The sequence below is a fragment of the Siphateles boraxobius genome, unplaced genomic scaffold (genome assembly GCF_051911475.1).
Source record: "Siphateles boraxobius isolate OS27281-9 unplaced genomic scaffold, OSU_SipBor_1 13, whole genome shotgun sequence".
In the NCBI taxonomy this organism is placed as follows: domain Eukaryota; kingdom Metazoa; phylum Chordata; class Actinopteri; order Cypriniformes; family Leuciscidae; genus Siphateles; species Siphateles boraxobius.
This window is the reverse complement of record NW_027508733.1, coordinates 18,663,501-18,807,679: the sequence shown is the minus strand read 5'-3', so window position 1 is coordinate 18,807,679 and position 144,179 is coordinate 18,663,501. Positions and strand designations below refer to the sequence as shown.

Genomic DNA, 144,179 nt, shown 5'->3' with positions numbered 1-144,179 from the left:
ATGTATGTCATTTTATATTCAGTAATATACTTTATAATATATAGATGTGTATGTGATCAGATATGGTACTGCACATGTAACGTCCTGGTTGCGTATGCAACCCACCGTTCCCTGAAGGAGGGAACGGAGGACGTAGTCGACGCGACTGAAATGGGATCACGCTAGGGAGCCTATCATCTTCGAGTACTATTGAACGAGCCAATGTAATTGGCGTGCGTGATTCGCATCACACACTCCGCCCCCGCGGCGCGGGTATAAATACGGAAGTGGGTGCACGCACTAGTTGCTTTTCGCTGAGGAGCCGAGAGTAACCCGGGGTCAGCGGTGGTCCAGCGGTAGTGGCAAGGGGACTACGTCCTCCGTTCCCTCCTTCAGGGAACGGTGGGTTGCATACGCAACCAGGACGTTCCCTTTCAGTCGATAACGTCGGACGTAGTCGACGCGACTGAAATGGGATCAACCATTGAACACGCCACTAACGCTGCCACCTTCCAGTGCCTAAACCAAAGCCTCCTGATGCCCCCGCAAACTTAAGGCGGGGAAGGACAGGGCTTAGGCCAGGGAAGTCACTGCTGTTCCTACAGGACCACTGGGAAAGCGTTCCCCGTACGTTGGAAGGAAGGGACGCTGCGGAAGCCACATCCAACCCGAGGGAGGAAATGTGGAGAATACCCATATGAACTGGGCGGAAACCGGGCAGTCTAACATATGGAATGTCACTGGGGTGGCTCCAGCCTAAGACGGGGGGAGACACACCGGACAGTGACGGCAGAGAGACTCTGCCGAGGGAAGACACGGGCTCACCGCAGGGAGCCGTATCGTGGAAGAATACACATATGGGGTCACCGAAGGGACCGCAACATATGGACCCAGCCTAACACAGGTTCCACACTGCTTACGAGTGGTAGGCCTAACACCAGACGTTCCGCACGTCCGACGTCGGAGGGGTGTGGAGGAACTCAACAGGGTTCAATTTTAAGGGAACTCAACTGGAGTAGAAAGGCGCACGTATCCAGTCCATAGGAGGGGAATGGCGCAGCAAGCCGACACTTGAACCGGGCTCACGGTGAAACTGGCTTCATGAGAAGGGAGCCCACGGGAAGCAGCGGTTCAACTAGGTGTCGTCCAGCCCCCAACTCTAGAATCTGTTTAGCAAAGTATATCGTCAACGCCCAGGCGGAGCACTTTACACTCATCATAGAGGAGCTCAACACCTAAGTGGACATGTTGCATCTCGGATCTTTGCCGAAATGAAGGCAAGCACTAAGTGCAACTTTGCATGGAAACAGCCTTCCCTCTCTGCTGAATTCCACAGATATTTGAAGAGCTGGTCTGAGGTCTATGACTTGCATTCTGTACACGTCCAAGCGAATCGGACAGAGAAGCCAGGGCTGGATCTGCCTCCTCCAGGGCAGCGCTTGCAGGCTCACCACCTGCTCCTATTACGGGAGAGGTAGGAACCTTGGGCACAATCCGAGCCGGGATCTCAGCTTGTGAGAGTTAGCCGGCCCAGACTCCAGGCACAGTACGTTGACCGAAAGCGAGCAAGTCCCTACCCTCTAGTAGAGACCACGCGAGCAGGAGAACTGATATAACAGAATTTTTAACTCACTACCTGCAGTGGCTCAGGGGCGGTCTCTGCAGTGCAGTCGCACCAGGGACAAGGCCCAAGAGGATAAAGAGGGACACAAGGATTTACAAGACCTTGCTCCTCAGGAACCTGACGATCAGAACGTGCTTCTGCATACTTCTGCAACACGATGAGCGTCGTTTAAACACCGAGGCAACATCATTTTGAGGGTGATTTAGGAAAACAGCCTACTGCAACCCATTTTGCAGGAAAGAGAGCACTGAAGTGATCGAAAGCTTTCAGGATCTCCTCAGGGGAGAAGACGCACTCAACGACTAGGTTCCACTTCTAAAGGCGTAAGCACGCTACCCAATTCTAGGGGGTGCTCGCAGAAGTGATGGTAACTAACACATGTTCTTGTGATAGCCACCTGAACCTCCGCGTTCGGATGTAAGACCGCCCGGAATCTCCGGGGGAAGAACGCGTGTGCCATCGTGCCCCGTCCCCGAATCCAGGGGAAGTCAGGAAGGCTGTTGAAGGGAACCAGGTCTAGTTGGGCCAATGAGGGGCAACTATGAAGACCTGTTCCTCTCCTGACATGGCACGTAGGTGCAAGTGACGGGCGCAAAAGACAGGAGCATTGCTCAACACAACATGTGAAGATCACTGGGCTTCAGGAGCATTTTCTGCTCAGCACTTGAGTGTGACAAGTTCACTGAGCTTCAGGAGCATTCCTGCTCAACACCTGAGTGTGATAAACTCACCGAGCTTCAGGAGCATTTCTGCTCAACACTTGAGTACGAAGAACCTCACTGAGCGACAGGAGCATTTCTGCTCAGCACTTGAGTGTGACAAGTTCACTGAGCTTCAGGAGCATTACTGCTCAACACCTGAGTGTGATAAACTCACTGAGCTTCAGGAGCATTTCTGCTCAACACTTGAGTGCGAGGAACTTCACTGAGCACCAGGAGCATTTCTGCTCAGCACTGCGTGTGATGAATTCACTGAGCTACCTGTGATGGACTCACTGAGCTACAGGAGCATTGCTGCTCAACACCAGAGTGCGATGAACTTCACTGAGTTTCAGGAGCAAATCTGCTCAACATGAAGAGTGATGATTTCACTGACTTGCAGGCGCAAGGCGACCATGAGTCGCAGTCACTTTTAGAAGGCTCACTGGGGTTAAACGCATTTCTGCGGGCCCCTGGGGCCGCTGAGTCCCAGTGTTTGTCCAAGGGTAGTCCGCTCGGTTTACCCAAACACTGGCGGAAAAATAAAACCGGGGGGGCAACTGAGCGGCCCCGGAATGGTCATGACCCAGCCGGACCCAGGGGATGGAGTCTCCACTTGCCCTGGCTATAACTGTCGTGAGGCTCGATGGCGGCACGATTGAGTAAGCGGGAGGAGTGGAATAAGGCGCCCTCAGAAGCGTCTGACTCCAAGGAGGAGGTGACGGGTGAGTTTGTGACATGCAAGGGAAGCTTGCGCAACGGTCGCAATGTCTAACAACTCGAGGCACGAATGCCCGTGTAGTCGGGGGTCGCCCAGGCCCCCGTTAAAACACGCCCTTTGTACATGGCCGCTCTGTTGAAGAGGGTTTGGCAGCAGACCGGGATGAACTATAGTCACACAGGGTGAGCTGCTCTGCCACGGTCACCTCGGGACTCGATCGTGAAGCTAGCGCTGAAGCGGTCACATATGGAGGGAGCCAAAGGCTGCGACTACCATATACCCCAGGAGCCTCTGAAAGTTCTTTCAGTGGGACCCTTTCTCACTTCAACACCAGCTGAACACATTCTCATTGGAGAGACATGTTGGACCGAGTACCTCTCCAAAACTAGAAAAGAGATACTCAGCCCGTGGGCGAGATTACTCTCTTCCAGTTGACCTGAAGACCCAACGGGCTCTGGAGCACTCGAGGGGAAGGACACTGTACTGATACTCCACCCTTAGACGCAACACACAGGATGGCCTGCGGTGCGGGAGGTAGAGATCTGAAGCACATGTCTTTCAGGTCAAAGCTGCAGACCAATCTTGGGCCAAGATGGTCACGACCCACCACCTAGTAGCACGAAGAATGAGTTTACAACTGGCCTTCGTACCGGCTGGAGGAGCGGCTATATCAAATCCTTCGCCAGCAGGATAAGATAAGCACGCACAAGTCAGGAGCACTGCTCAACACTCGGTGTGATGAATATCACTGAATTTTCAGGAGCACGTCTGCTCAACACCTAATGTGATGACTATCACTGACTTGAGCGGGGTAGCCGAGCCTGAGGTGGGGCAGCAAAGTAGAGAGAGTGGTGTTAGTGTGCTGTGCAACACTTACCTGTCTCCACAAGCGGCAGGGGGCGCGTGAGAAGGCGGATGACCGGGTCCTCGAACGCACCAAGCTGCCTGCTGGCGACCAAGGGGGAGCTGAGGGGTGTAAGGCTATACAGGGTCACACCCGCCAGACTGGCCCTCTTGGGACCCAGGAACAGATGAAATTGCTCTCTCTTTGAAGTGTGGGTACCGCTTGCTCCGCTTTTTTTTTTTTTTTTTTAGGGAGCCAGCGGCGGAACAGACACACACACAAACAAAGGCTCCACCCGGCCCTCACCCGGGGGGAGGGAGTGATCGTGCCACTCCAAGAGCATCTCATCCATTCCTGGGCGGCCCGCTCCGGAATGCTTTCGCTGTCGCTTGCCACCTGGCTTGGCAGCGCCTGGAGCGGGCTGGGCGTCTCTACTGCGGCCGGCTCCCTGCTGAGGCCTGGGTGGAGGCTGCTGCGGAGGGCCAGCAGGAGCGGCGGCCGGAGAACGCCCACGGCGACGAGCAGGCGGAGGAGCTGCCACCGGCGGCGGGTGGAGGCAGCAGCTGGCCACCGGGGCAGGATGTGCCGGATGACCTCCGTCTGCGCTTGAGCGGCAGAGAACTGTTTGATGCAGTTCTCCACCGCGTCGCCGACCAGCCCAACCTGGGAAATTGGGGAGACCAGGAACCGAACCTTGTCCGCATCCGCCATACCAACCAGGCTGAGCCAACGAAGGCGCTACTGGACCACCAAGGTGGACATCGCCAGACCGATCACGCACGCTACGACACCCGTACCCCGGAGGGTGAGGTCGGATGCAGTGCGGTGCTCACCTATGAGCGCACGGTCTGGATTACCCTCGTGCATGCCATGGGTGCCCTAGCCTGCAGCAACGCCATGGCACGCAAGAGGAAGGGGCTTGCCCACAGGCCTTGTAAGCTCTGCCCGTCGGAACGGACGAAACTCACAGGCCTTAGGGGGGAGACGAGGATCCCCCCAAAAGGCAGCGGCCGCCGGACACAGGTGCACCTGTGTCGACAGACCGCTCCAATGGAGGGACACCTCGCAACCCTTCACCGTTCCTCCATCAAGGGTAATGAGGGGGAAAAGCTATTCAGGCAGTTTCTGGCAGAGAAAGATGCTGTTCACCACCTGATAAGCTCTCCATGCATTTCGGGAAAGAAAGGCACTGGGGCGGCGAGCTGAGAACCAGCGCGGCCCGCCCCAAGATACCAAACTCCAGATTCCAACCGAGACTGAACGGGACACGGTGGAGGTTCCACTCGAGCCCGGCAGCCTCGGCGGCCCGTTTCAGCATAGCTGATAATTCTGGATCCGGCTCGGGCAACATTGAACTCCCGGAGGGAGACAATGCAGCCGAGTCATCATCTCCAGAAGTCAGCTCACCCTCTGATGCTGCAATCGGCGTCCTGTCCTCCAGGGGAGCCCCGAGTGAAACCGCTGGCCCACCCATTACAGATGGACCAGCAGAAAACACAGGAGGCTCCAGTGGTTGCAGTGGAAGGGAGGAGTGAGGAGCCCACAGGGAATGGTTACCGGGCGGGACATCCAACACTATCCTCCGGTCACCCATCCCACACAGCACCCGAGGGTGGGGCATGGTAATGGGGACTCGCTCTCCGCGAACGAAGGCGAGTCTCGCCCTCAACACTGCGACAGTCATGTTCCCACAGTGAAAACATGAGCTGTCCACAAAAGCTGTCTCAGCGTGCTGTAAGCCAAACACGTGACACAACAGTTGTGACCATCAGAGAGAGACAGGGAACGACCGCACCCAGAAACGCACGGGCGGAATGACATCTTGAAAAAGACGCAAACGCACCCGTGTTGCTCTTTCAGAAAATAGGACCGTCACCAGTGCCGGAGCACACAGGGAAATGACCGCGGCAACACTGAACAGAGAACTGAAACAGTGAAGCACTCACTTTTCCGCCCTCTAACCAGCCATCAACACACACACAAACATTTAGAAATTTGTTGCTGTTAAAACAGCAGTTGAGAGCTCAAAGCTCGCGATCACCGCTGCACTCGCGCTGTAGAACACCAGCACTGGGAGAGTCTTCCTGAAGAACACCGACACACTCGCTCGTTGTAGACAACAGCACTCTCAGAGACATCAAACGATCGGCTCCGAAGCGAAAGGCAACTAGTGCGTGCACCCACTTCCGTATTTATACCCGCGCCGCGGGGGCGGAGTGTGTGATGCGAATCACGCACGCCAATTACATTGGCTCGTTCAATAGTACTCGAAGATGATAGGCTCCCTAGCGTGATCCCATTTCAGTCGCGTCGACTACGTCCGACGTTATCGACTGAAAGGGAACTATTTTGCAGATATATTTACTCATGCAACATAAACACACATTTATAGAGAAATATATGATGTAATATATTTCTTATATATTTTTATTATTTACATTATAAGTTGTTTCATATTTTTAAGTTAGTTATCAAAAGCACATTATGATGTACATCATAATATATATCATATATTATATACAGTATAATATATGTACTATAGTTTTTAATTAAGAGACTGAGGAAAGCACAGTCATTACTTTTAAAATATAGTAATTATAGTCTTAACAGTGTTAGGCCAATCATCAAGCGAACCACAGGCTCTACTCTTCAGCACAGTGGTAACCACCTATATTAATATTGAGCAAAACACATTAAATAACACTTCATTTTAACATGTACTCTCCTTTAACAGTCAGAATCAAAGCATGCTGGGAACTAGAAATCTGATGTAACTCATTCCATGAGTGTGTGTGTGTGTGTGTGTGTGTGTGTGTGTGTGTGTGTGTGTGTGTGTGTGTGTGTGTGTGTGTGTGTGTGTGTGTGTGTGTGTGTGTGTGTGTGTGTGTGTGTGTGTGTGTGTGTGTGTGAACATACATTCACATATATATGGGAACATGTATGTGCAATATATGTTCACAATAAAGGATAAAACTTTGTGAATATTACATGTAATGCTATTTGTGTCTTAATTTATAAATATTTGATATTCATTAATATATAGCCATACATGGTCAATGCATACATTGCAGTATGTTGAAAAATATATGCACTAGTTTCCCATATATGGAAATGTAAAGTATTATGTATTATATAGCATTATATTTTGCATTATATTCCCATATATTTATGTTCCGTAAGGGGTTGCTATGGTGTAGCTAGGTGGTTGCCCCTATAATTGTCACCACCTATCACCCCACTAGCGACGGCCTTGGCTATGACATTGCTAAGGTGTTCTATTAGGGTTACAATGTGGTTGCTGTGGTGTTTCTAGGTGGTTGATAAGGTGTTCTGAGTGGTTACTATGGTAATGTGGATGCTAAGAAGTTCTGAGGGGTTGCATATTGTTGCTTAAGCCCCTTTCACACAGCTCGTTGATCCCGAGAAATTGCCGGGAAATTGCCAGAACACCTTCTGTGTGAACGCAAACACGACCCGCGATTGATGCCGGGATCGATGCCGGGTTGGGGACCTAAGTAATATTGCCGTGTTCAGTCTCGGAACGCACGCTGTGTGAACAAAAGCCGTAATCAATGCCGTGTCGTAATGATGCCGCTGAAGCCGGGATCGTTTGCCAGCGCGAAACGGTACATAATGCGCTAGTTTATCGAATCAGAGAAAAAAATGCACAAGCTCATTAGCAAACTATAGACGCTGCTGAGACATTAAATGTCACACCGATGTCACCTGTCTTTACGGGATTTTTACGGGTTATGTGTGAACGCACTCTCTGATTCCGGAAAATCACTGGCAGTGTGAATGAACCGAAGTCAAACGAAGTCAAATCCCAGGTCACTTTATCTGTGTATTTTCCGAAATCTCTGTGTGAAAGGCATCTAAGTGGTTGCTATGGTGTTGCTAAGCGGTTGCTAAGGTGTTCTCAGTGGTTGCCAGGGCGTTGCTGGGTGGTTGCTTGGGTGTTTTGGGTGATTGCTTACCCACAAAAAAAAAGACCACCCCAAATTCCTGCCTTCAATAGAAGATTTTTCTCCCGTTTTTGTTAGTTTTTCCGTGGTAGTAGTCGTTTAATAATAACAATACATGACTTATCATAGACAACCAATAAAACAAAAGAAGGAAGTAATAAAAGGAGAAGGAAATGCATGTGTACACATCAATAGCACTGATGTCCTATCAGTCAAGCTCGTTATAAACTACATCCTCTTCTTTGAGATCTGTATACAAGCCAAAAGCGAACTGAAATCAATAAACCTCAACTATACACGCTCTCTCATAGTGGTGTTTATGTATAATGCCTTATGTCTAAGTTCTAACGACAGATTGGCCCACTTGTATGTATAAAAACACAGGAGTGAGCTTTGACCCCATCTGTGGGGCTGTGTCTGGAAACGGCTGCAGTGTTACTGAAATAGGAGCGCACATTGTGTTATGGGATCCTGACCACTAACCTCTGCTTTCCCAAACATAAACACACGCATCACTGATATGCTGATGTCTGCAGCCGACAGTGGATAAGAGGCAACGGAAATGACGCACACAAACGATTACAAATTACATAGTGGACCTTCTATATAAATTAAGTTTTTTATGTGCACTCTAAAAAATACTGGGTTGTTTCTACCCATGTTTGGGTCAAATATGGACAAACCCAACCGTTGGTTTGAATTTTTTAATTAATGGTTGGGTTTGTCCATATTTGACCCAAACATGGGTTGAAACAACTCAGCATTTTTTAGAGTGGGACAGCTTATTATACAGTTAAAGGAGCTGTTCACTCTTTTATTCACTCTCATTTCGCTCTGAACCAATGACTTAGACATGCTCAAAAATCTGCACATCTCCTAAGATTAAACTCCTCTGTGTTTGTTATGAACACTTTCAGACGCATTTCGACTAGACAGTGTCCACCTCAACCTGATGACCGATAGCACACAGATGCAAAGGTTTAATATTTCATAAAACCCATTTCAATTGGTTTATGGTTGATGTCATCTTTAAAGATGCCGCAGTGCTGACTAAGAAACCACAAAACAGATTTTATATGTAATATATAACTGCTTGTGTGATAGTGTGTGTGCGTGTATTGCTTTTTATTTTAGTTTTAATGTGTCACTAACTTAATAGCAATGGACGTACAGATTTAGCCACAACAATGGATTATGCCATTATTTTGTTGAATCAACATCTTAAGGATACCCAATAAAAAAAATGCTGGGTTGTTTCAACCCAAATATGGGCAAACCCAATCCTTGGGTTTAAAAATGTAAACAAAATAAAATATTTGACCCAAACAAGAGTTTAAACAACCCCTGCATTTTTTAAAGTGTACCAAGCAGAAGACTAAACTTAATTCATGGTATCTTTAATGGACAACTAATGAACTTCAAGTGAAACTTACTTTTACTCTAAATGGATTCAACTTTACAGCTGTTACAGTTTAACATAGAGGAAAGCTAGCAGTTGGTTAAAAGTCAGTGTAAAATGGCATAGATTAAATCATGCCTGCTACAGGAAGCAGTGTTGCTCTGAACTATGCCTTGATCTGTTATCTGATGCACATAAAAAAAAAAAATCTGCCCTCACAATACCAAAATATTGCAGTCTTCTCTATTGAGGCCATTTGGCCCAAATATAATATGAAATAATTTAAAATCAAATCAAATATATTATATTTGACCTACCCACACAAATCCTTCACATATAATCCATCAGTTTACAATACATGGCAGTTTATCGGTTGTGGCTTCAAAATCATATTTGTTGTCTGTGAAATAAATGAATGATGTTTATTTGATCAGTACTTATTTTATTTTATTATTGAACTATTTTTCAAACTGCAAATTAAAAAACATTTTAAGTTTCAGATGGTCCTTGTTTTTTCCTCAATTCATGAGATATACATATATATACTGTATATATAAGTAATGATCTATTTATTTTATTATCAGTCAATTTTCATCACTGCATTGCCAAATGTGGCCAATATTATTGTCCTCTTATTCTCTATACCATTATAACAGCACCTTTTGTTTTTCCATCCCCCACATCTGGTCATTAGTGCTTTCCGTTGTCTTAAGACAGAATTGAATTTTAATGACCAATGAGATGCTTTAATTATCGCATGTTTACATATCTGCTTCACTGACCACGCCCCTCTCGCTCTCTCTTTATTGTTTGTTTGTCTGAAAGATTTCCTCCGTTGATATGCTTGATTATACCGGCACATTCACACGCAAACTCCAGATGAACACATGCACACAAAGCATAATTCACTGCAGCTTCTGTATTGCTGGTTTGTTTTAGTGGAATTATCACAACTTCCTTTTTCTTCTCACTTCAGTCGCACTTATCCCAGAATCAGAGGAGCAGCAGCGGCATGAATGGGGGAATTCCATCTTGGATACAAACATTCTGCTCCTGGGTTTTCCATTACATTCTTCCAAAGAATTCCCATGTACCTGATGCATTTTGCTTCACTGTTTTCACCTCTTTCTTTGAGATGATACATTACAGTGTGATGTATCCTGTTAAATGTTTTCATCTCTTTTTGTTTACGGAGACACAAATAAATAATAAAATCTCTTCCGCAAACATTAATGACCAGACTTACATCCCTTGATTGTTTCCATTTCACTATTTTATAGTTTTATAGGTTTTTTTTAGGTTGATGTAATCACAGTTACATTCATGTTTTACAGTAAATATTAATATTCATTTAGATTATATATTATAATTCTAACAATATTTGCACAATTAAGTGCAGCTGCTTGGGGATTTTTTTTATTTTTTATTTTTAAAGTTAAAAAATTACACGCACAATAAAACTGATGGTCTTAGGACACAAGTAAAAGAAGTGAAAGAAAATAAAGTTTTTTTTTCCAGTCTCAGTGTTTTAATGTGTATTTAGTCTCAACACATTTCGTTTTATATTTGTCCCTATTGTGTGTGTGTGTGTGTGTGTGTGTGTGTGTCTGTGTGTGTGTGTGTGTGTGTGTGTGTGTGTGTGTGTGTGTGTGTGTGTGTGTGTGTGTGTGTGTGTGTGTGTGTGTGTGTGTGTGTGTGTGTGTGTGTGTGTGTCTGTGTGTCTGTGTGTCTGTGTCTGTGTGTGTGTGTGTGTGTGTGTGTGTGTGTGTGTGTGTGTGTGTGTGTGTGTGTGTGTGTGTGTGTGTGTGTGTGTGTGTGTGTTACAAGGTGCAGTAAAGATGAAACAGGATCTAAGCTCAGCAGCTTTACAAAACAGAATCTCGAGAACAGGACCATAAACAGAACAACCAACTAAATGTAACGTAGAACTGACCAAGAACTGAAAGAAAAACTTAAATAGACAGCAAACAGAGAACTAATGAGATAACTAATTAAAGATACATACCTGAACTCAAACTCAAATCAAACCAGTAACCATGGAAAAATGGGGGGTAGGAGACAGAAATGAACAAATGAACAGATTAACTGAAAACAGACAAGAATGGAACTCAAAACAAACTGACATTGTGACAACAAGTGTATTGTTGTTGTATTATTTTAAATGCTGCTATTTTGGTCTTTCTCGAAAAATATTTGAGAGATTAGTCTGATTAACTAATCAATTGTTTATTTAATTATTTATATTGATTTTTTAAATAATATATTATAAATGTTTAACAGTACATATCAATACAAAAGTTTTTTATTAGTTTATTTATAGTAATTAATTAATTAATTAATTAATTAATTAATTAACTAAAAATCATTTTATATTAAGGTGTAATAAAGTATATACCAATAAAATGGTGTGTTTGTTTGTTTATTAATTTAACAGTTTATTAATAGTTATATATTCTAATAAAGTAGTTTGTTTATGTATTTATTTATTTGTAGACATGAATGTATATTTTTTATTATTTGTTTATAGATATTTTATATATACTGGTTTAATTGAATTCAACTGAATGTATAATATATATATATATATATATATATATATATATATATATGTATATATATAATACATTCAGTTAAATTCAATTATATATATATATATATATATATATATATAATTTTTTTTTTTTTCAAAGGTTTAAAAATAGCTATATTCAACCACTGGTCATTATGAGTCAGAATGAACCAGTGAATCCGTCTTTCTGTGTGACATAATCATCAGTTCTTTTATAGGTGTGCTTCTGTGAGGACAACATGACATCAGAGGATGATGAAGAGGAAGATTCACTTCTTCAGCCTAATGCTTTCACCATCATTACTCACAGCCTCTCTCTCAGACTTTCAACTTTCTCAACACTCTCCTTTATGTCCTCTCTCCTTTGGTTGGAAAAAAGAAGGAAAAGTTGCCTCTCCACTGTTTTTTCTTTTTTTCAGAAATGCCTCTCAGGGAGGCCTCCAGGAAATGACCATTTAGAGGCATAACTATAGTTAAGCCATTTTTCAAAAGTCGTGCAGCTGAGGGGAACTATCTATAGATGACTTTAGAGCCACGATACACGTCACATCACCACTGTTCTTCAGGGCTAGAGGCAACAAGGCATGACTTGTCCGACTCATTCTGCAAACCATGATTCCGTTTCTCAGAAAAAAAAAGACAAGAAATTTTTTGCACCATGATAAACTGAATTGCAGTACACTATAGCAGTTTTGCGGGCTATCGCTCATACCCGCACGGGCTGCTTATTAGTAAATTACAGGCTCTGGATTCGAGCAAGCAGGGTGGGAGTCTCCTCCCTATGGGTGTGCTTTTGCTCGCTCCAATTTAGCAAAATCCCAATCCATTCACTTAGCACGCTTGGTTGGATCCCTTAATACGCCGCCCACCCTTTTTTTCGCCCTAAAGGCACCTCACTCCGAGTGCCCCGTCACTAACAGTCCTCTGGTAACCAAACAGGGATACAATATTGGGTATCTTTAACGTCATTCCATGCCTATCCAAATCTTCCCTTTTTTGTCTTTCCCTCATTTCGTTTCCTTCCCCCTTGGGAGTATGAGCTTTATTAATAGACCTAGTGGCTTTTGGGTCCCACAGCAGCTGGAAGAGTAAGCCAGACTAGAAAAATTTGCATGAAATTACTGTGAAAAAAAGGTTTAAAGTTGAGTCTTAGTTAAGCTTTGTAATTTAACAAAAGACACGTTTAAATGATGAAAGGAAAGTGTACGGATTCAAGTCTCAAGTCTAAAGGTGTCAGGGTACGTGTAGTGGCAGGAAGCACAAGGAGACGAGAAATCACAGGAAACAGGAATATTTAATGAAAACACTCAGGAACCACATCACACGCAGTACAACGACGAGAACGGACACTGAATAACGAAGAACACAGGGTATAAATGCTAGGGATAACAAGGGAAGATGATGGGGACACAGGTGAGAGACAGAATGAACATTGGGAACAGGCGTTTTAACTGAGGAATGACGAGGAGCGGGAAAACTGAGAACAAAACTGTACCAAACATACTAGGAAGGGGGAAAAAAGGAAAACAGACTCGAGACAAAACATAGTCCTGACAAAAGGTAGGTCTAATGTTGGGTCTAAAGAGTAGCCTAAATCTAAACCTAAAGTTATGTCTAAAGTTTATAAGCAAAATTTAGAGTTTAAATATTGTCAATAGTGTAGTGATGTTGTATGAAGCGCCAACACAATCTCACTGCAATTCGTAACTATTTTACTATTTATGTAGCCACTTAATTGGTGGCTAATTACGCATTCATACAATCTCACTCATACGTTTTCGTATGATCTGTATAAACCTCATCACGGCATGTAAGTTTAGTTAGGGGTGTTCCTTCATCATCAGTTTCTTTTAAAAATTCATGCAAAATCGTCACCTGGTAAAATAGTTACGTTTTCCTGTGAGATCGCTGGAAGCACCACTCACTTGGAAGACACATCCAAACCAAGCAGCTTTCTGCGAAACTACGTGAACAGCTTGAAACCGCTGCGAAATCTGCTTGGGGAAATCTTTCGCCTTCATGCAAAACCCAATCGTAAGGATTCCTATTGCAATGACTGCATTGCACAAAAACAATGTTATCAAAACAGTGTTAAACATGGCCTCACAATTATTCCATCATTTATTGTAATTTAGCAAAATACATGTTCTACTCGTCAAAAGCTAAGTCCAAAGTTGATTCTAAAATTGTTAAGTCTGAATGCCCTCATGTACGTCATGTCTCAAAGCACATAACATTACAATAATAATGAACATAAACAACTTAGGCTACAGAGCTCTAGTTGTATCACCTGACTGCTACAGATTGTTGATAGTGTTGCCATTGAAACGAGTCTTAGGATGAGAACAGCTCCGGTTCGAAAGTTACAAGTTTCCATCTCGTAATTACGGTTATTGGTGTGAACGCAGAAGCTTGTTGTTTTGGTTTAGGAGGAACTGTAAAAGATGGCTGCTGTAAGTTTGTGGTTCTCTGTGACTGTCTAACTCTGCATAAAGGAATGTGCTGATGACGTGATGTCGCAAGCAGGATGCGTGGAGCCTGGTATGGAAATACATAGGCTGACTTGCAGGTAGGACATCCAATCATTGCATTCGGACCGAATGCAACGATTGGACGAACATTTTTTGGTCCTGAGACTTCCACAGAAGATATATGCACACGTTTTAATATTTAGACCACTTCTAGTATTAATTGCTATCAGGATGTGAAGAGAGTTTTAACCAGTAGGCTATAACATTTTTATGAAAAACATTCCCTACCCTACCTTTAAGAGTAATAAAAAAATCTGGTGGAAAGATTTTGTATTCACTCAAAGGTGGACAGAATCGATTTTGGTTTGAAGCATTGAAGCGAGCAGCCTAATTAGTTTACATCGTTGACTGTCCATAACGTTGACTGACGGATATTCAATGATGTTGTCGGGACAGATGAAGATGCCGTAAATCTGGCTTAGTTGTTTGGTAGCTGATTGGATTTAGACATCATTGATTATGCAGTGATTTAATTTAAATTCATAATGAACTTAGATAACATTGTGACGGGCTTGTGCCCTGAGATTAGGACTAAATAAACAAGAGGGACGGAAGCGCTCCTGAAACAAAATTTTCTTTCCGTACATGCAACATCAGATTTCTATGAACAACACAATTAAACTAAAGTTTAGTGGAGATTAATTAAATCTTTGTTCACAAAAATATTCTCCACAGTAACCCTCCCGCGTGCCTCGTACAAATAAACGGCTTGTTGTCTTTGTATGTCAGACCTCCTCTGTGCGACGTAAATGCAACTTTGATGGCTGTATAGATGATTTATGTTCCTTTCATACACAGCATATGTGTTTTGTGAACGCTGACATTTTTGCTTCAAGTTGAAGCGTTGATGATTGGATACACAAGCGCTTTGTGTCAAGTGCGTTCTTTCATATTATAATAAGCCATCCCTCTTCAAACATATGTCAAAAATATGTAAATTATGTCGGTTTAAAGTGTAGGTCTATCCCACTGGCGTCTAATTAATGAAACAGGCATTTATCAAAACAACCCCGGTGTATTATTAATGAACTTGACGCTTTGTTTGTGTTACCAACGTCTTAACGGCTAGAAATTTGTAGGCAGGTGAAATGTCTTTCTCATTTATAAATTGACTGAGAGGTATTCAGTAGTCATTTACATTTTATTAACTCTAAAGTTGATTTAACATTACCAAGAATGCTTTGGATTCACAAGCATATCATTAGAGCGGCAGTTAGATTTATAGGACCAGCCAGATATCAAAATTGGTTTATGTCCATTGGGATTAAAAAATGCACTCATATTATTACTGTTTGATGGGACACCATGCAGGGCCTCATTTATAAACGTTGCGTACGCACAAAAGAAGGCGTACGCCGCTCTCTACGCAATAATTGGTATTTATAAAAAGCAAACTTGACGGTAAAATGTGCGGTCCTTCACGCAAGCTCTGACCCAGGCGTACGCACAAAAACGGGTGAAATGAGAAATGGCGACACCGTCGGCAGATGGAAGAAACACGTGAAAGTGTGTGAAACTGTAGACCGTTGTGTAAAATAAATGGCAATACTGCCTCTCATTAATAAAACGAAGACTTCACAAAGCAAGTCTTACAATTAACAGCCTACACGAACACCCGTTTAATCGATCTGCAACAGAAATGCAAATTAACACATAGGGCCTATTTGCAAAAAGAAAAGTGAAACATGTTCTGCAATAATATTGGCATGTTCAAAATGTTTTCAAATGTTTTCATTCAGAAAGCTGCTAGAAATTACATTTGCGCTGAACTATTTCCCATTTCCAAGTAGATTATAACCGACATCTGTAGCTTGTCAGATGCAATTAAATGGATGGAAATAAAATGCCCCATCACAATGCGTAATGACGCACAATGGCGGATCTTGCGCTCTTAGAAGATGTGGAAAATGAAAGGATTCGGAGTGAACGCATCTTCAGACAGCAAGAAGACTTGCTGGCAAATGAGGCAAATGTCCGACCATTTCTTTTTTATTTCGGCCACAATCCGATGTTGTGAGGCTACACAATGCCTACGCTATGCCTTTTTGGCATTAGTAATGCCCACACTGTGCCCTCCAAACAACATTTTTCTCCTCTTTTCCACTTCGCCACGATAACTTCTACTTCACATTGGCCCTCATTTATCAAAAGTGCGTACACCAAATTTCCAGCGTACACCTGGCGTACACCCAAAACCACGGTGACGTTGGCGTACGACACGATCAAATCCTACGCCAGGTCAGGAGGTGGTGTACATGTACGCACGTTTTGAGTTAGTGCGGAAATGCGCAGAAAAACAATTCCTAACACCACAAAACGCACTGACAAACTAAAAGGTATGAGGAGCTCTTTTCCAAAACGCGATAAACGCCATTTTTAAAAATAAATTTGTATTATATTTCTATTAATAAACTAGTGTTGTGTCTGCAAAGATGAAATTGATGATCACCATCTCCGTAGTGAACGCGTCTATAGAGACAGTAGCCTATTTCTTTTCGTTTATAATTGTTTCGTTTAAAGACATTTCAAGCTTTCTTTATAGATATATTTCTCATGTCTGTGAGTAATATACTGAGTTTCGGTTAATTTGTGAAGAGTTTCGCTCCAGTTCACGTGCAATGCAAGGGACCGCGCCCGCACCTCCATGTCATGACTCATGATTATATTGTCTGCTATTTGCTTCTTATTTATTAAATCCAGGCAATTGGTTGATGAAAAAAATATTAAAATTAAGATAAAATTTATACAAAACGAAATTCACTTTAAAGAAAGGCTTTCTACAAAACAAAACTTAATTAAGTGGCCAAAATCATGTCTGAGCTTGTCTCCCGATATATTGCGCATCCTATCTTAGCCTATGTTCACTTTTCATAATCAACATAGATGGGGAAAAATAACATTATTATTTTTTAACAAATATGAAACTAAATGCACTTAGTTAATGGCTACAACTCGTAGCCTAATAGTAGGCCTGAATATTGTTATCATTACTTTTTTCAAGTTCGGCACGAATTACTATTAGCCTAAATGTGTTACTAAATGATTTGAATGTATTTTTAACATTGTTGTATTTAAGGAATGTATTTGTGTGTTATTTTTAAATTATTTGTTTTATGTGGTGGACAATATTGGAACGTGACATTGGAAATATTTATTTTATTTTTACTATTTAATTTATTTTACTATGTATTTTGTTTGGCTTTTATTTATTTCATGCAGTTGCACTTATTTAATTTATATTAATTTATAGTATGAGTCCCTGATTATGTGTTGCATGTTCTCTTCTTGTTCTTTTTGTTGTTGTTTTTTTAGACAAAAAATGGATGGATTTATAGCGTTTTGAAAAAAAAAATACAATTAACTTTGAATTTATCATCAAAAATACTGTTGTTTGATTTAATAATAATTTTTCATGATGGTGATGGTCTCGATCTCCAGAGAAGTGTCTCCTCTTTGCCGTCTTCCGTGTGTCCATGGCGTAAAATGAGGGTGTGGGGGAAGCGGATACTTGAATATATAGGGGCGTGTTATTCTAATGACGATCGTTTTCAGCCGCGGCATTTATCAAGGGCAGGTGTTGCGTACACCTGGATTTCAAAGGTACGCACAGCTTCATAAATCAGGCGGTGAGAGGAGTGTAAGCATAATCTTACACCAACATATACGCCCGTTTCTACGCAAGAATGATATATGAGGGCCATTGAGTGAAGTTACGTTTTTTTGATTTCCTCTCTGTGTTTACCATGCTTTCGCAATCGATGAATATTAACTTGTGGGCGTTTCACGGACTATTTATGGGCAACTATGGGCGTGACATGAAGCCGTAAAAGCTGTGCTACATTTAGAATTGATTGTGATTTATTAAGGGAAAAATGCGTAGGATGTGCGTGCGCACGGTTTTATAAATCCGAATATTTCTGTGCGTACGCATGTTTCATCTGTACGCCACTTCTGACGCAAATCCTACGCAAAGTTTTATAAATGAGGCCCCAGGTGGCGGATGGTTTTTTGAGCCATTTTGGCATATATTTAACACTTTTTGATGCTCATCCTTTCCAAGCAAAAAGGTAAATCTTTCAACAAAGCACTTTTTCTCCCTTTTGCTCAACTTGTAAAGCATTGCACTGTATGTCAAGGTCATGGGTTCGATTCCTGGGGAACACATGGTATAAGTGTTTAAATTTACATACTTTCTATATTTTATACTAAATGTAGCCTATGGATAAAAGCGATTAAAACTGAGACGGAATCTATAATTAGGCTACCAGCTACGTTATTTAAACATTTAGCGAAAATTTTCATGTCAGTTTATGGGAAGGTTGCATTTGGAATTTTTAGAAGCATAGTTACTCCAGTGTAAAGCTTACTTTGGGATATTCCCGGGATGTGAACCCTCTTCCACCTGGTATGGCACTAGCCACATGATTGTATGATGGGACGGGGCCAGGCTTTTGTGTTGAGGTTATGGTGCTGGATTATACCAAAGGAACCAAGTGTAGGAAACAGGATTGGAAAATAAGAGCCAGTCCTTCAACGGGACGCTCATTGCTGCTGTGAGTAATGGTTTAGTCTTGCATCCTGGAACATGTATCCTTTAATGTGCAACCCTCAAGAATTTAGTCTCATAGGGTAATTATTATAATGGAAACAGTGTTGCATTTTAGTGTACAAATGGACTTTTTTGACTTTTGGCTTCAGTGTAGTATTGGATTAGAGTGAGAGGAGATCGCTAGCTGTAACAAGCACGTCTGTGACTAAAGGAAAGCTTTAGCGTCTCGGCAGGGAGGCTTAGGCCATTATCTGAACAGTCAATCTGTAGGAGGAAATTAGACAATTGCTTGAGAACTGGGTGTTTGTGAGATTTAAAATAATGGGAATTCAACTCTTTTAGCTTTCAGTGGTTACGGGGCTGGTCATTAGAATAGCAAAAGATAAAACTTTATGTACAAATGTGTGTGTATATAATAGACTTATAATAAATGCAATTAATAATTTATATATATTATGTAATTTTAAATTAATAATATATTTTTTAATTATATAATAAAGTTTCTTATGTATGTTATGATGTATAAACGTATATATATCTATATATGTGTATATTATAGTATTATATTACGTTATATATGATATTTTATTTCTATAATATATAACTAATATATACATTTAATGTATATGTTTTATATTTGAATTATATAATACAATATTATAAAAATTATCAACATGTACTGTGACATTCTGAAGCAGAACATGATCCCCTCCCTTCAGAAACTGTGTCGAACGGCATGATAACGACCCCAAACACACCGGCAAGATGACAGCTGCCTTACTGAGGAAGCTGAAGGTGAAGGTGATGGAGTGGCCAAGTATGTCTCCAGACCTGAACCCTATTGAGCGCCTGTGGGGCGTCCTCAAGCAGAAGGTGGAAAAGCACTGTGTGTCTAACATCCAGCAGCTCCATGATGTCATTATGGAGGAGTGGAGGAGGATCCCAGCAACAACCAGATCTGGTGAACTCCATGCCTAGGAGGATTAAGCCAGTGCTAGATAACAATGGTGCTCACACAACATATTGACACTTTGGACAGAGTTTTAGGGTGTACTCACTTTTGTTGCCAGCTATTTTGACAATAATGGCTGTATGTTGAGTTATTTTCAGAGGACAGTAAATATATAGGCCTACTGCTATACAAGCAGCACCTTGACTACTCTAAAACATATCCACGTTTCAGCTTGTTAGAGACTAACCCTGGTTGACGTGCATACAGAGGAACAGCATCCCGTCCAGTTACGTACCCTCAACTTCCTTCCAGAACTGAGTCAGACGGCTGCTGATAGACTGGAAGTTGTGTTTATACTCCTACAGAAGTGTGGCGGAATATCGATTGGAGGTACATCTGTGTAAGAAATGAATCATTGGAAAGGGAAAAAAGTGGGAAGGGATGGTGAAAATAGCATGGGACCTCTTGAGAATAACTGTAAAGTTTATATATTAGGTGTGCTTATTGTGGCAGGTTTGAACATTGAGGATGAAATATCTTAAAGTTAAAATAGTGTTTTAATTAGAGGCGTTTGGTAAACCATGAAATTACTATGATTTCTACAGGAAAAAGGTTTCACTTAAAGGCAGGGTAGGCAATTTTTTAAATACATTTTTTTTTTGTTATGCTGGTTGAAAATCCTGATGGCAATCAATAATAGAAATGATCTAAATATAAAAAAGTGTATGTTTTTTGTGGAAAATTAATTATTTCAGCTAATTTTTAAAATAACCGCGTTTAACTGTGCAATTCGTGGTTAAAACTGTTTTACCTATAAAGCTGTGCAGAAAATTATGCTAAAAGAGCTCTTTTGCTCCGCCCACTCCTATGAAGCACTGCGAATGACGTAATCAAGTTGGTCTCCCTTAATGATCTCAAAATACTTAAAGGTGGGGTAGCCCATGTGATTTGGAAAACGACCGGCAGATTTTGAAAATATACAGTTCAAATGGTCCGACCTTCTTTCCTCCAACGCTGGCCCTGACTCCACCCATTCGAAGAACATGGATGCGCAATCATGCACGAGCGAAAACTCAAATGCGCGAGAGATTGTTATAGAGTACCGAAGTTATAACGTCACTTTGTAGGCCAAAACGCGGAAGTTAGTTCCCTCCGGTTCCCTCGCCCTAGAGTCTATGGGTTTTTTGAATGGGTTTTTGCTAAATCGCCTGAAATAAGGTCTGTGGTTAACAAAGCCTCTAAATATTTTCACGTTATGATCTATTACATAAAACACACCAGTTATTATAACCTGCTTGTGGTTTTTTAAACTTTATTGTGTCTGCTTGTGGTTTTTTAAACTTTATATAGGCTTCAAAATGTATAATTTTGGATTAACTTGTAAAGATTATCTTGATAGACAAAACGTGTAAGGGTCACAACTCTTTGTTGAACACAGATCTTATTTTTTGCGATTTTCCAAAAGTCTATGGGGAAAATGCATAGCTTTCCGATCGAGGGAACCCATGCGCCGCTAACTTCCGAGTTGCCCTACAAAGTGACGTCATAATTTCGGCACTCTATGACGATTTACTACTAATCATGGAACCGGCTTTACTGACGAGATGTGCATGCGTCACAAGCTTTGAGTATGTGGACGAAGGGGGTCACGCGCGCTGTGGGGAGGGGGGTGTGGTACGACCGTTTGATTGACGAACTTACTGTCCAATGATTCTAGGTGGTCTTGGAAATGATTGGCTGGAGTTTTTTGAGTCCTGCCCGTTCCACAGATGATTAAATTGCTTAATTTTCATTTCAGTGCTTCTAACTCAGTGGCTGTAAGTGGGTTAGGAATAGGATTTCAAGTTATTTTGAAAAAAATTACAAAAAAGAGAATCACATACCCCACCTTTAAATATTTGTATATGTATGCATATATTGCAATGAACTTAAAGTAAATTGTTTTATATAACCAACATATGTACTGTAAATGAGTAGTTTTATATTTCTCCATCGTTTTTTTGCGGTTTCATGGGATTGTAGTTCTTTTTCCTCACTAAAGACATTAAAGACACGGTCTTGTACATTTGTACTTTTGACCAATTTTTGCTTCAAATCAAAGTTTATAAAGCAATGATTCACCTCGTAGCTGGTTGGTTTGGTTCATGACTTTTAACGCTTTAATAAAGACGTTTTCCCTATGGGAAGAATTATTGGAAAACATACTTCCGGAACGGGCGCTGCTAAAAGAGGGAGCGGGCACTAATGTACTCTATTGCAGATATAGATATCCATACATCCATACAATATAGGCCTACTTTAAAAGTGAAACTCATAGCAGAGTTCTTGTCGAGTAATGTGTCAAACTGAGACACATTACTGGTGTTGAGAGGAGATGGCGAATGGAGAGGGGAAGAAAAGAGAGGGAACTGAGTGTGGACACCGCATAGTTTTCCCTGCTCTATGGCAACCGGTGTATGGCAGGCCAGTCTCTGACCCTGAGCTTCCCAGAGGAGCTGCTTCAGTGCTAGAGTTCTTCACCTCTCCAGCCCAAATCAGAGAAACAACAGAACTGCTCTGATATCTGCAGCGGGACACAGACACAGCCTCGTGGGAAATGGCTTTTTTAAAACGTACTGACATAATAGTCGCAAAGCCCACTTTTGTCATCTTCATTCACGATACATTTGCTCGTTTTGTTTGCTGCTTATTATCATCAACCGTTTTGGCAGCTGGCTTAGTGAATGAAGTGAGTCAGCTGTTTCAACAGCTATTGTGAGATTAACTAGCTGATTGTCATCTAACTATTTAGCTCCATGTAGTTTTAGCTTAGCATCCACCGCTTATGTTGCCCTTGATAAAAAAAAAAAGTCACAAATCATTCCTCAGGGGGATAATACACATGTTTTGCTTTATTTTGTTAACTTTTTTAATTTTTTTATCTTTCTTTCTTTTTACTTATTTCATCTTATTTTATTATTTATTTTATTGCGTTGTATCTTTATTTATTTATTAATGTATTTATTGTGTTGCATCATTTATTCATTTATTTTATTTTAGCTTTTTCATTTAATCTTGTTTTATTTAATTATCTATTTTATTGTATTGTGTTGTATCATTTATTCATTTATTTTAGCTTTTTAATTTAATCTTGTTTTATTTAAGTATCTATTTTATTGTATTGTGTTGTATCTTTGTTTATTTTTATTTGTTTGTTTATTTTATCATCTTTTATTTATTTATAAATTTAACGTTTTATGGTTTTATTGTTTTAGCTTTTTTATATGATGTTATTATCTATTTTATTTCATTGTGTTTTATTTGATTTTATCTGATTTTTTTATTCTTTCTTTATTTTAGCTTGTTTGTGTTGTTTTATTGGTTTATTTTAGCTTTTTTATTTTATTTTATTATCTGAATTTTATTTAATTTAATTTGATTATTTTATCTTTATTTATTTTAGATAGTTTTTTTAATCTAATTTATTTTATTGTGTTGTTTAATTTTTTTATTGTGGGTTATCTTATGTATTTATTGATGTTTATCTTTATTTATTTATATACTCCAACCCCCGAGTTTTGGGTTTTATATTGCCCAAGTAGCTGAAGCCAAAATTTTCTATGCATCTGAGAACTGACTGTCTTTTTTTTTTTTTGTCTTGCGCATATACAATTATTTTTGATGAAGGAGATTGCCCTTCACAATGACAGATCAGTTGCAGTCATAACTAGGTGCTGACATGGTTACCTTGGTTGTCCTTTGCTAGATTTCTTTCTCTCTTCTTTTGCTTGTTGCTTTTTTTTTTTTTTTTTGCTTGAAATTTGAGAGGACAGAGAAATCTGCTCTATGGTCAGCATATAATGCTGTTTTTATTTTACCCTGCCTCTAATGACTAGGGTCCAATATCATCTTACATAACATTGGCCAAATCATGCGTACGTGTATGTGTGTTCATGTGTCCTGCGTTTAACCACAAAGTATTCTTTTGTTCCAGAAAGCCCCAGTAATAAACAGTTCTGCAGGAAGGCTTACACTGAGCTGAATCACGCAGCGGTTGAATTTACCCTGGACAACAAAGACCATGAGGGTGGCTTTCTAGACTCTGGTCTCCACGGTTGTTTCACTTTTCCTTCGGCCCACATTGTTACGGGTACGTTTGTGCCGATAACCATGAAGTGACGTGCTTTTCATCACTCAACATAATGTTGGTGGGATGGTCAAAAGTTATGACTTATGTGATATCCTGATTCAAAATTCAAAATTGTTTTTTAAATGGATATAATTTCATGAGAACGTCATATTCCTTGTTCAAACGTCTACGTTTTACGTTGCAGTAAACATGTCTATAGTGTTTAGCTGTTGTCTTGACAAGCTCCACAAAAGCAGTCGAGAAACGTCATTATTTGGGAGAAATTCCTTCGTCGACCCAGCTGGGCATGTGGAACTAATTACTGTTGAGGAATTTACACAGCACGTGAAACCGAGAACATGTGCTGCATGTCACGCAGCTTGTACGAAATGCTAGCCGTAATGACGTTATTATTAGCGTCTTCCTGCCTCAGGATTAATGGAAGGAACCCGAGGTCAAGAGACGAGGTCACTGGCATATCGATTAAAGTTTATTAATTACTAATGACTAAACCGGAGCAAATAAACAAAGACTCTACCTAGCATGTCCGGCGTTATTGTCTACGTCACGTGATGTGCTGGCTTTGCCCGTGAGAAACAAAGTGACGCAAGTTATTTTGGGGGGTTTTGGTTGTGAGTAAGATGATAAGAGTTTGACTCTCAGGATTGTCATCGGCTCTCAGCGGTTCCGCTCTCATCCTTCGACCTGCTGCTGACCTGGTTTTTGTGGACATTTGCAAAGCTGTTTCATTTTCCTATCTAGGATTTCAGACAAAAATATCTGGAATAACAGAAAGAGGAACTATTTGTGCCTAGTTTCAGGGCGGTCAGCGTGACCTCGGGAACTGTGTATATAGCTGTCTCACTAGCTTTTTTTTCTTTCTAGGAACAATATGTTTTCTTTATCAGTCACTTTTCCCATATTTTTCAGCTAAATCATGTCAGCCTGTGTGAACCCCTGGACAGCCTTGTTAAAATAGCAGTATCGTGTTGGCTGGCTGGCAAATGAACAGCTCATTTGTTGCTCATTTGTTGTTTCCTGAGATCATATTCCCCAGGAATGCTTTATGAAGTCAATTTGATGTAGTGACTACAAGTTGCAGCCATTTTTATTACCCATGCCTAAAGGGGCAACAGATCTTTACACCTTTTCAAAAAGAATGTTGTGCAAGTGGCCATCTGGATTCAAAGAAACGGTTCTGGGTTTAATATTCAAGTAAAACTCTATCGATAACATCTGTACCAAAAATATATAGTTCTGACTTTTTTAAATCAATGAATGATTGAATTAATCAATCAATGAATCAATCAGTCAGTCAAGTCAAGTCACCTTCATATAGCACTTTTAACAATAGATTGTTTTAAAGCAGCTTTACAGTGATAATAGGAAATTAAAGTAACAGATTGTTTTGGCCAGTTTTGGCCATTGTTTTGGTTAGTGAATCAATCCATCAATGAATCAGTCAGTCAATCAATAATCAGTCAGTCAATCAATAAATCAATGAATCAATGAACCAGTCCCAGTCAGTAAGTCAATCAATTTATTATTAATATTATTTTAAATATTTTAAAAAGTACATGTATTAGTTTTATTTTTAAATGTATTATTATACTTAAAAGTATTTAAATATGTAAATAATAAATATACTAATTATTTAAATGTATATTATTATTATTATTTTTATTATTTTTATTAATTCATTTATTCCAATTAAACAAATTAAATAATAAATGATTAAAATAATAAAAATATTTAATTATTTATTTTATGAAACATTTAAAAATATCTATGAATAATAATAATAATTCAAATATAAAAAACAATTAAATAAACGGTTATATAAAATATTAAATAATAAATGTATTAATTTAATCGTTATTATTATATTATAATTTGATAAATTATTATTATTGTTAATAATAATAATAATAATAATTATTATTATTATTTAATTAATGATAAATTGACAAATTATTTTTTAAAATTGTAATTGAATAAAATTCTACTAAAAGTCTAAAAATCTATATAAAAGGTTAAAAAAAAGTTCATAAAAATTGTTATTGTAAATGCATTTTTGTTTGTTTCTGTAAATTGAGGGATGAATGGAGAAGACTTGTTTTTAACCCAGAACTTTTATGTTTTTATTTTTAATGTTTTGCCTCAAAGAGTCATGTGAGCCATGTGATGGAAACAGGATTTGTAATATTTTCTGCATGGGTCAAACATCCTTTGGATCCATCAATCATCAATTTGGCACTAATTGTAAAGCTTTTTTGATCCCAAAATGTGAACTGCATACTAAGTGCCGAAGAATGTACAGATTTAGTGTTGAAAGACTTATGTAGAAATTGTGCACGATGCTGCGGGCACTTTCCATGGAATGTTTACATAATGATCTAGTTAATGCCCGAAAATCATCCGCGTTTTGTTGCCATGGGAAGGAATGAGGCGAGGAGTTGACAGGAAACACATGGCATGTTAGGTGAAAGGCTGGGAAAAGGAAAGAAACAAATGTCAAGACCTGTAAAATGTTCTGTAACCCCAGTACATACATCATGTTTCATGCCAGTGCGCCGTTGCTCAGAATTTGGTTTGAAGAACTTTCTAAGAAGACACACCAAATACTTTCACCCCCAATGGGACTATTGCCTTTCTCTTTTCTCTGAAGCTGTGAAAGAGTACCATAGGTGAAGACAGAGAAACACAATTAAAAATACTACTCCCTGTTCAACTTTGCCCTATTCCCACCCCCCAATCCCATATACAGCTGCAGGTTTTCTCACAGCAGCGCCGGGTGTGTGAACTTCGACCCTTTGCAACCTTGACCTCTCGATCTGATCTTTGAAGAAGCTGCTTTAACATGAACAGTCGCCCTTGAGGATGTGTCTTTAAGACTCTGTGACTGAACACCCTATAGCAACCACTCAAAAAAACCTTAGCAACCACCCAGAACACTCTAAAAACCACATAGCAACACCCTAGCAACCACTCAGAACACCCTGGCAACCACCAACACTGAGTCTGTTTTTCCCCACATCACGGTGATCACAACGTTTTTTTAACCTCTGTTTGGCCTGCGACACATCCGAGAGATTTATGGGTGGATGGATGAACAATGACTAACGGGTAGCTTAACACTTTTTGGGGCCACTTTATATTCAAAACATAAAAATATCACAAGATGCAGATCACCACTGACTGGGAATAAATCTATTAATCCAACTATGAAGATGTTCCTTGAAGGTGTAAATCCCTGACACATCAAAGAGGCACAGGCCTCTGGACCTGCAATAGAGCTTTAGGGGCCATTGAGAGCAGTAGACCTGAACAGACCGGGTAGCACAAGTGATTAATGCTGAGTTGAAATTAGGGCAAATGGGGGGTAGATGAGCAGTCATGCTTGGCCTGCCCACCCTGTTCAGGTCGTGGTGTTTGGGGTGAGTCTGTACGCAGCTGGGACATTCCCATAGGAAGAAACAAAAGAACAAGGGATATGGGGTTAATCTGAATTTAGCATAATGTGATTTGACATAATACAAATCAGATCTTTTTCTTTAATGAACTATAACTATATTATATGAAATATCGTGCCATTCTTTATTATCGCAGTGTTTGAAGTTTATTGTTTTGGAATGTCTTGAAGAGCTTTGGATGCTGTGGAATAATAAGAGGGTAATGATTCTGAGGGAAGGGGGAGGGCTATGAAACTGGTGGGCTGAACTGCAGAGGGGAGAATTGGCTGTCCAGTCTCTCTCCATTCAGAGAAAAATTACCCCTACAATCCTCCACACGAGACGCAAGCGATGCGATAAATACCAAACCTTTGATATCTGGCCATATTGCATGAATATTGCATGATTACACGGTCAAGACGTTTGGTCTGGAGTTTAAAGGTAAGAGAAACTCTTCTTGTTCAATCTTTAACTTTCCGAATGTCATGCGACAGCGATCTTAACCGTCAGTAAGTCTTACGTTTTACTATAAAAGTTAGTTATACACAGTTATAAATGTTAGTGTAAATTATAACAGAATATTTTTGTTCGTGAATATGACTATTTCTTCATTGCTATTTTGACATCTCTTGTCATGTATAAATTTGACACTGTTAAAATTAGTAATCACAAAATTATATCGAAAATTCAAAGAGCGAATATTTAAAATGTAAAGCATTATTTAGCGCGATTGTTCCGTTTTCTGGGTTTAACAAAAACATTTTTTAACAAAAAGTAAATTATTAATTTGCTTTGGTTTTAATTTTCTTACATTAGAAATAGCCTACGTTTTTATATTCCCAGTATGCTAGGCTGTATGAAATGTTGCTTTACGAGTGTTGCTATATGATTGAAAAACAATATATATCTGTTGTGGCATTTCTTGGTATGTCGTCTAAATTTTACATTGCTGCGTTCGTATCAAAAAGAGAACACCGAACATTCCAGTAGCGAATACTTGACATTCGAATAGCGTTCTAATTTAGCGGGATTATTTTAAATTATGAATCGCATTTTCCCTATGTTCTACATGTAGGCTACTGAAACTTTTTTGACAAACATTTTATCGTTAATTATTATATTTTAACTAGAAAATTATTCATTTAGATATTATATATTTTTAATCGTTTTTGTCCCGTTCTTTTCCTAATAAATAAATAAATAAATAAACTAGTTTTCAGTGAAGCTGTGTTCATAACATCAAGAAATATAACTATTCTATTATACAAGGCTAATATGCCGTTCCAGTGTTCTAATTTATGGCAATTTATTTCTTCTAGCGTTTTCATGATGCAGTTTTTGGATTTGTGGACAGCATTCATCCTCTGTAAGGATTTTTACCTGACTTGAGAAAACCTTGCTTACATGACATCATACTGAGAGGAGAACTGGATACCCAGCTTCCCAAGTCCACCAGCACCCCTCTGTGGCCTGTGGTGGGTTGCACATTGGATATAAAAGTACCAAGCCAGTGCGAACCATGGATGACCTAATCGCCAGACACTACAACTTCACTGGGAAATTTCGTAATGTCGACAAGGACCCGGGACTCAAAGCGGACTCTGTCGTGTTCATCATCGTGTGCTGCTTCATCATCCTGGAAAATGTTCTGGTTCTCCTCACTATTTGGAGGACCAAGAAATTCCACAAGCCCATGTACTACTTCATCGGGAACTTGGCCTTGTCAGACTTACTGGCCGGGGTTGTGTACACGGCAAACATCTTGCTGTCGGGAGCCAACACGTATAAGTTGACCCAAACGCAGTGGTTCTTCAGGGAAGGGAGTATGTTTGTGGCTCTGGCTGCTTCAGTGTTTAGTCTCTTGGCCATTGCTATCGAGCGACACCTGACCATGCTGAAGATGAAGCTCCACAACAATGGCAAAACGTGCCGGGTCTTCATGCTGATCAGCACTGTGTGGTTCATCGCTGCCATCTTGGGTGGCTTACCCATCATGGGATGGAACTGCATCGAGCGCATGAACAACTGCTCCACAGTTTTGCCTCTCTACCACAAGACCTACATCCTCTTCTGCACCACCGTATTCAGCGTCATCCTCATGGCCATCGTCATCCTGTACGCCCGCATCTACGCCCTGGTCCGCACGCGGAGCCGCAAGCTGGTCTTCCGCAAAGTGTCCAATGGCCGCGGCAGCAATAAGAGTTCGGAGAAGTCCATGGCCCTGCTGAAGACCGTCATCATAGTGTTGAGCTGCTTCATAGCGTGTTGGGCGCCGCTCTTCATCCTGCTCTTGCTCGACGTGGCCTGCCAGATCCGCTCTTGCCCGATCCTCTACAAGGCCGAGTGGTTCCTGGCTCTGGCCGTGCTCAATTCCGCCATGAACCCTCTGATCTACACCCTGACCAGCAACGAGATGCGCCGGGCCTTCATCAAGATGCTCAACTGTGCCGTCTGCTGCCAACCAGCGGGCAAGTTCTCCAGACCCATCATGGGCGCCGAGTTCAGCAGGAGCAAGTCAGACAACTCCTCCCACCCCAATAAGGACGAGCCCGAATACTCGCCCAGGGAAACCATAGTGTCTTCTGGGAATATCACCTCTTCTTCTTAAAGGGACTATCTTCTTTATTTCCGTCTCAATCCGTAGCAAGTGTTTGTCTGAATGAGTGTGTTTGTTCGGTCTTCAGCGTCCTCGTCGAACGGTAGCGGAGTGCTGGGAGAAACCAGGATTTTTTGGAAGCCCCAGCTTGCGCCTAGATTTAAGTCTTCTGCCATTCCTGACAGACCGCCTATTGAAACTTTTCCGCAACTTAGGGAAGCACTTAACCAACTGTTATTCATTGTGTTTTTTTTTTTTATCCCAGTCAAATGGATTCCTGTAGACATGCACTTTTCAGGGAATTGCTCCTTGAGAACAACATAGGCATTACTGACTCGGTCTAAAATGGATTGGTGTGAAACATAATAGCTTGTTATGGTTGTTTGTACTACATTTTTGTAAATTAAATTGAAGAAATGCGGTCGAGAGGTACTTGTGTTTCTTTGAGTTAACACTATGGTATTAGGATGTTATTTCTCCCCTGATCCAGAATGTATTTTGTAAATGTATTTGTTTTTTCTTCACCTTTCAACAAATAAACTGTTGTTGTAGAAGAGTGTGCATGTACATTAGCTGTCAATATTAATTTATCTTGAAACAGTTCCAATAAATTTGAAACTTGGAGGGATGGAACTAAGTGTTGTGTTTATTAATTGTAAATATATTTTATTATTTTACTTTGATAGTACGCCATGTATTATAGCTTGTGCACATTGATCTGCTCTGCTCTGCCACCCAGTTTTGTCTTTGGTGGGTTGCATGGCTCAACTCTAATGAAATTAATTTGATGGAATGGAAAGATCTGGAGAATTTAAGATTACATTTGTCTGATGACATGTCACAATAAAACAGAATTCCAGCTGGTTTATTAATGTACAGGTTCTATTTATCCATATGTTCCTCATACATACAATCAAATCATGAGCCAGTTTTATCTTCTGTTCACTGTTGCACATTGTAACATCTAGCCTGTGTTTTTGTTCTGTTAGTTGTTAATAAATTTTGTTGATGAAAAAGAAATCAAAGTTGGGATTTATATTTTATGTATTTAATGTTTTGTTTAGTATTTAGAATTCCAAAAGTTTTAGACCACGCAGAATCAAATTAATGGAAATAAAGTAAAGAAAAACAAACATATTAGACAAAAAGGTATGATAATCTTCTATTGAAGCTTAATGCTCTTTGCATAATTCTCAAATAATTCTGGAGAACATTGTCATCGAGTTTGACACAAAACCATCAGCTGCTACTGTCCTTAAAGGGATAGTTCACCCAAAAATTAACATTCTGTCATCATTTACTCACCCTCAAGTTGTTTCTTTCTTCTGTTAAACACAAAAGAAGGTATTTTGAAGAATGTCGGTAACCAAACAGCTGATGGACCCCATTGACTTCCATAGTATGGAAAAAGAAAATACTATGGAAGTCAATGGGGACCAAAAACAGTTTGGTAACTGAGATTCTTCAAATTATCTTCTTTTGTGTTCAACAGAAGAAAGAAACTCATACAGGTTTGAAACAAATTGAGGGTGAGAAAGTAATGACATTTTGGGTGAACTATCCCTTTAAGGCAGATATACTGAATACTGGGACATGCTGTTTTTTTACATCAACTATTTAAAGTTAAACTCAATTCGTTATGCTGAGGATATAATTTGTAATTAAACATAAGTCTATCTATCTATCTATCTATCTATCTATCTATCTATCTATCTATCTATCTATCTATCTATCTATCTATCTATCTATCTATCTATCTATCTATCTATCTATCTATCTATCTATTGCATTTAGAAAAGAAGCATTTTTACAAGTGGTAATAGACTTTTGGACCCCGTTTTTGTAATTGAATTTTAATTAAACAATAATGATTACATAGATACACTTAAATTATATGACAATTTTATTAACTCCTAAAGAGAACAAAATTAAAAATAATAAAAATGAATGTAAATGTAACTGATTCATTCACAGTGGCAAAAATGTTCACATTTATGAGCAAATAGCGCCACCTACTGTATACCTGCTGAAATGGCTTATTCATAACGTCATAACTTTTACTGTAACACTGTAACGCAAGATTTTCACAAATAATAATAATTCATTCGAAAAGCTTAAATGCTTATCATGTACACATTTAGGCCTACACTGAAAAGACACGTCTATTTCAAGATGGGTATAGCTTTACTGCAAACAGTTTGCTTCTTTACATTACTGTAATATTCTAGATAATTACCCTGCAAGTATGAGCATACATATCATTTGTTGTGTGACCTGAGATGTACATTGCTTATCCTTTATACATACATAAAGCCTATATTTTAATCTTGATGTTGATAAATAGACCCATGTTATGAATAAACTACCCTTTTAGGATTTTTTTTTTATCCAAAAACGCATTTTCCCCTCAATGTTATCGTTATACTTATTAGGATAATATTATTCTAATAATAATGCAAATTAAAATGGAATTTCATTACTGATGACGAAAATGTAGAAGCAACTCGAGAATGTAGAAATTATAGAAATTATTGTGACAAGTTAAATGGATGGAAACAAAGATGTTGATAACGCAATGATGAAGTCAACAGCGAACCAAAGCATTATTATGACAATAAACATTATAATTCAATATTGAAATAATTTGAATATGATTGTGAACACAATGCGAATAGTTGATGGCAAGGTATGAATAATGGATGAATTAGGCCTACCTAAAAAAGTTTATTTTAGTTAGGACATGACTAATACTTTTTTTTCTATTTATTGGGTTCAGTTTGATTGATGTCACAGGCCTTCATTGTCCTACCAGAGTTTATTTTACATATGCGTTATTTATCCATCAAATGCAAAATATTAATGTTTATAACACCATACAGTATTTCAGTAAGTAAATGTCTCTTCATTTATATCTTTATAGGCTACTCCCACTCACACATACAATAGGCTAGAGGAGGAAACTGTCACCAAAAAATGCAACCAAACTCTTTACCCACTTTCACGGCGATGGTAAAGCAAAGCATCATGGGAGCATAAGTCCTTTTGGCCGAGTTTCCCCATTGCTAGTTGCTGTGGCTGCGAAGCGACAGAACTACATTTCCCAGAATGCCGTTTTCTGTACATTGGCTCATGATATACATGGGGGAATAAGAGAGCGGCGAAGGAACCGAAAGCGACAGCAGAATCCCTGGCGATAAGTATAGCGATTAATAGCGATCGTGAAATGGGGGGAATTCAATGCCAAATTACTCAAAACAGGGTGTCGTAAAAGGAAACTCGCATTTTGGCATTGTATTTTTTACATATAAATTTGGCGTGGACCGGGGTAAGGCACCTCCCTGTCTTCTCTGTGCCGGGGTGTGTGCGTGTTTTTCGGGTAGGCTTCATCGCATCACCGCGCTGCAGTGTGTTACTGAAACCGAACTGAGGTGCCACGCCGCCGGTTACAGCTGCCCTGCGCCGTCGCCCGATACTATGTCAAAAACAGAGAGAGACAAAGTAACACTGCGAATCAAACCTTCTGACCTATGCAATGAAAAAATGGCAACTTTGCTCTCTAACAGCTGTGGTTTGTAGCCATAAAGAAGTGCAACTGTGCCGAAAAATATAGTGGAGCGATTTTTGTGCCTGGTAATAAAAAGGTGAGGTAAAGAAATTGCATCTCACTGCAAATGTAACTTTCTTTCTTTTTTAAAAGGGGCCCCTTTACATTACAATGTTACAGTCAATGCTACGGTTTAATTGCATAGCTGCATTATATTATTAATGAAATATGTATGTATAATGTTTGTGAAACTGCTTGTAATTGCACAAGCTTGTAATTGAACAGGTTGTTGTCATTGCTGCTGTTAACCCAAAAATGTAGTTATCCATTATTCAGCATTGTAATGCAAGTTGTTCAACATGTTACATTGTAATGCAAAGTGTTACAAAAATATCTAGTCAATTGCTGAAGGTGAAATGTAAATGTTTTGTCCATATTCATGTCCATTGACCAAGAGCTCCATGCAAAGTGGACTACACAGGGTCACTTATTGTGGAATTTTGCATTTGCACTGCAAATGGCTTAGGTTACAAATGTATAGTTATATGACTTTACAGGAAGTAGGAAGGGGAAATGTACCCACAAGTCATGTTGTACCACATCGAGATTGTGTCTTGAGTATGTGTTGTTTGCTACTTTCTGAATGAAAATGCCAGTTACATTTGTTCTAGCCAAACAAATCCCATACTATCAGAGTGTGTTCTATTTTGATGAATAATTCACTAGGCTGACCAACATTCTTGTTACCTGTAGCTCTTAGATGTGGAAAGAGCCACCTGTCTCTAACTATTTTTATTTGTCAGCTTTTTGACAGCTCCTCAGTTTCATAACACTTATGGGACAGGAAGGTTGCCTCCGGCTGCACACCTCAGTACTAACTAACTGCAGATGTAATCTGTCTACTACCCAAAGTTTTCACCTACTGTTTCTTGACACAATGCTCATTTGACATACTGCTTTTAGCATATTATTTAATTAAAAAGATGTGCTGTTTGTATGGTAATGCATATTTATTTCTATAAGAACATCTATAGTTACTGTTTTTCAAACAGGTTTCCTGAACACTCTCCCATTGACCATTGGTCGCACCACAGAGAGACAGTGTTCATACTTTTTGTGGGAATCAACCTTTGAATGGTTAACTTAATAGTTTTCTCTGTATATAAATTTGGGATATGAGAAAGTACTTGTATACACATCACCTTTAACATTGTTTGCTAATAATGCAGTTTAAGTTTGGGATGTTGTAATGGATTTTATTGCTGACATGCTCAAAAAGTCCAACTGTGTCTTGTCCAGTATCCTTAACGCATCTTGTTTTTTGTCAGCAGCTTTGAAAAGCAACGCAATAGGCAGCCCGCATGGAACGAGCAGGAAGCATTCAACTTGATATACCAGACTTCAGCAACTCCGTCCTGTCGCACCTGAACCAGTTGCGAATACAGGGCCGTCTGTGTGACATTGTGGTCAATGTTCAGGGCCACAGTTTTCGTGCCCACAAGGTGGTCCTCGCCGCCAGCTCCCCTTACTTTAGGGACCACATGTCACTGAGCGAGATGAGCACCGTGTCCATATCAGTGATCCGCAACCCAACCGTGTTTGAACAGCTCCTTTCTTTTTGCTACACGGGACGCTTGTGCTTGCAGCTTGCCGATATCATCAGCTACCTGACGGCTGCCAGCTTCCTCCAGATGCAGCACATAATTGACCGCTGCACCCAGATTTTAGAGGGAATTCACTTTAAAATCAGTCTATCGGATGTGGAGGAGGAGCTCGGAAATGGGGCCCACAGGACCACCAATCAAACCATTGAGTCAGGAAGAGTTGGGGCGGCACTAGGTCTGTCCCGCTCCCTAAGTCCAAGACATACCAACTCCCGATTGATCAACACTGGGGTGATCAACATCCGTGATGTGAGGGAAGTCCGAGAGATCAGTCCCCCTGGGGAGTCCATGAGCCCTCAGATAGTGGAGCACAGCGGCATTAGCTCGGAGGAGGTGGGATCTGGGAAAGAGCCCATTCTCCGTATTAACCGTGCCGGGCAATGGTATGTTGAGACAGGGACTGAGATGGAGAGAGGTGGAGAGGAAAATGTGCGGATTGTGGAAGGGTTTCGAATTAAGACAGAGAGGATGGAGGAGTGGATGGGGGCAGAGACTCAGGCATCGGCAGAAGAGGGCAGTGGGGCCGAGGAGGGGCCGACAGTGATGATTGACACCTCAGGACGCAGCACACTGGTGCAGGAAGGAGGAAGAGGCGGGAAAGGTTCTCAGCCGTCCAGTAGCTTCAGTGAAACAGAGAGGTGTGTAAAATCTTTTGGAAGTTCACTTTCACTGTCAAAAGGAAATAAAAATGTACCCCATGTAAAATTGTATACATATTCCTTGTATTATTGCACATAATTCATCAGTTTATGTTATTCCAAAGAAATTCTTTATTTATTTTCCTTTATCAAAATGTAATACCTCTTCTATCTCTTTTGACTTGTCACCAAGCCATCTTACTTCTCAGCCCCTCGCCTTCAAACGTTTTTTTTTATGATCCAGACAATTCAAGGTGGATAAAGTCTAATAAGTCACAGACTACATTTTGGTTTTGCATGGTATAAGCATCCCATTCCACTCTGAAATATGGCATATTGGAGTTACAAAAAATTTCATGTTGGTTTTAAGGTTTGAAAAATCCAGGTGTGATGCTTTAAAATGTGCTACATTTTATTCTGTTAACATGTGTACTGTTAAAGATTTAACCTGTTATGGGGTTTTCTTTCAGGTTTAGTCCAACAGGAAGTGTGGTGGTAATGGCTGATCGCCAGAGAGCCAAGAGTGAGTCCCCAGGAAGAGTCGACGATCAGAGACTCCCCACCTCACAGGTTGGGCATCCTAAATGTAGAAGACTTGATCAAGACTTGACATTTAAACTTAGTTTCAAATTAATATCAGTGAAGCACGCCTTATTAAGCAAATAAGAAACTATAGATTGGTTACATTGCTAGCAAAAATTTTAAAGTGCAATTCAATTTGATTGCAATGTGGAAATTGGGTGGGGATCATGAAAACAAACAATGACTTCTTACCTTTCCCTTACAGGGAGAGGAACAAGCTGTGTTTGACATGGGGGGATACGAGGAGTACCTACGAGAACAGGTAGGTGACCGGTGGTTCCGCTACAACCCCCGTCTCACCTGCATTTACTGCTGCAAGTCCTTCAACCAGAAGGGCAGCCTAGATCGTCACATGCGCCTACACATGGGCATTACCCCCTTTGTCTGTCGAATCTGCGGGAAGAAGTACACCCGCAAGGACCAACTCGAGTACCACATCCGTAAGCACACAGGAAACAAGCCCTTTCATTGCCATGTCTGTGGCAAGAGCTTCCCGTTCCAGGCTATTCTCAACCAGCACTTCCGCAAGAACCATCCAGGCTGCGCTCCACAGGAGGTGTCCCACAGTGCCTCGCCCGAGACCACCACGGTCACCCCCCGTGGAGGCCAGAACGAAGATGAGTCACCCTCCCAGGAGGAAGCCGAGGGCAATGGTGGAGGGGGAGGCGCTGGCTCGTCCTTCGGAGAAGGGGTCCAACCTTCAGTATCCACCACTGGGCCCGACTGAAACCCTTCAAAGGAAAACATTGCAAGTTTAGGGAGACACAGGACAGATCCCTCTGTCCCTTGTCTCCCACCATCCACACTGAAATTGCAGTTGAGCGAGCAGGAGGTTCTCTCAGCTGCTGTCAACAAGGAACGGATAAAAAGGGAGAGTCTTCTGCGTCCTACTTGGACAAAGATCCTCTATTTTTTTCATAACAAAGATGCAAGGAACAGTTTGCTAGGAATAGTATTCTCTAGGGATTTATAAATGGTATTTCCGCTTTAAACCGCATCTACCTTCACCATACAAACTGAACAGAACGTCAATATATGAAGACAAGCCACACTCCAACAACCTCACACACCACTGGATGCAGTGATTTATGTTTTCTTTCTTTTTGTTCTTAGTCTTTCTTGTCTTTTATATGTTACTTTTTTTATATTTTTGTACTACTACAAATCTTTCAGGATAAACAAAAAAGAGAAGCTCTAGCCATGATTTGGTCAAATTGCGTTGAAATTGCCAAACTTCTCTGTGCCAGAAGATGAGTTTTAAAATAAGAGGACATCGTAGTCCTTCGCTACTTTGCCTTGAGACAATCTTAATAAAATTTATCTGGGGCTAGACGTTGCACTCCCCAGCCATGGCAAGCTTAGGAAAACGGGTTCAGTTTTTTTATTAGGGACCCTCAGGTCTGACCTAACATCAGATTCTTGATTTATTTTTTCGTTTTGTGTTAAGTGCCGATCCGGCCTGCCATAAAACCGAAACACATTTCTCACACTCAACGTAAGGAAATTGTTGCAATTGTTGAAGTAGTTGTAGAACTTTGGGTTTATTACAAAAAAACACTCAGATCATATTATTTTACTGTTTAATGTTGGTGGTAATACTGTGATATTGGCACGCTGTTGAAAAGATGATGGTAGAGGATAGCAGTTACATACTTTATTTATTCACATTTAATTCCTGTTAAGGCCTTCATACATCTCCGAGCTCAACAACTCAGCTGCTGAATGTTGACAATACAGTGATATAAAACACAGGAAATTCTTCAACCTCAGATAAGCTACAATAGACCGCTCAGTTACCTCTCTTCACACATCACTACGCAATACCGATCTGTCGCACGCAGATGCGTGGATGCACTCGGCCGAATTTTATGTTTAGTGTTTTTTTTCTTTTCATACTTTTTAACTGCTTCTATGTCGCTCATTAAGATTTGCAAGTCTCACCAACTTGTTTTACTGCTCTGACTATATTTTGTTTGAGCAGGGGGAAGGGGTCTCTCAGAGGGCGTAACCTTCCTTTTTTATGTCAAGAATTGCAGGCTGTGTTGTCGATGCCGTTTAGGAAAACGGAAACCGTATGTCTGTGATGACTGGGAAACGTTGAAATGCCACGGAATGACTCTGAGTGTAAGATTTCCCTTCATCTGATGGAAGGCACTTTAACCTTGGGATCAAGTGCATTTACACTTGGCTTATGAACAGATGTTTCCAGCTGGTGCTATGACGTGAATTTACTGAAGCTTTCAGTAACCAAAGGAACTGAAATTTATTATGGAAGTTCTAAACCCTTAAGATTTGGAGGGCGAAGAAGGGGAAAAAAGAGATTACATCAGGCACTTAAAGAGGGGGCGGGGGTGTTTTTTGTTTTGTTTTTAGAATATTTGTATATCTATATACATGTCACTTATGCATATTTAGACAAATTTATACTTGTAATAACTATACGGAGGCAGTTTCTAGAACGATCAACAAAAGCAAAGGTGTTTTAAGCGAAAGTAAAGCTATTGTCATTTTTATAAGGCTGTGAATCACACTTGGTTGTGACTGATTTTTTAGGAATGGTTTGATGCATATTATAAAAATCAGCTACTGATGTTTCCAATAGGGATTTTGTGCACCTCACTTCAAATCAACACTTACTTTTACCCTTACTCACATCTGTGAACACAGGTCAGCAGGTAAACACTTACAAATATCAGGAACTCACTGTTTACTTTTTGTGTTTACCTTTTTGGGTTTTACCAAGCCGATTTTCTTACTTGGAATTTCTAGCTCTGGGTAACTTGGGTCAGCAAATTTCACAAGTGCAGCAGAAAAAAGAAAAAAAAAACATGCATATGAACATTTCCTCTCAGTGTAAATACCCATACTTCAGAAGCAGTGGCAGTGAATTACAATCCTGAAACTGTATAATTTGACGTTTGTTGTACAGTGCAGAACCCAGGTAAAGAGCATGTTGATATTGCTTTTATTTGTAACAATGCAACCTCATGATAATAGAAAAGGGCAAATGATTTTGTCTGTAAACAACATTATCATAACCTAATGTTTCAATATATCAAGAAAATAGGTTCTTTTTATGGCCTTTAAGTTTAAATTTAGATTTGGGGCATGGGCCTGTTTTGTGTATGCCAATGATATAAGGGTGATAGTGTTTTAAATTATCTCTATGTGAATGAATTAATTGCAATTTAATAAGGGATCTATATCTGTAATCAGTCATTCCAATTATTGTACTGCACATTTTAGCAGTCTAAATTTAATCATGTTAATTTGAGTTTTAGGGCTAATGATAACTTTCAGCATGTTTTCCCTTTGTTGACCTTCAAAACATTGATGGTTGACCAACCTGCCTGTTTGTCTTTGATTTTAAACAATATTATTCATTCAAATATTATGTGTTTGGCTTCTGTATTTGTTTTTCAAGCTTTAAATAACATGACAGAGGATATATGTGTTGCTACAGTGTATATATTAGGCTGTAATATTTAATGTTTCTGTATGACAATACATCTACTGCAGTTTATTGGCATTGACTGAACAAGTAGTGCGTAACCAAATTACGTCTAATCCTAACAACGTTACTGAATGTGTGGATCTACGTTTGAAGCAATATTTCACCTCATTTCCAAAATTGCCAAGTTGCTTTCAGATAAAGTGGTGAATTAAAACACACCATAAGTCACAACATCTTATAAAACATTGTGCAAATGTTGACCAATTGATTTCGACTAGAAAAAAAATCACGTGTCCTGAATTTGTAATGCAATTATGCATATTGGCAAATGTGATCAAATTTGTTTCAGCGATTACATTTACCTCATGGTTTTTGGTTTGGTTTTTCATGGTCTGGCTTGTGAAAAGTGATACAGTGTATGTCTCTACTTAGTTTTTTGGGAAGACCGAATGACAACACTGAGCCATATTTGTTTGTTCAGTCTCGTCGCAAGTCCCTCTGGAGCAAATATTTTGTACATGCAGCACATTTCAGAAGTGGACACTTCAGTGCAAATAGCCCACATATATATTTCAACACTTAGTCTGTCTGAATAAGCAAGCAAATGTGATGCATTGTCAAAAAAAGTTGTCAGTTGTTTTCTTACCTCAAAAGAGTCTTTGTACAAGGAAACAAGACATTGTTTTTCAGTAGAATTTGTTTATTTGCATGTTGTCTGTCTTTTGTAATGGCCAAACATATAGACATTTCCAGGCATCTAAATTTGCACCAAGAGAAGCCAAAATATTGACATTTACGATTTGTCTTGGTATATTGTTTTATCTTGCAAAAAGCAATATAGCCTTTCCATGTGTCTTATGTTAATCACTTTCATTAAAGTCATACGTCAGAAAATATTTTATTTTACATAACCATGAAATAAAACAAAATATAATAGGTATTTTATTCTTGAAAAAAGTCAAATCCCAAAACATGAGCATTATCTTAGAAGTCAATTTCTCTGGTTTTATTAGCAAACCAATATATTTATTGAAATAGTAAATATGTTTAAAAATCTAGAAATTATATTCATATGCGATTTAAGGTATAATTGTTTGTTTGAAATTAATCAGAGTTTAATGATTAGTTAAAATGTTTGACTTTTCACATTTAAAAAGGTACAGGATTCAAAAAGATTAATCATTATTAATGTGAATGCCATTTTCACAATAACCACTATGTTTTTTTTCCCCACTGACAGTGTGTCAAGTCCATTCTTCTAAATAGAAATAAAGCACTTTAAGTGTAACTGTGAAGGATTTTCGATTATGTTCTTTAAATGTATAATTATGTAAGCCCCGATTGTGTGATACTGCTAAACCCAAATTTCTAATATGAAAAAAAAATAAACCTGTTTTATCCTTGTTCTGTGGCTGTACATAGTATTTTATTTATTTATTTTTCAAATCCTATTTGCATCATCTTGCTCCTCAATATGTTTGTTTCCAGTACATGCTTGGTGGACTGACAAAAACAACACAGTTAAAAATTTAATGCTCATTATTAAGCAATAAGGCAAGAAACAAGGCAGCCTTGTCAAGTTAAAAATTAGCCACAAGGACGATCAATAACCGTCCTCAGCCTGTACTGTCAAATCCATTTCCAATCCATATTAGCTGCTCCCACAAGGATTTGCGACTCGGCCGGTGAAGATCAAGGCGTTGATACTGGACTCACGGATCAGCAGAAGGAAGGGCTGGTCCGCAACAAAATAATCCCGGAAGATGTTTAAGGAACGTCCAGTTGCCACTACTGCTGTGGCGGCAGCCGCCTCACTACCTTCCTCATTCACCTAAAAAATGGGAAAATCAGGCTGTTGACTAAGATACTGGGTAAACTTTCTTGCAATGCGGTATTGCAAATCATAAAAAGGTGGTACTTGATTTTACAAAAATTACTGAATGCGTCTTACCTCAAGGAAGGCCTTATGATATGCGTCAGAGATGTACAAGTTTGGCCCATCATCAGCAACCATCCCTAGTGCAACATGTCATGGGGAAATATTATTGTGCAGTCATCAACTCAATAGTTTGCCCTGACAATGACAATCCTGTCTTTTTTCCAAACTCATATGATGTTTTTGTCTCCATGGAACACACTTCCATACAGCAGAAGTTTATAGTAATCACACCAAGATTCCTAAAGAACCATAATGTGCTCTAGTCTTATGAAGCTTTTAGGTTCTACAGAAGGAAGAAAGTCATACAAGTTTGGAATGACATGATGACAAAATGTTCATTTTTGGGTGAACTATCCCTAAAAAATAGCAACAAGTTTTCTTATCAACCTAATGTCATACCTGGGAGACTGGCCTTTTCTGGACTAAAAATATCTTCAAGGCCCATTTTTGTCAGCTGCTCTTTGAGGCTGAAGCTGTCCTCGATACGGAAACGAGGAACCTGCACTGAAACTGTGGTCTCTTTCATGGCATGTAACCAACCAACAAGTTTCTTGAGGGTCATATTTGCCACCACCTTAATTGGATGAAGTTTTGTTATGTAGGACTACAGAACAAAATCTTTAAGGAAATCATTTTGTTTGCTTATAATCGACTTACTTGCGACAGGGTTATACCATCAGTAGGTAATATGAGCACCATTGTGATGTCACCACCATTGTAGGGCAATTCAAGGATCTTCACCTTGTCATCAGCGTTTTCTGTGTACTGGAATTTCCTCTCTTGGTACATCATGGAAACCAGACACTTGTATGTCTTGCTCACATGAAACTCTGACTTCATGACATTTAGCTTATCAAACTTGTGTTTCCATTGACCCTAGAATGCAAAAAAAATTATTGTACAGAGTTCACAAGTTAGGGGGTCCAATCCTGCTCCTGGAGGGCCACTTTCCTGCAGAGTTCAGCTCAACAAACCTGCCTGAATGTTTGTAGTGAGCCTGAAGACCTTGATTAGCTGGTTCAGTTGTGTTTAATTAGGGTTGGAGCTAAAGGTACGTTCACGCTATGTCGTACTTATGTTACGATTCTGAACTGTAAAAAGCCTTCTCGTGCTTGTAGAACTTGTAATTACAACGGGTAAACTCGTAATTTTCTGAAAGCTACGACTTGTACCTCTTGGCTTCTCTACCACCGGACCACTGCAGATTTAAGGCGTGTTGAAGCAGTGCTGTACAGACCGATCTGTATACGACATCAGAGTACCAAGCATATGGAGCTTTTTTTACAGTAATTACGGCATGGCGTGAACGCAGCATAAACTCTGCTGGAAGATGGCCCTGCAGATGCAGGATTTGACACCACTGGCATAGGTGGAAAAATTGCATCTTAATAGGTACCTCTCTACATCTTCACTTACTTTGAAATAAATAGCGTTGACCAAGACTAATATGGTGTTGGAGTCTATTGAATCTTCAGGCAGGGTGTCTTTTATTCGGTTTTCCGTCTTGTTGGCAATCCATTCATTTATCGCCAGCCTTGAAAGATCTGGTTTCTCCTGCAGGGCGAAACTTGATTTATTAGTATAAGGTCAAGGATCAGATACCCTACATTAGGCACTTATGGAAACGTAACCTTGAAATTGAGAGGCATCAACTTGGCTCCGTAGACCATCTCACTGATGTGCTGGAAGGACTCATTAAAAAGCGTAGATTTGTCTCCAAACAAACGGTTTGCAGAGATCAGTTCTGTCGTCTCATGCTTTTTGCGGTATAGTCGACAGTTCAACTTGGCGAAGAAGTAGTGAACCTGGTCTGACGTCTTTTCCTTTATCGAATCGAACTGAAACACCTACATGTTAAGGATAGAGAAATTGTTGACCTGCTCAAGTGATCGATCTTTATTTGAAGTTACGATTTCTTGGCCTTACTTTCATGAGCTGCTCCAGTGTGGTGTTACAAGCCCCTAGCTTCGTCATGGCGAAAGCCGTTGATATACTAATCGGCGACAGAAAGATGTTTTCATCATTGGACTTTCCTTCGGCAAGCTGCTTGAAAAACGAGAGGGCGAAGAGGCTGTTGGCTTTGGACAGTTCCCACACTCGAGGGTTGGTGCCAGCTGGGATCTTCTCGGGATCTTTGGTTGGTTGTACCTCAAGATCTGGGTTGCGGTAGATGCACATTGGCTGAAATAAGTCTTTGGGCTTTGCGGTGCAGATATCTTTGGTTGCCTGGGCCAAACAGAAGGCAAGTACCCACAAAGCCCACGTACATGCCAACAACTTCATCCTGCCTGAGGTGGAATGGGAACCCAGCCCAGGAAAAGTAGTTCAGTGCAAGTTCTGGTGGTCAGTCAAGTCATGGAATCATGCGATACAATGTCTGTTGCGAATTCGGAAGAGATTTTTCAAATGTATACTTTGTAGGTTTGCTCTTTACTAACTTGTTAAAATCAAATCTGCATTTACAGTGTTAATAGCTTGCGCATTAAAATCCACAATGGTTATAAATAAATAAAAATATGCTTGCAGCATAGCGGAGATGTCGTCAATTTTGTACTTTATTAAACATACATGGCTAGTTTCCCAATCAAAAATTAAGGTTCAATCGGATTTTTACTACCAATGGATGGATTACTAATAAAGATCCACTTTATACTTGGATCGTGTCTGAGGTAAGAAAAGTAAACGAATCACCAAAAAACCTTTACAGCTGTTCCAACAAAACTGCTCTTTCTTTATCATGACATTCATTGCATTTATGAATCTTTCCACTTACCTGATGTTGTAGTTTTTTTCCTTTTTAAAGACCAGTTTTGGGGCAATGAGGTACTAAAGTAAGCAGGCAAGTGAAGCAAAACACTGCTCTCTGGACAGGTCAATGCCCTTAAGAGTAGCTTCTGGAGTGACTAAAGAGATGAATTTACTCAGGACAACCTTTGAGCTATTGATTGGTTTTGTTAGGTTAGTCAAAAGCAAAGCAACTATGATTCATAATGTGGAACCCGTTCAAAACAACCAATTGTTAAAAAAAACTATTTCAGTCCAAATGTGTAAATTAAATGCCTTTTGAGGTCTAAAGTGAAACCATTTTGTTGGCGACAGTGTTAAATGGTCTTTTGTTTAATGTTCAGCACCTAGTGGTTGTTGTGTAAAAGTACATGAATTTGTAAGAAACACCAGAGAGGAAAATGGTTTACAATATCATTTAATCATAATCCATGCCAGAATCACTGCTGCACATAAAATACATTTCTTATTAAATAATTTTTTTTTCACGTTTTTTTGATATCTAATTCAAAAATCCAGTTAGTAATACCCCCTGCCCTCTCAAAGAAAAGCAATTGTATTATACAAAAATGCAATGCAAAATTTCACACAGTGAATTCTTGTACAAAGAGAGAAAAAAAAGGTTTTACAACTACATCCACATTGGAGAAATATTCTAAACATTCCTTAATGGAGTATAATATACAAACATTTAATTTTTTATTCAGGTTGAAGTTAAAGTGTACCTTAATTTAAGCAGTCTATCATGAGATAACATGGGAGAAATCATCAAAAACAATTATATATCCCAATGTTAGGAATCATGGTATAAAGACCACAATGCAACACCCCATCTCACGAAAAATAGTTAATACATGAGTGCAAGCAATGAGTTTCAGTGGGAACAAACATACATAAATGAGGTGGACAGCACTCTCTTTGGACACACCTGAACACAAACACGCAACCATTCATTTCAAAACTACTTTCTACAGCTATAAGCTAAAACACTAAAGCCTGTATTTGTGCACAATCCTTATGTTTTCAAGTAACATTATGACTTTTCATAAATCTACTATGTGTGTATGTGCACGACGCATACTTTCCCCTCGAGACCAGGGAACAATATGTACCATTAATAATTTTTCTGTGTGGGAAAACATACTACAATCTCTGGTGTTTCAGGCACTAAGTGTCAAAATTCAGATGTCAACCATTCCTACCTTCTCATTTTTACAACGTTCGACACTAATTAGTAATTAGTACATTCGTATTGAACCCTGAACACGGTCAACAATCACAATAAGAAAATGAGTTCCAGTGAAGAAACACTGAGGCTTTTTATTAGACACTGATCATAAATACAACATTTTTTTTTAGAAGTCAGTATTGGGCAGATAAATCTCACCAATTAGTCATATTTCACCCCAAAATAACTTTTAAAATATTGCATTAAAAAAAATGAAGCACATCTTTAGGACCATTTATTTTTAGACAACTAACCCAATTTACCAAAAAATGTCATTACCGCAATACAGAAAAAAAAATTCTCTTTACCATAATTCAGTAACAAACAAATCATTTCTTTAAATAAAATCAGTTAAACTATAATACTATAATGATGTATCAATACTTTTAAATTTCTACAATACAAAGAATTACTTGTGCTGAATGTCATGTAAATAATATCCACAAAGCAAAAAATAAAAGGTCGCAAAAATAGGATTCGTTTAATGTAATGAATATACACATACTTTAACTTTGGGATGAAATATGACTGTTTTTTCCAAGTTTCATGAGATTCATCAACTTAAACATTTTGGTTCCCTTTTCAAATCTATAGTGATTCCCATTGGCTCATCGGGTGATCATGTAAATGTTGCTTTGCAACAATAGTTTAAAACAGTTGGTTTGCAAATGGCTGACTTCAAATACATAATTTCAAAACCACAAGCAATGGGGTCCTTCTGCAAGACTGTTTATACAATCCTTGTTTGGTTCAAGGAAACATTGAAAATCAGTCTGTTTGGTACAAAGGAACTGTCGAGGATTGTATCAATGGCTTATATGAGAACAGAAAACCTTGATTTGTTTACCTGTATTATCAGACCTCCAATTATGTCATTAAATATGAGCCTTGATACTCCCTCTCTGAATATCAATATCGAACTATGACAAAATTCACAGGCTGTCCTTGTTTTCCTGTTCCATTTCAGACTCTTCAAAGAACCCTAACATCAAAAGACCACCATCACACCATGAAGCATGCTTAAATACTCAGTTCACTTGCACGAAAGATACACAAAATGGCTACAACAACAAATGACCTGGCAATAAATTCCTTTATCTCAGAAAGGATAGGCAGTACCCAGTTTGGCGGTCTAAAAGCCTGCAGATTCGAAGAGATCATTTAATATAAATGCTGACTTAGACTGAGAAGAGTTGAATATTATAAATAAAGATGGTTCAGCTACATCTACACACCCAATATGTGAATAACTGCAGATCTGCATAAAGGCACAGTCCTGAAGTCTTCAAGTCTCGAAACAGACAATTGCAGTCCTGAAAACAAAAAGAGTGCACAATGCGACAAAGACGTTTACACCCAGATACACTAAAAACCGACCCTGAGATAAAGACAGGTGTTCCTTTAAAACAAATCATTAAAGGTGACGTTACCCAAGTGAACCTAGGACGCTTTCTAGATCCTAAAATTTTTATTTACCTTCACCTTTAACTAAACACCAATAACGTTCATAATCCATTTGGCTTCAAACCAACAATAACAAAAAGCTTCTGCTTTTCTGTTTCTTTCGAACTAATTTTGGGTAAATTCATGCTATCCTTAAAGTCTACACTGTGCATCACAGTTCTGTTACCTAAACGCAGAAATATCCAATCTTGACGATTGCTTAAAATGTCAAAAGCTCAGATCAAAGCCACAGTAATACCGTAATAACGTAAATAAAAACAATAGAAATCAACTCCAACTTAAGAAGTTCCACCAAAATAGGTGCTTTTAAGGTTGCGGTAGGATGTCTCAAGAGACTATTATATGCTAGCAGGAAAAAATAAAAGAAACTAATTTCCAACTTAAAAAGACTGTTTCATAAGTGATGAGATCTCACCACCAAGGAAACGATATACATGGAAGAATGCAAGTTTGAGATTTACAGTGCAAGTGTTTTGATAACCCGACTGCAGATTAGCTAACTGAAATATGACAACATGTAGTATCCTTTAACAATAAAAAAAATTTAACAGTCAAATTTTTTTTTTTAGGCTCGTCAGCTATTGCATGAACAATCTGCGAAGATCATCATTCAGCTAGTTTGATAATGCGTTTCAGATTTTTCGCCAAAATCTGCACAGAAAATGTAAAAAACATCTGCAGATTCTACAAACTACAAAAAAAAAACTATTCCAAATAATGTGAAATATGAAAATATTCTTGATTAGTAGATTGGCTATCTTAAAAGACAAGGAGTCCAACTCATTCTAGTTCAAACAGTCAGACGGATCACATGACGAAAAAGATCCTTTAATCCCCCATCAGTATTTGAATGACGTTGAGGATTGTGATGTACACAGTTGAGCACAGCCTGTAGGGGAATTCGATCGAACCGGCCCATCAAAACAATGGTTTTTCAAACTTCAAAGACGAAACGGAGAATGAAGGAGAGACTTGAGGTGGCTAACACTGGATCAAAGTCTTTCTTTTTGCTCTGAATATACGCCACATCTTTCGAAGTGAAAAACACTGCATATACAAAAAATGTGGCTTATTCTGAAGATCGTAATTTCACTGACAAAGTGAAGAGAAGTACATACGCATTCTTACAACAGAATACATCTATATGCATTATCGTAACGGCTTTCTTTCCATCCTCAGGATGGAAAATGTATCTTTACCCACTATGAAAAAAACTAGACTGACCTGGATTGTTATTTCTATCCACAAAAAAAAGAGGCTGAATAATGCATCCCTGAGGACATTAGAGCAGAAGATGATGATGATGATGATTACAGGCGGTTCAATCGAAATCCCACAGGCAGTGTAGTGTAATACACTGAAAACCATAAAAGGGCCATTTTAAGATTTTTGGGGCTTTTGGGTTTGTTGGCATGAGTGCAATAGAGGTCAATTCAGTTAACATTTGGGTTACGAGCATTTCTATAACACACAATAACGTGCATCATAACAATCACACTGTAAAAGCCTAAATGAAGCCTAATGTATAAAACATGATACATAGTTTTGACCCTCAAAGATAAAACAAAATGTTTTCTGTTGGGTGAATATGCAGCAAGCCTGCGGTTATAGCAAATGATGAGTTTGAACACTGTAAACTCAGAAGATAGAAGTGTAAACACCACACCAAGCACAAACAAGAGCGTAACTACCGAAAACGTAGCACATTATGATAAAATCGCAATTTTGAAACCCAAGATAGTGGATTAATGATCATTAAGCAACATAAGCGGGATCATGTTATATGTTGCCTGACAAATACTTAAGACTGAGGATATTTTGGATTCACCCTGATTTACGAGGCAATGGAAAAAGGCTTGTCTCAGGAGAAAGGATACAAAAGAAGAAAATACTCAACAGCAGATACTGCTGTAAAAAAGGAACTAAATCAGGGCATGATTGTGCAAGTCTGTTGAGGCACATGCACAGTGAATCCCACCCAAACTCCACCCATATTTGCCTGCCGGGTGTTGGAGGGCCAGCGGAGGAAGCGAACGATCAGGATTAAGTGAATACGTGTCGTGTGTTAGACAGCGATGCTGGAGAATCCTGCTCCAGAGGGTTTAACTTGGGACTGGAGCGCCGACTGGTTACTGAGCGCTCCGGTGGTTTGCAGAAGGAGAATCTGAGGTAGAAAGAGGCGACTAGGAGTGGGCAACTCCGTTCTTGGGCAGATCAGGGCTGCTGGTCACCTGTTCAGAGGACAAACTGAGAGATGACGTCTTGCTGGTCAGTGAGGACATGCTGCTGCTGACGAGACCGCAGTCCTGGACCAAACCGATGGAGCCGTTTAAACCCTCACTAACAACAAAAGAGAGAGAGAGGCAATGAGACCTACTGGTGGACAAAATAAACACACATATATGCATTTAAATTTCATTCAGTGTAGTGGATGTAAAACATGTATTTCTGAAAGCAAATTATTGAGTCTCACAAAACCTGTCAGGACCAATTTGCCCCCAAAGTCAAAAAATAAAGAACAAAAAAATACAATTGACACACCTGAAATGTTACTGGTAGAATTTTTTTTTCTTTAGATTTTTTAATAAGGTTCACTGTTATATTTCACCTAAGAGTTAGTGGATGCTCCTCTCGTTGCAAAGCACGTTCGTCTTGTCCGTTTTCGACTGAGACCCGCTTGTACTTGCCATCGTGGTTCTCCTGAAGGCAAAATAATGTAAGCTCCACAATAAAAAAAAAACCTTACTTTTACAAATGACCTTGCTTAAAAATGGATTTTCTGCTCAAGACATGGCAGTGGCCTCATGAATTATTCAGAGGTAATAGAATATATTAATTATGAATAATTAATAGAAGCTCTATAAATTGCATGTCTCACTAACCATGGCCATCTCCTGTGTCCTCATGTCGATCTCTCTCTCCACCTGGTGCAGCTCGTGACTCAGCTGTTCACTGGACAAACTCCCAGAGGACCAGTCCGCTCGAGGCGGCTGGGACATCACTGAGCTTGGCTTCTGCCAAAGGAAAGGATGAGTCGCTGAATCATGATATTTTTACACACACACAGTCTTGGTAAACCCTACATTATGGGGACACGTTAAACGTCCTCACAAAGATAATTTGGTACCATTTAGTTTGGATCGAACATGTTGTGAACAGGCCTTTAAAATTACATCCAGGTAGATTGACAATCTCACCTCCGGGCCACGGCTATGCGTCTGTTGGCTGATTTGCTGGTTGACCTGCTGTAGCTCCATCCTCAGCTGCTCACGCGCCTGCACGGCAGGGGATCTGAAAATATTTTGCTCATTTAGGACATTTACAGATGAAGACTAAACTGAAACAAAGCGATTGCTTGTAAAGAGAGGGGCAGGGCAACATACCGCTCGCTGAAGTGCCCCTGAGACATTTGGTGCGGCTGGTAGGAGTCGCCGCTCCACCCGCTGTGGTTCACATAGGTGTAGTCGGCTTCAAAGAAAAGACAAAGAACATTGAAAAAAAATATTCGTGTTGCCCCTTTGGCAATGCTGATACAAAGCAGGAGTTTACCGGCGTGTTTGGCAGAGCTAGGCAAGGGTGGCATTGCACTGTTTGGCGGGTAGCCAGATTTAGTCGTGCGTGAAATGGCGCCAAAACGAGACACTGTCGGCAGGGAGCCAAAGGGAATGATGGGGTCATCGTCTTTCACGTCTGCCGCTCTGCGTTGAAGCTCCAAGCTGTGCGCTCTCAGACTTTTGCCTTTGTCTATATTTTGCTGGGAGAAATGGTTACAATTCAGCTGAAGAATTAAACTAAATTAGAATACGCTTAAACTTATTTTCAGCATACTATTATTTAAACATTTTCAACCTCATTGGTCAAACATTTAGGAATATTGTCAAACTGTTTACATAGAATAAGCCTGAACCATGAACAAAACTCACTGGTCCTGTTAATACATGTATGGCCTTTGGTTTGTCAACAGAATGGCTAGGACAAACTAGACAGAATAAACACTGATAACCTTTTGTAATGGAACAGCCACTGAAAACAGCTCAAAATTGAATGTGTGGGAGAAAACTGGACGAAATATACTTGGAATGCGAAGCCTTTTAGCTTTAATGAATTCAAATTTACATTTTCTAATGCAATTCTCGCCCATGGAAAAGTTTAAATTATGATGCTACGGTGTTGGTTGGTTTCCAGTAGGGCTTGAATGACTTTAGATTTTTTAAAGTCGACATTTATGTGCTATTAGTCGCTGATGACGTCATTGATGAACAAATAAGCCTGAACCTCGAGCCGAGACTTGAGTTACGGGGTTACTTACGGGGCTAAAGGGTTACTTTGTGCCCAGCTATGGCATATGACACAGCGCTGCCCACAAGGCTATTGCTCCTACATAACAGCTTATTTCTTTTGCCTTTGGGTCGTTATATTACTCACAGATTTCGGCTCGTTCTAAATCAGATACAGAAAAAGCAGCAAAGTAAAGATTACATTTATATGAATGTATTAGTGAGAGAGCATTACATGTGAATTAATTCTACCTGGCAGCGTCTCTCTACTAATAGTGAAGTTGTGGGTTTCAGTTACCAAGGAATATATGCTAGAACTTTTCAGTTTCTAATCTATTTTACTGTTGGAAACATGGACTTCAAAGATTTATTTCCTGTTGCGCCCTCTATAAGCCATTAACAGGCGACGTAAAGCTTAAAGCGTCATTGCAAAGCATTAAACTAGTCTGTGCAACCTAGCTAGGGAGTTTTGCGTGGTTGCTTACAGTCTCAAGTCAAAAGACCCCAATACTAAGTTTTTATAATATTCTGTTCTCTACAAATGGCTCTAGAAAGTCTATAGCATTTTTTTGTCCGTTTTATAATCAGGAATGTGAAAAACGTAAAAATCCACCTGCTTCAGAATCCCTATAGAAAGGCAAAACTTACTGTTTCCATGGAGTTCATGCCCTCTTTTGACTTCATATCCTTGCTGCCGATGTAGGAACCGAAGGTGTCACATGACCAAGGGGAATACGAGGCGGTGTAGTCCTGCTCCCGGAAACCGTGTCCAAAACCGTGGGGGTTCTCCTCCATGTACTGTGAAAAATACGGACATGGCAACTCATTACCAAACGCTACCTACTAGGGCAGTGATTGCCTACTATTTGCATGATTTCAAATTTTGAACTGAAAAAAAAAAAATTCTAATAAAAATTACGATTTAAAAATGCGATTTTAACAAAAGCGCTATATTGAATGGCTGCACAATTTCACTCAATTTTGTGATTATATATCAATACAACTATAACATAATAGCAACAACAATAATATTTCACTATAAAAAATAATAAATGAAAATGATTATTATTAGTAGTATTATTTTTTACAAATTTGTATTAAATAAAACCATAAATACTATTATATTTCACTGTAAAATATAATAATTAAAAAAATTAAAAATTATTATGTAATCTTTCACTGTAAAATGATTACTGTAAAATAAGTACAAGTCAAATGTAATATTAATTATATCTTATTTTACATTACAACTGTAAAATTACAATACTAGTATTTATGGCTGTCTTATATTCTGAACGTTGAACCAGTGTTTTATTTAGATTAAAAGTGCAGCCCTTCTACCGTCTTCTTTATTATCATTATTATTTATGTGAAATATTCTCCTGGCTTACATGGCTCTGTCCCCTCATGTCCTGAGGGTAGCTGGGGTCGTATGAGTGCGAGGAGCCGAAGTGCGGCGGGGAAACCACCTTTCTCTCCTCCAGCTGGGCCATGATCTCCTGTCTGCGACGGTGCAGGTAGTCTAGGGAGGGCTGTGCTCGTGGGTAGGTATTCTGGGGACACATTATCAGGTCACATTTTCTTTAGGTTTGAAACAGGACCGGTGCAGTTCAAACATTGTAGGTAACTTATCTTACCCTGTGGTAATTCCTGATCTGACTGGAGTGGTTATAGTTCTCAATGGCGTATCTTTCCTGAGCTGATTCCGGAGGGTACGAGCCGCCAGTGCTTTGGGGCTGTAGTGGCGGGGGAACGTCCGGACTCCTTCGCACCAGTTCATCCCGTGGGGCGAATGTTTGAGGATGGGCGTAGGCTGACTGGCGACGGCCATCGTGGTGTGAAGGGTACCCGTAATGGGAGCTGGGGTTGGGATACTGATGCTTTGAGTAGGAGGAGCTGGAACAAGTGTCCAGATATGGTGACATGCCTGGATCTGGAGCGGGATGACGGGCGTAGCGTGGTTGGTGGTGGTGGTGGTGGTGGGGATAAGGATTACCTGTTGAAATGAGGAAATGGAAACTTTTTCCATCTACAAGTGCAACAATGTGTGTGTTTAAAAATGTTTGTGTGTTTTTGTACCTGCAGAGTACTGTGGGGATTCATATTGGGCGGATGGTAGTGGCGGCGCTGTAGGTTCAGGGTAATACAGTTCAGACTGGTGTGGTGAATATGGGTAAGAACCTCTAGGCGCAGTAGACACGTGCTTCTGCCCGACTGAGCTTTCGCCTGCCAGCCTATGGTGGGAATTCATGAGCATTCCAGATTTTGGGATGGATTCCAATCTGAAAATCAAGAGAGAAAGTGCAGTCAGTCCGCAATCTTGCTTTTTTAAGATAATAAATATTTTCAACTCAAACCAATACGTCCATTTATGCATTTGTATGGCAAGTAGCTGTGTAACAAGTTTACTATTGTATAACAGTGTTGTTATTAACTATAACAAACTATTACAAATCCATAATTTTAATTTGCTTATTAAGAATTTAGCTGAATTTTATGACTTTGTCATGGCAAATTTATCATTTTTGTTGATTTTGAGTCTGTCATCTAATATTGTCATTTTATATTAAATATAATTATTAGATCAATTAAAATAAGAGAATGACGAAAATAAGAAATGTTGTCTTGGCAACTAACTGAAATAAAATAAGTTATAAATAAGCACTCAATTACTAGAATTGAAATAAAAAATAAATTAAAGCTAAATAGAAATTAAAAAAAAAAGGCAAAAAGCTCAGTTTAAGACAAAAGCACAAATAATATTACAATTAGGGCCGGGACTTTAACGCGTTAATTAAGATTAATTAATTACAGACTCTTAACGCGTTAATTAAGATTAAACGCGTTAAACATTTTCCAACATTTTTCCGCACCGCGGAACGTTACTCACTGGATGAGTTTCGGCGGACCGATTATACTGGAGCACCAACTAGCGTTCATGACTTCAGACAACAACAAACCACAGTGAACATGAACGAAGAAGCTAACGAGACCGCTTTGGTTGGCCCCGTGGTTGGAAGCGTCGAGAAGAGCATGGTTGTGTGCAAGTTATGCAACAAGGAATTTGCATATCACCGTTAATTAATGCGATTAATTTCGATTAATTAATTACAAAGCCTCTAATTAATTAGATTAATTTTTTTAATCGAGTCCCGGCCCTAATTAAAATAAAAAATTTTTGCAGTATAGACTAATTGTGTATAAATCAGTGATATCATGCTGTGATTACTACAATAATAATAAATTAATAAACTAATAAATTCCTCTAAATACGTGTCAATTGACACTATTTTGATCATTTATTTATTATTTTACACCAAGTTATTAAATATTAAAAGGTAATAGTTTATAGATATTTAAAATAAATACTTTTCACATAGCTCTTAATACATGCAAATGTGGGGATGTATGTGATAATAATGAGCTGATGAGTTGAATCAGGTGTGTTTGATTAGGGAGACAAAGAAAACGTGCTGAGAAACACTGAGAAACACTGAAGTACGTGAACGTGAATTTACCAAGTACAACATATTCCTGGATCAACATTCTTGTTGATCCTGAAACAACATTCCAATCAACCAATCAGATTTGAGGGAGTTTTACAGTTACATGTCAAATTTAGGCTTACAATCAGGTTTAGGTGCTTGTACATCAGTGTTATTCACCTATCATTCCCCTCTGATTTTAGGGGTAAGTTATGGGTTGGGTTTAGGAGTAGGGATAGGCTTAGGACTATGTTTTTAGACAGCAATGTTGTTCCAGGATCAATGAAAGATGTTGATCCAGGAACATGTTGAACTTGGCAAAAATCACAGAGACCCCAATCAATAAATCAAACTCACGAGTCTGGAGGTGAGCCAGGGGCACTGAGGCTCCCCGAGTCCATCTTCCTCGGTTTGTGTGATGGATCATAAGATGGGTCCGAGCCTCTGGAAACCAGGTGGGCCAGAGTAGATCCAGGTCCTGCTTCTAGGATGCCATTGGTGATGGAAGAGGATTTGCGTGGAAGGCCTTCCATCAGCGGCCCCTCGTCAGATAACAGACCAGCGCCGAAGTCTATCTCGTTCAGCTGGGTCAGGGACTGACTGAGCTGTCGGCGCAATCCCAGGCGTTTATTCATCTTACGGTACCTGTGGTCAGAGAAGAGAAGGTTAAGCTGGTGCTAATGCTTATTCCGTAGTATTTAACATTATTAACGTGCCGCTCACTTTTCAAGCTCTTCCTGAGAGTGAGCGAAGGTGCAACTTGCTCCACGAGGACAGCCGCCTTTTTGTTTCATGTCCCGACACATGTAGGTCTTGTATTTGCTGTGCTGAGGTGGCTGTGGGCAGGAAGGGAGATATATTTACTCGTATTTTTGTGCAAGGTATTTGAATGTTTGCAATCTGCTATTTTGTTTTCGACCTTCCTGAATAAATTAAAGCTAAACAGAAATTGCTAATAAGAAATATTATAATAGTATATAAATACTAAAATAACACTGATGTATAGACAATTAGTCAATAACTGTTTCCATCGATCTATTTTTATGCAAACTTTGGGATACTGCATAAAAAAACGTATGCGCTCAATTGAGGAGACGAGCGCATAAACTACAGTGGAAACACATTTACCGAATAAATCCCTCGATGCGGAACAAAAAACGTGATTTCGCCTCAGAGGATGTGATTGGATGACTGGATTAACCAGCGGACCAATCACATCGCACAGCATCTCAAATTCTGGTTTGATCATTCTGAAATGCCTGAGTCAAAGTCTGTCATCGAAATGATTTGGTATAATGCCCTGCCAGTCTTACACGATTGCGTTCCCAAACATAAGGGATCACATGATAACATGACAGCGTTTATTGCGTTTCGTCTGCGTGCTCTTGAGGCGCAAGTCATTTATGATGTGCAAAAAAGAGCCACAGTTTCTTCCCTTATATTATTACAGATATTTTTTCCCAGGAAGTCATGATTTTGTTCTCTTGAACACATGGGATGGAAACGATATGCGATATTTTTTCCCAATTTTATGCGATATTCCAATTTTGCGCTCAAGTTAAATACTCAACTTTGGATACAAACAACTATTGTTGCAAAATGTAGAAAAAAATAGTGCTGCTGCTACTACTAAAATAATAATAATAATAATAATAATAATAATAATAAATACAAGCCCTAAGCTCTAAACACTGGTCGTAAATCATGAGACAATTCTGAATTATTATTTTAATCAATGATTTAAAGCTATTAATAGGTATTAAATATTAAAATGTTGAAAACTTCATATTTTATGTTTGTGATCTGGTTACCGACCTGCTGCTGATCACCTCCCTTCTTGCTATGGTTCTGGATGAAATCCACCAGGCCGTGAACAACGGTCCGCACCGCTTCCAACCCTTTGGCTAGCTGCTCCCATGTTGGCGCAGGGGCATCTATCAGCGCAAAACAACAGGCATAAATATTCAGACGATTATGTTTTTATGAATGTATAATGGTTGTACTGGCAAACGTGTGAATAGAGCAGGCCGACAGACCTGGGCTGGGGTCGATGTCTGCCAGCAGCTCCAGATGGGGTCTGAGGCGGTTGAGATTGGCTGGATCTCCGGTTCTCTGAAGGGCAATGGTGAGTTCCTGAACACTCTGAGCAAATGATGCTGGTGTCTGCAGCTGAAACACACAAAGCCACATAAACACATATTCACATACCAACAGACAAAATCAACATGTTTTTATGCACGATGTGACATTTGCTACACCCTAAAAGCGCTCTCTACACAGGGAGGGGTGTTGCTGAAGAATTTAAACATGTAACACTGGGTAGTATCTACAGCACCACCTAGTGAAATCTTAAAATAATACTTTTGCGAGTTCATACCTTGTCTATAATAGACTGCATGTGGGACTTGTGGGACTGGTCGCCGTACAGTAGAGAGGACCACTGGTCAGGGGCGATACGCAGTCCGCCCTCCATTGCAATCTGAACGATCTGAGAGTCGTGCTCTCTCCGAAGAGCCTCGTATGTGCGAAACTCCTCCTTCAGCTGCATCAAGGAGGAATCCTCATCACGTTTAGTGACCTGAGGTTAAAACAAAACAAAATGTTATACATGTAACAAAAAATGAAATTTTCCATTTCAAAAATCCATACTTTTCCTGACTCAAATTTTCAAACAGCATTATTTTTGGTGTATAGTACAGCAATCTGTAAATATTTTGTTTTCTCGAAGTAAAAACATGCACTTACATGATGAGAAGAAACCTGAAACACTTTATAACCGACACATATTCACCAGATAGCAAAGTACAGTCTGATTTAGATCATCATTTGGTTTGAGTGGCGCACACACACACATTCGAATACCATACTTTTCCAAGCTGCTGAATATGGTAAAGGAAAAGTAGAGGCACCTTAAAGCAGGAGGCCCTGTAGAGGAGCTGCACCACGTGTCCTATGCTGGTTTTTGAGGCCTGAGGAAAACGCGGTTCGAGTCTCTGAACCACAAACAGAACCAGAACCTTCCGTGAGAGGGCCGAACCATCTTCCAGAGCGAGAAGAACCAGCTTCAGTGCTTCTTCCTGCATGGCTTTTGGACGAAAACCAATTTTTAGTTAGTACCCACATATGATTTCACCGGCCTGCTATCACGTTATGATGGTCAAATCTCACCAGGGCCGAGAAACTGGCAGCCTCTGGCTCTGACGGCGGCCCACAGGTTTGAGGAGAGCTGCTGGGGGTTCTGGTGCTGGAGGATGAGCTCAGTGACGGTACGTTCACCCAGAGAACGGGCCGCCCGCATGGCCCGGATGCGGCCCTCCTCCTCCACCAGCTGGCAGTGCACCAGAGTCACCAGTTTCCGCTGCATGGGTCTGCTGAGCACGCTCTGAGCGGCGCCATTCAGCCCTGCACCTGCACCTGCACGGACCAAGACCAACAAAAACCAAGCGTTAGCTGAGCCTTTTCGCAATACAGTTGTATCTTGATGCATCTGATGTATGAATGTTTATGATGATTTACTTAAAAACGATAAACAAGGTGAATTGTTAGGTATCCAAACAATTTTTAAAAATAATAAAAAGCATCAATAAATAAAAAATTTAATATATTACAAATAAATACTAAAACTGTTCCTTTTTGCGGCGCAATCACAATCCAACTGTCTTGACGCATTTAATGACAAATTAATGTTTACGATGAATCACTTAAAAACCATAAACGCTTAAAAAAAACTAAAATATAAAATACTGAAAAAAAAATTAAAGCAGTTTTTTTTTTCTTTTTGCAGTGCAATCGCAATCTAATTACATTTTGATGATATACGAGGTTGATGATAAATCTCTTAAAAACCATGAAAGCATTTGCTAACTTCTGAATAAACAAATGAACAAATGGCAGGGACCTCTGGTGTTGCTCAGGGGTTTGAGATAGAGCGCCAGGTCTTCCACACATGTGCGGGACTCCTCATAGTGCTGGACGTCCTCTGCAGCTGTCAGTAAGGTGACGGGGGAAGGTTTGGGTACCTGCAGGAGGAAAAAAAACAACAACATTTGTCTGTTACCATGCTTAAGATAGTTCTCGTCTATAACGTCTTACAAGAATTCTTCACATAACTGACCAGCATTTGATGGGGCTGTGAACATTCCTATTACAGAACACGTTCACACCTACAGCCTGCATCACGATGAGCAACAATTCTCATAACAACGTGATTTATCATCAAAAACAGAGAGAGGAACGACTGTTTTGACCATAAGGTTGGGCTGTCATGGTTATGAGGTTTGGCTGATTAATGGTCATATTAATAACTGCATTTCTGAGTGCAGACTCAAGCTTTAGGACTGAAACTTTAAAATGGTACATTGATTTTTAATTATACCATTTTTAATATTTTTTTTAAAGAAATTAATACTTTGTCAACAAGGACACATAAATTGATCCAAAGGTGACAGTTTATAAAGACATTTATAAGTAACAATAGATTTCCATTGCAGTAGTGTATTATTGTGTTAGTAGTCAAGCTTCAATCAAGCTCCATGTTTATAATACAAATGTTTATTAGTACTTATAGATCACATATTAATGCCTTATTCTGCATGACCATGTTCTTCAAACTTAATCATACCGGATACCTAAACTTATAATAAAGAATATAATATATATGGATATAATGATATGAATAATATGACTTTAAATATTAAAATAGGAAGAAATACTTCCATTCACTTTGTGATTGCCAAGTCTGATTTCCATACTCACTGAATTTTTATTATGACCCATCCCAACTGACAAATATATTAATATATTAGTAGTAGTAGTAATAGTGGTACAAACAAATATTTTACAACCATTTCTGGTCATTTGCATGAATAAAGACCTTTGAGTTTCTTTGTGTAGATTTTTAAACAAATATTGGATAGAATTACATGAATAATATAATTCTAAATATTGAAATATGAAGATATTATTTAAAATATTTCTCTTTTTGGTGATTTGCACTGTAATTTTTGGTATTATATATATTATATATTTGGTAAGAATAAATTCGTTGTAGTAGTATTTATTAATATTTTCCAATAGTAATATATTCTGAGCTAAATTCATAATTTTTTTGGGACTAATTTTAAGGTAGTCATTTTCTGTGTGTAGTTAACATGCTGCTCATTTCAGATTTGGACAAACGCTCTCTGTGTGAAAACCTGAAACGAACCAAAATGTCGGCAGTTATGTAAATGTGACAGCATGGCATTTTTGTGTTTGCTTAAATTGCCTTATTTGAATGCAATGAAGCGATCAATGACTGCGGTCCTCTGAAATAATCAGGCCTAGACAATTATGTAATAGAGAGTGCAGAATAGAGAAGTATTTTCACAGACAACCCTGGGAATGACTGGCAGATGTTGATTCAGATACCTGGTTCTCTATTGGCTGTGTTAGTGAAGAACCAGTGTGTTTTTACTGCCTCCTATCATGCACTCTCACGCTTCGGTATGTCACATCAGGGCTGAAATGCAACCAGACCAGAACGACCGCGAGCTGATCTTTAGAAACCCGACGCCATGAGCTCCACCTCTCCATGCTGTACCTGACACGTTCTGCTCGTCCTCTTGATTCAGAAATGAGTGGATAAACACTGTGATAAACACACTCCACGAAAACACAACTGCTGTACTGTTTGCGCGATTGTTATCAAGGTTATTTGAAAAGGGAAAAAAGCACAATGTTTAAGTGACAAGGAACCACTGTAGTTTTACTTCCTCATCCACGCTGTTCAACAGTTTTGATTGCGACTGGGGGGAGGGGGGGGGGGCACAGCTTCATCCATATAAGGCAAACAAAGTCAATAAAGTATAGGTGTTGTGCACTGGGGCCAAACGTAGCAGTGCAGTGCATTAAGGAAGTGTTTCCCAACCCTGTTCCTGGAGGCCAACTAACAACGCATATCTTTGGTCTTCGAGTCTCTACTAAGATCTGATAAGTTGAATCAGGTGTTTGATTAGGAAGAGTTGGAAAATGTGTAGTGTTGGTGTGCCTTCAGGAAAAGGGTTGGGAAACACTGGATTAAGGTACAGGTCACATACAATTGCGTATTTTAGCTGGTGAAATCCAGTCATTTCAATAGGAATCTCTGCAATTGGGAGTTTTGTGTGAAAGACTATGGTTTCCTTGCCATGTTTTGCTCATGTTCAATTTAGTCATGCAAATTCAGGAGTTTGCATGCGTATTGTAGCTGTGCATTAATGTGCCGTCTCACTTATTGTTGCTCTGCAAATTTTTGAGGGTGAAATCAAGGGATTTTTAATAGGAATCCAAAAAAGTTTTCCTCAGCTCATATTCAAATTGGTTACGAATTTGCGTGTCGCGAAGCTTGCATGGGAATTGTAGCTGTGTATTAAAGGTGCAGTAAGCGATTTCTTGTAAATGCTGTTGACATTTGGAAATCACCAAACAAATACGCCCCTACCCAAAACGATCACACCCTTATCTTGATGCCTCCGCCCCTACATGTTCACGTTGGTCGCGCAAATTCGCGAACTGAGGGCCTTGCATGGGAATTGTAGCATTAAGGTGCGGTCAACAATATGCTTAAAACGGAGAAGTTTTTCCTTCTCTGACACAATTGTCAAAACGATCCCCATTCACATGGATCCGCAAAAAACGACTAAGAACTTTCTATTCTGCTGCCAGGCCATTAGATGGCGATCAAACACTATAGATTGAACATGTAATACGCATGTGCTTGACGTCATCGTTTTCAGAGATTTGCGTTTTTGTTGTTTACACGGAGACCGTTTAAAAAAAACTTGTACTTTGTAACCAGTTTTCAAAAGTTTGCGTTTTCAGGAACCCAAAACGCTGTTGTGGTGTAAATGAGCAGCCAAAACGCGTAAAAAGTTTCACGTTTTTAGTTGAAAACGGATTTGTGTGAAACCCCTTAGACTCACCTGGCCGCTGACGAGCTGCAACAGCGCAGTGTTGACGGGCAGCTGCTCGATGTCCGTGTTGATGGCGGTCTGGTCGAATGGGCAGGCCTTGCGGTGCAGTTTGTTCAGGCACATTTTGCACACGGTGTGTCCACAGCCCAGGCTGATGGGCTTGCGGTGGCTCTCCTCGAAGGTTTGCGTGCAGATGGGACACAACAGAAACTCGGTCCATTGCGGAGCTTGCACGGGCATTGTAGCAAAGTGCGGTCTGTGATGCACCGGTCCCCAAAATCTTCTCTTATTGCTGCATTTGTATCAATGTGCGTTTTGCGTAAAGCGATACGGCAGTAAGTCCTAGAAGTTCCACTGGAACCGATAAAGCTCTTCCAAAGATCACAGTTCTTAAATAGTTCCTGGCATTGTGGGGGCGTTCAGCACATAGTGTGAAAAACATAACCTGAAAGACAAAAAAAAAACAATGATTTTACTATGTAAAAAAATGTCAAGCTCATTCCAACATGCCAAATTAACCTATCATTTTATTCAAATAAAACATTAAAAACACCTTTCTAATACCATACCTAAATTGAGCCTCATTTATGAAACATAAGCACAACAAACTTGTGTGAATCAATGTTACATTTCTTGTTTTTTTATGAAACATTTCAATATTTATTATAAGTTAATTTGCACATTATTTTTTTTAAATTCATGTCCCCTTGTAATTTTTAATCAAAAATACTTCCCCTCCCTCTTCTCTGATGATGCGTTTACTGGCGTGAGGGCGGGACAACCTGTCATTCGACCAATAGCAAACCACAACAATCCAGTCAATTCCCGATGGACAAAATCAAGTCCCATCCTACATTTTTTCTTGTTCAAGACGGCATTTTATTCGGATATACGCCACAAGAGGGAAGAAAAGACTATCGTAACTTCCATTTAATGTCGATTTTAAAATAACTTTTGTTAAAGAAAATAAATAAATACTCTCTCACGACTTCAAAACTAACCAAAATAAAATAGTCTCAAATTAATTGAGTTTTTTTTAACAAAATATAACCAAAAAGGTTTAAAATGTGATAATCAGCCTTTAATTGAACATTAAAATCCAAGTAAATAACACTAGACGGCTCTGAGAAATGTAAGCTAATGATGCTATTTATACTGACATTAACAACAAAAAAGTAATATAAAAAAACGAAATAAACGGAAAATATAAATAAATAAAAATGAATGAAAAGTCGAAATAGTAAAAAAAAAGAATAAAAAGCAGTTGGACAAAGGCAATAAAAACAAAATTCTGTTTTTCCTCTTTTTACATAAATTGTCACACTGCATTGTGAAGTAATAATTCAAATTAAAATGTTTCACAAACTATATGCAAAAAAATTTGTCTCATTTTATAAATAAGACACAAAAACTAATGCATCCCTTATGAATTTAGATCGAATCTCAGGAAAACTTCATGATATCCAAAACTTTGAATATTAAAAAAATACTGTTAATACTTGAAAAATAAGTTTAAAAAGTGTTTAGTTAATAATCAAGAAAGAAGCAAAGAAACATTTTACTTGGCTACTTGGCCTTTGTTGTAAAAAGAAAAAACAACAACATGAATACAAAGATTAGCATACAGTCACTAGTGCATAAAATCATATGACATGTTATTTTTCGAAAGATTTTTCTTTTTCGTCATCGTAGACAATCTTATCACAATCTTATTCACTGGTTTATTTTGGTAACAAAGAATACCAACCAGGAAAGATCTTTCAGCTATCAGCACATTTAAACTCTTTGGCTTCAGCCTGGCAACACCTTCCCAGCACGACAACATGAGCTCTATAAAACATTCAGACCTGGGAAGTCCAGAACAGCAGCAATAACCTGACTCATCATTTATTACAGCTTAGTCTGCGACCGTACCTTAGAGCTGCCCAATATAGCAATTATATAACCAAAACAACACCTCCGCAGCACAAAACCAAGGGGATTTCAAATGACTAATAATGAGTAAAACACAACTGCTTCGACCGCTCCAGAGGGAGACATCACAAGGAAACATTCAAGCTTGTTTTTAGGAGCAAGAAGGCAGGAATACTGACCTATAGGGAACAGAAACATGAGCCATAACAAAGATCACAGTTTCTATCACATGCGCGGCAGTTGCACACTCATGCTTCATTGACAAAGGGAAGCTGAAAATAAAATGATAGGGTAACAAGTAGCTAACACACCTGTTTCCTTTCTGAATGTTGGAAAAGGTGTACAAATCAACACTGAAACTATTCAGATTCAGGACTCCACCTAATCGCAATGACGCCACCAAGAGATTTCACAAGGATTCCTGTAGGTATTTTTAGCTCAAGTTATGTGCAAGTGTGCGAACTGACCCCTTAAAAAATGTGAAAGTAAACATAAAACCAAATAATATATAAACAATAAAATTTGTATATAATTATGTAGTGTATGTATATATATATATATATATATATATATATATACACACACACACACATTTAAACATGCATTGTCTTACCAAATGGGTGCATATACATTCAAATATGTGCTGTTATCTTCAGCAGCCACCCATGCAACTAAGGTACTTCCTCTTGTGGCAGCCATCAAAAACACCGTTTTAGGAGGGCACACCCACTCATTTTCTTTCTGACAAATTCATTGGTACCAGGATTTCCCAATAACTATATTTAAGTTGGGTGTGTGATTGAGGAAATGGGAACCTCTCACTCTTTCTCTCTATGTATGTATGTTTATTTATATATATATATATATATATATATATATATATATATATATATATATATATATATACACATACACACATATAGTCAAGCTAGCTTGTTATGATGGCCACTAGGCCTATATATTTATAGTAAAAATATATATATATAAATATATATATACACACACACACAGATATATACATAAATAAATACATACACATATATAAACACCAACAAACTAGCTTGTTAAGATGGCCATTTGGTATAATGTTAACTGTATTACCCAGCATCTCCAAACAAGGAACTGATGCCGAAAATGCAGTGTAATCATGACATTGTGACCTGTTTGTCAGCTTCATGCGACTAATGTGAAGGTAAATGTATTTAATATGAATCAGTATGGTAATTTACATGCCTGAGTGATCCTCGTGCATGTGATTCAAAAAGAAAAAAAACATGTTCAGATGCCAATGCGGTCATGGAAAAAAACGATCTCAGTTCAAAGCATGTTGACTTATCTCTTGCCATTTGTCTACTGGAAACCCCCTAAAGCAGGTTAAAAATATTTTAAACATCAATTGATTATCAAGATTATCGAGCTTATTTATACAACTAAATATAAATATTAACAATATACAAAACCACATCCATCTTACATATTGTGCTAAGAAAGAGACAATAAGCACGTGTGCATCATCACATTCCCATTAGATTTAGCAGACAAATAAGGCAAATCAAATTGATAATTTTTAAATGACCCTCGAAGAAACTCGTAGTCAAACAATTATTGAGAAAATCAGATTTCTATGTAATATTTTGCAGAACATCGAACCCCTCAGGACAGGAAAGAAAGAGACAAAGCCCTTTGACTAGAGCTGGATAGAAAACGCACGTAAAACTTTAAATATATGGAACCCAATTATACCTTTAAATATATATATAAATATAATATATAAAACCTAACTTGCTCGTTTATTTAGCCAAATGCCACGCTACAATAAAGAAACATTACTTATTTAAAAGCTAAGATTGTCAAGCTGTTATGCTAGTAAGCTCGCAGGTTAATCAGTAGCTATTTCTAATAAAACAAAAACACCTTACTTATACTTACCTAGCACCACCAGATGTTTTCTACATATAAACATTGCACATCAAATTTAAGCTAATATAAATGTGCATTTCGACAGTTTAAACCGAAATTAAATTTGAATATTAAACAGCTAACGTTAGCCGATGTGCTAACAAAACAAAGCTTGTAGCATTCGGCTAAACGTCATTTGTTCAGTTAAAAAGGAAGTAACGTTATCCTTAAAACCCTTGGTACTTGAAAATATATTTTGTTAATTGAATCATTTAAAGCATACAAACTAAACACTAACGGATAGTAAAATATATTCTTAGTTTCTTACTGAATAATGTGCTCGTGAGCGTTAGCATTTATGCTACGCCGGTTGATGCGTCTTAGGTAACTTAACGCTTTACAACGCTCGGTTGTAATAGTTTTCGGCGTTTCAGTCGAATTACAACTATATTTAACGATATTCACTGCAGAAATGTCGATTTTAGCGTTTTAAATGGAATTCAAGCGAAGCTGCTGCATTCCTAAGTTACAGACTATTCGCATTGTTTTAGCCTCTATAAACGGTAACGTTAAATATATATATATATATATATATATATAAACAGAACCGTAAAGGACAATTAACCTACATGACATAAGCAGTACAATATATACTCACAATATTTGGTTCAGCTCAATCTTCACAGAAGAAGGGCGAGTTTCGCCTGCTGCTGTAATGAAAGTTTCTTTGGACTGTCTGACTGAGTCTCAGAGCTCAAGTGAGAATGAAGTCCAGGATTGCGCAATCGGAGATCATCCACAGATCAAGATCGTGTCCTGTACGGAGTTAAGAGTCTCAAAACCTGCATAGACAGCATTGGTAATGTCCAATGCTTATTGTTGGCTCAAAAAACGGCTAGGTTTTGAAACACAACCCATAATCACTGATGAACCTCTTTAGATTTGGTAAAGGGTGATGAGAAACTCAAGAGCTTGTGTCTGAGCTTTTTTTTGTCTGAACAAATGTTTTGAAGAAAATGGTTCTTGTGCATGCAAAAGTCACCACCGTGAAATGGTGTTTAGTACTTTGCTATGCAGTTTCTAGTATGTTCTGGATGTAGAAACCATCTTCAGTGGTAACTCACCCGCACAAATCAAAAGAGCCTCCATTCTGGCCCCTAGATATTTTTATGTAAATCTATGCGGTTTTGTTGCCAGGTGTTTTTGCTAAACATTTACCTACTGATTAGTTGACTGAGATGTGTTTTTCCTGATCTATCAGGATATGTGAACAAAGTTGTGATGGTCAGATAAAACCCACAAAATGAAGTTATATAAAAGAATACGTAATTTAATTAAGAGACAGATACATGTACATAAAGTCATTTAAAAAGAACACACAGAACACAAAAGGCAACAAAAAAAGTTCTCCCTCTGAAATTTTCAGACTTTAGGTAAATCAGCTGAAGATTTTAAAAAAGTTTAAAATTAGTAAAGGGAAAATGAAACAATACTGCCTGGAGTAAGTCACTTCATACATGGCACTTTACATGACACATAAGGAGTCATCAGGTAAATGTAAAAATCCTTCAAGTTTTCACATTTACAGAAACAATTTACGGAAATAAAACATACTTAAAATCATTTACTGAAAAGGGTCTGTACACTTTTAAAAATAAAATATTGTTATAATATGTAAACAAACAATGAAAGACACATTTTTGAGGATTGCATTAAAACAGAAAGACATCCCTTGAATCCCTTTCAGAAGCAGAAACAATTCGGTGACCATTTAAAAAATGGTACATTTTAGAAGAGCTTGGGCAGTTGCCGTAACCTACTCAGATCCAGGAAATTTCCCACTGACCCCTGAGGCTCTGTGACTTCCTGTGTCCTCTGGTTTTCAGTTAGCGAGGACCTACGTTGATGCAGGACATTTTTTGAGTCATTCTCCTTCTCCAGGTTCTTCCCGCCACGCATAAGCAGCTGCATTTTGGGCCGCAAGTCTCGAATTAACTGCTCTTGAGAGTCAACAGGAGTCATATGGAGATTGGTGACTGCCTTGTTTGTAATGTTTTTGAGAACCACAGCACTTTGTTCTTCGCGGTCTTGCCTAACGCTCACGTTCTTGGACGTTTCATGCTGTACGGAACACCCGAGAGCGGAGTCTACCATAACAGCGTCCTCTTGCTCTTCCTCACTACTGTTTTCTCCTTCAATCAGTCCGTATTTCTTCATGTACTTACAGGTAGCTAGAGACATATTGCTGGGGGACAGTATACTGAGTCCAACACTGCTCCTTTCAGCAGAAGGTCTTCTCAGGAGAATTGCGCCAGGATCTGGATGTGGCCTGGAGGACTGACCGCCCAATGAGAGTCTTGACAGTTGCGAGTCGCTTAGGTACTTAAGTGCAATAGCGTTAGCCTCCAGGCTGAGGTCTACGCTGCCGCTTGGTCCCCAAATGCTGGTCCCCACTGGTTCAGAAAGAGCTAGTCTTGAAATCACTGCATCAGGGTTTATGCAAGCGAGGGTACTGAAGAGAAAAATGTGTTAGAAACAACTTTTAACAATGCTTTGATTAAACAATCTGTCAGACTATGTCATTACCTGGCACTCTCGACAGTTGCACGTGTCATCTTTGCTTGGGAAGAGTCTACGTTCACCCCAAACTGTTGGAGTTGTCTTAACGTTGCACTTAAGACACGGTCCTGATCTGGTGGACTAGATCTGTGCTTATCCTTTTGAGTTTGGGCTATGGATGTTGTCTGTGATTTTCTTGACTGACGACCTACAGGGGACAGACTTTGTCTGTTTGAGACGCTCTGTTGGTCTTGCTCTACCTTTTCAACCACAACCGTGGAGCCTTGCAGACGACTTTGCACCTGACCCTGGAGCAGGAATTAAAAACATTAATACTGTGTCAATCTAAAATGAAACATGTGAAAATTGCAACTAAAACATAAAAATGGGGGCATACCAGTAGTTCTTGGTAAAATCTTGGGTCGTCCATTTCTCCATTTTGAGACAAATTTTGGCTCTGTAACTGTGAGGGATAATACATGCTAGCACTCTCTCCCAATACTGGACTGGAAAACGAATGGGCTCCAAAACCAGACGACATGCTGCATAAGACAAATAAAGTCACAATAAACATTAAACACTGCCTGAAAAACAAAAACATAGCCTTCTACAAACCAAGTATAATGGACTTCAAGAGGTTAAAAATTGGTAAAATTGTTTATTAGCTTTCCTAATAAATTTAGAATTTAGCTTTCCTGTAGTTCAAACAGTAGAGCGTTGGCGTTCATGGGATCTGTTCCCAGGGAAAGCAAGAATTGATAAGAATGTAAATGTGTACCTTGAAATGCAATGTAAGTCGCTTTGGATAAAAGCGTCTGCAAAATGTGTAAATGTAAAAAAAAAAAATTACTCATTACTCATGTTGTGGAGATGTTGGATGTAGAGATCCTGGACTCTGCTCTTCAGATTTATGAAATGCATTTTCAGATCCGAGTCTGGAGGTGACTGTACTGTTGTTTTGACCTTCAGACTTTGGCTCCATCTCGGTTTGCCAATCCAGACTTGAGGTCTTATGTGTGGGGACCTCTTGGGGAGGGGTCCAAAACAAACTCGCCCCTAAATAACAAACAATAGACAAGAACTTCATGACATTGAAAGGAACTGATAATACATACAACAACCTTCCGTCATAGTACCTGTTCCTACAGCGACACTGACACCTGTTAGTTTAGGTGGAGATGTTGCCTTCTGATTGGCTCTTTCCTGCTGAGGATGTTCGCTAGATGATACTGTTGTCGTCTTGCTCTGAGACTCAAGGAGTTTTTGAATCTGTTGAGGAAAGTCTGTTAACAACCAACGATGACAGGTCAATGCAAAAACAGTTAAACTTATACAAACCTGGAGTTGAAGTAGCTTCAACTGACGCTCTTGATCCATGAGCATCCTGTACGCATCAGCAGGAAGCAGACCCACAGGGGTGTCCTGGACTTGGCAGCACTGGGCTTGACAGGAAGGGACTTGCTCATCAACAGAACCTTTGTTGGGGTTAACTGTGGGGAAACATGGACTGGGTGATGGAGAGTAGTGAACTGGAACAGCAGGATGGCAATCAGGATTTTTAGTCGGAGATATGCGACAACCCAAAGATTGCCGAAAAGGTGAGAGGCAGTGATCCCTAGGTGGGACACTCTCAGCGCCGCAATGAAAACCACAAGGGTTGTTCACAACAGTGGGATACACTGGTGGCCCTTGCCAGTTGTTTTGATACATGGGAACATGGGTGGGTTGGTTGGTGCAGCAGCTGCAAGGGTTGGTGGCTGGAGTGCTATGGAAGAGTCTGTGTTGGGACGGAAGAGGGATGGGGGTCTGGCTAGGCATTAATGAACTCTTTCTGGTACTGCAGTGACCCGACGTTGGAGGTCCGGAAAAAACTGATTGGGGTTTGGTCGGAACACCTTGCAAAGAACGGTGCCTTTGTTGATGAAAAGAGCCATTGGGCGAAGCAGCGTTCTTTGTCGAGGAAGAAGATGAAGACGATGATATGGATGATGCTGACGAGGCCTCTCTTGATCTTATTGAGGGCAGCGATTTTCTATTTGCATTGGGTTGTGGTGTTTGTTGTCCTGGATAAGGATGTAGTTTGTTTTTCGGCTGAGAGAGGACAGAAGTTAGTGGTCTTCGTATAGGAGGTGGTCCAGGGACACTACCCTGTTCTGGAGGTCTCAACACTGAGGGGCCCTGGTGGGCAGGACTAATTGTTCTCCGCTGAAAATTTGATAGGCTATGAGGAACAGGAGTTGAGTCTTGCGTTTTAACAAAACTCGCATCCAAAAAACTGCCATCTAATACCATAGAGAGTTCTGGAACTGAAGGATGAACACGCCTAGTCTGAAGAAATAAAAAAATATTTGAACCAGCTAATGGTAATCCATCCTGAATATAGAGGTATATTAGGTGTGAAAGGCCACAAGTTAACAAACCTGCTGACTGACAGGATGAGGGTTTGGAGAAGGCCGAGGAGAGAGGTCTTCATCTTCTACACCTGAGTCATGATCACTGATAGACAATTTATTTTGAGGAGCAACTGAAGATGCTGCAACAGTCATCCTGATAAGACAAAGCAGATATTGTGTGTGATATTTCTTCTTGCTTTAAAAAATACTGTATTCTGTCAGATACACTAAACAGCCAAAAATAAATCTCAATTAAATAAAAGTTGAAATATTTTATAAATAAAAAGACTGTACCCTGTTAACACAGTCTGTGAGAGCACTTCCTCAAACAGCACAGTTTCCTGATTTTGGTTCTCAGCACTAAGCTCAAATTGTAGAGGCCGTCCTTCTGAAGGCTCTACATTCTGTGTTGGTAAAATATGTAGTACGTTTAAAAACTTTAATAATTAAAGCAACCCTAAAAACCAATTAGTACAATATGTACAATACAAGAAACAAAAATCAATTGGAAAAACACAATTGCTTAAGAAATATTACAAATTTATTTCATAATCAGATTACACATTATCAGTACAGGTTGCATGAAAAGAGGAAAAATGTTTTCTATAGACCTTGGCATATTCAGATTTAATTTGTAGAGTACAAAGGCATAGACAGACTAACCTTGTAAAGTGAGAACGACTCTGTGTTGGTGAGCAGCTGAAAGCTCATTTGCTCCTGCCCGACACATGGCTTACACTGGTAGAACTCCGGATCCCGGTGAGTCAGAGAATACAGGACCACCAGGAAAGCGCCTCCCTCTGACATCACTCTGGAAAGCCATCAGATGTAGACATGAACAGGAATTTTTCAGGATAAAAATAAATAAATGTTTTATAATTATTTATTTAATATTTAATGGTTACAAAATCAGAATATTAATTTCAGTTGCAGAGAAAGCTTTTATAAATGAAAGATTAGGAAAATATTTTTTATCAGAACAACATACACATATACATTTTAATTTCATGTTGTCTTTATATTTGAGCCCTTCTTGGAGCTAATTGACTTATTAGCAAAAGAGCAGATGGATGGGACACTCACTTGTCTTGGAGGGTGGAGCTGTGCAGGTACCTCAGACACCACGCCCACACCAGAGGATTATGGATGTGTGTAACGCCACTCAACCATCTGCCACAGGAGAACAACTGTTACACACCTACTCTGAACATCTTGTGGGACTCCAAGCATGTAATTAATAGGGCTGGATTATTATACCTTCCAACAGGCTGAATAAAGACAGCAAGACAGTCACCATTTCTAAACACTTAAAGTACTTACATTCCTACTAATGGGAAAGTGTAAGCCTTCGGATCGGATTCAAGTACGAGGAGAAGTTTCCTGGTCTGATCCATAGTTAGAAACCTGAGACAGAATGTCACATTTTAAAACACAAAAAGATTCAGAGGAGGATACATGGCCATATAAGAAAAGAGAAGTGCTTCCTTACCCACGTTTCTTGCTATTTTGGGTCACACCTGCTGGGCTGCTGAGGTTCCTGGCCAGTGCAGTAGGAATGACGGGCACTGCCCGGACAGGGACGGCATCTAGCGTGCAGGCAAGTGTGACAGCCGCCCAGGACAGGTCAAAGGTGAGTCTGTCCATGTTCTCGGAGCAGCTGAGACGAGCTCTCAAGGTGAGGAGTTTGGACAACTCCAGCATCTCTTTACTGCAGCAGAAATGTTGAAGCATCTAGAAAGAGAAATGAAAGCAAGCATTAATGGACCATTTAATCGAAATGTACATACAAGATGAACAACAAAAATGCTGGAAGGAAATAACCATTTAGTTTACCCCTGGTTTGTTTTATTTGAAGTTAAAGAATTAAACGAGGACTATTTTATTTGATGTTTTGTTTTATTATGTGTGGCGGCAGTCGACCGTAAGGGGCTGCCGTATTTACTTTCGTTTTGTATTTGTTTATTTATTTGATTAAAAGTTCGGCAGTTCCCGCCACCTCCTTCCCACAACATCTCACCTCGTTACAGCTATGTTTACACTATAAGCCTTAGTGCTCAATTCTGATTTATTGCTCAGATCCAGTTTTTTGTTTGGCTGTTCATATTTTTTTAAAAGGTAGGGTAGGCAAAACAATTTTATAAACACTGTTATTTTTTTACACTTTGATAATTTTTTTTAATTTCTCCAAAATTTTATAAACAGTTTGTTAAACTGGTTAAAACTCTCTTCACATCCTGATAGCAATCAATAATATATAAGTGGTCTAATTATTAAAACATGTACATATATCTTCTGTGGAAGTCTCAGGACCAAAAAATTTACGTCTTGCCTGCCTGTCAACAGATGTATTTCCATACATCCACGCAGACATCACACGCCATCAGCGTGTTACGTAAAGCTATGCAGAGTTATAGACAGACAGTCACAGAGTGCCACAAACAAACAGCAGCCACCTTTTACAGTTCCTCCTAAACCAAAACAATGAAGTTATGCTGCGTTCACGTCATGTCGTATCCGTAATTACGTGATGCCAACCCGTGACGTTCTACCCGGAGCTCTTCAGACCAAATGTATGCGTTTCTATGTCAACACTAATCAACGCCGAAATGAATGAAGAAATTCATGAATGAATAAAATGAAGAGCTCTGTAAATTGTTTACATTCATTATTATTATTGCAATGTTGTGTGCTTTGAGATATAAGGTAATTTAATGCCGTTTCTCGTCTCGTGAAGCTTTGCAGACTCTGCTATGTGCGTTAGGCCTGTCACGATTATGAAATTTAGCTGCCGATTAATTGTCTAAAAGATAATTGCTATTATGCCGATTAGTTGCCAGTTTTAGGGCTTTGGCGATTAATTGTCTGTTTTAGGGCTTTGTCATACATTTTTTGTGTGCTTCATTCATTGAATAATTGTGATGAATTGAATCCTTTGCAAGTTATTTTGCAGTGTAAGATTACAGTTAACACCTTTAAATATTAAATAAATGTATTCAATAGCTATGACAAAATTATTAAACTTAGTGAGTGTATAAATCAGCAGCAAAAAGTCATTCTTGAAAAAATCTGCACAGTAATTTTATAAATTAAACCTAATTAGTGATTGTTTATTTCTTTTGGTCCACGACTCCCCCTTGTGCCGTAAGCCTATAAAAGAGTCCAATAAACACGGTTGTCTGAAACAATGGCGGTTAGATCAAACAATCGCGATCAGACGGTTATTTAATTATCGCGACAGGCCTAATGTGTGTTTATGTGTTATGAAGAAGACGTGGCTTTAGAGGAAGGGTGGGATCTTATGCTTTCAAAGCTAGCTTGCTATTGCTAGCCCCTCTGAAATTGCCTACCCTACATTTAAATGTGGCCAATATCAGATTTGAGTCTGAACAGGTCACAATCCTGCACTGACCAGCATGCGCAAAAGAACAATAATAAAGATGATGTGCAGCACGGAATAATACGCAAGCAAACACAGAGGTTACTGAAATCAACATTCATTAACACGGTGATGCGCTGCGGATGCCAGCGAATTTGTGTGCAGGCGACAAGGACAAAGACGAGGAGGAGAAAAGAGCAACGTTTTTCTTGTACAGTCTTTCCTCAATGTTCAGACTCGAGGTTGCATTGCAAAACATCAGACCTATAGCGGATTTAGGAGCACATATGTAAGTGGCCCACATCAGTAGGGTTTTGGACCACTTTTGCCTGCAGTCTGAACATAGCCTTATATTCTCCAAAGCTGCTTTTATTTAATCAAATTAAGTAAAACGGTAATATTGTGAAATATTACAATTTAAATAACCATTTTCTTTTGAATATATTTTAAAAATGTAATTAATTTATGTGCTGGCAAAGCTGAATTTTCAGCATCATTACTCCAGTCTTCAGTGTGACATGATTATTCAGAAATCATTCAAACATCCCGACTTGCTGCTCAAGAAATATTTCTTATTATTCAAAAGAAAAGCATTTATTGGACACTTTTTCTGCCATTAATTTAAGAAATTTTTGCTGAATAAAAGTATTAGTTTAAAAAAAAAATTGACCTCAAACTTTTGAACTTGAAGTGAATATTAAAATTGGTCTCATATTAATAGCACATCCAGGTTAAATTAAGAAGAACATTAAGAAACCACGGCAGATGGATGCAGTGCAACACACATTATAATCACCTGTCTCTAAGGAACACTGTGTCACAATCAGGGCAGCTGTTACTGACAGGTTACAGGGTGAAGCTGACTACTATTATGTCTCAATAAGTTGCCATAGCAACAAGAGGAAAGCGCCCCAGCCATTCGATCCTAAACATGCCCTGTCAGCAATTCTCAGATCAGTTACCTTAAATGAGATGTTCAAATCCTCCCCTGAGTGCACAGTACTGCTAGTAGCATGCTGGCCTTCAAATACACATGGCACAAGGATGTCTCCAGGGAGCAGGGCAGTTGGTGCTTTCCCAGGACATCCCGTCTGCTCTCTGCCCGGATCAAAACGATCCAGGGTTATCGTCACACCTTCCTCGTCTTGGAAAATAAGATCTAGTCACTAAAACATATCGAAATATGAATCATTGTAAAATGTCCACTATATACTAACCACCGTCTACTGCCAGCGTCCCAAGCAGGAAACAGAAAAACTGAGGCTTGTTGCTCTGTCTAGCATGCCGGTGAGCTAAACGTAAGGCTTTTTCCACTAGCAACAGTCTTGGATTCCTGAAAGACACCAAATGTTATTGCAATGTAAAAAAAAAGTTGCTGCCTTCATTTTTTTTAGTACAATCAACATTAAGCTGAAAATTGCTTAACTTATTTTGATGAATTAAAGCAATGTAAAAACATTTGTTCTCATAACTTACTGATCATATAATTTTTTACAGTGCGATAACATAAAAATCATGAAATGATTCCAAAAGTGTTTTACAAAATACTCTATTAAAAGTCATCTTCAGTAATTGCAAATGCTGAAATAAAAAATATTCAATGAACAACTATTTCAGTTATTTCTAATTTTTGAAGTTAAAAGCTGAAGAACTAAATTGACTACAACTAAGTGTGAAATAAAAACAAATTTAAAGTTCAATTGGAATAGAAAAATAAAAGAATAGAAAAAAACGGTGACACTTTACAATAAGTTGACACCAGTTAATGTGCTAACTAACTTTGAGCACTTCATCTGTTACGTATTTTTAAATCTTTGTTAACATTAGTTAATAACAATACAACTATTCGTTGTTAGTTCACGTCTACTCACATCCATTAAATAATATTTACAGATAGAACTCTTGTTTTTAATAATGTTGAAATTAACTAAGATTAAAAAAAACTAAGATTTGTGTTAACAAATGGAACCTTATTGTAAGGTGTTGCGTTACAGAAAAAAGACAAAAGTATAAAAATATTAATGAATGAAACTATGATAGTTTATAAATTGTAGTAAAATCAACTTTGACTGCAAAGAAATGGCCAACAATGTATTTAATTTATTATGATTTTAAAATTAACAGCGATATACATCAAAATAAGGCTAAATGAAAAATACAATTTGCTATAATCATCCCTACTACAATGAAAATTAACCAAGATCGTGTTTTTTCCCCCAGTAATTAATCACATGACGTTGATAGTGTAAAATATGAAAATATGGTTCACCCATAAACGTACAAATATAGATGACAGAAAGACTCACCTGTAATATGAGAAATGCAGACTGACAACATCGCCACTGGGAGATGGATCCCAGAGAGAGACTTTAGATGTTGGGAATGTCAGTGGATTGAGGACATTGTCCGATGACCTTAAAAGCATGCAAAAATCATTACTATTATTGAACAATAACAACGTTTTAAAAATAGTGGTTTGGGTGTGATTCATGAGAAAGATTAAGTAGTTACCTGAGGTTTTGAAGGGTTTCTGTTCTAACACTGTTCTCCAATATGTGGGCTGGCAACCCTTTAAAATCCACATGTACACGATTCATTCTGTGGGGAAAACAGCCTCTTAAAATGAACTGAAGCTGAATTGAATCTGATCATGCACCGATGCTTTTGTCTGAAGAGTGCGCTTTCAAAATATATTAGATAACATTACGCTACTCAGATAGGATGTTTTGATATGGCAGGTTGGGAGACTTAGCTTACATGCTAACATTACAATACTACTAGAAACGGTTAAAACTCGATAAATACCAGTTAAAACTTATTATAACTGATGCAGGGTATTTAATGTCTTACCTTTGGGCTGTTTGAACGCTTTGCTCATGTCTTCGTCGTGTTTTAATCGCGACGCTGCAAATCCTGCAGGGTGTGAGCGTGAATATGGACCACGAATGTGTTAAAACGGTCCTTCCAGCCCTTCGAGCGGTATTAACCGCGCCAAGACGAGTGTAATGACCACTGAGTTAATAATTGAACTCGTTTAACGTGTCAGAAAACGGAGAAATGCCAGTTGTCGTCAATAAACAATGAGATACAAAACGAACGCATTCAACAAACGCAACAACTCGAAAATAAATTGTGGCGCTGTTTCCAGGTTCCAATGGCGGGGCGCTGCAGCAGGGTGGCTCAGCCAATAGGAATCCACTTGAGAGGACGCTCGACCAATCAGAAGAGATGAACCGGATCACTTGCTTGCGGAGTGTTTTTGAATGGATAGAGAGCGTGGAAATATTAGCGTACTATATTACACGTGAATTCACTTTTTTTACCCTGTTTATTATAGAAAATAAGAAGGATGTTATAGAATATATGAGTTTATATAATGGTATAGTAATAGTAACTTTGTGATCCTAACTGCTTTGAATATCTTTATTAAAATTTTATTCTGATTTCATGGGTCACGTCAAAAGAACAATAACAAAGATAATATGCAGCACGGAATAATACGGAAGTAAACACAGAGGTTTCTGAAATCAACAGTCATTATAAGGTGATGCGCTGTGTGCAGGCGACAAGGACACAGAAGAGGAGGAGAAAAGAAGTTCACGTCAATAGATCTGTATAATAAATAATAAATAATATAATAAGTATAATAAAATATACTCAGCACACAAAATTGCACTTGTTGCTATAATAATTGCATATAATTTGCATATAATTAAATATATTATATGATATTATGATAAATATATGATATTTACATCATTCTAGTTTGATTTTATTGTTTCCTATAGATGTAAGAATTATTAGCCTACTGACAGCTTGTCAGTCACGACAAGTGCTAAAATGTAGCTTGCCAAGTTACTACGGACTCATTTTTTTAAATTAATGGTCAGATTTACTTATACAAATGTAATTTTTTTAAAAATTGTTCCAAGCTGTTATTTCAATCCTTAATGCAACTTAAAAAATACTTGCGCAGTATATTAATTAAGTTTTAATTTAATATGTATTATTTGTAGGTTATTATTAGTAGTAGTAGTAGTAGTAGGCCACTAATATTATCATCATCATAGCTATTATTATTATCAGTGTTAGGTGTAATTAATTAATTACAGTCATTTAATTACTTTTCCCTTGAAAAAGTAAAGTAATGGATTACTCTTAATTTTTCAGTCATTTAATTGCAGTTACTTCTGATGTAATTGCATTATCCCTTTCATACATGAATTATGACAACCTCAGTTAGGATTATGGCATGAAAAACAGGATTTGAAATGTATTATGCGTTTTTTGTATTAAACATTTTGTTTTGTACTGTAATTTAACATAATACAGTACAAATTTGTACTGTATTTAACATAATACAGTAATAACAGTGGAAAAAAACTAGTGATCAGATGTTTTTCAATCTCATAAGGAAACAGTGTTGATAACGCACTACAAGTAGCATGCATAACATAATCAGATTACTTTTTTTGATGTAACGAGTAAAGTAATGGATTACAAGTAACGTGCATTATGTAATCAGATTACTTTTTTATGTTACGAGTAAAGTAATGGATTACAAGTAACGTGCATTATGTAATCAGATTACTTTTTTGATGTTACGAGTAAAGTAATGCATTACAAGTAACGTGCATTATGTAATCAGATTACTTTTTTGATGTAACAAGTAGAGTAATGCATTAACGTGTATTACATAATCCGTTTACTCTTTGATGTAATGAGTAAAGTAATTTTTTGATGTAACAGTTCATTTTTGTTTATTATGTAATCAGAATTTCCTCCCAATCTAAAATCAACACTTGGAAAATGTGAGTAGGCCTATCTTTTTTTTTTTTTAATATTTTTTATATTTGGTTTTAATTAGGTTTTATAACATTCTAATAGCTCTTAATTCCAGAGTTACTACTAACTGGTAGGTTATTTTGGAAAAATAATAAAACAATGCATTGACATTTACTTTTTACTTTTTATACGCTAGTAGGCTACTTTTCAAAACGAGTACTTCTGTAGGCCACTTTTACTTAAAAGTAAAAATCGGTATTTACAAATTATACTTGAAGCGGAGTGATATTTGACCAGTAGTATCTGTACTTTCACTGAGGTAAGTAAGTTGTGTACTTTATCCACCTCTGATTATTAGCCTATTATTATTAATATGTGATGATTGTCCTCTTTAGCCCCCTCTCATTCCCTCACCCTCCGTTTCCGCAGCAACAGGGAAAAGATGGCAGCCCTCGCGACCCTCACTCAGGTAATACATACTAAAAACACCTATTACAAGGGAACAGTGAGGAAAAACACCAGTATGCAGAAATAAATCTAAGAATTAGCCACGAAACGATCTCATTATTTGCACTACCGGCTTGTTTTATCGACATTTATAGTGAAAATGTCACGGGCCTCGTAAATCGGGCTCAGATTGCTAACCGATTAGCTCGCTTTATATCGCATGTCTGTGATAAAATACGAAAAAAGAAATGGAGTTTCAATGAAATTTGCAATAAACATTCAGTAGCAACAACATATAACGATAACACCCATTTATATGAATGAGAAATATAGTAAACCGAGATGAACTACTGTAACTAGCTAGCCGCAATATATCAGAACATCAGTCTATATCAGAATACTTTAAAACTGTCAAGACACTTCACATATAAAGTCGTAATTTCAGAATATCTTTATAGAACAATAATAAAAGGTTCTAAATTATACTGAACAACATTGTAATATAGATATTAACTCTCATAGCCTATATGATAACGGGTGTTGAACCGCTAGTTTAGCTTAGCGGTGATGGGAATTAGTGAGCATCAGTAATCTTACTGGACTGACTGCCTGCTTTATGCAGTTATGTGCACATATTAGAATAAATATAGAAAAAACAATTACATGTATTATTATATTGCATTACCAGTGTTATTTTAAAATTATTTATATAATATTATAGTATTTATTCATATTTTGAATGAGCTTTTACTTTTCACTTTATTTAATTTTAGGTAAAGTTTTAATAATTGTATGTGCTTTTTTATTTTTTATTACTATATATTTTTAAAAAATACATTTTAATTTGCCATTCATTTATTTTTTATTTCAGTGTAGTTATTTTTGTACTCCAATTATTTGCCATGGCAACAGTTCTAAAATGTTCAAGTTTAGGTTTTGAATCCAATATTTACTATTTATTATTTTATTTATTTTGAGCTTTTCTTTTTATTTTAACGGCTTTAGTTAAAGGATAAGTTCACCTAAAAATGAAAATGATCCCATAATTCACACATCCTCAGTATATGACTTTCTTCTTTCAGCCAAACACAATCGGATTTATATTAAAAATGATCCTGGCTCTTTCAAGTTTATAATGGGAGTAAATGGATTTTGAAGAAAAAAATAAGCACATCCATCCAATTTAAATAATCCATAAGGCTCCAGGGGGTTTTAAAGGCCATCTGAAGCGAAGCAATGCGTTTTTGTAAAAAAAAATAAAAAATCCATGTTTGTAACTTTATAAACTATGAATCACTATAACTATAATAGTATATTTGGAAGAATACTGGTAACCAGACAGATGCTGGTCCCCATTGACTTCCATTGTATGAAAAAAATAAATACTATGGGAGTCAATGGGGACCATAATTGGGTTAATGATGACATCATTTTTGTTTGAACTATCCCTTTAACAATTACATAATAGTAAAATTAATGTTAAAATGCTCAATAATCAGGCATATTTGCCATATACCCTAATTTATTTCATCATAAAGTTTCTCTTTATTCTCTCTCTTAGCTGTCAAGCGGGAACCCTGTATATGAGAACTTTTACAGACAGGTAAGGCTATAATTCTGTTATTCTAAATTTGTAGATTATCACAGTGATCTTTTTTTAATAAATCAGTCTTTGTTTGGAACAAAAACCATAGGTCGACCCGGGAAACACCGGGAGGGTTGGACCTACAGAGGCTGCCTTGTTCTTGAAAAAATCAGGCCTGCCAGACATCACATTAGGAAAGGTTGGTGTTTGGGTAAATCAATGCACAAATTGTTCTGAAATGATACTTGGATATTCATAATCCATAATTACCAACTGTTTCTTCTCAGATCTGGGATTTAGCTGATCCAGATGGCAAAGGTTTCTTGGACAAACAGGTAAAAGTATCATAGTTTATAAGAGCATCAGTCAGGATCAGAAACTGAAGTCTAACTTGATCCCGTTGTGGTTTATCAGGGATTTTACGTTGCTCTGCGACTCGTGGCCTGCGCGCAGAGTGGGCACGACATCAGCCTTTCCAGTTTTAGCCTCCCCGTTCCCCCTCCAAAATTCGTAAGTCTCATGTTTAGGGTTGAAATCATTGCACTCCATGCAGTATGAGCTCACAGACTTTCTCATTTCTGTTCTAGAAGGACCACAGCAGCCCATCATTGAGTTCTGTGACATCAACCAATGAGAGCCACTGGGCTGTGCGGGTAACTTATTTTGATTGGTTATTGGTTTCTCGACTGCAAATTACAAAAGCGTTTAAGAATATTTATCTTAAATCCTTTTGGTTGTTTTTTTTTAGCCTGAAGAGAAGAACAAATTTGATGGTATTTTTGAAAGTCTTGCCCCAGTGAACGGATTACTGTCCGGTGAGAAGGTCAAACCAGTACTAATAAACTCCAAACTACCTGTGGATGTTCTCGGAAAGGTAAAATTCAAATATGTACTTAAAAAAATTCAATAATATCTATCTATCGTTCTATCTATCTATCGTTCTATCTGTCTGTCCATCCATCCATGCATCCATCCATCCATCCATCATTGGGGAAAGTTACTTTAAAAAGTAACGCTTTACAATATTGGTTTACTCTCCAAAAAAATTAATGAATTGCGTTACTTTTTATGGAAAGTAATGCGCTACGTTTCTTTTACCTGGGCTGATCTTGCTTGTTTGACATATTTTAATAATGAAAACCAAAGTTCTATTTTTGGCAAATGTAAAGACAGTGTTATGTTTAACACTCTTACTTCAGCAATGAAAACTAAAAAAAAAGAAACACAAATTTGATGTTTATGTAAAGTCATTTTTGCTTATTAATGTGGTTGAATTGGATCATCGAAGGTCAGCAGCAAAGACATTGGGTAATGAAGTGAGATTAAATACATTTGTGTTATTTAACATGTTTAATTATTGCAGGTTTGTGTAATATTCAGAGTTTGCATTTCACTGTTTTAATTCATTTTGAGGAATACACAGCGCACACAACGGCTCTGCCTCTTACTCACGATTCCTCTCAACATGGGGACAGGAGAGATGTCAGTCTATAAATGGAATTACAAAGTAACATGCGTTACTTGTTTGAAAAAGTAACTCCGATATTTTGTTGTAAATTTAAAAGTAATGTTACTTTTTTATTTTTATATAATACAATACAATAGTAATAATGTAATAAATACTAGGGATGTCCCGAGCCAATCGAAAAGATCAGTATCGGGGACAATTAAGCATTTTTTTGATCGGGATCTGCTACATAATCCCATTATGCTGCTTATTTTACATATAAAATACAATAAATATATATAAATATTTGTGACCACACAGTCAGCTTACAATGTCCATTGTAAAAGATGTTTACATCTACCAATGTCTATATATATTGACTTTGGTAGATGGAAACATCTGTTACAATGGACATTGTTTGTAAAAATACTTTTTTGTATTTTATATGTATACTCTGTTTCGGCAGATTCTCAATATTCAATAACTCGGATTGAATTGGGGGCACAAAAAAAACTTGTTCGGGACATCCCTAATAAATGCATATAATTTAATATATAATAAATTAAAATATTTATTTGTAGTTATTAATATTACATTTTAAAATGTAATTGTTAAATACAAATATAATTATTATATGACTGTTTGATCAGGTGTGGGATTTGAGTGACATAGACAAAGATGGACACTTGGACAAAGATGAGTTTGCAGTGGTGAGTATTATTTTTTTATATCTCATAATAGCATACTACATACAATTATCCCATGATACAATGCACTCCTCTTCATCATTAAATATATTAGTATTATGCATACTGTGTGCTATTTAACACAGTAAATTTGAATTGTGTGTGTGTGTGTATAAATTATATTTAAAGAAATTGTAGGCAGTAAAAAGAAAGTGTTAAAACGGCATAATGACATCAATTTCTTTTGTCCAGGCTATGCATCTGGTGTACCGGGCCCTGGAGAAGGAGCCCGTGCCCTCCGTCCTGCCCTCCTCTCTCATCCCTCCATCTAAAAGGAAGAAGTCCTCCGGGTCTTTGTCCAACATGGTGCCAGTGTTACCAGGCAGCCCACCGCCACCTAAAGACAGCCTGCGCTCGACCCCCTCTCACGGCAGCATGAACTCTCTCAACAGCGCTGGGAGTTTGTCCCCAAAACACACCCTCAAATCCTCACAGGTATTATTGGTGTGGTTTCATTTTGATGTTGTACAGAAGAATTGAAGATGGTCTGATGGTTTAAGTCTTATCATCAGCATTCGGTAAACTGGGTGGTACCAGTTACAGACAGAGGGCGCTATGATGACATCTTCCTCAAAACTGACTCTGATCTCGACGGCTTCGTCAGCGGTCATGAAGTTAAAGATATCTTCATGCATTCAGGCCTTCCTCAGAACCTCCTGGCACATATTTGGTACTCTTTCAATGTGCTTTTGATTTCTCTTCACTCTCGCTGTTGTGACCGTCACATTCATCGCTTCCTCTGTTGTCTTTGTCAGGGCTCTGGCCGACACTAGGCAAATGGGCAAACTCACTCGCGAGCAGTTCTCCTTGGCCATGTATTTCATTCAGCAGAAAGTGAGCAAAGGCTTGGACCCTCCACAAGCTCTGACTTCAGACATGATCCCACCGTCCGAACGCGGAACACCGGGACCTGTAAGTCACATTAGCACGTTTAAAACTGCATGCTTATAATGGGCTTCTGCACCTGATTGAAATGTTGCAGGTTTGAATCCCAGAGGAAGTGATCCACGGTTCATGAAGACTGTACATGTAATAAGTGTACTGTCTTTAAATTAGTAGTGCCTAATGACTGCTTCAATAAAGTGACCTGGGCTGCGTTTCCCAAAAGCATCTTAAGCCTAAGTTGATCGTAAAAGCGATCGTACGACTGATCTTAATATTATGGCCTGTTTCCCAAAAGCATCGTAACTTAAGTAGCACTTGAAAATCTTCGTAGAACTACGAGTGCTCTGGAGTAATCGTAAATCCCCAAGTGCATCGTAAGAAGAGAGGTCACCTGCAGGACAACCGGCAGATTATACTTTTTATCTAGATTTGACAGATTACACTGCAACGTGAGTACAAGGTTTTGATTGTACTTTATTGTACACTTTGTTGTAGCTACTCGTGTTTTGTTTAAATTAATAAATTAAATAATTAAAAAGGGAAGAAAAAATAGAAATACACATCTAAATTAAACGAATGAACAAAAAAAATCATAAAATAAGTAATCTGGGAAATATGCTTTAAACACTGGGCAAAATAGGGCAAAAATTAAAAAAAATCTGTCAACGACTTGCTGCCGTGCACGAAACCATTTCTTGCGGACCTCCTTCCCTGATCTTTAAACACGGTTGCAGTTAGTTTGCAATGTCCTCCCAGATGTTTTTTTTTCCTTATTTGTATGGTGTCCTTTAAATCTGTTAAAAATAAAATCTTTGTCTCCCTCTATCACCTCTAAAAGGACATTAATTTGATCTTTTTGAAAGGTATCTTCTCTTGTTTTTTTGTTTTTGTTCTGCCATTTTGCCAGCCTGTATAGGTGCTTTATATCTATATAGTCTTGTCTTGATTTCTAATCCACAACAAATGACGATTATTAGGTTAAACGTTCAGAATACGATTCAATATAAGGTTATATTTCAGCACTTCGCGATTGGACAGCTACGCTTAAGTAGCACGTAGAACGCGTTCTCGCGCGTTCATGTTAAGTGCATTTTTGGGAAACGCGCGTGGAATTTCGGCGAGCGTTCGTAACCTTGCACGTAGAGAGCGCTCTTAAGAGCTAAGATACATCGTTATCGGGGAAACCCGGCCCTGGCCCTGAGATGTAATTGTTAACAAAAAAAAATTTAAGCTAAAATGAAATAATAAATGTATATAATAAAATAAATAAATGATATAATAAAAAACGTAAACTGGCAGGATTCTGAAATAAAATAAGTAGGGCTGGGAAAAGATTAATCGCATCCAAAATAAAAGTTTGTGTTTACATAATATATGTGTGTGCACAGTGTATAATTATTTTGTATATATATAAATACACACACATGCATGTATATATTTAAGAAATATTTGCATGTATATACTGTATATATTTATTTATAATTTATATTATGTATAAATATAGATATTTTATGTATAAATAAAAAAAAATTCTTATATGTATACATGCATGTGTGTGTATTTATATATACAAAATAATTTTACACATATATTATGTAAACACAAACTTTTATTTTGGATGCGATTAATCGTGATTAATCTTTTCCCAGCCCTAAAAATAAGTCTAAAATACTAAATACTAAAGTTACTAACACTAAAGCTGAGATAAAAATCAAGCTAAATAGAAATATTAAAATGTATTAAAAAGACAAGCACGTTGCAAAATTACTCAATCGAATTGAGTTAATTGAAAATTACTTAATTAAACTAAATTACTTTAACTGAATTAAAAAAAAAATGTATAACGGTATTTAAATACTAAAATAATACTGTCCTGTCAAAAGTAAAAACAAAACATTGTTTTGCATAAAGAAAATGCCTGTTTATTTTTTCTTGCAAAAATATATTATTTAGATGTATTGTTTGTCAAATATATTATTTAGATTTGTTGTACTGAATTGAATTTAAAGATGAAGTAAATCTCATCCTGACAATAAAATAAATCTCATTACTGTAATACAGTAATTAAAAAAATCATCCGGTCCAGATACGATTAAAAAATAATAATAATTCAAGTTTCATTAAAGTCAGAATAATTTTAATGCAACAAATAGTACTATGCTAAATACATATTTAATTTTAAAAACAAGTATTTCATTTATTTATTATTTTATTGCATTTTTTTGCGTTTCAATCTGAAACAGTCACAGTGAAAATAATTGAAACGGCCCTAAAATAGTTAGAATTTTCCTCGTGCAAAATGCATTCACATTTCAGTTAAAATATTTTATTGACCGATTTTTTTTTACATTTTATTTATAGGTTTTCCACCTACATTGACTCAGTACGTAAAAAAAAGAATGAGCAATGTGAACTGAAACAATATCACTTTATAATTTCAATTAAATGACTGATCACAATAGAGATTTTCTCTTGCTTTAATGGCTTAACGTGATGCAGCACAGTTGTGTCCCTCATTTGAAGAGCTTCCTCTGTTTTTTTCAGAGTCTGTCAGGATATATGACACCAGTGGGCTCTGAGATGGCCGCACTGAGCGAGATGCGCCGGGTAAACAGCTTGTTTCTCTCTCTCTCTCTATCTCTCTCTCTCTCTTTCTCTCTCACATTCTTTCATTACATGTATTTCCATTTCTTCAATTAGGATTTCAAACCCTAAATATTTAATAGATGAAACTGTAGTCATTCACAATACATCAAGAGAGCCACTAACATCTTATCACGAACGCAACCCGAATATCTTAACAAACAATCTTCTGTTCCTTTTCATCCACGTTTCAATGCTGCTGATGTTTTATGGCGTTATGCACTGGCTAAAATCAGGCAATAATGTTCAAGTTATGGGTAGGTAACGTTTAGAAAAACACTGAACAAATGCTTTCGATTGTTGTTAGCCGAGACATTGAGTTGGAAAGCATTTGTGAGAGATCCAGTGCTGTGAAATGGTGCTGTGTCTTGACTTCCCCATGTTTTTGAGCATCAGAGGTGGAAGACAAGCTCGTCTCTGCTCCCGTGTGGTGGCTCCCTGCTGTTCTCTACCCTTCTGTTTGTGTGGTGCTGTGCTTGTGTGTGGTTTAAATGCATCAGGACTGACTTTCTGTGCCGGACCCCCCTTCATACAGGACAGCTCCAGCTCTGTGGGTTCAGGCGAGTTCACCGGGATTAAAGAACTGGACGATATAAGTCAGGAGATCGCACAGCTGCAGAGGTAATACAATACACTAGCATTTAAAGGTGCTTTGGGATAGGTTTGAGCTGCCAAAAGAATAAAAGTTCACGTCATATGAATATTTTTTTTTTTTTTTCATTTAATGAATTTATTTTTACAACCAGTGTCATTCTTTACTACTATTCAAAAGTTTTTTTGATTTTTTTTGCAGAAGAAATTAAATTTTTTTTTGGCAAGGATACATAAAAAAATCAAATGTGTCTCATAATGTGACTTGTAATGTCACACAATATTTATTCTTTAATTATATATATATATATATATATATATATATAGTTTTATATTAATTAAATAATATATTAAATGCATGATTAATATATTTCATAACAAATTACAATGTATTATAATTTAATCCTGAATATGTTAATTATAATTATATATGTGGAAATGTTTCTATGTAAATCCATCCATCCATCCAAAAAAAAAACTAAAAAAAAACTCAGATGGCAAACACAATTTTTAACTATTTCCCTTAGATACTGCGACAAAAAGCAGTGTGTATTACAATCACTGTGCAAAGTGTGAATATTTTAAGTACTTTTTTAATTACATTTTTAAGGTGACATTTTTTTTTAATTGCACTTGAATAAAATTTTCTGAATGTAAATTCAGTTTTTGCAGAGGCGTACCTTTTGTTTTCCTGCGTTTTGCCTCCCATTTTTGTTGTCCTCCATTTTTCTCAGTGGCCCACCACACCAAACCTAGTATATTTGTCCCTTCTGAACAGTTCCTCTATAGATGACCCTGAAACGACCCTCATGCTCACATGCACACTTCAAAGGAAGAGGAAAGGTACCTGAAAGCTCTTGGTGGTGGATGAGTTTCCCTCTCCCTGACAAATCCTCATCTCACCCCCTTCCCCTCTTCACAGTGTCCGTGTAATGTGTGTAGGCTTTTAAAAAAAAGAAATCTCTTGTTTCACTTGCTTATTCATGCTGCCTCAGCACTCTTGCTTTCACACACTGGGATACACTCAGGTAAAACCCTCTCTTGGCTGTCACGGTTCTTGTTTTGTGTGTGAAGGAGGCAGATATGAGGGATGTTTTCTAGTTGCCAACAGTTGATAAAGGTTTTCGTGTTTCTTTTTGAAATTAATTCAACAGAGAGAAATACACTTTGGAACAAGACATCAGAGAAACGGAGGAGGCCATCAGACACAAAACCACAGAGGTTCAGGTACACCTGGGATTGCAATAATTATTTATTTTATTTATTATGAATTGTTATTTATATAAGTAATTAAACAAATATACTTAAAGTAATACTTAAAGTATTATTTGTGTGTGTGTGTGTGTGTGTATGTGTATGTATATGTATGTATATATATCGGTCTATGTAAATATTTTAATTTTATATGAATATTATTAAAATAATCAAAGCATTATAGTACTAATATAATATTATTTTATTTTTATTCTATGATAAATATTTGAAATATATACTTAACCTAATTAATGTATTTAAAAGTAAAAATACTTTTAGGTAATTTTTATAAGCATTGTTTGCGTTATAATCAGGAAAATATACTTAAAGTATTATTACTATTTAAAGTAGAATGCATTTATAAATATATTTTACTATTATATACTTCAATAATATTTATACTACAATAAGATTAGTTTGTCATTATTTATTGCTTTGTAATCATATTAAATAAAATATTATAAAATATTTTTATGAGTAAAAATGAGTAAATGAGTAAATATGTAACATATTACATTTTTAAAAGTTTGTAATGTTTTTTATTACATGTGTAACATGTTACATGTTTAATACATTTCTATGATAAATATATTAAAATACACTAACTATTATTATTATATTTAAAAGTAAAAATATTTTAATATATTAATATTAAATGTTAGTTGTATTGTATTTTTTACTTTAAATATGTTTAATACATTAAGTATATTTTCCTAATTATATTTATAAATATATTTTACTACTATAAATATATTAAAACTAATCTTATATTATAAATATTGAAATATTATTATTGTTCTGTAATTATATTAATTATATGGTTTAATAAATTTGATCAATCATTTTTTAAAATATTTTTTATAAACAAAAATGTGATATGTATTATTAATGCACTATATTTAAAGGTATCTATTTTTGAAATATTATTTCTTAAATATGCACAAGTTATATGTTGGCTTCATTGTTAACTGGATGCGGTTTGACAGGACATGCAGAATGATCTGGACCGAGAGGCGTCCAGCCTTCAGGAGCTTGAGGCCCAGAAGCAGGACGCTCAGGACCGGCTGGAGGAGATGGACCAGCAGAAGGCCAAGCTTGAAGACATGCTTAATGACGTACGGCAGAAGTGCCAGGAAGAATCGCAAATGGTGAGCGAAAACAAACAAGACAATTAACTAGATCCTCAGATGACATGTTGATGAACGTTAAACCGATCCATGCTATTTCTGTTCAGATCTCATCCCTGCAGAACCAGATCCATTCGCAGGAGTCGGACCTGCAGAGCCAAGAGGAAGAGCTGGGCCGGGCCAAGGCTGACCTGAACCGCCTGCAGCAGGAGGAGGCACAGCTAGAGCAGAGTCTACAAGCTGGCAGGATTCAGCTAGAAACCATCATAAAGTCTCTTAAAGCCACACAGGACGAGATCAACCAGGTTGTGCCTTCGGAACATTTGATGTATGAAACAAAAAGTGTACACTAGGGGGAGACAATCCTCTACAGATGTCTGTTATAACTTAGGAAATTAGAAGGCAGACACTAGAAACTGATATGTTTAATAATGTCAGAAGAATGTGCTTAGCATTTAAGTTTGTTACGGATAAAGCTGACGTGTGTGCATGTTGCAGGCGCGGAGCAAACTCTCCCAGATCCAGGACAGCCAACACGAGATCAGTAAGAGCATTGAGCAGTACAGCAGCACCTTGAACGGGACCCACGGGGGCAGCATGACTAACCTGGCCGACATGAGCGAAGGCTTCCCAGAGAAGGAGAACGGAGGTTTCGGGGCCATGGTGAGATGTCTCTGCTGTGTGTTTGTTGTTGTTGTTGTTGTTGCTGTTGTTGTTTTAGTTGGAAGTATTTAAGGTTGTATTTTAGGCTTCTCTCAGAGCGTGAATGTCAACAAACTAAATTTGATAAAACTAAATAAAAAATAAAATAAAAATATATATATAAATATTTAGAATGCACAATAAATCATAGTAGTAAGCATATTGCACAAGTTTGAATGTAAACTAAGTTGTATAGTATCGTAATAAATCCATGGGTTATTAATTGTAGTATCAAGCTAGTATGCAGGGTCTATTCCAGTAAAAAAAAGAAGTTTTTTTTATATTTATTTATATTATTATTATTTTGTTAATATATATTTATTTAAATATGTATTTCTAAGTATAATAAAAATGTTATGATGTTGTTATTATTGTTGAGATATATATATATATATACACACACACATTTTAATTATTTAAAAAATAAATAATAATACAATATATGTTTTATATATACAGCTGTACATATAAAAATATATATATGTTTTATATGTACAGTGTATATATAAAAAAATTATTCTTATTTAAAAAAATGTGTTTTTATATATAAATGTGTATCTGTATCTATATATCTATATATATATATATATATATATGTATGTATATATTATTTTTTAATTTATCTTTTTTATTATATATATTTACAAAATATTTAATAATAATAATAATAATGTAGAACCTTTTTATACACACATTTGGTATTAATGTATTATTGTTATTATTTAATATATAAATTATTACTATTTATTATAACTGACAACTAAACTTTTTTAGGATTATGTTCATGCTCATACTTTCTTACTAGCAAGCATGAACCTCTCTACTCACGTGATTTGCAGTTAAATTCCTGTTGACATTCTCTGATTTCTGATGGAAAACTTGCTTGCTTTTCTTTCTGAATAATGCCTCGCATGCAAAGGTACAATTTGGAAACCCAGCACTGTCAACAGATCTTCTTATGTTATTTGGAACAGCTGAGGTGCTGGCTGAAACTGCAAAATGTAGGCACAAAATGACTGAAATTTATACTTCATTCTCATTTCAAGTATTTTTCTCCAATTAGTTAGTGCTTTGAGGTGAATATTTTCGGCTGGACCTCGAACACAGTGTTGGCCTACTTAGACATTTTTGGACTAAAGCTAGAATCAACAAAAAAATGAATGTGACAAGATTTCTACAATGTCTTCCAGAAAGTAAACACATTGGCTAATGGAAATTTAAACTCATTACAGGAGGACCCTTTCAAAGTGAAGACCACTGTGTTCAACAGTGCCCCTCAGGAGATGCACACGGACCCCTTCCAGTCTGAAGACCCATTTAGAACAGACCCGTTCAAAGGTTGGTTCATCTTTTCATCTTTCTCTTTTAATCAGCTCAAATTAAATACTTCTCTTCCTTAGCGAAGCCTCCGGATGCTATACTAACCGTTTAGTTGATTTATTTAGGGTTCACCATGGCAATAAGTAAATTATTCCTGTTTAATTTCAAATTGTATCAAAGTCTATTAAACAGATCTCCCTCTCTTTTTTTGTTTGTTGTAGGTGATCCATTTCAGAATGACCCATTCTCAAAGCAGACCACCACAGTTGCAGGTATCCAGTTCAACAAAATGCATGAAGTGCATACAATTTTATATATATATATATATATATATATATATATATAAAGTGCTGTCAATCGATACAAAAATGAATCACACATTTTTCTGTAATTCATTGTGATTAACTGCACATAACATTAAAGTTTATATTAAAGTAATATATTTTTATATTGTAAAAATATCACAGGTAATCTCCAAATTAATGTGGAAACAACATAAATAATTAAGATATTTGATCTAACGGGTAGGAATGTGCTGAAATGAAGTTATTAAACACTTCACCGTCTTCACTGCATAAATTATACATTTAAAATAGATTCATCCTTATTAAAGCTACAAAAGTGATTCAGTCAAGAGCAGTGAGATTAATGTTTTACATTACATTAATGACAGAAATCACAGCAGCAGGTTTATTAAGGTGCTGTCACCCTAAGATCTAAAGCACATGACGCATACTAATACAGAGCAGAACTGTTGCGCGTTTGAATGAATATGTGTTTCATATCAATCGGGTGAACTAATGATTCAATGACCCATTCATAGAGAAGAGCCATTTACTTATGAATCAGCTGTTTGAACGGATCGAATTAATGAATGACTCAACAGCCTACTAAAGATATACCACTAGTACTGTACTGGCAGTTTTAGTTTCTTATGTAAATATTTACGATTTTTTTTTTCATATTTTGGGGATAGTTTGCAAAATAAATTCTTTTGTGGAACACATTTTGAAGAATATTGGCGATGAAATTCTTTTGGTTTCTAAATATATCTAAATACCAATTCATGTGCAGCCTCTGAAAAAAAAAAAGCCTGAAAGTTTTTGTGTAATAAATTCTATGTTGAATAAAATGAAATATTTCTTGCTAAAGCTACTTTTTGTAATGTCCATTTGATGCTTTTCTCATTTAACGCAATGACTTTAAATAATCTTTTCGGGGTAATTTCTCAGCCAGAGTTGATGTGCGAAAAGAAAACGTTTAAAATGGAAATATTTAATTTCTGTTTATGAAAGGCACCACAATTCTTGCACAAAGCTTCATGGTATTGAACATCATGTTCATGTACCTTGGCACAGTTCCCCCTAAGTAATAAATGAGGCTTTCAGTTCCCCAACTCTCATCAAATGTGGGCTAAAGATAGAAACATGATAAGATGATATAATGTAAATGATGATATTTAAATGCAAGAATGTCCCCTGGACAGTTACATTAAGCTCTAAAATCTCTCAGATCCTTTCGGTGGAGACCCTTTCAAAGAAGCCGACCCATTTAGGACCTCTTCCGAAGATTTCTTCAAGAAACCCTCAAAGCCGGACCCTTTCAGCAATGCCGATCCTTTCAGCAAAAGTGCCACTCTTCCCTCAAAGGTACCCAGATAATCAACAACATCACATTAATCCCAGTCAGGTTTGCACTTTTGACTCATGTCCCAACCATGTCCTTTCTGTTTCTGTTTTTTAGAGTCATCATTTCTCAAGTAACGACCCTTTCATCTCCACCAGCCCCAAACCAAAAGGGCCAGGTACTGTTTGCATGTCTCTCACTTACTCCGCTGAATCATATCATCCCTGCCACTCCCTTTCTTTGAAGATGCTGAGCAAAGATTAGCCTCTTCGTTTCTGCACGAGACATTCTTGAACCAGTGAAACTGATCTGGCATCAGCTGAAAATGCCTTGTTTTCACTCACGAATGCCTTGAGGGACATGCTCAGGGTGCATTACACAACTCAAGATGCAACTTTTACACCTCCGTACCCACACTGTCTATTTTCTCGAAGACCTTTTAGAGAACAATTCGAGAGGGCTTGTGTGAAGAAGCTGTCAGAAGAGTTCCCATGCAATACGTCCGCTCTCAGGCCTTTTGGCTGCCCCAACTGCGTGAAATTCCTCTGCAGTTTCAGTAAATAGTTAATGCAGCATTCGGTTGCAGCATTGTTGAACACTGAGGCTATGCCAGGAAATGCTCAGCACATTTTTTTTTTAAACCTGTGGGTTGAAGGCAAAAATACCCAGAGAAAACAAAGCAACTTAATGCTTGTCTCACTTTTGAAAATGTATAATACTCTAATTGATTGCTTCAGCATACGTCTTATTTTTATTTTATTACTATTGTGATTAAGGGAAGGAGTGTATGTTTAACCACACTTATTGACTGAAATAATGAAGTAATGCATTTGTTAAGTCCGATATTAGTCAATAAAAGTCTTCAAATACTTCAGTGACCTACGACCATAATATTATTTTAAATAAATAAAAACCTTATGTTCATTTTTTCTCTCTCATTTAAAATTATGTTGAATGATCACTAAAGTATTTATTTGGCCACTTTTATTGGCTTATATTTTATTTAAATAAAAGCTTTTAATTAAAGCATTAGTAAAATATATATTTAATTATTTATTTAAAATAAACGTGAATAAGATAAAAGTGGTAAAAAAAATCAGTGACCTCGCCTTGAACTTTATGTTTTTATTTAAAGTCCTATCGAGATCAAGTATCACTGAAGCAAATTACCACTTTTATTGACAGAGAAAAGTGGGAGCAGGATAAGAAACTAGACGTTTTATTACAAATATGACCCTCAAATATACATGTCAAAACATTTTAAAAAGTCTAACATAATTTTTTCCATTTTCTTGACTTTAGTACTATTACAGGCTCTTTTGAAATACATTTGTCACACACTGTAAGATACTTATTTCTGTGGACACATTTAACCATAGAAGATGCATGCTTCATTGTTTTTCTCTGCCAATTCCAGATTTCTTTGGTACTCTGGACCCGTTCGGGGGCAGTACATTCGGCAGCAATAGCGGATTTGCAGACTTCAGCCAAATGTCGAAGGTAGTGAACACCTTTCAGTTGTTATGTTTGCATTTTAAGCATAATGGAACATAACTTTCTCACGTTTTTGCAGCATGACATTTGTAAGATGTGGTTTTGATTGATGTTCCACCCATAATTTGCGTGGTTCGCACCTTATACCCTGATAACGGCTATCTGCTTCTCCTTTCCACTGCGATTTAATATAGGGCTTTGTAGATGACCCCTTCAGTCGAAAACAAGACATGCCCGCCCTCCCGCCCAAGAAAAGCGTCCCACCGCGGCCCAAACCACCCAGTGGTAAGCATTTAACCTTCATCTTGAGGCCCACAAACAAACGGTGACCCTTTTCAAAAAGTTTATATACATATCTAACCATGAAAGGTGATTAACTAGTTTTTAGTGTCTCAGAGTAAACGATTACTAAAACTATACACAGCTGTTGTGCCGTGAATGTAGACAAAACAAGCAATCTAAACAAGCGACATGAAAGTCCTGTGGAGTGTTGTTTGGGTGGATCACTCTCTACGCTTTTGACACTTATGTTTAAGAAGTAAAATCTTCAAAGTGCAGCAGTAACATCTCTTTTAACTGTTTGTTAGCAGTGAAAGTAAAACAGCTTTTGAACAAGGTTGTTGACGTCAGCTCACACGTTCACTTTTTAGAAGTCTTGCAAGTTCAGGCCAAACTGAATTCTGCCTGTCAATAAGACATCTTCGCTCTTCCTCCGTTGGTTGTCAACAGGAAATCGAGGTACAACCTTAATATGTTTTGGTTAAGCTTTAATTTTTTTTATTTTTCCAGCGCGCAGTGGCGTGTTCTTATCTCTGTCCCAACTCCAAAACGGTGCACAAACAAACCTGAATGGAAGAGAAATTTATCACTTGGAGAAAACGAAACCTGCGCTGTTTCCTCTCTGCTGTCGACAATTAGAGGAAAAGGCGAATCTGTGCTGCTCACTCTTTTTCTTTTCTTTTCTTTTTTCTGCAGCAACATGTTTTTTTTTTTTTTTATCCTAGAAAATAAGAGAGTGCTTTCCTGGTGTAACCGAGGTTTAAAGTTGGGTATAGAGGTTAGAGAGGTTTGTTCGGTGTGCTCAGGTTGGTATAACTAACATACTTCGATGATCTGCGGTTAGCATGCACTGCCAGCATTGTGCGCTGATCTACACACCCCTCCCCACTTCCTGTGTGTGTGTGTGTGTTTACACACTCCTAGTGGGTAGTGTGGCCTAGCTGCCACAACTTTTCACACTTATTCACAGTATTTGACATTTTAACCTTTCTCTCTTAAAATATATTTTGAACAATATCCCATAACATGTTGATATATACAGTATGTTTTGAGCAGCAACATGCTTACTGGCAATTGTATACTTACATATTGAATAAAAATGAAAAGAAAGATAATGCAATAGACAAGCAGTATTTTGCTGATTAATTCAAAAGTTTTTTTTCAAAACGTTTTATTTTAAAACAGAAACCAAAATGTTTGTAAAATTGAAGATGCTTTTATATCTGTTAATACACTGTATCATTAAAGAGCACTGCTTGTTTTTGACCTCTTTCCCTTTAGCAGGGTGGAGTCATTTTGCGGTTTAGTATTCCGTTTACTGACAGAAAGAAACTGATTGCTGGTCTGGTATAAAAACAGCCCTATTGAACATGCGGTTAACACCTTTAGAGGAACCAACAACCAGTTTGAAGTTCTCACAAGCAAATGAATGCCAGTCTCGGCAAATGGTGCAAGAGGGGTGAAAAAGAAGTATGCATTAGCAGTTTTTTTAATCTGAAGATCCTTGCCGGTTTGTGCTTACATTTCTTGCGCAAATCTCTAAAATAAGCAAATTGCTTGTGCAAAGATTCTGCTTTCCTATAAAATAAAGAACAGCGTTTGAGCCATATTTAGTGCTCTTGTTGGGCGTGTTGAAAGAAACCAACATTTCAGTGTTGTTTTGCATCGAGATTACCGCATCATACACGTTTGAACCACTGTGGGTTTTTTGGTTGAGCTTGTGGAAAGATGTGCAAATGACAATTATTTGATAAAAAATGTAATAATTCAGTATTATTAAGAATTAGACTACCATCTAATTAGACTACCCAAGTCTCTTCTCCTCACCAAGGCAGTATTTATTTGATCAAAAACAGTCAGTATTGCGAAATAATATTTCAATTTAAAATAACTTTTTTCTATTTTAATATATTTTTAAGAGGTAATTTATTCCTGTAATGGAAAGCTGAATTTTCAGCATCATTACTCCAGTATTCAGTGTCACATGATCCTTCAGAAATCATTCTAAAATGCTGATTTACTGCTCAAGAAACATTTCCTATTATCATTGTTAAAATGAAAATCTGATGAATGGAAAGTTATATAAAATATATAAAAGTTATAACAAAAAAGCATTTATTTGAAATATATATACATTTAAAACATTTAAATGTCTTTACTGTCACTTTTGATCAATTTAATGGGTCCTTGGTGATTTTATTACTATTTATATATTATTCATAATAATATTAATACTTGTTTGAAATTTAAAATGTCTTGGTCATCAGACATTTTACATTAAATTATGTTTAAATGCTGGTAACCAATTTTTATAAATCTGTTATTTTATTTACATTATTATTATTTAGTAAATAAAACAATCAAAGCTTATTTGACAGTTATTATGAAGTAATACAGTCAGGGATTTTAAACCCATGGAATTTCACATTGCACAATGGAAATGAATTGCGACGGATAGTTTGGACTCTTTGTAAAGCTTTTAAATGAAAATTGCTATTTCTCAACAGGTAAAAGCACTCCTGTAAACGTGCCGGGATCCGCAGATTCGGCCAAGACCAGTGATCCCTTCCAGCCCTTCAGTGCCGAGCCCGTTGATCCATTTCAGAGTAAAAAGGGGGTTGGAGACCCGTTTAGTGGCAAAGACCCGTTTGCTCCATCTGCCTCAAGTAAAGCCTCTAAAGACTCTTCATTGGGTTTTGCTGACTTCAGCTCTGTAAGTTGAGCTTAGTGATACTCTTCTTCTCCTGTCCGGTCCACTTGTTTCTTTCCAAAATCCAATTAAACCCAACCAACAATCCAAAAAAGTGCTTTCTAGCGATCATCAGTGAGGTTTCCTAGAGCAGACCGCACCATTGGCTTCTGTACCGCTCAGTCTGTCGCCTTGTCCCGGCTACTCATTTATTTTCCTCCATGTCTGCAGTCCATCTATCTGTGATTAACTCACCAACGCACAGAATTTCGGATAATAAGCCCTAATCAAGCAGCCAGACATCTCTCTTTCAGTGACTCAAATACAGTTGTTTGTGGTGCACATGGCTATGATGTCATATGTCGTTTTGCTCAGCACTTGCACGGGCTTGTGGGAAGAGGAGCAGTCGTACTCTGTGAAACCAAGCGTCCTTGGCTAAGCTAATGTGGCTTCTCGCTGTTCTTCTGTGACTTATTTTGTTAGCTTTGATGCAAATGTGTCTTGGTTTTTGCGGAATGTATTTAAAATCATGAGATACTATATAGTTTTTGCGGATTTTAGTTTGATGGTAAAAATGTAGTATCTTGCAAAACGGGGGGTTAAAATCATATAGCAAATTATCAGATATTTTCATGTTTACTTGTGAATTTAAGTGACCTACAAAAAAGTCAGTGTTAATCATTAGGATCGATGTGAAAATGTCAGTATTTTTGCTTTTTAGTTTGCATCTTAGAGAAACATGCATTTTCTCGAAAGCCAAAAGATTGTTCTCTTAAAGCTTTTTGGACTAAAATTATGTCAGCTTTATTTTCTGCAAAATGGACTATCTCACTGTCTCCTAAAAGAAACCCGTTTCACTAGCGTCAGTGTTTGAAGCATAATCTGTGCACAGTGTCGGTATTTTAAAATGACATTTAAAATGCTTTGATCATCTGATTGGCCTTTATGAGAAAATTAATTTTGAGCAAATAATTTATAGAGTATAATCATTTTTACTCAGCCTTGTAATGAAGTCCTCCTTAACCAGCTCTGGTTCTCACCGTTCTCTTATCAGTCATCAGTTCATATTTCAAGAAGTGTGGGCAGATTGTATTGACACCTCTGTCGTGTAGTCACACTTCCACATGTTAGTGGAACAAGCCTAATCATCATTATCTTATCTCAACCAATGTGTTTTCAGCTCATTTAAAAGTTGTTTTGGGAGGAGAATTTAAGTCAAAGTATTGCCAAAAATGACTGAGGTCCAATTACGAAAGTCGAATAGGAGAGATCGTATGACGTGGGAAGTGTCAGTATCACTACTCAGCTCTCAGGCTGTTGTTTTCTCCGCATGGGATCATTGTGCGCTCCATACTGCAAATCCGCTTTGATCCTAGTGTTTGACGTAGCATCATTTTCATCCGCCCTGCCTCCTGTCCTTAGTATCGCTGTGCATGACTTGGGTGCAATGGACCTGCTGAACCATCTCTGATTTATCATGTGACCAAAACCTCCCTGGAAGAACGATAATTGCATCGTTTACAATGAAAATCATGCTTTTTACAAATTACCAGCGGTATTATTACTTTGTAGTTTTAAAAAACAGTTTTCAAGATTTATGAAAATGTTTCCCAACCCAAAAAGGTAAATTCGAATTTGAAAAACTCTTTTTTAAGACTATTTTTTTTTTTATCAAACCATTTATTTAAAACAAATTATAATGTAATTTGTAGTTAGTTTATATATGTGATTATATAAAAAAAAAAAACCTCCAGGGTGGTTTAGCAATGCTCTCCTGCACCTACAGTCAGCCTAGTGTGCATGTTCTGTTGCTTATAATATTACGCTTATTTATCAATGTACACAATTTGAAAAAGCTTTGTAATGTCTTTTTCTTCTGTCATTTTTTTTTTTTTTTTTTGCTGCATGAGATCAATGCACGTTCATTTTCCTGTCCATGACATCATTCGCTATTAATGACCAATTAAAAAGGTCCATCATGAGTCATCAGTGGTAGTGGTCTGTTGATGTCCAATCGGCATTTGTGTGCAGTTCGGTGGATGGTTGCGTGGTAGTTTGGTGTAAATCTCTTTTGTGTTTTTTAAATCCATTCCTCTCTTGCAGGAACTGAGCGAAATAAGGTAAGATCTGTCTGATAATGTGGTGAATCTTTCTTGTCTTTTGCCGTTTTGCAATTTCAAATGAAGGTCACTGAATAATGTGACAAAGAAATGTTCAAAATGAGCCATGCATGCGTATATTTTTCATTTGTACATGCGTGAGATCAAACTGTGCACTTGATTTAAGTATTTTAATTACATTTTTAATCTCTAATCATCAGATATTGAGCAAATTGATTTCTGTACCATTATCAGTAACGAACAGATTTGCAAAAATAAAGTTTAAAGCGGTCTACCATTGTTAGGACAAACAAGAGTCCTAACCCGAACTGTACTCATTGGTTGATTCAACGTCAGATGGATTGGTGTCGCTAATGGCACAGAAATTACATGCTTAATGTTTTTTGATGACTTATATCAAAATTGAAACACTTTTTTGTAAAACGTGGCACAAAAAGATTTATTATCTGTGTAGCTGTTTATATATATATATGCAAATATGTATAATCTATGTACCAATTTAGTACATTTAAACTGGATTTTTTAAAGCACTGTACCGATCAGTTCAGACCGCAAATTCACACCACTGTGCAATCCCCAATTTGGGACCGATGGGTCTTAATGTGGCGTGTTCCTATTTTTCCGGGCCAGTTTGGTAATGAAGCCCAGCAGATGGAGTGGGCGAAGCGGGAAAGCGAGAGAGCGGAACGAGACCGGCTGAAGAGACTGCGTCAGCAGGAGCAGGAAGACCTGGAGCTGGCCATCGCTCTCAGCAAGGCCGAGATGTCCAACGCCTGACCGCCATCCCCTCAGATCCACCCTTCTGTACACTACAGCGAAGATTGTGTGCGTGATGGACCAAGATAAAATACTTACAAGTGGGACACAGTACCTGACAGTTTCAACCTCTATCCTTTTGTGTTCGTGTGCAGGAGGGCGGCCTATGGTTTGTGAATCAGCTAACTCATTCTATATGCACTGCATTAACCTCTCAGATGGAGTATATAGTTTATTTAAAGTGTATTAGTGTGTTTATGTGTGTGAATGTGCATCAACAGAGCCATGGACATTTAAAGACCATTATTGGTCACTGCAGATCATTATCTCCACTGGTGGGGAAAAAGGGGACTGAAACCGCTAAGAAAGTTACGGTTTGATCCCTGTTCGTACCAGGAACTTGAATTACCGACGCTACACTCCCCCCACCCCCCCGCGAGCCCTTGAGCAAGGCACTTAATTCCAGGTTTCTTCCTGAATTCAATCGCTGTAAGCATACTGTAAGTGGATTTGGATAAAGAGCATCTGTTAAATGATAACTCACTGGGCCTGGCTGTAGTCAGTATGGTACACACTGGAATTACAGCAGAGCCTGCAGACTAAACGTCTGTAAGGAGATCTTGACGTGACGGAAAGCTGAACAAATGACAGTGTGATTTTTGTAAGTGTCGTTTAAGAGTTTGATTCAGAAGTGAACTTGTTTTCTTTCACAGATCAGCAAAACTTCTACAACTGCACTGATAGTTTAAATATGTTTTAGTTTACCATGTTAAAAGGTTTAGCTGGTTAACACCACTGCAGGACTCAACAGTAAGTTTTTTTTGGGGGGCCTCATGACAAAAGTTATTTCTTTTTCTAGAATTCGTTTTATTTTTCTTTAACGTTACATTCTCTTGTAAATTTCGTCTGTTTTAGATTGTCTGTTTTCGTCTCTTGAAAGATTCGTCTGTCTATCGGTTTGTCGTATAATTTTATCGACCTATCGATTGTTTTATTGAGTACTCTGTTCTATATATCGTTCTATCTATTGTTCTTTCATACTGTCGATCTATTGTTCTATCTATCGTTTTATCTAAATGTACGTAAAAAATCAACAAGTCTTATGATTTTTTGGGAAAAGGACTGAAAAGTGACTTGCCAACTGGCCTGAAAGTCTTTCACACACGCAATCTAATGAGCCAACCTTTTTGTTGAGTTCTGCACTATGGTGTAAAATTTGGTTGCATAAAACAAAAACAGAGCCACCATGAGGGAACTGATAATAGATTTTGCCATTTAGATTTTTGTCATCTTCAATTCGTTACTAATTTTGTGTTTCGGCATAATTGGTGGCATAGTGATATCATTCTTGCTTGAATGTGTGAAGCGCATTTTTGTTGTTTGTTTTTTTTGTTGCAAAAATCTGCCGAAAGGATTTAAATGTGTTAAAATGTCCGGAGTACTAAACCCCTGTTGGTAGATAAAAGCACAAATTAGCCAAATTAAATTAATTCGGCGATGTGAATTTTGTGAATTCATGCGCAGTAGATTCCTTTAAAAAACTGGCAATTGCTGTTGTTGTTTACTGCTTGCTTTGCCCTAACTTTTAGGCAGTATTGAATTTAACTTGAACGTTTTGGTGACGGTACTTCCTGGCACATTTCAAACCTGTGTTTTTGTATGAGTTAATTATCGTACTACATAATATCAGAGTTTTTTTTAACGTACCATCTGCTGTTCTTTTACAGTAGACTGTTTTACTGGTACTATTAACACCTTTTATCCGTGAATGATCTGTATTCATTCATTCAACCTTGAATCATTGGAATAGCTGTTTCTTCAGTTTGAATTTGTAATGTGGTTGGTCATTACAGGTCAAATTTTTCTGCGTGATGATTGATGCTCATATCCAACATTGTGGACACAAATGTGTAATGTTAAGACGAACAACTGTGACATATCCCAGTACACTGCTAACTTTCAGCTACGTCATCTTTTTTTAAACATTTTTTTTTTAGTTTGTTCCTCTTTTTTTCTTTACTCCCAATTAGCTTGTGTTGTTTTGACCGCAAATAGCTGCTTGACACTCCCTGGTCATCTTAGTGTCACACTAAACAGTGTTACTTTGTCTTATTTAAAATGTATTAGATGGAGCCTAGCTCACAATGAAACTTGTGCGGCGGTTTTTGAACCCTGGTTTATTTGATTCCAGTATACACTAGTCTTCAGTCAGTTGAGCGTTTTTAACAAAACCGTACGTCTTCAGGACTGGAATCGAAAGCCAGTGTTTCCCTGACACCGATAACGTCAGTTTTTGGCCTATGAAGTTTTTTTTATGTAATATAGGCAATTGGGTTATTCATATACTGGGGGCTTTGGTCCCAGCTTTTTTGCCTTTTACTGTTACAAAAATAAATAAACAAGATAACAGAACAATTCGAACTAAAAAACAAATCGCAAACATTTTGTTAGTGCTCCTTTTGTGCTGTATTTGTCCTTTATACCTCCATTGTGCAATAGTTTGTATATTTTATTTGTTGTATTACCTGTACATTAATTTAATGTTCATATCCTGTATTATTATCCATGTTTTTTCTCTTTTTAAAGAAAAAAGAAAGTGAATATTTTTTTAGTGACTGTCATAATTTTGGGCATATGTCCCATAAAACTCGAGCTGAATGCATTCCTTTTTGGCCTGCCTTTAACCCCTCGCCTGTGTAGATAAGACCGATATTAACCAGATAGAGAAATGCATAAGAGTATACATAAACCATGTATATTATGTGTTATATTTGTCCTATGAAACATGAGTAACTGCACATGTGTAACTCTAAACATTTTAAGGATTTCAGACTGCATTGATAGTGATTAGTGATGCTTGGATTCCTTTGGAAATGTTCATGCTCCGTATGTTGTCCCTTGATTTCACAGAATAAACAAAAGATAACATTTCAGACGCATGTATACGTCACTCTATTCAATTCACGTGTTTGTCTCAAATGCTGTAATGTATAACCAGAAACCCCCAAATGTATTTGGACATTTAAAAATGTGTAAATGACACTTTATTTTTTTAAATTATCGTTTTGTCTGTCTTGTTTGTGTTCATAGTAATCATCTCGCATACTTAGCCAAATGTAACTGCACCTTAAGTAAAAACATGTCCATGGTTAAATCTGATGAACTAGCCGTCTGTGAACTTGAAGGGTACTGACTTCACACTCCAGGACAGTTAAAATTTTAATGAACATCGCTTGGAAAAATGTTGAAAGAAAAAGTCTAGCATCATTTGTTTGCTGATGCCACTTGGTTTGATATTTTATGTCAGCGTCTTTCATACAAATTAAGTTAAATTAAAAAACTAGTTGGGATCATTATTTTTGGGTTAAATTGTGTCAGCATTTGTTTTTTATCAGTAGGCCCAATGTGCAACGTAATACTGCATATTAAATTGCTTTATTGCTACTAAAATCAGAAATCCAATCTGAATGCAAAAATACTTGTCATACTTGTAAAACTACTAGTTTCTTGAGGACTTCCTTGTAGCCCAGTGGAAACTATCCTGAAACACGAGGACCTGCACAAAGAATGTTAACTGTAACAGGACATTCCGAGATTGGTATTTACTTAGTTTGTGTGATAGTGTACTTCGAGTATCAAAACGCGCCAAAGAGCCTCCCAGAATTGACTCCCGATGTTTATTCCACATGCCTCATTAGTTATTTTAGTTTTGTTGGGAATGCTTGACATTTCTAATAACTTGTGTATGAAAAACATCTTTGACCCTGGTAAATGCATATCTTACTTTCATAAGCTGGGAGTTTCTGGGAATAATGGCTATGTCAAGTGAGACGGTGTGCCTCTTGTGTTTTACCAGAGCAAGGTGAGTATGTTAAATGCGACACACATGTACATGTTGAAGGTCTGGATGGGGTCATCATGGTAACAAGATCCTCGGTGTGCTCTCACTTGGTTGATTGGATTCGAGGGGACCCTTTCACGGACTTGAGCGTATTGACAGCTGGCTGGGAAATGTTGGCCCGCTCCTGCGCCAAAATTTGCTCGGAACGGGTATTGATTTAAATCAGCGCGTTGACTAATCGGACCTCTATCTGCCCGTGAAGAGCTCCAGACCCGAGCTGGATTTTGTGTATTTAATCAGCTGGGCTTGGGCCAGGAAGCAAGGGCTCTCCACCGAGTAATGCTGCCCTGGGGATGTTGCGGTGCACTGACGGACACTCTTCTGCACTCCACCAGGACCGTCAGCAGAGGTATGCTGGGAAATGTAAGCCAGATGGCCACTTTCCATTATGTTGTCAAACAAATGTGGTTTTTCTTCAACCATGGGGATTATCATTTTTCTGTCTTTGTTTTGTTGGTGCTGAGGTGATTTTGAGATACTGACATATGTTATTTCCTTCCAATATAGCTATTCGCCTGGATTTTGATGGTTTGTCCCAAGTTGGTGCAAATGATGTACAAAACATCATGTCCTGACGTTGTGCACCATGGGAAGTATCACTACAAAAAGACAAGTGTAGTGTTGTGACAAGTTGTAAGATGATTCCCGTGCAAGTCCAGCAGGTGGCAAACTCTTCCCATGACATTCCCAAGCTTTCCAAAGGAATCTGCACCAAAAGCACACGTGAAACCAAAGCAGCTACATGGACAAAAAGATACTAAGTGGCATAACAAACTTCCAATACATGTTTCCATTACAACCTCGTTAGTTTTTGTATATTTAGGTCATTCAGTTTGAATAAAGCAAGTTTTTTAAAACGAATGTATCTCTCCAGGTGCAGCTATAATGATTGATCTCAGGACGGGAAGTGGACTTAAATTAGCATCCCTGGTTGGTGGGTACATTTTTGAAGAGAATTCAGGGGTTTTACCATCGAAGGTAATTTATAGTTTGTATTTTAAAACGTTTTTCTGCCGGCATGAGGAATACCCTCAAGGCTTTAATAATACCATTGCTCACTCTTGCAAAAATTTAAAAGTCTTGTTTTTATCTTTTTGCATGAAACCTGAGAAGCATTCTGGCTTGAAGCCAGGCAATTAACATAATCCTAAATGCATCATTTGTGTCATTATCAGTTTCTTATGTAGGTTAAAAACCATTTCCTAGGTGAATAGTGTCAAGTCTCGGCTATCTCAAGGGATGTGACCTTTGTAGCAGACCCTTGAAGTTCATTGGAGGATTAGGAAATTGCTGTAAGCTGAAACGCCACACATTAACCTGGCTGATTTATCAACTATACAGCAACTCCGAAAAGTGATCTGAGACCAACCTGAAAGTGATATGAAAATGTTTTTCTTACTTCACAAAGTAACCCATCCATTGACACAGTTTTAGTTCCTCATTTCCTCAAAATAACCAGGCAGTGAATACCTCTCAAACAACTGAACGGTATAATATTTCCAAACCACTGCACAGGGCCCATAAAAACAAAAGAGATATGTCTAAAAGTATTATCATACAATACGGAGAAATGCTTTGTTTTTTGGACTAGTGTCACCATAAGATGCTGTGTGACCTGAATATACTGTAACAACTGGTATTAAGCATCCAGAGAACAGTCTTTTGTTTAATAAAGAACATTTAGTGCTCCATTTACATAAAGACTTTGGTGCCAGATACTCTCAAGCTCTTGAATATGTATTTTTATCTGATTGACTTTACAGCGCCTGTAAAGTTTGAGTTCTCACCCCAACTGTAAAAAAGTAATTTGAAGCAGAAATTTCACCCACTTCTTCCGTTGTTTTTCCAAAGCATCACTCTCTTCATCTGTGGTGTAGCCCTCTGCCCAGACAGGGCTATATTCAGTCTCAACAATTATGTAAATGTAATGTTTGTATTTATAGGTCTAGCCGCAGCTTTCTGGCATGGCAAAGTTTCAGCTGGGAAAGATTGCAAACTCCCTCAAGGCTTGTAACATCTGCCCTTGGGCGATACGACTGAGATCTTGTCTGAAGGATTCGAAAAGATTGATTGATTGATTGATGTGCTAACACACTGGACATATCGACAGACACACATGTTTATATCTCAATTAAGTTTAATATGTACATTAAGTACAATATTTACAGTGTATAAATTATGTACATAAAATGTTTGGTCCAGTACAACTTACATAGCCCTTATCATGTCATCCGAACATGGGACAGTCTGCAATTCACGTTAACGACATACAAATTTGTAAGAATACGTTAGAAAAAAAGAAACGAAAAAACCATAAGACCCTGATTTTTAAATGTTTATGTCGATAAATGCACAAATTACTTCACACATTTAGTTAACGCCCTTTTGTTAACTTTTAAGGCAGTTTTGAAAGAAGAAAACATTGTCTTACAAAGCTTATTTAGTTTCTTGAAACAATAGCATACAATTTTTTTTTAAATGCCAAGAGTATTTATGGCACTCGTGAGATGTATACATGAATTAAAAGGCACTGTTGTCATGTCCATAGTACATCATGTTAACTTAAACGCATATAACTGTCTGATTCCAGTTTCGTCTTGAGTCTTAGGTCCAGCCTAACAGGAGTTGAACTTGTTTGGCATTTGTCAAGCTCTTTGGAAAAGAAAAATATATTTTGTTTCTTTAAAAAATCTGTTAAGAAATGAAGTGTAGAACCAGCTACAATAAAAAAAGAATGTGTCGGATTCAGCAATAGGTCAAGTCAGTTCATGTTTCCTCTTTTGTCATACTTTAAATAAAGGGTACAGACAAAATGCTTGCTTTGACATCCATGATGTTCATTGTTCAGTGCGTTTAGTCCAAATATTCAGAGTCAGTTCCTACATATGGCGTTTCATATGGAGGGCGAGATGGTCAGACCGGGAGAAGGCGCGCTCGCACAGATGGCACTGGAAGGGTCGGTGTCCGGTGTGCTTGCGGAAGTGACGGGTCAGTTCATCAGAACGGGCAAACTTCCAGCCACAACCTTCCCAGCTGCAGTGGTAGGGCTTCTCACCTAGCGAAAGAGAAGAAAAAATAAGGTATGTTAATATTTATATATTTTCAGCAATCGATTATTGTCATATTTCAATTTCAAAAAGAGCAGTCAATTGTGATGTCATCGCATTGGCATAGATGTTTATTTACCTGTATGCGTTCTGTGATGCGCCTTCAAGTGGGAACTTTTTGTGTAGGTTTTGCCGCATCCAGAAAAAGTGCAAGTGTGAGATGCTGTCCGTTTCCTCGGCCAGGTGCGACGTCCCCTTTTTGGTTTGGCGTCCATCTCCAGAGGAGATGAGGGTGGTGTCAGAAGTACTCTTTGGTTGGCGTTGGGCATTCCAAGCCCGTCGTCGCACACGCTGAAGTGATGCGAATTTGGGTAAGACAGGTGCATCTGTGGAGGTGCGGCATGGGGAAACCCCGTGTTGCCTTGGTAAGCCTGCTTGAACGTCATCGCGTGGCACATCTGTGACTGACAGTCTGTGTTGATGAGCTCCGCGGGGCTCTGCGGTGGAGTCATGCTGCCTGCCCCCTGGGGTGAGTTGGCCAGTCTTGGCTGCTCATATGACCTCATGCATGCACCGTTGCCCTCCTGTTTGACTTTAGGAACCATTCCTCTTGCAGGTCCATAACTGTCCATGCAGGGCTCCACTTTGATACACTCCAAAATGTCCTGATTGGGGAAGATAGACCTGACCAGGAATCTTCCCTGGGTGTTGTTGGGCAGAGATGGCTGGCAGTAGGTGTCTACATCGGATTGCAGAAGCTCTGCCATGAGGCTGGTAGTATACGGAGGAGGTGACTGGTTGATCTCGGGCACCGAGTATGCGGTGGGGTTGTACATGTTTCTGGATTCTTGCATTCTGTAATCACTTCCCATACCGAGTCCGAGATTATCAGCACCCGCAGTGTTGGCCAGAATAAACTCCAGATCCAGATATTTATCAAGATCTTCGTCGTCTATTGCTCTGCTGAGGTTGTCCATGTTTGTTATGTCAGCTATGCAGCTGAGATGCATGGACCTGTCCAGTTCATCCTTCCACCTCTGCAATGGAACAGATAGATTAAACTTACTTTGAGATTTTAAAGCAAGAATGCACAACATTTTATAGTATAAGTCAAGAATATAGTAAGGGCGTCAAGAATTTCTGTCAAGAATTTTCAATGCGTTTGAAGTCTTATTATAGTAGGCCTACTCCTAATAAAACGGTTAACTATCTTAAAGACGCTTTAAACAAAACACTTAAGGTTTTCTTTTATATTGTGATGTCTAAATCTAATTTAACGTAATAAATAAGACAAAAATGATATATAATAAAATATATAGTCGATGTACAATCGAGCAGCAGTTGCTATGGTTACGTCCTCAGGCGAAAGCGATTTATTTTCGTGAGCTGTAGATTTAGCGCACTGACTAACTTGCAATATAACTTTTGTAGTTCGTGACATTGTTTGAAAACGCTGTTAAAATGTGTATATATTCGTGTATGTAAAAATAACTAGGCTACACATACTAATAAAGAACTACATAATCATAATAATGATGTGAAATAAAAAGAAATAAGCAACTCACGTTTTCCCAGCATTTTTCTTTCTGTGCTGAAAATGTGGAAATAGACGGTAAAATTGTTCCAGTCGAAGCCATTTCCAGTCGTCCCAGTAAAATTAAAAAGCTTAAAAAATCGGGGACCAGTTGCAATCCCTCCAAGAAACTTTGGTTGTAGTGCACTACAACTCGGTTTCTGCTCTTACACTCTCTGTTTAAAACTCATGCAGCAAGTATGAGTGGTGGAAGACCTTATCTTATAAATATCACGGCAGTAGAAGCTGGACCAATTGTACGAAGCGGAGGAAATACGCACTATCCGTCCCTAATTTTAGCCGCGCTATATAGCTGCTGCTCTCCGGCTCGTGCGCCTTTCGTCTTGGATGGTGAGAGCGCACGGGCTCCTTCTTTAAATCACCGGAGTCACTCCACGCCCCCTCGGTAAAACGAGTTAAACGAGTACAACATGGTGCAAAAGATCCCTCCTCTTCTCTCCCTCTCTTGCCTTTGGGGAGAAAAAGAGCAGAGAAAAATACACATCATTAACACGTTGTTTAAAGATGAAAAGTGTCGATACCAATTGCGCGCGCCACTGTGAGCCCTCTAGACACGTAGAGCTATTACAAAGGGGATTATGACCTCGGGCATTATTGCATTTTAATAATGTCAAATTTGCTGGCTCAACAGCTAATAAAATGAATCCATTTAATCCTATTTCTTCTTCCTCTTCTTCAGATAAGTGAACACACATGTATTTTAATCCATGCATTTCCTAAATAAAACATTCAAAGTTTTAAAGAAGTTAGTAAAAGTATGTGTTTTAATAACATTACCATTTTTAACAAGCAATTGTTGGGTTAATTTTGTATGTTTTATGACATCATAAATAATAAAGGCATTTATATTTTACTTTAATCTAACTATGCAATCTGCAGTTTGATGTTGTAAACCAATCAGTTACTTATTCAAAATGGGGCTCTTTATTTTCCTACTGCGAACAAATGTAACCACTGACATATTTTCAACAAGTATTGTGATAATGATTTACCTGTGAGTATATACCTAGGCTATATAAAAAGAAGCGTTATCAAAAGAAACTTTGAATATGAACAACACAACAGTGGCTTTATGGAGATTTCACTCAAACATCTTTCAGAAGGGCAAACTAGAATTAAACCTCTTTTCTCATGTGAATATTAGCCATGTAAAAATGTTCACGTGAAGTCAACGTGTCTGCCTTTTCATTTATAGTTTATGGCTTTGCAATACATCAACTATTTTTAGACACTTATACCCCCTCTTATTCACAAATTATAAAAAGCCAATGTTAAAATGATACGTGTAGGCACTGTAGGCTATATCATGCTGTATTATGATGTAAGCGTGATGTTACTCCATGCACCTGCAGCCGAAGCCACAACTTTATTGGATTTGCATATCATTGGACCGAAATATTAACAATAACACAACTCTGTGCTTTTTAACATCCTTTCAGGCTCCAAATGTATCTGTAGTATCAAGCTCTAAACAAAACACTTGCCATTAAGCTCTTAAAACCCCTTTCATTTGCAAATAGAGCTGAGGAGGCTGGGACCCCCCCCCCCCCCCCCCCCCCCCCCCCCAAATAGCAGGTATCGGTCAAATTACTTGGGCTAGTCTACGAATAGATATTTTTAGCTTCCAGCAAATTGCAAGGTCCAGTCACCCACAATCCAGTGCAAAAGAAAACATTAAATGGTGGTTTGTGTGAAATTACATCACTTCTCTATTTTTGTGGGTCAAAAATAACAGTGAAATGGTGAGAACGTTCTGCTCAAGAGTCCAAATGAGATGCAACCCGGGTGCGACGTGAACCATTCAAAGTAGAAACGAATGCCATTCCCTTAAACACACCAACACGTGTTATGACTGTGTTTACCGTTTTATTATTTCAGAAATCAATTGATATGATTCAATAGCCCAATTTAGAAGTACAGTATGTTTTTTGGGCACGGAGAATGTTGATGCCTAAGAATGTAAGAAAAGGGTGCAGTTTTATTATACAGTACAACTAGTTCTCCCCTCAGGGCAGCATGGATCACGCATTATATGTTGGTTTCTAACTGTGCTCTGATCGTGTGTGTAGGAGGTTTCCGACACACCCACACACACACACCTCCTGCACAGGTAGACTCCTGAAATGAAGCTTCTTTATTGTCATCTATGGTTAAATGAAGAACCTTTTACATACACTCTAAAAAATAAAGGGTCTTTACTGGCGTCTTTAACATCCATACACTCTTAAAAATAAAGGTTCCAAAAGTGGGGTTTGCAGTAAAGAACCATTTTTGGTTCCCTAAAGAACATTTGGTTCCCTAAAGTTCTTAAAAGAAATGTGAAGAGAAAATGTTAACAATCCAAAGAACCTTTTTCCAGTTTGAAGAACCTTTTCAGCTTTATTTTTTAAGACTGTGGGACCTTTACATTGCACAAAAGGTCCTGGAAAAAGACTCGTTGTATTATTGAAATGTTTTTTACAATGAGAAAAAAGGGTTATTTTAAGAACTGTTCACCGAAGGGTTCTTTGGGGAACCAAACATGGTTCTTCTCTATGGCATCATTGAGATAACCCCCTTTTTGAACCTTTATTTTTTATAAAGTGTATACAGGCCTGTATGCTGTCTTGATGCCTGGCATGATGAACTATAGATGCTGAACTAAAGTTCCGTTCGGACAAAGAGATATAGGGAGATACCTCTTGATTTCTGCCTTTTATCTGTTTGTGTTGAATCCCACCTATCTGTGTTGGAATCTTTGATTCTTATCAGTTTATCAACTTGATCTGACTGCCAATGGATAACCATTAACTTTTACTTTTAAACGATTTGTGGTTTTGGAAAAGATATTATGCTTTGCGTGTGAACTGAGTTCAAGTAACCCGCTCGGCATCAAGCATTTATTTGGAAAAAGTTATTTTTTTCTCTCTTGCTTTGGTTGTCCAGTGTGCAACGCATAGTTTGCTGCTTGAGTCAAACCCTGGGAAACACCTGCTCTTTCTTCACAGCGGGACGGCGTTGTGGCTGCCCTAGGCCCTGCTTTCGAGAGAGAAGGAAACCGAGAGTCCTGCCAGAAAGTGCGCGAGTGAGAGTTTGAGACGGAATGGGATTCTGAGCAGGCCTTTATATACGCAACTATTTTTAACCCCACTCCCTCCCGCCTATCACAGGGCTTCCTCTCTCGGACGCTCAGGAAGCAAGCCTGGCTCGGCTTCCTGCCTTCACGCCGGGCTCTTCAGAGCCAATCAGGGAAGGATAGCGTTGTGATGACCAGGCACTGACTCAAAAGGAAAAAGAGTTAAAATCATGCCACATATTTGTGTGATTAGATTTCAGTGGAGCAAGTGGTCGTCTGCAAGGGAGTTTGACATGTAGCTCATGTTTTTTGAGCCTTCTAGATTAATGATGAACTCAAACTGAAATCATTTGTGTGTCATGCTGCCACTAACCGTATTTATTACTCCTTAATCAGTGTTTCCCAATATTTTTGTCTGATGTACCTCCACAACCCAGAGTACTCCTTAGAGCCTATACACATACAGTATGTATACAGTGGATATATATATATATATAGGCCTGCTATGTTGCAGCATATATCCAAATGTGAAATACTTAAGAATACTAATGAGTAAAAGTTTACAAATAACAAAATCGCTATTAACATTCGATCTGACTTCCTCTTAATGCTCACATGTTCCCGTCCAATTTCACCATCCTATCACTTAAATCCCGGCATACATTCTTTTTTTCCCATTCTCATTTTCATTTGGAAATACTCCACATTATGAGTTTGCAAACAAATTCACATTGATTTTAAGCACCACCCTGGTGTAGACTGCCGCTAAAACACTTTCAAAACCACTTTGTTTACCGACGACACTCAGAAATGCTGGTCTGTATATTCTCAGGTCAACATCAACAAGGAGTTTAATAAACATTTCGTTGTAGCATTCATCTCCTCTAGGATGGAGGAGGAGTTGACAGCACAAGATAGATCGTATTCCATGGGGGGAGTTTTTCCAATTCTGTTTTTTTTCGGTCGGTTCATGTGGATTTAATTGGTTTGGTAATTCTCATGAGAGGCGGCCGATTTATAGCCTGTTAACACTTGACATCATGCAGGTCGTGCATTAAGAGTGCAATTTGCGAAGTTGGCTGTAAAATGTGTTTGCAGTGAAGATATTTACAGCAATTAATCAAGAAAAACTTTTTTTCCCCCTCCCTTACAATGTCCAGACAACCTTCTAAGCGGTCCATTTTGGCTGTGGAAATGTAATGACAAACCTATCAGTGGCTTCTGGATAGCATTTTCCTAATTTTTGTTATTTTACGGCCTCAAAATGTTTACAGGGTTTGATATGGTGTTGATTCTGTGGCCCTTGGAGAAAACGGACTACGTCCAATCTCATACTTTAGACCGGTCACAGCTGTGGCTTGACCAAAACATAAATTGAAGTCATGTGCGATTTCAATTAATCTCCAAGCAACTTTTCTTTTACTCCCCGTCGAAGTGATACCATGAGAAAATTACAGAATTGTGTTGCGAGTGATGAATCCAGAGACGGCGGATTGGGAAATTATAAGCTTGGGTTGAAATGTTTTGCAGTCGAACCTGGCAGCGTTCGTGTAATTTCAACATCTCCCTGTTTCACTGTTATAAGTCTTAAAGCCACAGGAATTGCCATGGTGGGCTGCCAAAATCCAGTTCCTTTTTATGCAGGAGTAGGAATTATGGACAAAGAAAGCGAGGGAGTTACAAAAGAGAGTTGAGTCTCTAAAACCAGTCGAGTTTTTATATGCCAGCCTGACCACAAACGTGTCCGCGTTTCCTTAAATCTTGCCAGCTGCATAAATACACCAGCCTGCAGTTACACACAGGTCCCTTTCTATTCCGGCTTTGAACTCCGTTCGTATATGTTGTGACTGTAATGTCAGGTATACACCTAAAATGGAAGGCCCAAACCACAAATTCGCCAGACATTCCTGAGTCACATGACCCTCAATGTTACTAGTACTGTATAAGGTACAGAAATATCAACAATGTTTTCATGATAAAGGTACATTGTGTTACGAATTAAATATGTGCCCAAACATCAGGCTATTTTTTCCTTTGGCACCTTGCGAACCGTTATTAAGTTCAATTAAAGTAATGTGTACACTTTGTGCCACCATTCATGTTTACTGTCTTGCCTAGTTTCTATGTCCTATGTAGGAATGCAGTGTGGTATGTCTTTCCCTCCAATCAGAACGTAGTGACACATATTCGCCTCAAATGAATTATAGCTCTCAGGCAACATAAAGTCTTCGTGCACAATCGTGCACTGGGGAACAGCAAGTTCTGTGGTTTTTCTCCCAGGCCATTCCTGATGATTTTCCAGGATTATTGTTGAGGCATGCTATGTTTGAAAGAAGACAGGCCAAGGCTTGTTTTTTTTAAAATATTCTCATCATTGTCTGACTTTTTTGGAGTGATTCAATATCTAATGGACATGTACCAATGTGCATCCCTTATCGAACATTTTCAACAACGAAAATATGCTTTAAACTTAAAAGTTTAGCTCTTACTGAGCAATGCACTTTTTAGATATCTTCCTTTCCTGACATGCACGTTCAGGTCTTGGAGACTCTACTAAAGAGCTGATGATATAAATCAGGTCTTGTGGTTCTCCAGGACCGGGATAATTCTGCATAATGTTTAAATTAATAAGCTTGATTATTTTATTTGTCTGTGTTTTCAGATCATCTGAGGTAATTCTGCGGTGCAGAGAGTTGCCAGATTGCAAGGAATAAGTGAATCACCGGGTAGATGCACCTGCCATCATCCAGGATGCAAATGCATCCTTTTTACAGAAAAGCTCTGATTGTTGGATTTGAACTCCTGACAATATTTTGGCTGTAATATTTTGTCTTCTCTTTATTTTTTGGTAAAGTTTTTATTTTATACCTACATTTTAGTCTAGTCTTTTTTCCTCAACGATATTGCATGTTGATATATCACAATTGTCGGTGATCGTATGACCTTGGTGTCATCTCGTCATCGTCTCATCTTAGTCATGAAAGGTTGTCGACGAACATTTTTCGTCATAGCTTTGATAACGAGATTAACAGTATTGCAAATTTTAATGAGGTTTTTTTTATACATGTTTTCCAGTCAAAAATATTAAAAAAATTGCACTATGTGTTGGTTTTTAAAAAAAAATAATTTTTTAGATACTTTTATTGGAATGTAAAACTGGAAATATTTTTTTACTACCAATGGTAGCAAAAAAATGATGCATAACTGTGCATAATCTATAAAGACCTTTTCATGGATTGCATGTTTTGCTTCTCAATTAAACTGATCTTTTTAAACTATTTTTAGATGCTTTTGTTGGAATATAAAACTGGAAAATACTTCTTTGCAGTGTTGGAACTGTTTTGCAAGTATGGAACGACGCAAGGCTTCGCAAAAGTGAAGGTCAATCCGGTGACTAAAAGTTGTTGCAGAATAACACTGATGTAGAAGCACCTAACCCTTGCTGTAAGCCTAAACTTGACATTAACTGTAAACTTGTCCCATAAATCTGATTGGTTGATTGGAATGTTGTTCCAGGATCAACAAAGATGTTGATCCAGGAACATGTTGTACTTGGTGAAATCAGGTTCTCCAAAAGTGGGTCAAATTGTGCTTTTGGATTTCCTAATTGGTATTCTCCACTTCGAACATACGGTGCTTTCCCACACCCTCTAAACTGTTTGTATGCATTTTTTTTACCATCCAGTGCTCACTACTTTGACACCCTTAAGGGGCCGTTCACACCGAAAAATGTTTTTGCATTCCACTGTTCTGCTTTTCCGCATTTTAAGGATTTTTCTATATTTTTATGCATTGTGGTATGTTGCGTTTCAAGGATGTAGAGAATAGACGCAATGCAAAAGTGATGACCTCAATCTACCAAAATAACTTTTTTCAGTAAAACTAAATCAGAAAATCATCAAAACTAAATAAAGTATGCAACAAGTCTTAATAACTTATGCAGTGCTGCTTTGCAAATAAATGTATCTTGTTTTAAGGATTTTTTGAATTCTTATACTGGAAAAAAAGTTTTTTGCTGTGTGGGAATGGTGCATTTCAAGGATGAAGAAGAATGATGTGATGCTCTTTGCGAAATTGACAACCTCAATTCGACTACCAAAAGTTGTTGAAACGCACTCTAACATCCATTGAGGTGGGTCCATTTTCTTTCCCACTTAATTTCAAACATACCTGGCATTTGCACACTCTAAAAGCAGTTCTTACGCATTGTTATCCATCTTTGAGGTTTCTCTACCACATGAATAAAGACCAAATCATGACAATAGAGGGAAAAAAGGAGCATCATACTTCATCACATCAGAAAGCGGTTAACAGTTATCACATTTTCACATATTCTGACTCATGTTTTTTGGAATCAGTTGAATAAATGAAGTGAATGTGTGACAGTTTTATCCTCTCAACAAGCAGACGGTGAGTAGTGAACACATCGGGCTCTTGTAAAGCTGTGTTTTTCATTTTTAGTGTGAGCCAGGTATACCATTCTGTGGTTTTGCACAATGCTTGATCAGATAGACTAGGCCTCCCTGTACTATTGGTTCACACTTCAGCCTGGTGCACTCGCTGCGTAGTGTGTGTGTGTGAGCGAGGGTTTTCAGCTTGTGCATCTACAGGATGTGTGGTCTGTTAAACCGCACCTCAGTTTCAGTGCAGACCAGCTCTCGTAGCAACCATGTGCCCCACACCCAAAGCTGCACACTCTCAGCGAGATGCTAATGTCAATTGTTGTCACCTTTGTAAAACAATGGAAACATGATCATGCTTTTTGTCATCTTGTTGTGTCAGAGAACTCATCTGGTTTGGGTTTCTGTGAGGGATTTGCAGCGAAACACTTCCATTATCCAAGATTATACTTTGAATGTGATGGAAATAAAAGTATGATAAATAACACGGAGGAGTAAAACGATAAACACTTCCTCTGTGGTTTGCATAAAGGCCTGATGTGCTTTTGTATTCTTTGAATTCACTTCTATCTCACTTCATCTGAGGAGCAATGGTTGCATAATGTATAATGGTGTTGCCTGTAATATTTAAAAGAATGATCCTTCATTAGATCAACCGTGATACCAGGCGTGCAGCGTTAAAGCATAAAAATCACGAGGAATTAGCTCGGAGGCTAACAGCAAAGTGCTGCAGTAGAAAATCACATCAGCCAGCAGGTGAGTTGGATTAATGCTTTTTAGCACTGAAAAAAAGGGTTGTGGTTCAGTCCCCTTCACTCGCTTCCCATCATGCACTAGGGCATGAATAATTCATATGGCCTCATTGAATGTTTGCTAGTTTTATTCACACTGTTGTTGACTTTGTTGTCATGTTAAGGAACATATTGTCTTCTGATGCCGGGATAGTAGGTTGTTGCCAATCGTGTTTTTAGAGTTGAGGTTTGTGTCTCGCACAAAAGGTATTTTGTGTTTTTATATCTGGTGTTTTCTTAGACATATCTACAAGATGTCTATCCTCAGAACTACGTTTTTACTGTGTTTTTAAAAAATCAAATTTGTAATTCAGTTTTTTATCTTTATTTTATATAATCCTATTGTATCGTTTAATCTTGTTTGTTTTTATATATATATAGTTATTTTTATAAATTTTTTATCGTATTTATATCTTATTTTTTCCCTGTATTTTTTATTGGATTTTATTTTAATATGCAATTTTTTTTTTTAAATTCTCATTTCATATTGTCCTATTTTCTATTTTATTTTTTAGATTTTATTTTATTATTATTTCTATTAATTTTTGGTAATTTTATTCTCATTTATCTAATTAGTTTTATTCTATTTTTATTTTATTTTATTGTATGGTGTTTTTATTATCTAAACTCCTTTTGTGGTTAAGAAATCTTTTTAGAGTTAATCAAAATAGATCGTTTTTGCAGTGTTGTCAGGTTTTAAGTCATTGCAGCTTGACCTTTTGGTCAGTCACGACATTTAAAAAAATCTAACTACAAAAGCTATATGGAAATTGTTTATCTTCATTTTTTGAACATCTACAAACTCGATTTTTACAGTGTCGGTGTCTCACAACTGTATGCAGCCATTTGTTCAGCAATACCACTAATGGCCTACAAGTTACAGGGGTCGATGTGAAGGCTAAAGCGGCGGAGGGTCTAGCTGGGTGTTCCACGTGCAAGCACCAGGCGGCCATGTGTCTTTAAACCCAATAGCTGTTTTATTAGAGCAGTAATTACACGTCAGCTAGATGGGGGGTCGGTCGGGACCTCAAGGCACTTGCAGGCACTTATTACAGCTCAGATCAACGTCTCGATATAATGGCCTCAAACCGCTAGCGTGGCCTCTCTCGGGGGGTTTGGGCTTTGAATACGCAGGTCCCACTTATCTGGGGTTTGACAGTGCCTTCCTGCTCCGAGCCGACTGTCCCCTGATCTGTGATTACACCGTAATTAAGCGTCTGCGTGATGGGACATCAAACAGAACACAAAGTGTATTTTTTGGTATTCTCTGCAGAAGATCAGAAGATGAAAATGGTTCCACAAAGAAAATCGGTCACCAAGGCATTCAAGTAACTGAAGCTGTGACAAAATGACTCACAATATCACACAATAAGATGATTCGGCAACAGAAAGTGCTTGAAATTGCTCACTGCACTAATGAAACGTGCACAGATGTGGTGCTTTTTTACTCCCTCGGAAAACGTGGTGACTTTCAGAAGCGATAATTGCTTCCGTTTAACTTAACTGTTAGTAGAAGGTAGGTAGAAAACGCAAGCTTGATATTATTCATATCACTCTTAAAAATAAAGGTTTATGGTTTCATGAGAACCTTTAACATCCTATTACACAAAAAGTTCTTTATTGTGGATAACGGTTCTTTATATGTATGTGTCTTTTAAGAATTGAAAGGTTATTTGGGGAACCAAAGTGTTTCTTCAATGGCATTATTATAAACCCCCTTTTGGAACCTTTGTGTTTTTAAACCTTGTGCTTTAAATCTGCACTTATAGCTCCCAGCAGGCGGTTCTGCTTGTGCTAACGTTGATGTAACGCTTTCAAAATGTTTGGGTCGGACTGTTAATGTGGGATCATATGCCTTTCTCTTACATCAGGGCGAGAGCTTATGTCTTTCATTCGCTTGGTAATTATGTCAGCATCCAAGTGCCTGCACAACATAGTAATAAGTTGCCCATGTGAGCATGTAATGTTTTTAGATTTACAATGTAGTTGCTTAGCAACACCAGATGTTTACAGACTGATGTTGTTGTTTTTTGTATCAAGAAAATGGATGTTTTTAGCCTTGTGTCAGTGCAGTGAGATTACAGTGGAGCATGTTCCTGCTGAACTAACTTATGCACAAGTTGAACTTAAGCCAAGATGAATTCCTCCATGGTCATTGTGGTCGCCTTATCTCAGAGAAAACATCTGGCAGAAACTCGAAGCTCGTAAAACTGGATCATCGTGATGAGGTCCAGTGAAGTGGACAGTCTTGCTTTTCCAAATGTTAATTACCTGATCCATCAACTTTGTTAATTTTATATATATGCCTTTAATATGAAGATATTAACCACACCGTCCAAAGAGTTTTAAAATACAAACATATTCATCTTCAAGAAAAGTGCACTTTGTATTTTTCTCTTTATTAAATAGTGAATTTAATTGTCCTATAATGTGCATAACCATTACAATCTTGGCAAGTATTTCAATTAATACTAGACGTTGAGTGCTTCCTGTTTTTACTCAGCCTTTTCTGTTTATATTTGCTCTGGCTCGAGATTTAGTGAAATCTTACGACTCTGCTGTCAAGCTTCAGATTTCAACCAATGATACGGCTTTGTTTTCCTTCAAAATGTAAGTGAAAGCAGGTGTGTATGTGTGTTTTCCTTTTGAATTGTAACCACTTCCCTTTCACTGCGTTTGCAGATATCTGAAGTCCGTTCTTCATCTGAACGTCTCTTACACCCATTTTAACCAAACAGATTGTAACCAACAGCGGTGCTAACGTACGTACGGAAACACCCATTCCTGTCAATAGGGCCTCTAACAGAGCTAGTACACATGTAAAATAACACTCATTCCCATGTACTGTAATTGCTACTTTTAAATAGGGCTGCACAATTCATCTAAATTAAATCTGAAATGGCAAAAGACTGATAAACCACTTGCATGCTTTGTTTCAGTGGTCTTAGAGTAGTCCAAACTATATAAATGTACATGCTTAAAATTATTGTGCTTTGCTTCTATTGCATCTGCTTTATTTCACTTACCAGTTTTTTCCTGCTGCCAAACACCTATTCAATTCTACTGACAGCATTTCACCAGATTAGGAATGAGATGAGTAATATATTGAAAATGCTTGACAATTACAAACACATTCCTTAAAGCTCTTCTGTTTTCTTATAAAATAAAGGCCAGGTGGTTTAATTTGGACCACTTCAGCCTGAAGGAGCAAGGGGAAGGAAAATGTTGAGAAGGAAATGTATTACTAGGTTCCAAAAAGGGTCGAGGTACAGTGTGAATGCACAAGTGGTTTCACTTGGTGTTCACTATTGGGTCGCTGGTCAATTTAATCACAAGTGGATGACGCTAAATACAGGTGTATACGGGGTCTTAAACATTTTGATCTTGTCCACTTTCTGCCACTTCCAGAGGTAGTCGAAAACGCATTTAACCGGATTGCTTTTGTAGTATAGACACTTGTGGTCAAATGTGTTCGAACAGCCAAAAAAAGACTATTCTCTACTTACTGACCTAATGTGTAAGCATTATGATAAGGCCGCTAGCCCGACGGGATTTAAACTTACAAAAAACTAACCAAGCACAACGTTCAATCAACATTCCTGATTTCTAACACGTATTCACCACGTTCGTCGTGGTCTTGCGTCTGTCAGAGCAGAAACTAAGGCTGATGCTCTCTGAGTGTTTTTACTTCGTCTACAGTCACGTTCATGTGTAAATTGCGCGAGCTTATTTCATCCATAAGATTGAAAGATCTGAAAAAGCTCGTACATTTACCCACCCATAAAGCCTCCCCTCGAAGAAATCAAGACAGAAGGTCGAACGTTTACCCCGTCTACTGATCCAACCAAAACGTATCTTAAAAGTACAGTAAGCGTTTTCTGAGAAATGCTGTTGAAAGTGGATCGGGCCGAGCACCAATACACACTTGTAGCCAATCAGCAGTAAGGGCCGTATAGACTCATTGGGGGGGGGGCGGGGTGGGGAAGTGAATTAAACAATATGTGTTGCATAGTGTGGTAGTGAATTTGTGGGCGGAGCTATCAAGATAGGGGTGTGATCCTTTTAGAAAGGGGTGTGTATGTTTTGTTGATTTCAAATATCAACAGCGTTTTTCAGAAATTGCTTACTGCACCATTGTAAACAGGGCCTTAAAGGACAGAAGTGTCAGACTCTTTCCATTCGAAGTAGTGTGTGAGGGGAAACGTGATTTAGCTTGAAGACAAAGGCATGTTTTGTAAAGCCTGAAAATGAAATCTGTTGTTTCATTGTGATTTTATGACTTTTGTTCTTTTAGCTTTGATATTGAAGCAGCAATATGAGATGTTAATGTTCATCAGTGTTCATCTGCTTGCACGATTGGATGAATTAAAACACAATCTCTTTTGTTTTCTTTAGAGCGTTTGTTTTGGTGGCTTGTGCCTGTGTGGATGGACATTATTTTGGAAGGAACTGGGCCTGACAGATGTTGGTGTCTCTGGTGATGCTGTGAATCTCCTCTGTGGTAAGATCTCAATCCACAGTCATGCAGAAAAACAAGCATTTCTCAACACGGTTCTGCCTAAAACCCAATTCAATAAGAGCTCAACCTCTGTTTTCCCTTTTGTTTCACCACGTCACACATTTTTACTACGTTCTAGTCCATTGCATCAGCATAGCGATCCTCAGCAGTCATTTTCCTCAGGATTGATAAACATCGCAAACTGCCGTGAAGGTTTTGTACGCACTATACACACACATTCAGGGCTGGTCTAAGACTTGTGTTGAGAGGTTAGGCCTTTTCAATGAGTCGATGTGAGTGCTGCAGAAATGAAACAAGACTTTATTGCAAAGTGCTGATTAGTGGTTTCATTCAGTCAGCAGCACCTGCTGTTTTCTGAAATGTTCCTGTGAAGTAGAAGTTCATGCAGTTTAGACCCTCAATTATGCTGTATTCTCGGACTTCAGGGAGCTGAGCAGGAAAAAAATAGGAATATGACATAGTTTAAATTTTTGTAGGAGGTGATCTCTCTCCATTTAACGCCATAGTATATATGGTAATGTATACTATAAGTAAGCCATTTGTAGGTTAATTTCCCAGAAGACTGTAAACCCTGCTTTCAATGTTTCTCTGTTTGTTTGAGCATCCCAACTGATGTTGTCTAAAATACCTGTAGAAAACTATTTCCATTCCATCTCAATTGGAGTTGCTCTCCTATAATGGGACCCTCCAGAAGTATATGATTTGATGGCTGCTAAGCACATGGAAAAATGCAAGTATATTTCAGCCCCAAAAGAAAAAATGTTAGCAGCAAAATGTTACAGTTTACGACATCTATACTAAATGGCTCATACTAACCACCCAGACAGTGTTTGGCTGGACAGTATGGGCTAGTTAGCTGGTATTGATCTCGGCATAGCAACAATAAGGGTGCTTTCATACTTGGTTTGATTGCCTGATCCGAACCCCAGTATAGCCACGTTTCCACCGAAATTACCCAGAACAATTTGTCCCTGGAACTTTGTTTCCCCCAGACCTGTTACTGTCTGCGTTTCCATCGCGGTCTAAAGTACCATGAAGATTAGGCAAATTAGGACTGCGTGCCACTTTCCAGTTCCCGCTGGATTTCATCCTCTGCATATAAGCTTAATAAAGCCTGAACCTCGTTGTCGGTCCATCGTTCGTATTTTTTAAACTCCATTTTTGTTTCGAATAGCAAACAACTCTAACTACACGCAGTGCAACAGACTTTTAAAAATGCTGGTTGAAATAAAATGCTGCTTTGAAAAAATGACTACCTCACAAGCAGGGACTTTCTGAAGGGGAAATTGTTACCCGGAACTTCATTTAGACCCTGGTCCCTGCGGTCGAAACCCGGCTTTAAAATGTCCTGCAATCATTTTTTACAGTAAACAAAGCAGGAGAAGGCAGCAAATTGCATAGCATTGCTCACCTCACTTTTATATTTTGTTTTTTTGATTACGGCACTTGCATCCATCTGCCACGAATGTACAGCAAATTTCCTAAAGAATGTGGGAGTCCATTTCTTCTCTCTGCTTGCAGTGCGTCAGTCATGTTTGCCAGAAAAAGGAGTGAGAAAACACAAACAGTTTTATCAAATCATACGTCACTTCCCCAATTCACATGAATTCACATGAACCTACGCCAGACCACCCTTTTTTTTCAGACTCCGGTACAGTTCGGAAAGGGTGAGAAGTTCATAAAACAGCGTTCACATCATCCAATCAAACCAAACTCTGATGTAATTCGAACCTAGGTGTGCACCAAAAATCCAAGTGTGAAAGCACCCTAAGTAACAGAAATAGTATGATTTCAGCCGGACTAAATCTAAAAAAGCGAATTACTGCTTAATTCCAAATGACATCGAACTTTTAAAGCACATGTAAACGAATCTACGGAAATATTGTCATAGTTCAGTTTGCATTTTTGTAACCAGCAGTACACACGTGCTTGTTTAGCAACTATATTATTACCTTTGCACAAGTACAAGCATGGATTATTATGGGTAACAGCTGGAGGTTTTGCAATAGGAGTCTACCACTAGCTGGTACTAACTCTGACTGATTTGGCAGTCCCTGGTAGAATCGTTTGTCTTGAGACATTCCATATGCGAAGATAGCGTGCTTTTCGACCTCAGCCAAACCGTGATGATAGCGATAAGTAAGTTCTGATTGGGTTGGCGCAGTGCAGAGTCGTGTGCTGTATATCTGTACCTCCATGTCACGTTTTATTAAATGTTCATGCGTTGGAACTACACGATTGATAGCAGAAGAATGCGTACGAGCAGGAGTGTTCGCAAGCCCCTGCCAGGAGTTTGATAAAGCGGCATGTCGCACACTGAAAGTTGAATCTTTCTTGAATGTTTTCTTATAACAGAGCGCATCACGAGTTCCCAAGAATGCTGAGAGGATCCGAACATTAGCCCGCACACAGCATTCTCCTAAGGGGAAGATGTAGAAGTGAGGGGAGGAGGGGAATTGCTCCATCCAGCGCTGTCAAAGAGCTGCCAACTCCTGTTGGCCACACATCTGCTGTGCATTAAGGCCTGGACTCTTTGGTGATGAAACCCAGCCTTGGCTCGCAGGGGGAAAGCCTGTGATTGGAGCACCAGCGCTCTGTCAACTCCGGGACTCGGAGCCCAACTCAGCCCTACAGCTGGGTGGGTTTCCCCCTCTGTTGCCATGGTTTCCCTGCAAACACGAAAATCAGGCGCCTTGCAAAAGCATCTGGGCCCCCTCTCCTCATGCCTCAGTGTTACATCATGTGGATTCCAGCACTTTATCTTCCTCTGGTTGGTGTCCATCTCCCATTGCGTCCTCGGGCAGACCCACTCTGTTTTGATTGTTCGGTTTCTGTTGTGCTACTATGACTAATCGGCAACACTGTATTTTACATGTTACATGTACTAATCATAGTAATAACTTCTTATCATTTTCCAGCAAAGATGACAGAATAGGGGGAAAGAAAATGTGACGAAACATGTTGACAGTGGCGTTTTAGATCATACATACAATGGTAATTTTGAGTGTGTCATGGAGGCACCAGTGAGTGGTGTGGAATTTTTTGCTAATAAAATGATTATGGCAGAAAAATAACATGAGATTAGAGAATAGCATGAGAATAGCATATTATTATGTCTGGGTTCTTTGTGAGCTTTTATTACATTTTACGCATGTGCAGCAAGGTGATGTACGCATTTTCAGATGTTTCAGTGTGGATGAGCAATTTGTGGACATTAGTGGACGGAAAGCATTTTGAAACGAAACCAACATTTTCAAATATATACAGATTAATGTGGTTGTAGCCTTAGCATGCATGTAACACTCAAACACATCTTGATTCCTGTGGTTTGACTCAATGCACAATGAGTAACAAGAGTGTGAAAGGTGTTTCTACCCCAAGCAGAAGGTACATGCAGCTGCGCATTGCACTTTGGTATCCCACACCTGCCACTGCTTACAAAGAATCAGGTCAGTGTTGGCTGCATGCACCGTTGTGGTTTTAGCAGAAGTGCTAACTCAAGTGCTAACGTTGTGGCAACCCCTTGTAAAACAAAAGAACAAGTGTACATCTGTGCATAATGCGGTCTGGAAACAGCCAAACATTGGTACACTTTACCCTGCATTAGGGTGTGGAACCTAACCAGCTCAGAATCGGAGGGTAACCTGTGATTCGTGAACATCTTGAGTGCCACAGTTTGATGAAAAAACTTTTAAGATGTTTTTTTAGGATTGCTCAAGTGGGAAATTGCCCTTTGTCCTTTCATTCAACTTTGATGCCAGATAGTCTTCGCATGACAAACTTCCCCTTCCAAGAAACTGATCTGAGGGTTCCTAGTTGATGGAAATTTGCTGAATGTGAATATGATGATGGTCTCAGACAGTATTTCAAGCCTTGTGCAGTGTCACCGTCCAATTCTACATTCCCACAAACCAACTACTCAAAAAACCCAGAAGGAAATACTTTTCATTGCATTCTTTACAATTAAATCAGTTACTTCATGTGACCCTGACCTTTTTACTGTGTTGCCTTGAGCTACGCCTTAATTATATTTTTAGGAATGTCATTTTAGCATGTTATTTTAGTGCATTTTTATTTATTCACTTTTTTTTCATTTTAATAACAAATGTTGGTAACACTTTAGTTTAGGGTCCAATTCTCAGTATTAAGTAGTTGGTTATTAGCATGCATATGATATTGGCTGTTTATTAGTATGTAAGCACATATTAATGCCTTATTTTGCATGACCATATTCTACATCCCTTAATCCTGCCCAATACTCAAACTTAACAACTACCTTACTAACTAATAATAAGCAGTAATTATGAATTTATTGAGGCAAAAGTCATAGTTAATGGTTAGTTAATAGTGAGAATTGGACCCTAATCTAAAGTGTGACCGAAATGTTACTTTTAGAGCAATTAAAGCTTAAAGTTCCACCATGTTTTTTTGCTCTTCTTAAAAACGGTTGCTCATTGATGGTTGGCCACGCAGTGCTTGTTATAGCATGATTTAAAGCAATGTATGCAGTTCCGGTTTTCTAGAGAGTGACATTTAACACAGATTTAGAATATGTATATTCTAGTTAATTGAAGTTGAAAATAAACCAATCATTTGATGCAATGGAAAGAATGTAGTATACGATGACTTCTGGAATATGGTGATGCAACCACAGATGAGACACCTTTAAAAAGACAGTTGTGAAATCCCTCATAAATCTTTCACACTGATCTCTTTAACCTGCACCGCCAACCCCCCAAACCCCCCCCCCCCCCCCCCCCACCTTGTAAAAGGCAACAAAACAGGTGGAACATACCTCACAATGTTAAGCAGGTGGACCGCTATGACACAAGAGGAAAGAATTGGGCACTGGTGTAAACAGTTTTTAAGAGAGGAATTGCCTCATCAGATCCATAAACTGGTGGGCTCCCAGACCACAAACTGATCAAATCACAGGAACTACTTTGATGGCAGTCCATGAACTAGTGGATTCAATTCCCATGAGTGTCTTACTTGCATATCCCACATCAGTATTAACTTTATTTATTTTTCCAAACACCCCTTTTGATGTGTGTTTGCAATGGAAAAGCTGACGCATAGCCACAATCTGAGGATTTATTCTGGATACTTTGCATGCTTCCAAAGGTCTGTCAACAATAATGTGATTGAATAAATGATTTAATGTAACTTAACAGTGTTATGTTTTTTTTCATCCCCATACACTGTAAAAAAGAAAAAAAACTCTGTGTTAAATTAAGTACAATCAACTCATTATCTCATGATCATTTGGGTCATTTCAACCTAATTTACATTATACTGACTTTAAAAATCAGTTGAATCTTGTACAGCTTGTAAAAAATAAGTTGAAAATTGCTTAACTTATTTTGATGAGTTAAAGCAATGTAAACATGCATGTTGTCATATAATTTTTTACAATGTAGCCCTGGCAGTGATTGAAAATATTTTGTTTTACTATAAGGGATTTGAAGTATTTCAAAACAGTGTATTTGTGCTACAGATATGAATACCAACTTGAATTATGTGGCTTGATGCATTATTAGGGAGTGCTATTTATTTTTTATTTAAATAGACTTAAATTCTTTGTCTGAGAGATGATAAAACGTGCAGAAATCTTTTAAACCTCCTTGAATGAGGGGCCGGAGCCATATCTAGAGATCACAATGTCATGGTGATTTTAGCTGGACTCTTTTGAACGTAAGCAAACACATTTTCTTTGGAAAATTTGGTTTTGAACTGTTTTTTTGGTTTTCAGCAATGATTGGCAACTAGCCCACTCTTATACTTTGTTTATAGTGCTGAAAGGGCACATCAAATAAACATTTGAAATTTAAGCATACAAAAATTCAGATCTTGATCATGTATGTTTTACTTCCATGTGTCACAAAGCTAGCTACCCTTCTTGACAGGCTAAGCTAGGTTCAAGCTTAGCCAGGCTAGTAAAAATTCCTGGGTGCAGGTGTGCAGCAATAAAGTAAAAGGGCAAAGCCTATTTTCCACCTCCGCTTTTCCACTACGGCAAACTAACCGTCACTCTCACCAGTAACCATGACTCACACAACTCTCTCAGACAACACTGTAACTTTTCAGTGTTGAGCCGCAGAAACAGGTGTCACAGTAGCCGATGACAAATGCCGTAGGCCTATGTCATTTCTATCAGTAACCACAACACTTACAAAATTCTGTGACTCCTCAATGTGACAAAATAATAATAGCTCATGGCAAGATATCCATATGTCCAGCAAACACTTGATTGTCACTGTGAAGAAAAACATTTTCCACACAGAAAAAACTGTTTCGAACACGCCCAGTTGATTTCATAGACTTCAGGGTTTATAGAGAATCTTAAAATGTACTAAACAAATCAAATTGCTTTTTAAACTAAATTAACTTCAACTGTTGGTGATTGCATTTAGCCTGGGTAGGATTTGGCAAATACTGCCATGGAGCGCCAGTAGCCATGTTTTGATTACGGAAACATTGATAGTTGTTGTTGTAGGCACGTGGTATGCAGCAAAAGGCGCCAAGTAATTGTAACGTGCGTTTTCAATAAAAGCTGCTTTTGTGCTCCTGATTTCTCACAATCTATATTTGTATAAGAGTTTTAAGACAACCCGATAAGACGACTGCTGGATTTCCCAGCACTGATAAAGCATTCCAGGCGTAATTGTGACTCTTAATAGCTTGCTAATGAAGGGATTTCAAAGCTCATTGCTGGTGTTGTATTTACAATCACTCTCTTGTTGAAAAGCCTTGTGTATACACATTTCACTGTGACGCCTTGAGCTTTTTTTAAGCGCTCTTTGATTGATACCAAAAGTCTTCCACACTCTCTACTTCCGAACAAAAACATTTGTTGTGCCATTTGATGAAAAGACGTGCTAATTTGGTCAGAAAAGTACACGGAAGTAGGCTAATGTTAAGTTTGAAATCACTGTTAGCAAAAACTATACATATCTTATCTACTCCTAATATTGGTACATTAAATATGCATAGTACCTAATATGTACAACTAAGGTACTAATATGCACATTTTAGGGGTAGATAAAGTATAATGATGCTGTTTTGGGGGTATCGCCCCAATGACATTATGGTCTTTATCATACAGGATATTAGTACTTTATATGCACTATTAAGGTAATAACATACGTTGACACTTAACGCATATTATATTTCTTTAAATATAAACATTTGGTTGACAGTTCCGAGCTGTTGATTTCATTTTCATATTTCGGTAACACTTTATTTTAATGGTCCCTTTTGAACATTCTGTTGACTATAAGTTACTTTGCAACTTCAACTAACTCTCATTAGAGTATTAGTAGACTGTCTGCTTAATATATGCTTTGTATATATATACATATATATATATACTCCAACAGACATTATACTGACTACAAGTAACTTTGGAAGTACATGTCAACTTATTCTAATCCTAACCCTACCAGTCTACTAATACTCTACTAACACTCGAGTAGGTGCAATATTACTTAAAGTCAACAGAATGTGTTAAAGGGACCATCAAAATAAAGTGAAACCTAGGAGTAGATAAGATACAATCATGCAGTTTTGAGGGTGGTATACTAGTAGTTCTCCTCTACATCTTTTGCTTAGGAGTTTGAGAGAAGACCAGATTCAGCAAGTAAGCCAAGTTTAGCGATGAAAGGTCTTGTGCAACACTAACTTTATGACTGATTTGTCATCTGTAAGCCTTTGCAAAATTCCTTTGCACTACTCAGTTCCCAGTTTACCAGGAAACTTCTACTACCAACTACCTCATCCAAACTCTGGCGCATTGACTCTAAGCAAGTCTGCTTATATAGCCTCTCCCAAAATAGCTGCACCCTGATTGGTGGAAAAAAGGTTCTCACTGAATCACTTTGGACCAATTAGAGAGTAGCACTTCCTGTTCTGCGAAAGATGTTTCCTGTTGATAGCCAGGCGCCGAGGGACAAGACATTGCAAAGCTGGCCATGTTTTGCTGACCTTTTGTGAGGTCTGTAGAAACACAGTTGGTGATAGCAGTGTGCCGTGTGCAGGAACACATGGCTCCGTCAGCTGCGTGAGAGCCAATGTTTTGGTCCGGGTGTAAACACACGCGCTGATGAGGTGCCTTGAATGTAAGCACATGTGTCTACGCTGGCTTCCCGGTGGCTCGCTATGACACAAATGATACATCAAGGTCTTTTCTATTTGAGCTAGTAATGCATTAGCAAAGGATTACAAGGACTAAACAGCGTGTGGTTGTATACAATGGAGAGTTTGATTGAATTATTTGTTGGATCTTGATTCCCAAACTTGCTCAAATTTTCCAGAGTCTCCCATTAAGGGTTGACAACGCAAGGTTAAAATCTGATGCTTTCATTCGTGATTTTTATGTAAATTTTGTACGTTAACATCCTCCATTTATTACCAAGAAATTAAGAAGTGTTTAGAAGCTTTAGGGTTGTTGATCACACGTCTTCAAAAAGGATTGATTTCGAAATGGGTTTTCTAGTTTGACACCACCAGACACATGGCGTCCCTTTGGGTAGCGATCTACACTCAGCTGTTTTAAAAAAAAAGTTTAAATCTGAGAGCTTTTTCAAAGTCATCCAGAGCCAAGCACAAGACGTCCAGGATTCAGGAAACAGCGTAGTATCCTGAGACCGATCTCTTGGGGAAAGTTCTCCAGTGTGAAAACATTGCATTTCCTTGTTCTTAAAACAGACTAAATGAATGGCCAACAATGCAACTTTCACAGCACTTTAAAGGGGAACTGCCACTTACAAAGTGCACTTCACACATGCTGAAATGCATGGTCAGTTGTGTGGCGTTGTTCACTGGATGTATTACACAAGTTAGACGATGTATAAGCTCGCAACAAAAATGTTGAACTGGTTATTAATATTAGTACTTAATATCTAATATTTAATACTTAATATTTCTTAATATCTGCTAACTCTTTATTCTGATGGTCCTCCAACAGACATGATACTGACTATAAGTAACTTTGCTAGTACATGTCAACTTATCCTAACCCTAACCGTACCAGTCTACTAATACTCTACTAACACGCTAATGAGAGTTAGTAGACATGATGTCAACAGAATGTGTTAAAGGGACCATCAAAATAAATAGAAACTGAAATTACTTTTAAATTGCATTTTTATTTTCAGGAGAAAGCATGTCAATTTCAGCATTGGTTAACTGTTAAAGGAGGATTATCTTGGGTGTTTTAGCATTGTTTACCACAATACTGCAACACAATACTTGGCATTGGTTACCTGTGTTTATAACATGACTATGTTTAGTTCTTGATCCTGATTGACTAATCTATTGATTAATCTGAAAGTTCGCATTAAAGTTCCATATTACTTTCCATAGCGGACTTTATGAAGATAAAGCGCACATAAATCATTTTCAAAAATTCATCGGCCTGTCGTCAGTTATACCACACTTGTTTATCCTGGCTACGATGGCAACAAAAAATACTTTTTTATTAATGTTAGTAATTATTTTTTGGACTGTTGAACTCATCGAACTCAAATGCTTTTCAGGTTTGAGAAACATTTTTGTTCTGTTTCCAAAACTTTACACCTGCACGTACATAGTTTCACACACAACTATCACTTATATCCTAAGCATGTATGCAATGTGCTTGCGGCCTCAACAATGACAACATGAATGTATAATAATTATGCAGCTGTTTGATTGTTGTCAACTCATTTGAGTTTTATTCTATAAACATGATTTAGTTATTTTATTTTTGTAATTATTTATATACATTTTAGATTGTACTTTCATGGATGTACAAGGTGAGTATACATTTTATATTATAGATGAAGCTTTTTCTTATAAATTTTAAAAGAATTTCTGCAAAATCTGCAAAATCACCTGTTTTGCAGTCACACTATAGGAATATGAGATCGTTCCATGTTGCTTTCTGGTTAGTTTACCTGCAAATGAGGCGAATATGGATGAAATTTTCTCCTTTTTATCTCCAAGCCGCGGTTTGACGTGAGATTGCATGCAATGACGTCCCTTCTTTGTGTGCCAAGAACTGTTCTGATATGAAGCCAAATTAGCGTTGGTCATTGAAGACGGCAGAGAATTCCCGAAAACGCTATGTTAAGCACAATAGGCCTTCCTTTTTTATCATGTTCACAGGAATCACACACAGAGGCCTTTTCTTTTTTCCCAAACAATGGCTGATTGGCTTGACGTTCTCACATTGTGTCGATGTTTGAGTGTGTATTGAACTCTGGCGGTGAGGTAATATCCTCAGCACAGCAGCACGTTTGATGTTTGTTGCATTGAAACCGAGACTGAACATTGACATCATGGCTAACTTTGGCTTGCGGTACAATACTTCTTGGTTTTCTAGAGAGCTTACGTGGTGGAATATCATATAATTGGCCGTAACTGTGGCATCCCTGTGCAAATTAACCTTTGATGGCACTAGTAAGTGACTGTACACAAACCCACACCGCTACTAAAAGTGACAGATGTTAAGTGAAGTATCGAAATAGGCCTTTGAAAGGGAAGGATTTCTATACTGTAAACATACCTTTACTGTTGACCCACACTACATAAAGGCACTTTGGACGAGTAAATGTGCCATAAAAGAGTCCTTTGTGTCAAAAACAAAAGCTTCAGAGCTTTTCTTGCACCTTTACCTACAGCTTTACAGTTATTTGGTAAGATTAATGACTGTAGAAATAAAGAGTTGTGTTTACCTTAGTTGTGTCCCGCTAAATGGCTAAAAAAACAATAGTGAAAAAAAATTTGAGGTTGGGGTTAGTATGATTTTTTTTAGTGTTTTCTAAAAAGTCTCTTATGCTCATCCAAGCTACTTTTATTGTAAACGGAATATTGTAAAATATTATTACCATTTACAATAACTGTATTTTGAATTCTGATTTGGTGCTCGAGAAACATTTCTTACTAATGTCAATATTGGAAACAGTTGTATTGCTTAATATTCTTGTGGAAATCATGATACATGAGACATTCCAGGTAATCGCAGAGTACAGGATCAGAATATAGTAATTATTTTGTTGACAGTTATTCTTAGAATTTTTGAGCATTGTTATTCCGACAGATTGTCCTGTCCCAAACTCTTACCATTGGTTTCTCCACTTCCTCTATTATCCTGAGAAAAAAAGATGCATCTTTCAACCTAAAGACATACTGTACAGTACATTAAGCCAGGTTTGGAGAATGTAGTTCTAGAAATTTCAGATAATCACAGCGTACAGGATCAGAATGTATCTGTGCCTTATGTTACTCTACTCCTATCAATATATTTTCATTTTGCAGAACCCCCCCCCCCATCTTAAAACCTGATTTTCTGGTCTTAGCTTTTGCCCAAAACCCCTTCTTACACCAACAAACGGAGCAGAATGCAATATCACTTAAATCCAGAAAAACATTGGTTTTAAGCTACTTTTTAAATCTTTATTCCTAAAGAAACATAGACATTTTACAAAATTGTCTGTCCATTTATACTGTGAACATCTTGCATCTTTAGATCTCAAATAACCTAGCCTAAATAAGACACACTGTACTGAACATTAGGACAAGTTTGGTGAATGCAGTTCCAGGCATCCCAGGTAATCACAGAGTATAGGATAAGAAGGGTCAATTATTTTTATGAGTGTTTGTTCTCAAAATGTTGACATTTTGGAGCATTATCAGTCCAACAGATTAATTTCTCCCAAACCCTAGCCACTTTCTTCAACGTTTGTCCTTTATGCAAAAAAAAAAGAGTCTTAAACCAGCCTAAGATGGCTTTCAGGCTTTTTAAAACCAGCCAACCAGACCAGGTGGCAGGATCAACTACGATTTGAAATTAATCTTAGGTGGTTTTGAGATACCTTTTGGATCTTTGTTTTCAAAAACGTTGACATTTTGCAGCATTGTCAGTCTGTTTAGCATGTGCTCGTCACCATTTGATAATCTTACATTTTTAATTTTTGGGAGCTGTGGTTTAAACCTAAAGACATACTGTACTGTACATTAGCACAGGTTTGGAGAATGTAGTTCTAAGAATTCTAGATAATCACGGAGTACAGGATCACAATGTATCTATTGTGTTATTGGCCAATCTGTGTTACTCTAAGCTAAGGCCATTTTGTAGGACACTTATTTGGGAAGGATTTTTCTCAAAAATGTCCTCCAATATGTGTCCATTTAAGTCTGTTTAGAAACAAAGCAAACCTTAAGAATTTTTTTTCTATGTGTGAAAAAATATTTAAATGATCTAAAGAATCTTTTTCCACTATAAAAAACCTTTTGTGAAATGGAAAGGTTCCATGAATATTAAAGTTCTTCATGGAACCATCAATGCCAATAAAGAACCTTTATTTTCAAGAATGTAGGCACTTTTAAAGGGCTAGTTCAGCCAAAAATTAAAATTAGCCCATAATTTACTCATCCTCAAGCCATCCAATGTGTATTATGACTTTCTTCTTTCAGCCTTTCTTGCGCCGGGTCAGAGGTCACTCTTCCGCCGGAACTAGACTTGTGTACGGCCGTTACTAGAAGCCAGTGATTTTAGTTTATAAAGTTATAAATATGGATATTTTTCTTTCAAAAACGCATCGCTTCACTTCAGAAGGCCTTTATTAACCCCTGGAGCCGTATCATTACTTATGATGGATGTGCTTTTTTGGGCTTCAAAATCTCAGGTACTATTCACTCCCGTTTTAAAGCTGGGAAGAGCCAGGATATTAGATTGTGTTTGACTGAAAGAAGAAAGTCACATACACCTATGCTTGAGGGTGAGTTAATTACGGGATATCTTTTATTTTTGAGTGAACTAACCATTTAAGCTTTGTCAAAATATTGACATTTGCTGCCATTTGTCAGTCTGTTTTGCCTGTGCACTTTGGTTAATAAACTAAGACATACTTTATTGTACATTGGGACCAGTTTTGTGAATTCAGGGGTCTCATTTATAAACTGTGCGTACAATCCTTACCAAAAGTGTACGTTCAACCAAAAGCTAAAAATGCCATACGCCACAAAATATTCAGACTTATAAAACCCTGCGTATGCCAGAACCTGCGCAGAATTCCCTTTATAAATCTCAGTCAGCGGAAGATTGTGCATACATGCGTCTCCTGCCCGAAATAACCATATATGGACCTTATAACGCTTTGTTTTACAATGTATATCCTCATCTGCATATCATTTGCATATGCATATTCATCCATGTGATACCATGTTTAAGACATTAGGAAAATTTGAGATATAGACGTCCAGTCACATTCAATTGCTAAAAATCATTTAGTAGCCTATCCTTGCCTTGTTTTTGAATAAATAAATCAAATAGTATAAAATACATTTCATAGAAAGTTTTTCTCAGTCTTTTCCACTGGCCAAATAGTATTTTTAATTGCTTTATATTTTTAATGGAAACCGATAGGCCTTATTGTGCATTATTGATAATTATTTGCGCGGAAATATTTTCTCAGACCATGAGTTCTCCTATTGTCATGCGCTAAGCAATCCTCGGTGTAGTTTAAACATTAAAACACAGCATGCCACAAGAAAAAGTGTTCAAAAGCATCATATCCACTACAAATATTTCTATTTATTAGAATATAATTTTTTTTGTAACTTTAATTTAAGTGCTTAACTCTATTAATGAGAATGTCATATTTAATCTACATGTGTGTATCAGATGTAAAACATAGTTTAAATAATTATTTTATTTATTTAAACTGTTATTGTGAACATGCACTGTATTTATGATTAGGACTCATAATGAAGATTTAAAGTGGTTTTCATTCATCTGCCATCAGTCCCTCAGCTCACGCATCGGTTTGCTCCATCTCCAAAATGTTTGTACGCATGGGTCAGAGTTTGCTTGCAGTTGCGCACATTTTCCAGTCGAGTATGTTTTTATAAATCCCAACTTATGCATCGGAAGTGGCGTATGGCTCTTTCAGGGCCTGTTTTGTGCGTACTCAAGGGTTATAAATGAGGCCCGGGGTCATCACAGCAAGATCAAAATGTAGACTTTCATTCTCAGAATTTTTACATTTTTGGAGCATTGTAATTCCAACCGATTGTTCTCTCCCAACCTTTGGTTGCTCCATGTCCTCCAATGTTTGTAGACACACTGTACTGTACATTAGACTGTACACAGTTTTGGAGAATGTAGTTCTGGAAATTCCAGGTAATCACAGAGAACAGGATCATATCCGTTCCAGAACAGATTGCAAGATCAACAAAGACCAGATATCCATCGTACACTCATGGAAAAAAAGGATTCTGAAAGGGTACAATAGAAGACTTTTTGGTTCCCCAACGAACCTTTCAGTGAACGGTTTTTTCAAGAACCATTTTTTTTTCTTAATGTAAAGAGTATTTTAATAATCTAAAGAAACTTGTCCACTAAAAAAGAAGCTTTTGCACAATGGAAAGTTTCCATGGATATTAAAGGTTCTTCATTGAACCATCAATGCCAATGAAGAACCTTTATATTCAAGAACCTAAGTAGCTTTAAGCTTATTTTTGGACCTTTATTCTTTAAATCATTGACATTTTCCAGCATTTTCAGTCTGATTAGCCTGCACGTCATACATATTGTGTCTGTAGACCTCAAATAACCTAACCTAAATAAGGACCTCAAATAACCTAACCTAAATAAGACATACTGTACTTCACATTTAAACAGGTTTGGTGCCAACTCAAGAACTCTAGTTCATGTCTGCGTGTAGGATCAGAATGTATCCGTGCTTTGAACTGTTTGTTCTAATAACGTGTAATTGGCTGATCTGTGTTATGTGCCTTGGGCGCTTGCTGCTGCTCCATGTGAAGATACTCTGAGTTCCTTGAAAGAATGATGAAATGAGCTCAAACACAGTTCACAACAGAGGTATCTGGGTCAACTTGAACCTGAACGCGTTTGTGTTCTATTCCTGTATTAGTCTGACAACTACAGTATGTCTTGAACATGATTAAAGACCACGTCGGTCAATAAAACGATCAAAACTCAATCAATGCTGCAAAATCCATATCGAGTTCTTAATATCTAACTTGCTGCATGGCAACCACGTGTTTGTTTGGGTTTTGATCTGAAGTACAATCAATAACGGAAAGAAAGGAGCGATGGACTGCGAGCTTTGAGCCTGGAAATGTATTTCACCATCCCTGCTGCATTCCTTCAGATCGTTTGATGAGAACCACTCACTGGGAGAAAAAAAGGCTCTTACTTGCAAGTGTTTGCTGAATGAGTCATTTGCGGTGTAAGTACATATTTGTAAAAGGTCTCATAATGACAACAGTGCGAGTGACAGGCTGAACAGGAAGCCCAGCAGGAACCTTTGCACAAACAGAGCCAGCCGTTTTTTTTATATGCTGACCTGATGGCAGGAGGGAAATAAACCGTTGTTGAAAAATGTTCATTTTTTGGTCCCACTTTATATTAAGTGGCTTTAAGTACTATGTACTTCCATTGAATCATGTTATGTTGTGTGCATACATGTTTTTACATTGTACTTATATTTTGAAAATACCTGCATGTAATTACAGCTGTAATTAATTTATGTAATTACAATAGTACTTTATGGTATAATGCACATGAAATATTTAAGATTTTGCACTATTTCTATTGTCACATCGAAATTTGTGATTAGATGTAAATTATATATTTTTGTTGATTCATCCACTTTATCTAAAAGTTCCATGAGTATAAAGTTGAATTAGAAATACTTTTCACTGTAGTTGTATTGTTTTGTGGTATAGCATTTTAACATGACAAAGTTAATGTTTTCTCAATTATCTGTAAATGAATTTCAATTTGTGCATGACTAAAATATTTCTTTAACTATTTGAAAGATAAAATGAGCATTTTTGTTCCATTGCCCATAGTAGTACGGTACTACCTGCTATGTTTGCCTATGCATTTTTGCCTATGTATAAATGTATTTTTTTAAATCCATCCTCCATCCATCCTCCATTCAAATCCATTAATCCAAATCCAGTCCCTTCCGTCCGTCAAAAAATCTATATATTTTTTCATTAGATCTATTTTTTGTCAAAAGATAAAATGAGTAAATTAGAGCATAATATTACATTTAATATTTATATTTAATATTCAACAATTTTATTGACTTGACTGCACTGATCACTGGTCAGTGAGCTGGAAGATGACATCACTTTTTTTCTGCAGAACAGCTTTATAGATGAAATTAACTAATTAAATAATTGAAGATCTTTTACAACAGGACTAAATCAACACTGAAATGACTTCACCGGAACAATGACACTGTTTTCTTTTCGAGCTGCTGTACAGCTGTTTGCATCGTGTAATCATTTCCTGTTATCACTGTAAAGCATTTCCACTTGGTCTCAGATTTTTAGATCCCAGTACAAGCTAGCAAGCAAAAACAGAGTTGTTCTCACTAACGCCTCGAAGTGAAAAACAACATTCCTTGCTGTCAAATGTCCCTGGGATTCATTGTCACTTGTTTAGGAATAACTTATGTGCCTTGGAAATAGCATTTGGGGTCTTTGTGTTTAACCAAGATCGTTCAAACAGGTCTAAGCAACTGGCGGATGTGTGAAGGTCAATGTGAGGGTAGGAGCCTGAAGGGGCGCACGTGTTTACCTACTCATCAACAACAAAAGGCAACCATTGCGAGCTTAACCGTGCATGCTAGTTTAATGGAGTATGCAAAGGATACACTTTTGTCTGGCTACAGCCGTCATCAACTGTAAACGCTGTTTTTGCCCTAAATTACAGTGTGATGCCTGTGCCAAGTCAACAATTTTGCTACGCAAAGTCTTTGAGGCATAGTTACAGGCCATAAAACGTAAGATGCAGCTAGGTTTATTGTGTTGGAGCTGAAACGCTTATTCCTTTTGCGCATTAACATGGACCCAGGGTGTGTTCGGACTGAATTTTTTTTCCTTTAGTGAAACACACGTCTTTGTTTATCTGACCCCCCCCCCCCCCCAATCTCACAACTGTTTTCGTAGGTGGTTATATTTATAAGCACCCGGGGAAAGCCTTCTAAAAGCACTAATGGAATGAATGTGTTTACATTGTCATAATACATCAGTAAATGGGCCATCCGTGTGCACGGTGCCCACGTGTCAAGTGTGAGTTACCTGTTTTGACTCAAGTTGGGCACAGATAAAGTGATAGTAGATCAACTGAATGGATGACGTAGGAGGTCTTATCACCTAGACGGATGTCTGGAGCACATGGTAGTAGAATATTTATGGAAGAAGCCTCCGCGGCTTGTCTTTGAGTGTCTCCGGAGTGCAACCCAGCAGTTAATCTTTGTTTAATCCCCTGAACGAGTTTCAACCATCTACTTATAAAAAACAACTTTGTCCCTGCCAGTTTATTAGTGTGTTTGGGAGCTGTGGAAAAACTGTGATGTACCTGTAAATTTGATAGCCCACAGGATGAAAAGAAAATTATTGGAAATTAGCCTAAAGTTGCAGTTAATTTTACCATAAAAGACTGCTGTTAAGCATTTTATGGGGTTACGCTGTAAAATATGGCTCTCGGTTCTTCCAAGGGTTTGAATTCAAAGAACTTCGTACACTTGTTTGCTGTGTAAATAATTTAATGCTCTGTGAAACATTTTTAGATCCCCGAATGAGTGATTGAGCTGGAAGTGGATAACGGTGCTGATATACGATACATAGATGCAGTTGCAATTGCGTCTAACAAGGTTTGCATGGGTTTGTAAGTCCAAAAGGAAAAGTCTAAATGCTTCACATTTAAACCTATTCGATTTCAAGTTCCAATGCTTTTAGATACTTTAGACCACCAGGACTTTACTAGATTTCCCCCCTCAGACACACATGACAAGTCTTCAAATTCTGGTAAACCCCTTTGCTTTAATCATCTTACTACGCTTAACCGCACTTAAGGGTTTAACGTTCTGTAGAAACGCTCAGCCTTGGATGTTGCAGTTTATGTTTTGATCTCAAGTATCGCTTCATAAAAGGAAACGCAGAAACTCGCGAAGATTATTGATCTTCTTCCATCTGCTTGTTCTGACAATCTCATTGAGTTTCGTTAATAGCGCCTTTTTCACACTCTGTCCATCGTGCGGCCCATAGAGGAAACGTGTAAATGTGTCAGAGGCCGTGTGTGTAAACAAGATTATTCAAATGTCAAAAAGAGATCCAACACCCTGTTAGATAGTGAGCTTGGTTTGTTTACCCTCCTTTGTTTGCCTTGGTCATTTAAGAAAGATATTGCATCGAGCAAATACGGCTCAACTAATTACAGTTTCACGACCACTAGATGAAAAGTGTGTCAAGAAAGTTCACTGCATTGCATGACTTTGAGTATTTAGAGAAGTATTTGTGAAAACTACATGTTATGTTTAATTGAAAGTATTTTTCAGCAAAAAATGAAAATGTCGTTCCAAACCTGTATGACTTACTTTCTTGTGTGGAATAGAAAAGAAAATATTTTGAAGAATGTTCCGGCTGCTCTTTTCCATGCAATTACAATGAATGGAAGCTCCAAGCATGCAAAACGTTTATAGTACTTTTATGCAAACAATAAAGTACTAAAGCCAGATAATTGCTTTGTGTGAAAAACAAAACTGAAATGTAAGATGTCATCAATGAAAATGTTGGTGTTCATGAGAGGTATTTTTGACTTTTCTTTTTCTCATCAGAGGTAATGCTTGTCATTTTGTTGTTTTCAGGCCTTCCTTTTCGCATTGTTGAACCTCTAATTTTCGAAGGTAAAGTTCAAAAGATCACCAAGCGCATAATCACGACTGTTATGTCTAACTCGAAGATGTTTTGTTCTCCAAACTGAGCGCTGAGCAAACATTTCCATTCAATTGATCTGTTGCAGTGCATTCTCTGTCAGTTCGACTTGGTGGGCTCCTGAAGCGCACGCACGAATGCAAACACACACACACCATCCTGTTTCTCTTTCAAGTCAGGTGTAGACGCATAATTATGTGCTTCATTCAGGCCTTTAATACAGGCCCAATTTTCAGAGTTGAAATGGACGTTCAGAAGCTGTTAGTGTTTTTACCGTTTGCATCTGCAAGGGGGGTTGAAAAAGCGACTTGACCCGGGGTAAAACAGACAAAGACCAGGTAGACAATATGCCATGATTGGATGACTTTAGTCAAGTATTTTGAATAGTGTGCAATCTTTCATCAGATTTACAGTCCAATAAAAATAGAAATATTCTTAAATAACCACAAAAAGGTTAAATGCAGAAAAGTGCAAGTGAAAATCTGTCAGTCATCGTAGTCTTTGATAACATCAAGTCTCTCATGAAGTGCTGTTAAGTAACTTTAGGTTTTTACACAAAGTTACTGATATTGTTTTAATACAAGTTGGATTTCATAAGGATAATGCATTCAGACAAGATCGACGTCAGTCATGCATATGGTACGTATTTTAACTCAAAGCATTTGTCGATTTGTCTTAAAATCTAGTTTCTAAATCTCCTGCTAATACTATGCTTTCAATAAACCTTAGTGTTCATCCATGAAGTTGGTATTTTGATGGTTTGGGTGAACAAATATCAGGCTTCAATATTGTCTGACCAACATACTGTAAAAAAAAAAGGCATTTTTAAAGGGATAGCTAAGAAACATTATTTGTTTTGCCTTGATTTGAGTTGTTTTTCAGCCATTCTTTCTTTTGTTAGGGAGTTCTCATGTAGCAGTAAAAGAAAACTCCAGGATTATGAATGTGACAGAAACACTGCTGGAAGGGGGTTGAGTTTCATGGGAATGAGGACAACTAAGGCGCCTGACCCAGTACACAAAATCTTAGTTATTTTGTTTTAATAGTTTGGTTTAACCAAATTAGTTTGTGTTTATAAAAAATGACACTCCTTAAAATGCATGCTTCCACCTTCAGGAACTGTCAGCATTCTTCTAATAATCCTGCACTTAAAACAGAAGTTTTAAGTAAAATAAACTAATATATGACAGCCTGTTATGTTGCTAATAACCACTTGTAACTTGTTCTTTCAGTGTGTTGAACGCCGACCCAGATGCAGAGATCCTGTAATAGTCATTTTGACTGAAAATTTACCCTGAGGGGGAGTTTAGTTTCTTGGGAACACAGTGATCCCATGCACAACGTTCCCCTGGTTTGGTCTTGAATGAACATCGGAGAAAGTTCACTGGAGTTATAAGAACTTATAAGGTGCACTAAGGTTAAAGCAATTAGCAATTACAGTTGGGGAAATGGGCACTAAAAGCACATTCAGAGGCATCAAAGACGTCTCAGCAATAGCGCAAAGTTCAAACACCTGTCTTTGAGCATTTGTGCAAGGGTGTACATGTAGTAAAATAGCGTAATTATGACTATTATCATTTGTAATCACACATAAAAGAGCATTGGCTTCGTGATATTAGTAGAGCAGGGGCTGAAGGTGCTAAACTGGTCAGAGTTTCCTTTTCATGTGGTCAGCAGTTGTTGTTATACCTTTTGAGTGCCTTGATAACTGTGGGAAACATGTTACAAGAGATGAAAATGATGTTAGCTAGCGTGTGAAAACCTCCTTTCCTTGCCGGTCCAACAATCTGCGCCAACTATATTTGCATATACATGAGCGACTTCCTTTAGCATAGCAATAAGGTCTGCTGATCGATCATGTGGCCCGGTTTGCTCCACAATGTGGTTATGATTAGCAAGATCAGCGACAGAACCTGGGGGTCGGTATCTACCTTGGAGCCTCTCCTGATGCCCACCTGCACTCACAAAGCAATGTTTTGCTGATAGGGAAGAAAAATTCCCCAAGCTTCTCCATTTCTGCCCCTGTAGATCTTGGCCCGTCAGCGGCTAGGGTGAGCAGGATTTGAATGCTAATGCTAAGGCCTGGGGAGAACAGAGAACGAGATGGGTTATTGTTGCATGTTCAGGTTAAGACAATAAACTGAAGAAAGACGAGAGAGCAGGCAGCGCATTCCTGCTGCTGTAAGCTCCGGCAGTTTCCCACAGGCTCCCACTGAAAACCTGCGGAGGGGAAAATATTTAGCTTGGAGGTTCATACGGCAGCAAAGGCAGGCCAAGCTAAACCGCACGTATGATGACTACGGTCGGGAAGGTGGAGGCAGAGACGCCGATAGACGGTTGCTACGGTACGCGAGAGAGTCTGGAGTCTGACCCGACATTCCGGCCGCACTGTCAGCATGTCGACTGGAGTAACTTAATAAGGTACGGTGAAACTCTAGTAAGCCGGTTTTCCACAAAAAAATGGCCAAAAAGTTGACCAGAAATGAGTTGTTACAGGAAAATGAAGGTCAGGAGGGGGAATCACAGGAGTTTTGGTATTTGGTTTTGGTTGATTTCCCTGTACACGTTGACAGCTGTTTCACAAGGTTTTAGCTACTGTGCACTCAGAAAAAAATATTTTTTTAGGGTATGGCAGCTTGTCACTGGGGCAGTGCCCTTAAAACACATCTTTGTGCCTTATTTACCCATAAAGAATTCATAGTAGTACCTTAAGTAGAGATGCATAATATATCAGCCACCAAATCGCTATCGGCCCAATAAAAATTGTTTGGCAAATATATTAAAGCCGATAATGGATTATTTCCTTCGGCTGAGACACTTCAGATATGCACTGTCTGCCATGATGGTTTTGAATTGCTTGAAATATAATTGGAATAACTTGTGTTATTATGTAGAATAACAGTTAAGTGCAACATGTTCAGTGCAAGTCTGTCATGTAGGCTACAACAAATTATAATGAGAACATTATAATTGTGTGCTTGGGTCATGGATTTTAATGGAGAGACTTCTTTGTGGATTTAGATTTATCGGCCAGTATATCGGTTATCAGCTTTCAAATATAAAGAATTATCGGTATCGGGCAAAATTTTTATATCGGTGCATCCCTAACCTTAAGGATTCGTATTAGTATTCTTAGGTGGTAATATGCACCTTTTAGGGCCCAAAAGTTTGTCACTGGTGCAGTATAGAAACATCTTTTTACTTTATTTACCCTTAAAAGTGTCATAGTAGTACCTTGAAGGTATATATTACTATGCACCTTTTAGGGGTACAACATCTGTTCACTTAAAAAGGTACCTTATTTACCCCTAAGCAATTTATAGTAGTACCTTAAGGGTACGTATTACTACTCTAAGGTACTGAAATGCACTTTTTAGGAGTAGATAAGGTACAAAGGTGTCCTTTTAAAGGGTACTGCCTCAGTGACAAGCTGTTGTATTCCTAAAGGCACAATTTTATCTGAGAGTGTAAGGGACGAAAATAGGTTGAGTCAATTGGACGTTCTTTTATTGAGTCAAC

General features: G+C 38.1%; 7 protein-coding genes and 1 long non-coding RNA gene across 21 annotated transcripts; 4 read left to right on the top strand and 4 right to left on the bottom strand.

Annotated features, from left to right (window-relative positions):
* The first annotated feature begins 27,355 nt into the window (after positions 1 to 27,355).
* s1pr1 (sphingosine-1-phosphate receptor 1) lies at positions 27,356 to 31,007 on the top strand. The gene is made up of 2 exons (XM_077226288.1): positions 27,356 to 27,832; positions 28,711 to 31,007. Exon 2 carries the CDS (start codon positions 28,911 to 28,913, stop codon positions 29,997 to 29,999), a length of 1,089 nt encoding a protein of 362 aa, XP_077082403.1. The 5' UTR covers positions 27,356 to 27,832; positions 28,711 to 28,910; the 3' UTR covers positions 30,000 to 31,007.
* A 2,087-nt stretch (positions 31,008 to 33,094) lies between these two features.
* zbtb37 (zinc finger and BTB domain containing 37) lies at positions 33,095 to 41,273 on the top strand. The gene is made up of 4 exons (XM_077226282.1): positions 33,095 to 33,628; positions 34,863 to 35,833; positions 36,304 to 36,403; positions 36,621 to 41,273. The coding sequence occupies exons 2-4, from the start codon at positions 34,893 to 34,895 to the stop codon at positions 37,140 to 37,142; spliced, it is 1,563 nt and encodes a 520-aa protein (XP_077082397.1). The 5' UTR covers positions 33,095 to 33,628; positions 34,863 to 34,892; the 3' UTR covers positions 37,143 to 41,273.
* serpinc1 (serpin peptidase inhibitor, clade C (antithrombin), member 1) lies at positions 40,549 to 44,738 on the bottom strand. 4 transcript variants are annotated; one of them, XM_077226283.1, is made up of 8 exons: positions 44,582 to 44,738; positions 43,735 to 44,185; positions 43,440 to 43,655; positions 43,225 to 43,362; positions 42,466 to 42,684; positions 42,208 to 42,382; positions 41,821 to 41,885; positions 40,549 to 41,700 (listed from the first exon to the last, which is right to left on the bottom strand). In XM_077226283.1, the coding sequence occupies exons 2-8, from the start codon at positions 44,089 to 44,091 to the stop codon at positions 41,521 to 41,523; spliced, it is 1,350 nt and encodes a 449-aa protein (XP_077082398.1). In that variant the 5' UTR covers positions 44,092 to 44,185; positions 44,582 to 44,738; the 3' UTR covers positions 40,549 to 41,520. The 4 variants fall into 4 exon arrangements, with proteins under 4 accessions (XP_077082398.1, XP_077082401.1, XP_077082399.1 ...); XM_077226286.1 differs by having other exon boundaries at positions 43,735 to 44,092; positions 44,582 to 44,721; XM_077226284.1 differs by having other exon boundaries at positions 43,735 to 44,096; positions 44,582 to 44,719.
* A 256-nt stretch (positions 44,739 to 44,994) lies between these two features.
* rc3h1a (ring finger and CCCH-type domains 1a) lies at positions 44,995 to 66,657 on the bottom strand. Of its 2 annotated transcripts, none has more exons than XM_077226280.1 (20): positions 66,450 to 66,657; positions 61,988 to 62,423; positions 58,945 to 59,065; positions 58,215 to 58,460; positions 57,956 to 58,131; positions 57,424 to 57,624; positions 57,083 to 57,215; positions 56,862 to 56,980; positions 55,770 to 55,882; positions 55,404 to 55,691; positions 53,641 to 53,843; positions 53,199 to 53,557; positions 52,953 to 53,114; positions 52,210 to 52,359; positions 50,834 to 51,038; positions 50,668 to 50,752; positions 50,482 to 50,575; positions 50,167 to 50,298; positions 49,893 to 49,984; positions 44,995 to 49,624 (listed from the first exon to the last, which is right to left on the bottom strand). In XM_077226280.1, exons 2-20 carry the CDS (start codon positions 62,216 to 62,218, stop codon positions 49,468 to 49,470), a joined length of 3,267 nt encoding a protein of 1,088 aa, XP_077082395.1. In that variant the 5' UTR covers positions 62,219 to 62,423; positions 66,450 to 66,657; the 3' UTR covers positions 44,995 to 49,467. The 2 variants fall into 2 exon arrangements, with proteins under 2 accessions (XP_077082395.1, XP_077082396.1); XM_077226281.1 differs by having other exon boundaries at positions 58,215 to 58,454.
* A 443-nt stretch (positions 66,658 to 67,100) lies between these two features.
* stil (STIL centriolar assembly protein) lies at positions 67,101 to 77,283 on the bottom strand. 2 transcript variants are annotated; one of them, XM_077226277.1, is made up of 17 exons: positions 76,970 to 77,283; positions 76,631 to 76,717; positions 76,426 to 76,533; positions 75,337 to 75,452; positions 75,082 to 75,263; positions 72,233 to 72,474; positions 72,064 to 72,147; positions 71,827 to 71,913; positions 71,407 to 71,554; positions 71,038 to 71,147; positions 70,771 to 70,897; positions 69,689 to 70,678; positions 69,487 to 69,619; positions 69,208 to 69,406; positions 68,748 to 68,892; positions 68,378 to 68,658; positions 67,101 to 68,303 (listed from the first exon to the last, which is right to left on the bottom strand). In XM_077226277.1, the coding sequence occupies exons 2-17, from the start codon at positions 76,714 to 76,716 to the stop codon at positions 67,580 to 67,582; spliced, it is 3,762 nt and encodes a 1,253-aa protein (XP_077082392.1). In that variant the 5' UTR covers position 76,717; positions 76,970 to 77,283; the 3' UTR covers positions 67,101 to 67,579. The 2 variants fall into 2 exon arrangements, with proteins under 2 accessions (XP_077082392.1, XP_077082394.1); XM_077226279.1 differs by lacking the exons at positions 75,082 to 75,263; positions 75,337 to 75,452; positions 76,426 to 76,533; positions 76,631 to 76,717; positions 76,970 to 77,283 and having other exon boundaries at positions 72,237 to 72,352.
* A 1,889-nt stretch (positions 77,284 to 79,172) lies between these two features.
* Positions 79,173 to 103,548, top strand: eps15l1a (epidermal growth factor receptor pathway substrate 15-like 1a). Of its 9 annotated transcripts, none has more exons than XM_077226270.1 (28): positions 79,314 to 79,373; positions 80,913 to 80,954; positions 81,046 to 81,135; positions 81,224 to 81,271; positions 81,351 to 81,446; positions 81,524 to 81,589; positions 81,685 to 81,810; positions 83,034 to 83,093; positions 83,322 to 83,564; positions 83,642 to 83,799; positions 83,885 to 84,041; positions 86,559 to 86,621; positions 86,894 to 86,914; positions 87,193 to 87,278; positions 88,244 to 88,276; positions 88,403 to 88,475; positions 89,489 to 89,650; positions 89,737 to 89,934; positions 90,128 to 90,292; positions 91,564 to 91,669; positions 91,873 to 91,923; positions 93,164 to 93,300; positions 93,395 to 93,455; positions 94,695 to 94,777; positions 94,966 to 95,056; positions 97,558 to 97,716; positions 99,843 to 99,859; positions 100,490 to 103,548. In XM_077226270.1, exons 1-28 carry the CDS (start codon positions 79,347 to 79,349, stop codon positions 100,634 to 100,636), a joined length of 2,766 nt encoding a protein of 921 aa, XP_077082385.1. In that variant the 5' UTR covers positions 79,314 to 79,346; the 3' UTR covers positions 100,637 to 103,548. The 9 variants fall into 9 exon arrangements, with proteins under 9 accessions (XP_077082391.1, XP_077082385.1, XP_077082387.1 ...); XM_077226272.1 differs by having other exon boundaries at positions 97,558 to 97,763; XM_077226273.1 differs by lacking the exon at positions 88,244 to 88,276.
* Positions 103,549 to 106,635: 3,087 nt separating this feature from the next.
* On the bottom strand, positions 106,636 to 109,559 carry klf2a (Kruppel like factor 2a). Its single transcript, XM_077226266.1, has 3 exons — positions 109,129 to 109,559; positions 107,703 to 108,600; positions 106,636 to 107,571 (listed from the first exon to the last, which is right to left on the bottom strand). The coding sequence occupies exons 1-3, from the start codon at positions 109,198 to 109,200 to the stop codon at positions 107,396 to 107,398; spliced, it is 1,146 nt and encodes a 381-aa protein (XP_077082381.1). The 5' UTR covers positions 109,201 to 109,559; the 3' UTR covers positions 106,636 to 107,395.
* A 6,049-nt stretch (positions 109,560 to 115,608) lies between these two features.
* Positions 115,609 to 127,088, top strand: LOC143735915 (uncharacterized). Its single transcript, XR_013203334.1, has 5 exons — positions 115,609 to 115,656; positions 116,190 to 116,344; positions 120,086 to 120,165; positions 121,799 to 121,904; positions 124,278 to 127,088. It is a non-coding gene; the product is annotated as an uncharacterized LOC143735915 (long non-coding RNA).
* Positions 127,089 to 144,179: the final 17,091 nt, after the last annotated feature.

Excerpts from the sequence above, each read along its gene's own strand:
- serpinc1 (XM_077226283.1), bottom strand. The coding sequence starts at position 44,091 with ATGAAGTTGTTGGCATGTACGTGGGCTTTGTGGGTACTTGCCTTCTGT. Across the intron at positions 43,363-43,439 it reads TGATGCCTCTCAATTTCAAG|GAGAAACCAGATCTTTCAAG; the intron begins GTTACGTTTCCA and ends TTCGCCCTGCAG. Across the intron at positions 42,383-42,465 it reads ATGGTATAACCCTGTCGCAA|GTGGTGGCAAATATGACCCT; the intron begins GTAAGTCGATTA and ends CATCCAATTAAG.
- zbtb37 (XM_077226282.1), top strand. The coding sequence starts at position 34,893 with ATGGAACGAGCAGGAAGCATTCAACTTGATATACCAGACTTCAGCAAC. Across the intron at positions 35,834-36,303 it reads AGCTTCAGTGAAACAGAGAG|GTTTAGTCCAACAGGAAGTG; the intron begins GTGTGTAAAATC and ends GTTTTCTTTCAG. Across the intron at positions 36,404-36,620 it reads AGAGACTCCCCACCTCACAG|GGAGAGGAACAAGCTGTGTT; the intron begins GTTGGGCATCCT and ends TTTCCCTTACAG.
- s1pr1 (XM_077226288.1), top strand. The coding sequence starts at position 28,911 with ATGGATGACCTAATCGCCAGACACTACAACTTCACTGGGAAATTTCGT.
- eps15l1a (XM_077226267.1), top strand. The coding sequence starts at position 79,347 with ATGGCAGCCCTCGCGACCCTCACTCAG. Across the intron at positions 88,277-88,402 it reads ACACACTGGGATACACTCAG|AGAGAAATACACTTTGGAAC; the intron begins GTAAAACCCTCT and ends TTAATTCAACAG. Across the intron at positions 89,935-90,127 it reads CACAGGACGAGATCAACCAG|GCGCGGAGCAAACTCTCCCA; the intron begins GTTGTGCCTTCG and ends TGCATGTTGCAG.
- klf2a (XM_077226266.1), bottom strand. The coding sequence starts at position 109,200 with ATGGCTTCGACTGGAACAATTTTACCGTCTATTTCCACATTTTCAGCA. Across the intron at positions 108,601-109,128 it reads AAGAAAAATGCTGGGAAAAC|AGGTGGAAGGATGAACTGGA; the intron begins GTGAGTTGCTTA and ends GTTCCATTGCAG. Across the intron at positions 107,572-107,702 it reads GCATCACAGAACGCATACAG|GTGAGAAGCCCTACCACTGC; the intron begins GTAAATAAACAT and ends CTCTTTCGCTAG.
- rc3h1a (XM_077226280.1), bottom strand. The coding sequence starts at position 62,218 with ATGCCCGTGCAAGCTCCGCAATGGACCGAGTTTCTGTTGTGTCCCATC. Across the intron at positions 59,066-61,987 it reads TGCAGCTCGTCAGCGGCCAG|GTACCCAAACCTTCCCCCGT; the intron begins GTGAGTCTAAGG and ends TTCCTCCTGCAG. Across the intron at positions 56,981-57,082 it reads AGACATCGACCCCAGCCCAG|ATGCCCCTGCGCCAACATGG; the intron begins GTCTGTCGGCCT and ends TTGCGCTGATAG.
- stil (XM_077226277.1), bottom strand. The coding sequence starts at position 76,716 with ATGAATCGTGTACATGTGGATTTTAAAGGGTTGCCAGCCCACATATTG. Across the intron at positions 72,475-75,081 it reads ATTTGAACATCTCATTTAAG|ATGCTTCAACATTTCTGCTG; the intron begins GTAACTGATCTG and ends TTCTCTTTCTAG. Across the intron at positions 68,304-68,377 it reads GCAACTGTCGAGAGTGCCAG|TACCCTCGCTTGCATAAACC; the intron begins GTAATGACATAG and ends TTTTCTCTTCAG.